This window comes from Amblyomma maculatum, chromosome 6 (genome assembly GCF_055883805.1).
Source record: "Amblyomma maculatum isolate TAMU_Amacu chromosome 6, ASM5588380v1, whole genome shotgun sequence".
NCBI classification, from domain to species: Eukaryota; Metazoa; Arthropoda; class Arachnida; order Ixodida; family Ixodidae; genus Amblyomma; species Amblyomma maculatum.
In genome coordinates this window covers 95,017,968-95,162,146 of record NC_139349.1, presented here as the reverse complement: position 1 = coordinate 95,162,146, position 144,179 = coordinate 95,017,968, and the positions used below count along the sequence as shown (strand labels likewise).

Sequence of the window (144,179 nt, the reverse complement as noted above, 5' to 3'; positions counted from 1 at the left end):
CGGCGACGAGTGATGTGCAGGAGTGTGTTGTTGTTACAGTCCGCATACGTGGTGTGGACACGTCTGTGGCTAGTGTTTACGTGCGTCCAGCTGTGCAGTGGAATGCCCAGTGCTTCAGTGCAGTCTCTTCGTGTTGTGCCACCCGACAAATCATCCTCGGAGATTTCAATGCCCATCATTGTGCGTGGGGAAGTGCCCGAAACACCGCGCGAGGAGACGACCTACACGCCATGGTAACACAGCTGGGACTCACACCGCTGAACACCGGCGAGCCCAACTTCCGGCGACGCGGCACACCCGGCTCCTGCATAGACGTCGCGTTCGCGTCCAGCGGCATCGAGGCGACCTGGAATCGCGCACCATCACTTTGGGGCTCTGATCACTTCTCTATCCTCATTGAGCCCACTGCCAAGGAAGCTCGCGCCACGCGCACTTACTCCATTGTCAACTGGAACCGCTTCCGCAGCGAAGTAGAAGCCGCAGCTACGTCCGGCGCGGATTTCTTCTCCAGTCTCGTCCGTAGCGCGTTCGCAGCCACTCGCCGCGTAGAGGTTCGGGCAGGGCAACCAACGCCCGACAACAAGCTGCTCGACCTGAGACAAAAACGCGACAAAGCTGAGCGACGAGCACGGCGGACGGACCGACCAACCGACTGGACAGCATACAATCGGCTGGACGCAGCAGCGAGGCGGCATTCCAACAAACTTTACCGCCGGCAGTGGGCATCGCTCTGCAGGAAGATGGAGGAGGACTGTAGCTCGCGGCGGCTCTTTACCACCCTGCGACGCATCACAACGCCACAAGCGAACCCGCAGCCGCTGGCCGCTCTCGCCATCTCTAGCGGCCTTAACTACGAGGAGCTAGCTGAGCGGTTTGCGGACCGCTTTGCGCCGCAAAGCCCCGTGAACGCAGGCAGCCAAACTTCACCTCTGAGTTCCTGAGACAGAGCCAGCGCTCCTACCCCTGGTGACCCTTGTGATGCCCTCTTCACAGTGACAGAGCTCAACAATGCGCTACAGCGCTGCCACCGTCGCTCGGCGCCAGGGCCGGATGGGGTGACCTACCAGATGCTGCGCAACCTGGACGCAGATCAACGGCTGGTTCTCCTGCAGCAGATCAACCTAGTGTGGGAACGCGGGACCCTCCCGGAGGACTGGCGCACGGCAGTCGTCTGCCCCATCCTCAAGCCAGGACGCCCACCAACCCAGCTCGCGGGATACCGTCCAGTGGCGCTAACATCTGCGGCTGGTAAGCTCATGGAACACATGGCTTTACATCGCCTTAACGAGCAGGCTGCGGCGGCGGATTTGTTTGATGAGCGGCAGACGGGCTTTCGCGGAATGCGGTGCACTGCGGATTCCATCTCCGATGTTGTCAGCGCGCTCGAGCACGCGAAGGCAGTGAGGCAGGTTGCGTTGCTTCTACTGCTGGACGTGTCGGGCGCGTTTGATAACGTCTGCCGCGCTCCCATTCTCGCGACGCTTGAGAGGGCTGGCGTGGGCGGACGCTTGCTACAATACATTCGGAGCTTTTTCCAGGCGCGCTCCATGCGCGTTCGCGTGGGGGGTGCTCTCTCGGCGCCTCGCCCGGTCGGGCTAGGCGTGCCGCAGGGCTCTGTCCTGTCACCTTTTCTGTTCAATGTGGCGATGTCGGTGGTGCCGGGCTGCCTGCCTGCAGGCTGCCGGCATCATGTGTACATCTCCATATACGCAGATGACATTGCTCTGTGGTGCCTGGGACCGCCGGGCGAGGCAGCACGGGTGCGCGCGTGCCTGCAGGCAGCTCTGACGGCGGTGAGCGACTGTTTGCGCGGCCTAGGTCTCTCGCTCAGCGCGGACAAATCCGTCGCAATGGCCTGTGTTCCGAGCTCGCGCAAACGACCACCGCCGCTCACACTGGACGGGACCCTCTTGCCGTGGCGACGTTCGGTGCGGTACCTGGGGTTGGACATAGACCAGCGCCTTTCCTTCCGACCCGCGGCGATCAAGGCCTGCCTGCAGATGAAGAGAACCACCGCCGCCGTACACAGGCTCACTGCTCGAGGCCAGGGCATCTCCCAGCAAGCAGCGTTACGGCTGTACAACTCCGCGGCTCTGGGGGCAATACTCTACGCGCTACCGCTCGTCACACTGCGCAAACCATGCTGGAAGAAGCTAGAGGTCGAGCATCGCAAGGCGCTCCGCATTTGCCTCGGCCTTCCTCAGAACTCTCAATGCGCAGCTACTTTGGCCGAGGCAGGTGCGTGGCCTTTACAACTTCAGGCCACGCGGCGGGCGCTCCGACACATCGATCGCCTACAGCGCGCAAAGGACGGCGGCCCGCTATTACATCGGTTGCGACATCATCGCCACTCACGCATGGGAGCGGCGCTGCTCGAGTACGAGCAGCTCACCAATGCAACGCCCCCCTACGACCTCTTCTCGCCCTGGCCCGCTGCTACGGAGGTTCAGCGAGAGATTGTCGGAATCGCGGGGAAACGCACCACACCGCCCTGTGCAGTGCAGCAGCTGACCAGAGCCGTCATCTACGAGGAACTCCAACACCACCTCCTCGTTTACACCGACGGCTCCGTGGCCAGAGACAGTTGCTCGCTAGCAGCGGCGGCTACCATCCCCGCCCTGCAACTGCACAGACAGCTGCACCTGTCATACCTGGGTTCTTCCACCACGGCGGAGCTGCTGGGCCTACGCCTAGGCCTGGATCTACTGCTTGAACTGACTCCGCCGCCACCCAGGTGTGCCGTGCTATGTGACTCCCGCGCTGCCCTCAGCCGCCTTCGAACCACCGGCCGGGGAACTCCGCTGCTGTGCCAGATTCGCGCACGTCTCAAGCACTTGGCGGAGCGTGGCTGCGCTATACGGGCACAGTGGATCCCCGGGCACTGCGGCATAGAGGGCAACGAACGTGCCGACGAGCTCGCGACCGCAGCACATGAACTCCCTCCTAGCGACGAGCAACTCGCTTTGGAGGATGTGCGTGCGGTAATCGACGATCACCTCCGGACGCAGCACCCCGACCCACGCATCGCAAGAGGTGAGCGCATTCACAGTGTCAGCGGCCGCTCGCTGACTCGGCTGCAACGCGCAATGATCCTCCGTGCACGCATTGGATGTGTGTGGCCTGGGGAACGACGGATGCGCCACGGACTTGCCAATAGTGACGTGTGTGACGGCTGTGGCGAGGTAGAAACTCTCGAACATCTTCTACTGCGCTGCACCGCGCTAGCCGAACCACGACGTGAGTTGCTGGCGGCTTACAGAGCGCAGGGGGTAATCCCGGACAGCGTAGCTGTGCTCCTGTGGCCGCCGGGCTGTGCGCGCGCCCGCGAGCGAGCTCACGTGAGCTTGTGTGAGTACATCGAACAGGCGGGCTTGATGACCCGCCTATTTCACCTCGCCAGATAGTGCGCGCTGGGACTGAACGCTCCACGTGTGCTACTTCCCACAATAACGGCTGATCGCCCACGACAGCCGTCAGTGTTTTGTACAGTGTGCAAGTGCGTGCGTAGTGAACAGTTGCCTGGACGTGGAGCTATTGCGGAGGCCCGCCCGACGTGCCGAGTACTCAGTGACCTAAGACGTTTGCGGGTGGGCCTCATGCAAACTACTGTATACTGTACCATAGTGTATATATTTCTTTTATTTTTACCTACTCTTTTCTTTCTCCCTATCACTCACCTCTTTGATTTCCTCTACCTTCTCCTCGCTATCCCTTTATTTCCGCCGCCCCAGTTCAGGTGCTTCAGATATAAGATAGCAGATACCGGGGCTGGCAAACATCTTTTCTTTCCTTTTGTACATACAATAAATAACCACTACAACTTAAAGAACATAAATTTTTGCCGTTATGCCTTGCACTTTTATTCGCTCATTAACCGGCTTATCTCAAATGCTTATTGATTGGTCAAATAGAACATGCAATGTGTTGAATAATCGAGCCAGGATATATCCGTACTACATTTGCATTGGTGTAAACTAGAGCTCTCATGTGCGATCTTGGCTAACTGATGATCATACACTATTTTCTCTTGCTGCGCAGCGGAAAATTAACACGGATCCAAAATACGTCACTTGCATAGTTTTCGGAGAAGTTCAGCGTAACAGAATTTCGGTAGTCCAGATTCTCCCGCGTTCAGTAGAAACCCGTCAGCCACTAGTCGACAAACGCTCAACATGTGGTTAATATTGCACCATTAGAGACGAAGCTGATTATTAATAGAATTTCGAAATCGTGTGGTGACACAGTTGCTTCAAATTTCTGCAGAGGGCGGCAGGATTTTTTTAAGGGTCGATTGAGGGAAAACCGCCCTCAATGGCAGTTTTTCCTTTTCTTTTAATTTCATGAACAAATTCTAACCATAATAAACGATGTAAATCAGAACTGCAGAACTGATGTAAGATCAAAACGGAAGATCAGAAACAATTTGGCGGCAACAATGGAACGTTTATTTTTATTTTTGGATGGGAAAACAGCGCAAGAGGACGAAGGACAAAATAAAAGAAGCACACAGACGACCGCTGACTCGCAAAGGAGTTACGGCGGTTTTAGAAGATGAGGGGACACTTCTCCCGAGGAACTCGATGTCAAAACCCCAGAACGCGTTTCAACATATGGGATAGGTGAGACCATTCTACGTGTACTTTAAGACGACCATCGTCCTAATTTGCACTCTCTGTTCGACTGAAGCAAATTTTATCTAAAACGCCACGCTTATAAGAACCGCACACATTCTCACGCACGCTTCACACGGAGACACCTAATACACACCTGCCGATTTCTCAGGATGCCTGGCCCTGCATCCTTATGAATGCGCCCAATCACTAATCTTCTCACTCCCAAGGACCACATAGAAGTGCTGCACACACAAGGCACTACGATTCTATGTGAGGGGTAACACTACCCAATTTTCTATCACGTAATTTGTCTAGCTAGTAGAAACAAGCCACGCTTGACGCTCGCTTTTTTCTCCATTTCAAATTGCTACTCAGATAAGAAGCAGCTACCGTGAGCTAGTTACAAACTCCTCCATCGCCTCTTACCAGAGCGATAACTTCCTAATTGCGCCCTGTGCGTATAGTAACTCTCTTTACGGACCAGATTTTGTGGTACTTTTTTTAGGTTTGGGAAATGCCTAGTCAATATGTTCCTCCAGGCTGCTTGCCGTCCTGTCTTCTGAGTTCTTTGTCTGGTTCTGCGCATCGCTTCCTTCCTGATTTGAATATTCGATCAGTTCTTCGTATGTACCGCATGCAAGGTCTCTCACATCATGCACATGATACTGAATTGCCAACAACAATTAGAGAAATAAAAAACTCAAGCACTCGACCAAACGGAGCGGGAGGCGGAACTGGTCCACACGGGTTTCTGAGCTTGATCACCAGAAGACGGTAGACAGCCCAAGCCATTGGAATCCTGGACAAAGGATATAACCAACGCAGTTCCGTCCATCAATTAAAGTTTATTCTCTCTCTATCTTTCTCTCTCCTTCTTGTCAAACATTACGAAGCTTTCCCAGCCTCACCATACACATCACAACCGTACACCTGCCTCGTGGGAGGAATGGAAGGCAGACTAATTCAACGCTGAAACATTAGCCTGAGCTTTGTAGCGATGGGCCCCACACCGTTATCAGCTCACATCACTAGAAGAAATCAACTTTTATTCCCTCCACCGACCTGAATGTTATGTTTGTTTCGTTTTAATCACGAGCAGCTTTTATTTATCTTTTGTTATTATACAGCACGATGCTCAAAAGTAAAAACTGCATATAGGGCCTCATGATAGCTGCACAAAAAAGTACAATAGATGGCGCCATGCACAATAACCAAGTTGCAAAACTTAATATACAGAGAAAGAAAGAAAGAAAGAAAGAAAGAAAGAAAGAAAGAAAGAAAGAAAGAAAGAAAGAAAGAAAGAAAGGAAGAGAGAAAGAAAGAAAGAGAGAAAGAAAGAAAGAAACAAAGAAACAAAGAAACAAAGAAAGAAAGAAAGAAAGAAAGAAAGGAAGAAAGAAAGAAAGAAAGAAAGAACAAGCAGCAGCATATACACGATAGTATAGCAGTAGACTATAAGGCATAGATTAAGCAAAAACGATATTAAATAACTCGAGATTCAAACATGTGTGGTTCTATCATTATCTTTAAATGCGTACAATGGCATTAGGCATTTAAGTGAATCATGCAATTAAAGCAAGTTGAAATGACAAAGAAACAAGTCGTTTGCTTACCGTAATTGGTGCTTGCTTTCGGTAATAAGAAATGGTTTGACAAAGGAAGACGCCGTGTTATTATTTAGCATTATACTTTCAGGGAAAAACTGAACGGATATATATTTATTGCCCGTCTTGAAAAGGACTACGACCTGAAATTTGTGATGTCTCTCGATGGCATTATATGCAATGAATGGAACGAGGTTGGAGAGGACTGGCTGAAAGAAGAAAAAGTGATGACTCTAAGCGCGCTCGTGTTTGCAGAGAAAGAAGCCTAGAAAGGTGAGTCCTGTATCTACTACCACGTGAAGTGATATTTTAATTTATATGGAAGTGTATGAATGCGTAATCAATAACCAGAAATTAGTCTGTACCGACAAATGGTCGTGTTGTGATTCGTGCTCGTATTCCAAAATCAATTTTTTTGAACAAGAAGCAACGTGGTGATTAAACCTCAAGTTCGAGTCGGCGATTACACCTAGGAATACAGCGCAGTGTGTACGGGGTATAGATGCATTAATAATGTGTATTGATAGTTATGAGGTTACTTTCTTTTGGGGGCATGAAATATCCCGAAATTTGGTCTTGGTGGGGTGATTTGAATGTAGTTAACACGGCTCCAGTCTTATAAGGTTCGTAGGTTCGAGTCAAGGTTTGCTAGTAATTGAGATGGTACGCAAGCAAATGCCATTTTGGTTGTGTCGTCGGCGTACAAGAGACATTGAGTTGTGCTTATATAAGACTAAAGATCATTTATAAATGATAAAAAAGGAGAAAAGGAGGGTCCCAAGAGTTTAACCTTGTGGCTTCCTCTATTCGTTACTCTAGGGGATGAATGTCTGCTCTGTATACAGATGCTCTGGTGCCTGTCGAGATAACCTGTTTTCAGAGTTAATGGCGGGCCTTAATGTCCTAAATTTAGAGTTTAGAAATAAGAATACAATGGTTAACGTCACCGAAAGCTTCGGGCTAGGTTAGCCTCACTGAATGGCGGTGACGTTAATTTATGTTATATTAGCATGTTCTTTCATTTGGCTGTCTTGGAAGCGGAGCCTAATTGTTACATGACGGGATACAGACTTATTTTACAGAAGAAGCGAAGTGGCGTTTGGTGGCATGACACGATATGCTCGGCAGGCCACTTCGCGCTCTTGCGAACAAGTGCGTACCACCGATTTTGAATCCCTTTTGCTGGACTACAAGCTCTCTGCAATTCTAAAGTCGCATTTCCTATGAGCATGACACCACTCTCTCTTTCGCCGATATGCTTTCACAGCTGAAGGGAGCGTGAAACTATGTTACTGACCTTACACCACGCGAGAGAGCGGACACCGAGGTGTACGTACCATGTAAGAGTTACTGCAGCGCCTCTGCTGGCAAACCTTGTTCGGGGGAAGATTTTCCTAGAAAAAATTCGCAGTCACCTGTGGGGAAAGTTGATGCAAGTAGGTGTTCGTCCAATCTGGACAAAAATAAATTATTTTTGCTGAAGGTTTTGGGCTGCGAAGTAGAAGAATCGCAGTGCCGCCAGAACTCGGCATGCCACATTGAGAACGAAGGGGAAGCGATTTGCATTGTCATTATTTTGGTTTTAGACAAGTATACATCAAAAACTTTCTCTGGTTCCCAATTATCGGCCTATCCCCCTTTGTGGCTATGTACCATGTGTTATTTGGTAAAAAACACCAACAACGATGCCATCGCCGCGAGTACGCGCTACTTGGATTTCTGCTGGTAGATGCTGGCAGAACAGCTGACGTGGAAGCAACTGACGAAACGCAGCAAACTATGTCCGAGTACCACGACGACTGCCTAGGAGAACGACGTCACAAATCGTTTTAAGCTTGAAAGGAGGATATTCGCCCCTACAGAGAAATCCTTAGATAAGGAGCAGGAAACCGTCTGGAGGCGACCCCAAACGCGATTCTTTATAACTCGTTACCCGTTGTCAAAATTCTACCACGGTGATTACGACTCGGAATGTAGACTATGTGGTGAAATAGCCACTCACGATCACAAATTGTGAACTGTAAAGAGGAGCCGCCCCCGGAATCTCTATAACAAGTTCCTACTCTCGAGTAACGAGAGGCCATGTTAGTAAGCTCAGGCCTGAGAGTTCAAATTTGGGTCATTGAAATGGGCTACTCAGGTCGCTGTCGGTCGTGGTCTGATAAGCACTTAGCACGGATCATCTGCATTCTGCCTTTTCTGACGAAATGATTTGCAATCTAATTCAATAACAGGATTTACCCCGAAATATAAGACACCAACACGTGCAAGGTCTGCAAGACAAACATTATCATCTTTAAACACATACTCTGGGAGTGTAAGCCACAACCAACTGGTGTTAATCCTGAAGCCGTCTCGTCGAGGTTCCATTCTCAAGGACTACCTATGGGCCGTTCAGCAGGCCCTCGATGCAGCGAAGAGAGATCTCGACGTTACCAAGTGGACTTGGTAACGACGTTAACTCACTCACTCACTCACTCACTCACTCACTCACTCACTCACTCACTCACTCACTCACTCACTCACTCACTCACTCACTCACTCACTCACTCACTCACTCACTCACTCACTCACTCACTCACGAGCTTTCTCAAACACAAGAACAGCCGTTTGTATATAACCCTAAGCGTTTTTAACATCTTGGCTCCACCTGACGTGTTATTATTCCCAAAATCATCATAGGGAAGCATTCGGGCCAAACCACGTTCAGAATTATCTGTACTTAGTCACCTTGCCATAGCTTACGACCACAGAGACCCAAACGTATCTGATGCAGTAACCTCCGTTATCTATAGAGCGCCAGACGCCGTAGTTAGGGCGGACCTTGTTTTGAAAGTAGAGTAGGTTTTCTTTTTTATTTTCAGGCAGCCTATGGACAATTGAATGTTGCGAAGCACAACTTAAGACTATATATTTGCTCTTACAGCACATTTTCAGGGTTTTTTGCTATTTATCTTTGTTTTCTAATCCCTAGGCATCACCAAAGCCAGAGAGATAGCTTCCAAGTTTGAGGTCCATAAAGATGCGGTATATGTCTGACGCGGTACAAGACAATGGCGTGATGGCAGACCCTACTTGAATTCGAAGTGTGTGTGTGCGTGGGGGGGGGGGGCATTTAGTTGCCGCAACGCAATCACTAACATAGTTCGCCTAGATACCCTTTCTCTCTGGACAAACAAGGCTACATGCTGTCAGACAGTACCTCGGCCTCTCTCGCGAGGAACCGCTACGAGCCCAAGAAGGTGAAATTTAGCGACCTTTCGAGCCAGAAACTCCATTCCGAACGTTAAAAATAGTAGCGTTTCCACTCGGCTTCACTTGTCTTTTTTATTCCTTATTTTCACCCCGTGCTAGGCAAACACCCTGGATTTACGATGTCGTGAACACTGAGCTGGGACTTCTTTGAGGCGGTCACCATGCGCAGAAAACAAAAAAATAATTGCCTAAAATTTAAAGCTGGTTCTTTAAAACGTTGAGGGCGTAGTTGAGGGCTCCAGATGTTGGCATGTTTTACCCCCTGAGGCGTTTTGAGCAGCACTTGTGCCGCTATCGCTGGGACACAGACGGACAGAAAAATTTTATTAACACATAGAAATTCAAGCCCCCGTGTCCCCGCAAGACCCCCTGCAACTGAATTGTTTATATCCCTAACGCTCATATACTGGCAGCCCGGCCAGTAGCGATGGTCACAACAGTGCCCTTTGCATGTCATCTCCATTGGCCCAAAATTAAGAAGAAAGTGGCCCAAAATTAAGAAGAACAGAGCGCTGCAGCTCCAATATCGCGGCAGCAAGAACGCAAGAGGATCGCAGTATATAGAGAAAGGAAGAAAGAGCGAAGAGGGAATGAAATAATAAATAAGCAGAGAAAGAAAAATCCGAACGCGTCAATAAAGATGGCCACACACGCGCGCGCATGCAAACCACAGGGCACGCGTGGGCACGCGCTGAAGTACTCGGCGAGGCGCTAACACGAAGAGCCGCACCACTGCTCGCTCAGCCATAAAAAGGCCCGCGGGTGGGGAGCGAGAGAATTGAAAGAGGGAGAGTGCGATGAGAGCAAGTGCGGCGCTCGTCGCGTTGGCTTTACGACCCCGGACCCGGCGAACCCGGCTGCATGCGTTTTGGGGTCCCGCGCTGTAAAAACCGGAGGCCACGTGTGGCCTACACGGCGCCCGAGCGCTGCAACTCCTAGCCGCGCCCTACATATTGATCCAACGCCCGAGCCTCTCTCTGTTCCTTCCACTCCCTTTCCTCCCCCTCCTCCTCCTATGCTTCCATCCACGCACCACCATATCGCCTTCGGGAGCCGCTCGTCGTAAAAGCGGAACCGGTCGTATGGGACGCCGCCTGACTCCCGAATCGCGCGCTGGGCACGGTGGCAGAACGACTTGCGAAGCGAAAGGAGGGAACCGTAGGCTGGGGGCATCTGTTCTCTGGCTCAGAACAGTGCGGAGGCCGGCATGACCTCGTTTCTTCTGACCGCCGAGGGCAGATACCAGCGCTCCGCGTCCTCTCATCAACGGCCTTCCCCGGCCCCGGGAGCGCGAATCGATATTGACGACTTCAGAGCCTAGCGGTTGTCGCGATGGGCGTTCGTTTGTTTTGCGGTGAAGCGCGAAAAATAAAATAAAAAAGAGGATAGCTGGAGACGAGAGCTTTCCCTTTTCGCCCCTTTGAAAACAAGTAGGTTTGTTTTGATTTGTTTGTTCTATGCCTTACAAGTCGATACTACTGCTGGGGCCTTGGTTACCTTTAGTTCGACAGGGAGGACGGTTGATATCTTCAGCTGCCTCTGCTTTCATTGCAGTCGGCTCTTTAGTATGCGAGTTTCTGCGGAGGGGGAGCAGCTTTTACTGCGGTAAACCACCACATACCTTGCTCCCTTTTTCCATCGCTTGTTTTCTTGAGTGCCGCTTATGCTCTGCAACGCGAGATCAAAGAAAAAGAAACGTGAGCAAGCATCTTATAGCATTTCCTGCTGTTCAAGATGGCAGCAGCGTGCTTATTGATCCCCATTTCATCGCCAAGGGTTCCACACGATGTAATGAAGGTTTTGCCTCAAATACAAAGTGAGGAACCTCCAGTCCGAATAACCTTGTAAACAATGTAATCTTTGCTTCTTCTTCATTTTTCATTCTCAGGAGGCCTAGTGACTAGCTTCAGTGTTCTCACCTGTCATATAGTCGCCTTGGAAAGAGAAATAAATGCTTAACTATGATATCAGTATTATTTTTTGTTTGTTCCCTTAAACAGTGATAAGAATCAGCGGTAAAAAGCTGATAACAAACAAAACATATAAATTATGGAATAGTTCCGCAGCGCTAAAAAGGGGTACACATGGATAGATATCCGAAATGTCTCTAAAAGAAAGTCACTCTACATCAGTGGCCCTACAGTCTGGGCGTAGGACGAGCAAATATATATATATATATATATATATATATATATATATATATATATATATATATATATATATATATATATATATCCAACCATTGTTATATGTGACATTTCTTTGTGACGAGTATAGTGCTGCATAGTGTGCGGCAAAGTTGGTGGCCTGTGTTGGGAACGTTCATCTGTCGTTTTATTTTCCGAACAGTGGTGTCAGCACTTTCGCATACACAAGAAAGCAATTAACAACTCATTTGGATTATTTCTTAAAATCCATCGAGCGTCAGTTCCGGCAAAAGCAAGGAAACTCACTGGAACCTACCAGATCCGAATCCCCATCCACGTGCACAAGCTAGCTAATCAATTTAGGTCCACTCATAGCGCTCGCTTCTAAGCCCCGTGATGAGGCTACTGGGAAGCGATATTGGAATATATAGGCAAGCTAGAGGAGGACGACATTTGTTGTCTACGAGTTTCGAACGCTGGTGATGCGCAATGAATCCCGTTACGAAGTTTGGAAGCAAAAGCCTTTAATGTGTATATTTTTTACAATGACTACATGTAATGAGAGCTGATTTTCTTCTTTTTTTTATTTCTCATCAAACTCAAGTTTCCACAAACCTGTCTTATTACAAAAATGCAGAAAGGCATTTCCAGAACAAAATAGTGCGCGCATTTCTGCAGCACCCTGACAACTGCAAATCATAAAGAAAGGTAAGCAAACCTTCGGGGCCCTCAAACGGTATGCTCTTTATATTTTTGGTGTTCTACATCACGGCCTGTAAAACCACGCCACCTCCCTTTCCACCGCATTGGCGCACTGCATTTCAACACCCGGCAAGAACGGCAAAATCATCTTGGATCTTTCCCGGCAGAAGCGCGCAGGTGCCAGTGAAGAAGCTTGGGAGACCGACCGCGCGCTTATTCGTGTTTCGTTCGGCGCAGACCTCTAGCAAACCGCGAGTGCAGCTCGAACACACAAAAGTATGCACATACAAAAGCGGGCCACTGCATCCGAAATAAGCGCATGCGTACGCTCGTAGCCATGGTACGGCCACTACGCGTGCGCGTGCGAGTGAGCCACAAAGCTGGGAGCAACCGCAGCAGCGAGGGCTCAGCCGCGCCCGTGTTTGCCTAGGCGGCGTAAACCAGAGAAAAACTCAACGGCAGAGCCCTGTACTCGGCGTAGAGCAAACAGCCTCGGGCGTCGGGAATACGGCTTCGCTTTGTTCGAGGCAGATGGGGCTCTGTTGAGAGGACAGAACAGGGGAAAGCAGGGGGAACTAACGGCTGGTTGCTCAGCGAAGCGAGGAGCGTTCGACCACTTGCCGCGGCGTATCTGTTGTAGGTTCGTTTGCACGGTACCGTGCGCCTCCGACGAGCCGCCTTTCTGCCCACTTCCCATATCCTTCCGCCCACGTGAGAAAGGGGGTGAAGCGAAATAGAAAGAGCAATAGACGGAGACCTGCCGCTTTCGATTCCGTTCCCCTGCGACCGCGTCGAAGATTCTTGTCTATATTAGTTTCTTTTCTTTTAAGCACGTGCGGACCTTCAGTGGACAACAAAGCATGAACACAAACCGAAATGCTGCGAGTGACACGGATGAAATTTCTTCTCGTACACCTTCGTTGAAATTTCCCTCGAGCTTCTTTGTCTTTCTTATCCCTTTCCTTCATCTCGGTCTCTTTCCTTCTCTCTCTCTTGTTTCTCACTGGAGATGTGCGCGTGACAACGTGGGAAGGCCGGCGCTCGTTGCGGCTTACTGGATTCGCTACGGCGCTCACGGTTGCCGGTTTAGGAGGACGCTGCTTATCGATGGCTGCCAAACACTCACGTATCGCCCGTGCTGTCTGTAATTGACCTGTAACAATGGAAAAGCGCATTTTAAAGACAACTTCACGACACATAAAAAAAACAAAAAAAAACATGTAGTAATGAAAGAGTACACTGAGGCATAACGATTCTGAACCAATTGATAGCCTTAGTTTTCCTGCTTCTCTCCTTATTCTTCTGTCATTGAAATGCACACTCAGCAACAATTCTTAATCGAAGACCCCGCTCTGTGGACCACGTTACAAAAAATAGCCTTCAGCTATAAACCATCTCCCGGAGCAATCGACCAAACCGTAACGGTGACCTTCTCCCGATAACTTTAATGACATACCTGGCGATCTATTTCGAGATGCGACAGAAATGAGGACGCAGATATGGCCAGTCTGGCCACATAGCAAGGGTGGGGGAGTCTTCGCTGTCGACATGGAGCGGCCATCAGGATGACGGGACGGGGTGCATAGTTGACAAAACCAACAGTGCGAGCTGGCACGAGCGGCAGCGCACGTGAGGGTGTAAAGGCCAAGTGGCGTGTGCCATCACAGCCGACGGCGACCCTCCTTCGCCTGACGGACGCTTCGCCGTGAACTTGAGGAGGCGTTGGCTCGAGGAAGGGCTGCTTTTAGCGGTCAGACGTTTCAAGCAGATGCCTGCTTCACTTGAACCGTCCAACTGATATGCAATGCTGCTTTTCACTTGACTAGCACAGCGTTTGTATGAGGCATCCAGATGTTAATTGCTTGTCCATTCCCTATAGTTCAATTATTCTTGTTGAGTCAGGCTTAAAGTTAATGCTGGTTTGCCATGAAGCAAACAGTAAAAGCTCGAGTGAGGCCGGCTGTCATGGAAGGGAGCTGACAAGTCTAGCGCAGTGTCGACGACCTCAACAGAGCACAGCAAGTTGCACACTCTAATACTGGACATCTAAAGCTCATGCAGTGGTCGTACTGTGTCTGCTGTTTACATATATTATTTTGTAATACGTAGGGAGGTGTGTACACATGAAATCTATTCGCATTCGCATTCTTGCCTTAGTCTCTATTTTAAAGCCGGATTTTATTTGCACGCTGCGGATTGTGCTGTCTCTTTTCATTTCGTCGCTCTGCGGTACGAAAACGTCATCACAACTGTGTTCTTTTATTTTTTTTTTGCCTGTGCCTCATTGCCTCTTTCTTTGTAGGTTTTACTGCTTTGACGTAATTGTTATTTTTATCGCTGCTTTGTTGAAGCCGTCTGCCAACGATACGGTAGGTATTGAGAGAATGCATGAAGCAGGGTAGGGCATTTATCTCTGCGCTTACTAACATATGATTAAGCCTGCCAGAAATTCAATCGACCAATAAGAATTGAGTGGAAGTGGTATCGGATGTATTACGAGACGTTTAAAGTACTGAGTTGATTGGTTTGCTTTGGTTTGTGGGTTTAACGTCCCAAAGTGACATAGGCTATGAGAGACGCCGTAGTGGAGGACTAAGGAAATTTTGATCACCTGGGGTTTTTTAACGTGCACAGACATCGCACAGCACATGGGTGCGTTGCTTTTCGTCTCCAGCAAAAGCGGCCGCCAAGGCCGGGATTCGATACCCCATTTTTGGGAACTGTAGTCGAGAGCCGTAACCACTGCCTCACCCCGGCGGGGTAGAGTTGAGGCGTATATCTACGAGGGCGTAAGGAAGGCTCCAGGTATACTTACAGCCCCTGGTGTTTTCGGGCGCTGGCATCGCACGATGACAGGGCGTTTTTGCCTGTTACCAAAGTCGAAATGCAGGCGTCACTGCTGGGATTCGATCGTCTATATCTTGCTATGAGCAGCACGATGTCAAAGCCACTGAGCCATCTTGACGGCTCAAAAACAGGTGGCGGTACGGGTTTCAAGCGGTTTAAGTATATTAGGAAAATCTCAAATATATCCTCTATAAATCGATTTCATATTTATTACTGTCATAACTCAGCGTGTTGAACTTGAGAACAGGCTGTACAAGTGTAAAATTAGACGGAGAGCCACACAGCGAGCTCTAAAGAAAGCGAGCGTAGATTAAAGAACGCGTTAGTGTAACACTGAGAACGGAAAACCGATGGTCCCGTAAGATAACAGAATGGATCCTAAAGCCATGGAAGCCGGTGATGGGTGCTTGTCAGAAAAGTAGGAAAGGATAGGAAATTGGTTGCTCATGGTGTCGTGTCGGGCAGCTCATATCGTTAGAGGTAATCTTGAAAATGGAATGATTAGGCAAGAAGCGTTTGGTGCTCGTCTACAATCATAATGTGTATAACTAATCGTTCTCTTAGAAGGAAGGAGCCAACATGCCACTTGCACAATGGAAATGGTAGGGGATTTTCTTTTTCGATGTTTGTGAATGAGAAGCGATCGTCATTCTCGAGGTAATTGGTTAGGAATTATAGAAGAGAAAAAAGCCCCACATGTCGCCGATTTGTTTCGAATCCAAGGTATCTCCTTTCTTTTCCGTCACAGTGACTACTGGCTTTCTTCTTATGTATTTCAGAACAAGGCGCCTCATTTTGCCAGCATTTGCTTGTTGATTAGCTTAACGAGGGTTTCGAATCTAATGGCCTTGACGTCATAGGGAACGTAAGGGGGTTCTCCCACAGCTCCCGCCCTCACTGCCTGTTAATCACTTTCTAAGTGATTCTAAGTTGAAAACCGTCAAAGATATATAATACGCAAGATAAATAAGTATGAAGGCAATAGATTGAAGATCCGTCGTCGTAACTCAGTGGTAGATCAACGGACACAAAATTCGGACGTCGTGGGCTTAGATCCAATCGGCGGTATGTGATAAGCCTTTCATTTTACTTTCTAACCAATTACCTCCAAGATTATTTATTACTTCACCTTCATCAACACAAACAGATGGGCTAAGGTTTCCTTTGCGTCAGTAGCTGTTGGCTGCTTTTTATTTTATTTAACACATAATTATAAGCCGCTCATTTTAATTGTTTGTTGAATATTTTCCCCTTGTAATATATGCTTGATCAATGATTAATACTGACCGCTGCACGTTATTCAGGCGGTTCGGCAGTACAGGAGGGGACATAAACACCGCCCAGCGCTCAATTTCTTGTACGTCGACTGCAGCGGTGTCCGATGCTTTCACGCTTTCACTTGGATAGGGTGGATTTCATATTCGCCAGAATTAAAAAAAGAAGGCCGAACTACCACACTTGACCATCTCTGAAGATACTTTGTTCCCAGCGGAGCGGTGTGCTATACGCAGCCTTCGAAGTCCTTGCGTGGGCTCTAGCTCTCCCATATGCTGTGCCCAATTCCTGAATAGGAAGACGTAGCGGCAGCAAAGACTCCCCGTGGGCTGTGGCGCTGTCATGTCTATAATGAAGACGATTTGGAAAGGGCACAGCCGTAACGCTAAGAATGGCACAGCCGCTCCCTTTTTTCTTCCCCGTTTTTTTCATCTTGCAACTTTCATTGATTGAATGGTTTGGCATCTCCGTTGATTAAAAGGTCAGGCAGGCGTAGGCAATCGCGAACGACGCGCGATTGGATCGAACGCCTCACTCCATCGGCTGTCTCGGAGCCGTCGGCGCGCAAATACACACACACAAACATCAATACATACACCTTGGGGCGAGGCAGGCCGTTTGGAATGGAAGCGAGCTACGTTGTTCCTGTCAGGGCCTCAGGCGAACTGTCGAGATTGAATACGGCGATTGAAGGGACCCGCGCAATCAGGAATGCGCGACCGTCTTTGGAGTGACGCGTCGAACCACGCACGCTTCCAGTGGCAAAATCAAAACAAAAACAAACACGCACATGTGGTGAATATGGGACGAATGTTGTGGGAGGATTCGTGTTCAGAAGCTTGAACAAAACACTGAGTGCCTTCGTTCAACAAGAAGCGAAAGTTAGTATTTGCGTGCAAAGTGACCTACATTTCAGTTTTCACACTTATTTAGTTTATTTGTTCCTCATGCCAACGTCACATTTTATTTATTTAGTTATTTAGTTAATTACTTATTTATTAATTTATTTCAAAATACTGTAGGCCTCATAGGCGTAAGAACATAAATTTACACTGACCCCCCTGCCCATGCTTATATCAACAGCTATCTGCTTCTATTCCGTCGAGTCCTTTCAAAATTGGGAACGGAAATTAGAATAGTTGAATTCCAATACATGGATGAGGATAACACCAAGGAGAAACAAACGTGCTCGCAGAAACCTTAGAAGCCGTTTCAAATCAGTTTCTAGGGAAATATTCTCTGGCAACAACATGGAAACACAACGAAATAATCCATCCCCGCCGGGGTAAAAATTTCGACGTCTACTCGCTACTCACACCTGGGTTATCACTCAGGGGATGCGTCTGTCCTACTTGGCAGCAGCTTACATTTCATAAATTGTGCGGAGTACTATTCATGTGGCAGAATGTACATTATTCTTTAGTGTAAAATTTCTACTCTGGTACATGCGACCTATCAATGCAATGGGTTACAGAAATGTCATTTTTTACTTAGACCAAAGGCGCGCGCATCACGATATTTTCGTTAATTTAATCTCCCGCTGTAATTTCGGAGGTGCGTTGAATGATGTAGCACAGTTTCTTTTGTACAAGACTCTTTTGTTCAGAACGTCAATCCAAGAACTCATGAAAAACGATGCAAAAGAAGTAACAAGGTTTAATTCTCTTTCAGCAATTGCTACGAAAGCGAGCGAGCGTTTTTGAAAAGCTGTCTCTAACCGGACGTGAACAGCCTCCTAGGAGCGAAGCTCAAGTCAAAGAGAGCAGCGTTCGCTGTTGTTGATTGGTTCTCTGCTTGTTCACAGAAATCCGAAATGTACACAAATGACCACCTGACAATGGATCACAACGAACGCGTACAAGAACCATCGCTCGTATTTACAGTTGAGGATTCGATTTCTCCAGTTCACAATAGCTATGTTTGCTTTTATTATTATTATTATTTTTTTTTTTTTGCAATACAGCTGTCATAGGATCCATCGTTAAGAAAGCTGCAAGACTCAATTAGTGTGAAAGCGCAAGTTCAGTGCCTTCGGCTCTTCGCCTTTAGAGCCCACCTATGCACCCTTTCGGCAGTTCAGTCGCGCCGCCGTTGTTGCCAGTGTAACGAGCGAAAACGAGTCACCAGTCACGAGCAACGGGAACGTCACGAAGCACATAGTATTTCTCATAAGAAGAGAAAGAAGAGCCATGAGCTCTTCGCCGTTCGCTTGTGGAAGGGATAGAGATCTCTCTCTCTCTCTCTTTCTTTCTTATCACTGACTATCAAAAATTTTTTGCAATGCTTTAGCTATGATTACGTCGTTCGGCCGCCATCTTGAATCTGAGAGCGACGGAGAAACGGACGGAGTAAGAACTAACGTTCTTAAAGTTTCTGTGGCTTGTGAGAAAAATAAAGTGCTTTGGTCGCTTCGCCGTTATTGTCAGTGTCATCGAGCTAAAACAAAATCACGAGCTCAGCCATGATCGAGAAAGTCACAAACCAAAGAGGATATTCCAGGAGAAGAGAAACAAGAGCCACGAGCAAAAGCCTTGAGCTCTGCGCCATGCACTCTTTTTTTTTTCTCGCCTCTATTCTTTCTCTTCTGCTGTGACTGCATATACATACATAATCTGAATGTTTCATGTATGTAAAGTCTAGATGCTACATACATGCTTCACTATAATACGAGGACGCTTAAATCACTGCTTGCTACTTGGCTTACTAGCAAGAGCAAGGTGTGTATATATATATATATATATATATATATATATTTGCAGTCGTCCTCGAATGATACTGTTGCGTTCTAGTATCATAAAAAGCATCAGTGACCTAATAATACATATAGGTATCAATCGCACACTTATCTGAAATTGATTATATTGGTTGTTCACATGCGGGTGCAAGGAGGTATGTTTTAGTGAGCGCCGCTGTCTGTTGGGTTTCTCTCTACTCCGCCTCCAACGTTTCTTCTTGGGACAGTAAAGAAGGCAAAGACGAAGGGTCGATAAATGTGTAGCGTTAGCGATGCCGTGGGCTATGACAGCGTTTAGAATTTCATTCTACTCAACAAGTTAGAATTATTACGTCCACCTTGCTAGATTATTGCGTGCATCGGTAATGTTTAGAAAGTAAGGAAATTTCTTTGCACTGGTGGCTCCTTTACCCGGCGCCTATGCTCAGGCAAGAGGGATGCCCCACGACTCTATGCTGTCGCTACTCCTTTTTAATGTATTAATGTGTAGTATTCTTGTTCATCCTGATGTCACTGTATATGTATATGAAGATGGCATAACATTCTTCACTTTTGCTAAAGATATAACATTCTTCGCTTTAGCTAAAGATATTGATGCACTCTATCTTTCACTGCAGGCTTACCTAAATGCACTTGAGGCTTGGATGGATATATGTAAGTTGATTTTAAATGTTCTCAAATGTACGCTACCGCTCAGACATCATGCCTCAAGTGCAATCTATGTGGTATTTAGGCATTACTTATGATGGCAGTATGGATTGCTTGACATCAAGGCGTGTTCAGAAAGGTGAGCGCGCTTGGTAGACTCAGACATATAAGAAGGGAAATTTGGAATTCGCCGGACACTCTTATACTTCTGTACAAAGGCTATATAAGACCGATCCCGGAATTTGGCTGCATTCTTTTATTTCTAGTTCTCTAAAATATAAGCCTCATCAATGGCTGCTTTTAGACCGGCGTGCACTGCACTTCTGTCTAGCCTCTCCTACAACCAGTCTACCGCTATTCTGTACCTGGAGGCTCACATTCCGGACCCTAACTTCCGTTTTCACCTTCTGTCAGATCATCCTTTCGGTAATTTGAATCTATACTCTGCGGGTGGTTATACCAATGTTTGGGTCTTATCTGGCCCTCTTTATCACTCACCAGTGGGCAAGGTTCTGCATGTCTTACGTTGTTTTCACTCAGAGCACTGTAGAAAACATTGGTGTGGACCTCGTTTCCATATATGGAGTTGGTTACACAACGTCCTAAGTGGATGTCAATTTTGATTCTATTTTTCTATCTAATGTGAAGCACTTACCTTCCAGTCCAATATTCAGTCTCCTCTCTGATAACCTTGAAACGTTTTCGGATCACACTGCAATGACCACTAATGCGTCTGTTTCCATACAGAATGCAGCAATTTGAAATTTTCAAATTCTCTTTTCTGGAGTCTTTCGGTGCGTGTCCCGGATTATACACCGCTGTTTACTAAAGTTTATGGGCGCTGTGCTCGCGTGTTTAAAAATTTCCTGCTATCATCAGAGTCAGCACGGGATGGTCTTTTCAGCCGCTCACTAAAGTATTTCATACCTGGATACTTGAAAGGGGTACTCTTCATGTGGGTCCCACGTCACTGCGGAATTTTCCAATATGAAGCGGCAGACTTCTTGGCAAACTCAACTATTGCTGCGTCTGTGCTATGCAAAGCTCGATATATCATCATTTTTGGTGTGCCTCGTTTTCAGCGCTACCAATACATAGCCGATTCATGAACTGGTCCCTTGTTATCTACAGAAGGCTATCAATATTTCATGTAGTCATGGACAGTTCGTTCCTGTATACCACGGAAATGTGACGTAGCCCTAACCCTTATGTGATGCAGGATTCGCCTGCGGGTTGAGTCCCACAAATATTTGAAAGGCACACCGTAAGATTAAAACGATTGAGTATTTCTTTCTCGCTTGCCGGAGGTCTTTGATTCAAAGAAGGGTACATTTAGAAATTCCCACAAAACAACTGGACTTAGTTGTTGTTGGCCTCTTGAGAAATGGCACGTGCCCCCCATGGGGAATTGGCCAAGGTATGCTGTCCACAAACTCAATTACAAGCACAGGTTTGGCGCAAAGCAAGATTGTAAATAATTATATGAGTGCAGCTATAAGAATTGTGAATATATAAAACTAACAATCATAATAAATTTGATGTAAAAAAAAAAAAAACTGGAAGAATTTCGGAAAGGGTTAACAGCTAAACCTACCAGTTGCTATAATATAGTCGCGTATAATTCCGCAAACAGTGCCCAACGCAACTCATTAGCACTCGCACCAAACGACATTAAAACGAGCAGGGACAAGGGGAGTCCAAACTTAGAGAAGGGGATCTTCAGGTATGTCCTTTTCTGATGTGTGAACCGCGGCACGAGAGAAAAAATGGCTTATGGATTCCACTTTTGTGCATGATGCAGATAGGTTTGTTGGTGTCTAGCCACATCTGCATAGATATAAATTCAAGCCCTGAATTCTGCACCGCAACAGCGTCATTCTTACCTTACACTGCCTAGTATTACATAAATGGGCATTCGAATTATGGGATAAATTCTGATAATTCATGGCATTCAGTGAAGACTCCCGCAGCCTGGCTGATATTTGCTGGAATTGCTTGAATCTTGAAATCGCCAAATACTATAACTAGAAACGGGATGTACTGCAGACGCATTAAGGGGCGATTTCGCTAAGTAATTAGCCACGTCATTTCAATGAGCACCTCTATGACAAGGGACTAAGACAAAAGGTTCTTCTTTCACAGTGCACGGAACACACACACAAAAAAAACAACAACTCAGGAATCGACTCAACACATATTTTTTTTTTTTTTTGAGGTTTCAAATGAGATTAATAAGGATAAACAGCCGGCAAGAATGATTACTTGTGATACATGGCGTGGACTTTTGTGCAGAAACAATCCAAGAGATTATCGGTCCCGCTTCTTCTCTCCTTCTAGGCTTGTGCAAGGGGATTTGCGTTGCCTCCAATTTGTCAATATTTATATAAGTAAATCACAGCTACGCACAGAATCGCTTGTTGAGTGTATTCCAAATTTACAAAGTTGCCAAGTATTTTATTCTCGCTTTCATTCAATTCTGTGGTCATGAATCCTAGGTTGCTTTTTTTCGTCGATAATTGATTTATTACACTAATCCATTATATGGAGTACTACATTTGGCTGTCCACATTGAACCCTGACTGATGTCTCCTCGTGGCTATGTGCTATTTATCAAGGAAGAAGAAGAATTGGTACCTGCCGATGGTCGAAGTTCTGGAGTCCGTGAACCATCATGGGAGACCCAAATGTTAAACTAATCATTATCCTTATAGGTAAGCTCATTTTGCTATACTATATTCAGCGTAAGTAGCAGTAGAGAAAAAGGCGAGAGAGCTAGAGCAGGTTCGGTGTTCGAATATTACGGCTGTCTTTGGGATGGAACGTGCCCTGACGAACATCAGTCATTGCGTGTGGTAGACGCTACATTAATTACACTGGTTACACTTTTTACATTCCGCTTTTCAGGTCGTTATTTGCCTTGCTTTTCTCAATATACCCATTTGCTTCTGGAAACGGGCCAAGTATATTAAGCAGATAGCCAGTAGTTAACCACTCATACGGCGAAGGCTCGCTGTTATTGTAGAGCTTTACCGTGAATTCTTGGATTCATATTGCTTAGATACGTCTGTTGGAGTCTGTAAGATTAGAATAGATTCCCTAGACGCTCCAGCACACAACCCTAAATATGTGTATGGGTAAACACGTATACGAAAAAAAAAAAAAAAAGATGAACCTACGACCCAGCCCCTAGCCTAAGTCGGTTGAACTCAGCAGGTCTTTCTGCCGCTGTGGTACTGCCCCGCCCAACAAGTCAGCATCAGCTACAGTTGTGCCAAAGGATGTTATGTACGCCAAACTTTTTGTGTAGACTCGAATGTCATCGGCTATAAAGTATTGTCTTGCAACGCGGAGATAGCTGCATTTTTCTCTGCAATGACAATAAATCTGGTCAGAAAGTCCTAAATCACGTAATTCACGTTGGGCGACCGCTTCACAGCTTCTAAGATCCCATTATGTAGGTTTGCATGGGTATACGAACCAATAAACGTTTTTCTCACGGTGATGCATTGCACGGCAGAAAGTGCAAAGGTTTCGGCTGAAAACTAGCTATAGCAGTACAAGTTATACTTGTATACCGTGGTCTAATGCTGAGACAACTCCCTTTCTCACTTTCCGCGCTTGCAGTGCTTCCAGTTAACAGCTGCTGCACGTCCTCTGTCATCTCTTGCCTTAGCCGATACACATAACAGGATATGGTCCGGCAATCGGGGAGAGAGAGAGAGAGAGAGAGAGAGAGAGTGTGTGTGTGTGTGTGTGTGTGTGTGTGTGCGTGTGTGTGTGTGTGTGTGTGTGTGTGTGTGTGTGTGCGTGTGTGTGTGTGTGTGTGTGTGTGTGTGTGTGTGTGTGTGTGTGTGTGTGTGTGTGTGTGTGTGTGTGTGTGTGTGTGTGTGTGTGTGTGTGTGTGTGTGTGTGTGTGTGTGTGTGTGTGTGTGTGTGTGTGTGTGTGTGTGTGTGTGTGCGTGCGTGCGTGCGTGCATGCGTGCGTGCGTGCGCGCGCGTGTGTCAACAGCACAAACGCATTCCTCGCGGAGTGCAAGGGTAATGCTTTTTATTCGAAGGATTAGGCGTCAGTATCATTTCAGACCACGGTTTTCGGTTGGTTGGTTGGTTTGTGGGGTATAACGTTCCAAAGCGACTCAGGCTATGAGAGACGGTTTTCGGTTACCAAAAAGCATACGTCAGAAACTGAAACTTTTCCCCGCCATCCGTGTTAGAGATTCTTCAAAGTTTAGTCTATTGAAAACACAGCTTTGTTGTTTGGCGCAACGGTTAAATGCGCGCAAGTGCGAATATATACAGTGGAAATATGTAGTGTTTAAAGATAACTTAATAATGAATTGAACTTTTTTTTTTGTTCCAATAGTTTGCGGTTTATATTACAGAGTTGAAGGTGGTCAACTGGCTGTATGCACGTTATTAGTATCAGGCAGGATTCTATAGCCTAAGGCAAGCGTAGCCGGAGAGAGACATTAAATTCAGTGGGTGAATGAGATTAGGGACTTTGCACGAGTCATGTGGAAGCTGCTGGCAGAGAACCGGATTAAGTGGAGGGATATGAGACAGGCCTTTGTCCGGCAGTGTCTGTAGTCCGGCTGCTGCTGCTGCTGCTGCTGCTGCTGATGATGATGATATTGAGCCGGCTGTTGTGCCTACCACGAGCCACAAGGAAGTCGGATGTTTTTATTAAGCGTTGTTGAATCCTTCAGACTTCCACATTGAATACTATTTTGCCTTTGATCACACGTCTTTGTCTACTTTTTACACACGCAGTCGCTGTGCTCATCGCGGGCGTTGCTCTTATGCTGGCCTACATGCTCGGTCCGTGGGCCCCGATCAAAGTCCAGCGGTTCATCAGACCCCGAGAAGTTACTGCGATGACGACCTTAGGAGCCGTGACCGGCATCCGCGTGTCTGTACTTGACAAGTATGTGGCGGGGGTCCCATATATACTCTCCCAGTCCGGCTTCTCTTAGCCTTTATAATTCTAGAACATGAGCAAGTGCTTTATGTTTTTCGTGTTACCGTGGGCCTTAGGGGAGGGCCTATGTGAGAGAGTTTAGCCGCAGCAACACCACTTGTGAAAAACGACACTCCCGAGATGGCCATGTAGGAACACGCAAGCTTACCCCTCACAAAACCCAGAGGTACCCTCAAGTGCTGTTCGCCACCCTTGCATAGAGAACACGAGCATCAGAATGCTGAGTGCAAAGGCGTTATTTAAGATTAGCTATAGATCAGAACAGCGTCCCCCTATGAGTAAGATTACGTGTGCGATTTACAGAGCTGTGTACTACTGTATGAAAGAAGGGAGACGGTGCTAATTGATAAGGAGTAAAGAACAAAATTACGCGCCAAGTAAGGTTAAACATAAAAAAAAGTCTCAACAAGCTTCGTCTCCTTGTTGTACCTTGATGCATGTGTGATGCTTGTCAAGAAAGGCATGCCGTTATCGCAGGTATGTGACTGTCTTCTACGGTGTGCCTTTTGCGGACGCACCCCTAGGCGCTGACCGCTTCTCGCCGCCGTCACGAGGCACTCCGTGGAGCGGCTATCGTGACGCATCCGAGCAAGTGCGCGACCCCTGTCTGCAACCCACTCGCACCTCGCCGGTAGACGACGCGCAAGGGTTCGTCGGTGCCGAGAACTGCCTGCACGTGAACGTGTTTGCTCCGGAGGACGCCACGAACAGGTTGATATGTCTTTGGGTTTTCTTTTCATCAGTTCGATATTGTCATGAAATCAGTTAGGATTGAGAGACGGGGAAAATGAGAGCTTATATTAAGTCTCACCGGTTCAAAATTCGGACAGGGAGATCACAAGCTCACATTTATAAATAATTCTTGCCAACGGAGGATGTTCCCTCAAGAGCCTAAGCCTCTCGCCATCACGCATTCTCATCATCAGTTAAAAAGGTGTAAGCTCGCATACCAGCCATTTCTGTTTATTTTATTCCCAACTGGTTGGTAGTTGCTGACGATTGTTACTGCAAGTTTAGCGTGGGATACCAGAGCATTTATGCATTCTTCAGCAGAAAGCTTTCTAAGAAAAAAAAGTTGCTGGTGCCATAGTATAATGATTTAGAAGCTACTGAATATAAACAACAGATCTCGTTCGTTCCATTTGACTGAGGAAACAAAGTCTAGACTAAATTTACATTTTCGTATACGCTTCAGAAGTTCGGCTACTGGAAAATTCTACTGCGGTGCCTGATTATATTCAATGCTGATAATGACGAATGTCTACTAAAATACTCAGAAACACTCAATTGACAATTAAATTTCTAGTTAGGTCGTGCAGGTACCTTTATAGTGTGTTTATTAATTGCTGCAATCAGTGTGGGCTTGGCGGTGTTTGCAATTCTACGCCTGACTGCAACAAACGTTGTGTTTTTCAAGACCAAGGTAGATTTTTTTTTTGTTTTTGTAGCAAAAGCTACACTAGGCTAGTCAGCGTCGAATTTCGGGTAAGTGTCACCGGTAGCTACTGCGCATGCGACGTAACCATGGCAACTAGTTTCTGCGAGCCAAAGAAGGAAAGAGAGAAGATGGAGGAGAAGAAGAAGCTGGTCAGATGGAGCAAGAAGATCGCTAGACGCCAAGAAGAAGAAGACGAAAAGAGAGAAGAGGGAGAAGGAGCCGGGTCAAATGAAGTAAGAAGATTCGGAAGACGCAAATAAGACGAGCCTAATCACCGATAACACCCTGCCATTGACAGTCAGTGCATCGGCGATGAGAACGTTCGAGTCCGACTTTGTGAACAATCCGTTTGGTAGCTTTTGCTACTCATATCCATGCTTAACCGAGTTGAGCCGGCATCAATTTTTAATTTTGAAGCACTACCTCGGACTGCAGAGTTGAATGTATTCAAATTTGTCCTGCGAAATATGTACTCGATGTCTCACGTTTTACCCCCTGTTCTTACGTTTGCCCTTACATTTTCACATTTACCAAAGCAAAGACAGATCACTAAATTTGATATGTGGTCTTCAGGGGACCAACTAAAAAAATTCAGTAATTACAGGCTCATCTCCTTTCTGTCGATTCATTCTGCATGCGCTCATAGATTATCAGTATTCATTCTTCTTTCAATTACAATCCACCCCTGACTTTTGGTGTAATTTAAATAAAGTGAATCGCCGAATTAACCTTGCTAATAGATTATTTTATCCCAGGCAAAAAAAAAAGAAGATATTACTTGGTGTATTAGTCAATGTGTCGAATTAATCTGCGCTTAATTCATGCCACTTTGGTTTCTTTGTTTGAAACCCACAGTGAAAAATTGTTCCGCGGGGTGGTACCTCTGGCCTCCATTTTAACACACGCAGCAATGACCTACTAACTCTGTATTAAGAGCAAATGTATTCTTCAAGCAGACCTTGTAACAATGTTATCTGCTCCAGGATCTATGATGGAATTGAGGGCGTCTCATGGGTAAAAAGATTACCGATTTTCTACAACTGTTTACATGCCATGAACTGCTGCTATTATGCGAGCAATCAGTCGACCATATAAAAAGCTGCTGAATGCGGCTTCATGCGATGCGCAAGCTGTAGAGAGTTTTCTTCACAGCCATTCACTGTAAAACATGAAACCCCAAAAGAAAGGAGTCATAGCTCAGCCATCTGCATTTTTTATTGTGTTCCTGTAACGTGAAGATAAAAAAAGAAAGTGAGCATAAAGAGCCGAACATTTAGCATATTCTTGGCGCTGTGGAGATTCTAGTAACATGACTGTTTATTAGGGGACAAAATTATATGACCCGGAATAGACCCCGCGCATTTTCCTCTAATCTCCTGCCCAGGCAGCGAGTCTCCGTAATAATGAGGCTTAACGGCAAATTTTTTTGTCCCATAAAACAACGTGCAATGTTCAAGTACATAATATCAACGGGGGTCTTATTAATGAGGCGCGGATGTATGTATATGTATGTTCAAAAGTTAAAACCGTGCGTCCAACAGTATAGTCAAGAAGTAGTGTGTTCGAATTGCTACCGAGAGTTCACTCGGTGGCAGACTTTTTTTTTTTTCCTTTTGTTTTGAGGTTCCTTTACCGTAGTAGCACATCCATTCATGGAGAGATCTCTTGCTGCACTCTGGTTAACCAGGAGCGCCGCGACAGTAGCGTATGCTCCATCGAAAGGCTTTCGAGTCCTCCCTCAGTTGCAACAGCATAGAAGTCTTATTTGTTATAACCTCAAGAGATTTTATTTTTAAGCACCTCTCAAGGGGCCCAGACCTGGTTGGCGCTATAGTTCTTGTACCTTGTTCTGTTCTCGGGTTTCTCAAAATTAGAATCCTAAATGTGCCCTTGAATCACAGCACCAATACATCCTAAATGAAATACCTTATGACAAGAACTCACAGTCCCATTGCTTGCAGTTCCAAATTGAAAAAAAAAAAAATAGCTTAAAAGCCAAAATAGCGGATCTGCATACTTTGGTGCACAATGTTGTTCGCTATAGTCTATCAAATACTAGGATATGACGAACCTTTCTGTCCGCTCAAATGTTCTAATAACGCTCTTAGAGCAGTCACGTTGTTCCCATATGTTCTCTTCACCTTCTGAACACCCTGGTATATAGATTCATCTTGTCGACAAACGGTGGCGATTACAGGTCGGTGCTGGTGATTCTTCACGGCGGCGAGTTCCAGCGGGGCTCGAATGACGACCCGCTTTATGACGGTCGCTACATGGCCGCCGCAGAGGACGTCGTGGTATTCGTGCCGAACTACAGGCTCAACGTGTTCGGCTTCCTGACCACGCCTTTCTTCGCGGTTCCGGGAAACCAGGGCCTGCGCGACCAGCACTCCGCGCTCGAGTGGGTTTCCGCGAACGCCGAAGCTTTCGGTGGCACCAACGCTTCGATCACGCTCGTTGGAATCGATAGCGGAGCCGTGAGCGCGGGCCTGCACCTTTTGATGCCCGAGAGTCGCAGGCTGTTCCACCGCGTCGTCATGCAAGGCGGAAGTCCGTTCGAGGCGGCTGAGCAAGTGCCCTTCGTGGAACAAACGGAGATTCAGGAGTTTGCCGCAGCAGTATGCACCCACGGCAAGCGACCAGTGAACGTGTGAGCTGCAACTGTCATTTGCCAGAGTTAAAATAGCCATCAAGCTGAAAAAGTTCCAGCTGCGGAATTTCGCAGCACCTGCGCGAAGGGAAGTGTATAGAATAATTGCGCACTGTTCAGGTTATAGAAAAATGGATCTCTTCATGCATAAGAGACTCGTTTCACATTCGCTGTGAAAGAGGTATACGGACGAAGGGGATATATTCGGGAACTGAAGTAAAAAACTAGAATACTGTAGACTGTAGGGGATAGTAGTCTGCATTTTGAGATAACATTGTTATCGTTTTGCACAAGAAAAATCTGGATATTTAGGGACAAAATTATTCGTATATATATATATATATATATATATATATATAGAGGGAGAGAGAGAGAGAGAGAGAGCGGGGATAACATGCCAAGTTTTAAAAAAGTAGACCATTGCAAGATATTGTGAGCCCTCCACGGATCTTCTTTCATTGTACATACCATGATCTTCTTCCTTTTGTACATACCATCATCATCGTCCTGCGGCGCCGGCTTCGCACGCGCTTGGGTTCTCCATCAGATAAAACGCTGACACGGCATTCCTTGCCGTCACGACCTTGCAGTCTCGACAATGCCTTCTTTCACAATATTAACAGCTCCGTACGATAGATATACCAATGGTTACCTAGCACATTGAAGTTAAATTGATCTTTGCCTTATTACTACACGCTCTGTAGATTGCTGATAACCAGTGCAGAATAATTCCTTCATAGCTCGAACACATCCTATCTAAATGAACCGCTCTGACAAAAGGCCTAGCTTCTCCTCTAAAGATGCCGGTAACGTATTGTGATTTTTGCCCTGATGAGAAGACGTTCCCTGCGCACATCTATCTGTTTCAACGACTATATAGTACTGTGATTGTCTGCACAATGCAAATATTCTCTGGTGTTTATTTGCGCAAATAGACTTCAAAGTGTAGTGGAGCCGGTTGGAGGCTTAGAACTAACGCGAGAGCCATCGTACTGTTTTATAAGTGCACCTTGAATTTTGAACCAGGCGTTTTATTAATAATGGATCACGCAGAAACTACACGGCAGGCGATGAGGCTTCGGTGAGGTCTCTGATTGAATGCCTGAGAGCGGCACCGCTACGCACCCTACTCCGCGACCTCGACCCATACGACGGCGTCAACGGGAAGTTGTTCGGACCCTCGTACGAGCCATGGGGTAAGAGCTCCGTGCTCATTGCTGGCATGCCACCATTTAGAGAAGAAGGTGGCGGGGAGAAGGCTGACCCTTCGCAGGAACTGCTTCCTTCGCTCAATGGGACCCAGCTACTGATCGGCCACACGACCAACGAAGGGGAATTCTACCTCGGCGAGTTCTTCAAAGACTGGTCCCTAGCTGAGGTCAGCAAGTGGCCGATGGGCTTCGTTCAAGTCTTCCTCGAGCGCCTAGTGTTGCAGTTCTTTACGAGGCCGAGGCTCGGACCCGTGTGGAGGCTGTACTTTAGTGGCAGCGGCTACTCCAGCGCGGACCGTTATGTTCAGGCTGCCGAATTTCTGGCTGACGTCAAGGTCGGTTGTCCATCTGGCGCCATGGCCGACCTGGTGAGCTGGCGTGGTGGCGTGGTGTACCGGTACGTCCTGGAGGCCTTCGCGAGCGACCTGATGCCACAAGCGGATGCTAACGAGACGGAACGCGTGGAGGAGGAGCGCCGCAATAGAACGGACTTTTACCACAACCCAACACACTATTTTGACGCCTTCATGTCGCTGGGTGGAGCTCTTGCGGGCACTAGCAAGCTTCCCGAGAAAGTGGTGCAGCAGAGCAGACACGTGATGCGCAGATGGGCGACATTTGCCAAAACCGGGTGAGAAATTTTAAACTGAAACTATGATTTTCTGGTGACGTGGCTGCTGCAAGCTGGACGTGATATGAACAGTCGCGGAATGATATATGATTGACATCACTTCACTACCCGTATTTTTGGCCGACTATTATTTCCATTAACACCTGAGCTTCCCTTCTATTGAAATGAGTGCGAAATTTTCAATATCAAGAAGCGTAATATAAGTGCTCTTCGTGGGTGGAGCTGAGCTAAAATGACAAGGGTTGATACGACGTTAGCAATGAGGTAGAGAGCATTATGGATGAAATAATAAGGCAGATTTTTATCACCACACTAGACACCAATCTAACCAGGTTCTAAAAAGTGCGATGTTTCTTATGTCTTGCCCTTAATACCAGCTATAACGGCTTTCCATTCTAATTCATATTACACCATGACCTATAGTACCTTCTGAATGCTACACTCCGATTAAACTTTTCCAAGCCGCATGAGGGGTCACAGTTCATTCGACGTATTGTCCTATCACGTGCATGCGGTAGCAACAAAAGGCGACGATGCAAACACCAGCACGTTTTTTGGTATATGAACCTCAGTAATGGATGCGTAAAATAATTTTAAATGCAAAGATAGCAGTCAGTGAATAAGTATCGCTTTCCGCGTGTCTGAAGGAATCTTGATCAGCTCCTTTATGAGTGTCTGCTCTGCGACTCTGACACATAAGTATACACACTGTCGTGACGATAAACAAGCCAGCGACTAGAGTTTAATATTAGTTTTTTTTTTTTTTTTTACGAGGAAGATAAACCAGCAGGCAGTGCGGGAGCAGGAGGGCTCGCGCTAGGCCTGCTTTCTGTTATTAAAAAATGTCATCGCCATCGATAGTGGTCTAATTTTACAGCTTGCCGCCCTGTAATCATATATTTGAAAAAACAAAAAGGCTACATGACGGTGGTAGCTTTGTATACCTGAAAATTTTGATCTATATTTTTTCATTCAAAGGAGATAACTTTGAGAACAATCGCAAAAGTTGATGGTGGATTTTTATAGCTGTTAATCTGCGAGCAATATAGTGTAGGCCATGACGATAACAGCTATTGAAAGTAAACAAAACGTACAGCTTACGGGTGATATCTCGGCGGATATTACGTGTAGAAGCTGAGGCAGCTGTGAACATAGTGGCAAAATCATTCCAAGGACAAAAAACAAAAACTCCTCCTAATTTCCTGTAATGATTTAACCGCCTTGTCATCTCGAAATAAGAGCCTTCCTAAACTTGTAAGGATGTCAGGCTAATCGAAAAATACTGATAGCTCTAAGCAACCGAGTGAAGATGGGGTGGTTAGATCATGAATTCGTAAAAACCTAGTTAGCGATGTAAATATTTTTTCCAATTTTCATCGTTGGACATCCATGTTGGATATAATTCGTTTCATTTCGATTATATGCTACATTAAAGTACACGTTTATCATTTCCTAGAATTACGAAACGGTACAATTCCAGTGTCTATCCAAGGAGACATATTTGCATACATGAACCCTGACATTGTATAATGCGTGTAAGGATATACTAGAACGCATTTTCCGTACTCAGAATTTATGAACGGCAGCCCACCGGCATCCTTGTGCAGCAGCTACATCCTTGCATCACCATTCTGGTTGAGACATCGATGCCAAAAAAATATTCATTAATAATAAGATGGAGTTGATTTGGCAGCCACACTCACTCTATGAATGGCAGTATAGTAGCATCTTTAAGGAAGAAAATATATAACAAGGCGGCCAACGAAGCAAGACCTCGACCTAAGCTTAATACACGATGTGGGGCATGGAAGGAGAATGCTAGGTTTGATCTCAACTGTAACGTTGAGAGCGCAAGGTACAGTCGTGAGCAAAAGTTGTATACAACACTCAGCCGGTGGCAGTGCTCGAGAAAACTGCATTTCAAATTTATCTAGCATCAGCTATCTAAGATTGAGACAATAGTGCTAGTGCCCTATTTTATTCACATGCATGTGTCGATGTCGCTGTCTTTTACGCTGTAGCTAGATGGCATTTCGATGCAGTTTTCCCGACTTCTGTCACTGGCTGCGTGTCGTATACCACCTTTGCTCACGACTCTACGTAACAGAACAAACGCGAGTTAAAGACACTCTAGCCGAAATCGGGAAGAAGATATAGACATGTGCAGGTGCAGGGCAGTGTACTAAAAAGGGAAGATAAACGATTGTCGCTAAGGGTGGCCAACTATAGGTTCCTGCAAGACTTGCATTTCTTAGCCCCATCCCCCAGCTAAATTTCTGCCGCTCCCTGCCACACTTGCTAGAGGAAAGCAAGCAAGAGAGGCAGAAATTTAGCTGGGAGATGGGGCTATGAAGTTGGCGGGCATCAAATTAATGCAGCTGGCACAATACCAGGTTACCAGAAGGGATATGCGAGATGACTCCGCTCCGCAGTGGGTTGCCAGGCTGATGATGATGATTGTGATGACACATTTGCTTTAATGCGGATCATCGATGCGCATCGTTAACTGGTGCACCTCGTCCTTTCCTGATTGATGCCTTTGCTTTGAATGTTAACGCACGAATAAATGGCTGAAATGCCATTCTGTTGTGTTCGCTGGTGGCTTTACTGATACTCAGCAGGACCACAGGAGGATAGCGCTTGTGGACTGTCCTGGCGAGGAAAACTCGATAGGAAAAACTATGCCCATGCTACTTTGTCAGTATGAAAATCAAAGAACTGTATATTTCGAACCCAACATCGCTCCTTGGCGCTGTATGTCACTCCAACCACCCATTGCAAGAAATTTACATGAAATGCATTTTAAAGTGGTTGGTGCCAGCAGAATTTTGACTTAAAAGCTCGAGCTCCATAATGCTTAGAATTATAGCAAGGACAGTAGAGCGAGCCACAGAAGAAAACGAAGGAGCTATTTTAGAAGAGAAAAAGAGAGCAGTGTGACCCAATTACTTCAACATGGGCTAGTTGGTTTTCATCCTTTATAATAATTTCATTTAGCGCAAAACACCCACCAGACGAGAAGAAAGGATCACACAGAATGACATATGGGGAGATAATTACATATAATAGGGATAAACAGACGGGCTAGTACTTTTGTCGCAGCAGAAATCGAGAAGAGGGCACCAATATAAAATGAGTCGTATAATGCAGGTGGCACATTTTTTTTCATTGATTTCGAAGAGAAAGGAGACGTATATCCCAAGTGAAAAAAACTTCATGAGTCACAATAACCTCATACAAATTCTCATACTAAAGTCATACAAAACTGGTAAATCTCATTTAATTTCATACTATTCTCATTCAACGTATGGGAAATATATGAGATCGTATGACATTTGTATGGGTTTAGTATGAGAAGTTTGTATGAATTTATTGTGACTCACATGGAAACCATATTGGTGAATCAAATTTTCGGGACGTGAGTTGTGGTAGGGAAAATATCAGGAAATCATCCTTGACACAGTTGCTGCGCTTTTACCAGAAACAATCATAAAAGTGTCACTGGCTGGATCCTCTATACTGAGCAGTACGTAACAGGACTGAAGATATATCGTTGATAGAGGCGAAACAAGCCTAGTTCTTTTACCTAGATCTCAAAGAGCATAATCTCAAAAATCGTTTTCTCGAGCGTTATCAGAAACTAGTCTGTCGCTTCCTCACTTGAGGGCTGCCTCTTTTGACAAGCGAGAAATGGGGAAGGAAATGTTGGTGTTCTGCCGGTGACAACGCAACGGGAGAGCTGGCCGCGCTCTTTCCGGTATGTGCCATCGGAAATAAAACTAGTTGATTTTGAATTGCTTAAGGACCGGTTTACTGTTTCCGCGTTTTGTTATCACATGCTCATGTAAACGGAAGCGACAAGTATAACATCAAAAAACAGGAAGACAGTTGACTATATCAGAAAACGAACTCAATTCAATGACACCGTAGTGGAAATAAAGAAGAAAGGGACATAGACAGGACATCTGTTGCTAAGTCAAGGTAAGATGATTGATAATGGCCACGGGTAACAAATAGATCCCAAGGAAAGGCAATGGTAGCAGCAAGTGGTAGAAAGATGAACGGGTAAGGTTAGAGAGTTTCAGGGGAAAGGCAAATGCATCTAGCACATGACTGAGTGTATTGGAGGAATATGGGAGAGGCCTTTACACAGAAGTGGGTGTAGTACGGCTGATTATGATGTCAAATTATGTTCTGTGAATTCTTACATTTTGTGAGGTCTGCTGCCGTTATTGGGAAATTCAGGCCGCACGTGAATACTCTGACGGGTACTTGTCATGTACAAATCAGTGCAACTTTATTTTCAGAATCTTAGACATGTTTAGTGATGGAGGAGAAAAGAGGAACATTTGGGTTACCTCACTGGGAAGTTTGTGTGTGTGTGTGTGTGTGTGTGTGTGTGTGTGTGTGTGTGTGTGTGTGTGTGTGTGTGTGTGTGTGTGTGTGTGTGTGTGTGTGTGTGTGTGTGTGTGTGTGTGTGTGTGTGTGTGTGTGTGTGTGTGTGTGTGTGTGTGTGTGTGTGTGTGTGTGTGTGTGTGTGTGTGTGTGTGTGTGTGTGTGTGTGTGTGTGTGTGTGTGTGTGTGTGTGTGTGTGTGTGTGTGTGTGTGTGTGTGTGTGTGTGTGTGTGTGTGTGTGTGTGTGTGTGTGTGTGTCAGAACGGTCGCCACTAGACTTTTTTTTTATTCATTTATGAGCACATATGGAGCGCTAAAAGGCTGGGAAGTGCCTCTGACGCTTTCACCTAGGACAAAGGCTAGCGGCCAAGTATAAATACTGCAGAAAAAGCCCCATTTCACTCAAGCAATTTACATCGTCCTTTGAGCCATCGTAGTTGCTAGTGGCCACAGTGAGCACCTAGTGAATGTGAGCGAGAGTAATGTTGCTAAAAATTCAATTTTCCACTCTAAGAACGTGATGGGTTGCCACGTGATTAGTACCGAGATATGTTATAAAGTAACATTGTGTAATATAAAGCAGAGTTGAGATGGGCACTTTGGTGAGGTGCACATGAAACATCATAAACAATCGGTTACATATCATTACTCGTGTTGTTGGCATCATTGTCATATATGCCATTTTTACAAGTTTGTGTTTTCTTATTTAAGGTCCGCGATATATAAAACATATACCATTGTCTTTTGACGTGCGCAAAAAATTTACGCACAGGTCTCCGAACGCCCCGGACGATGACCCGTGGCCCAAGTACGACGGCCTCAGCAGATCGGTGCTTCGCATCTCCATGGACGATGTCGCACCAGTGAGGGTGCAGGAAGACGGCCACTGCGATTTCATGATGTCGCATAGCCGATGGCGCGAACTCGCTGCCCGGGGCTAATACATGGGAGGACCTCGGGCCTTCATTTTATAACTGAGACAGGAGACATGATTCGAGCTGAGGACAATGTTGCCAATCCCAGCATTCTGTTATATTTGCGTATTCATTTTAGCTGCACTTTTCTTATTCCTTTTACAACAGCAATAAGCACTCGTTATTTCGATCACGTTTAACAAAGAACGGCATTCGTACTCCTTGGGAGTTAATATAATGTCATGCTGGTCATCAGTAGCATATGCACTTTGTATTATTGTCTGAAATGATGAAACTCTCAAGAGATTGCTTCAGAGATGTGTTTATAATGCGGATAAGTGACAACGCAAGTTTAAGGTTCGCTTCATTTAGACCTTTGCTTTATGTATTGCCAAAAAATATGCAGTTGAGAAAGCATTTATTTCATGGAAGCTGGAACTGCCAAACATGTTCCAAGTTTTGGGGGCTAAGTTGAATTAAATATAGCGTTTAAATTTGGATGTTGCGTTTCATTTTTTTGAATAGCAATATGATGCCTAAATCAATAGTTTTGTGCAATTTACTTTTAGGTTATCATTCATTCTTGAGTCTTGACTTGCTTAGCACAAGAATTAAGGAGCCACATTTTGTTAACTCCCTCACAGCTCGTACCTATTTTAACATATACTACATATCGTAATGCGCGGTTAATGCACAGTCGTGCTGTATAATTCTTGTTAATGTTAGTTTTAACTATGTGCGCACATGTGTAGACAAAGGCAGGCAAAATAAAAATGGTTTTCTTTTCACGGCTATGTGACAGCTTTCGGATGCGTAGTATTTGCGGCAAACAACCCCTTTAAGCCAGCTGTTATTACGTTACAGCATATTATACTTGCCTAAAGGGTAGCTGCATCACTTTCGACAATTTCGCAATATTCAAGGATTCAGATCCATATAGGCTGCAGGTGAGGCATGCCAATTGGTTTTGCGCTAGAATTAAAAGTAATGACGTAATCTCCGATTAAAGCTCTGGCTTGTCCTCAAAGCACTACAAGACTGCGGAGAAGCTCAGTGACGACGTCAGGGACGATAATATTGTTACGGTGCGCAATATCTAGATGACGACCCTCTTGTGAGGAGATTCTCGACGGCTGGTTGGAGCCTTTCGACAGCTTTTCGAAAGATTTCGACAGTTTTCGGTAGCTTTCGACAGCTTTTCGGAAGCCTTCGACAGCTTTTCGGAAGCTTTCGAAGGCTTCCGAAAAGCTGTCGAAAGCTACCGACCGCGCACCGTAGCAATATTTCTCATTTTCGTTGCCTCCGCTTCATCCTGCGGGCCTATTCTGATGCCACCAGAGAATGTTTCTAGGGCTTTGATTTCAGTAGCATTATTTTGGTTCTTTAAACAAAGCGTTTCAGTAGGCTTAAAATGTACTTGTACTGTCAATTACGCCCTCATTTGCTCCCACTCGTAGCTGTGCTTTGCGGCGAAACTTGATTTTTATCGCTAATTGCATCGTTGTTTGAAACGCTCAGTTCAGTTCAGGCGTTCAGTCGTGTCCGACTCTTCGTGACCCTATGGTCCATGTCACGCCACGCTTTCCGGTCTCTCACTATCTTCTTAACATCACATAGCTTCATCTGCAATGCCTCGAGAATGCCATCTAACCATCGCGTTCGCTGCCTACCCCTTCTCCGGCGACCCTCAACCTTTCCCAACATCAAATGTTTCTCCGGCGACTCCTCTCTTCTCATCAGATGACCAAAGTAGCTGAGCTTTAACTTTAGAATTTGACCCTCCAATGAGCAGTCAGTGTTTATGGTCGACAATATCGACTGATTTGATCTTCTGGCAGTCCAAGGAACTCTTAAGAGTCTTCGCCAGCACCACAATTCAGACGCGTCAATTCTTCGGCGGTCAGCCTTTTTCACAGTCCAACTCTCGCATCCATACATCACAACTGGAAAGACCATAGCACGGGTTATACGGATCTTGGTTGGCAGACTAATGTCTCTGCTCTTTACTAGGCGGTCAAGGCTAACCATTGCTCTCTTTCCCAGAAGCAGGCGTCTCCTAATTTCATGGCTGCAGTCTCCTTCCGAGGTAATCTTGGCACCCAAGAACAGAAAATCTGTCACAGCTTCCACTTCTTGTCCATTGATGTTCCAGGACTTGATAGGGCAAGACGCCATGATCTTCGTCTTTTTAATGTTCAGTTTAAGCCCAAACTTCTCACTCTCTTCTTGTACGCGCATCAGAAGTCTATTGAGGTCTACTTCACTTTCTGCCATTAAAGTGGTATCATCCGCATATCTAAGGTTGTTGATGCGTTTTCCAGCGATCTTCACTCCAGCTGAAGACTCGTCCAGACCGGCCTTCCTCATGATGCACTCTGCATATAGGTTAAATAGGCAGGGCGACAGTATGCAGCCTTGCTTCACCCCTTTCTCAATCTGAAACCAATCAGTAAGACCATGCCCAGTTCTGACTGTGGCCTCTTGCCCTTCATAAAGGTTCCTGAGGAGACAGATGAGGTGAATTGGAACTCCCATCTCTTGGAGAGCTTGCCACAATCTACTGTGATCTACGCAGTCAAACGCTTTCGCATAATCAATAAAGCAGAAGTAAATGGGTTTCTGGAACTCTCTTGCTTTTTCCATGATCCAGCGAAGGTTGGCAATTTGGTCACTAGTTCCTCTGCCCTTGCGAAACCCAGCTTGCACGTCCGGAAGCTACCGATCCACATACTGCTGCAGCCTACCTTGCAGGATTTTTAACATCACCTTGCTAGCATGCGAAATAAGCGCGATCGTGCGGTAGTTGGAACAATCTGTGGCACTGCCTTTCTTTGGAAAGGGGATGTCAACGGACCTCCTCCAATCCTGTTGCCACTGCAGGGTTGTCCAAATCTTTTGACATAATGTATCAGTGTGTTAACAGCGTCGTGGTTGAGGTTTTGAAGCAACTCAGCTGGAATACCATCAATTCCGCTAGCTTTGTTCTTAGCAAGGCTGGCTAAGGCCCATTCAACTTCACTCTTCAGGATGCACGGCTCGAGATCAGTAATCACGACCGTCCTATGTTGGGTTTGCACATCCGGGTCCTTCTTGTACAGTTCTTATGTGTATTCCTGCCACCTCTTCTTTATCTCTGAGGCTTCAGTGAGGTCCTTGCCTCGTTTGTCCTTTATCACGCCCAGCTTAGCACAGAAGCTTCCTTTGATATCTTAGATTGTCTTATACAGAGCTCTTGTGTTCCTTAATTGGCTGTTGTCCTCAACTGCTTGACACTGTATGTTCAAGAAGGCATTCTTATCTCTCCTTGCTATTTTCTGAAAATCCGCATTGAGAACCTTGTATCTTTCTCTTTCCCCCATACCTTTTGCCATCCTCCTTTCCTCAGCTATTTGCAAAGCCTCTTCAGATAACCAGTTTGCTTTTTTGCATTTCTTTTGCTTTGGAACTACCTTAGTAGCAACTTCTTGTATTATATCACGAACATCAGTCCACATCTCTTCGGGCTCTTTGTCTTCTAGATCTAATTCTTGAAATCGATTGCTCACTTCCACAGCATATTCTAATGGAATCTGATCCAGATCATACCTGAAAGGCCTTCTAGTTTTCTGCGTTTTCCTCAATCGAAGCTTAATTTTGGCAACAAGAAGCTGATGATCGGTGCCACAATCGGCCCCAGGCCTTGTTTTTACTGCTTGTATAGCGCTTCTCCATCTCTGCCGGCAAATAATATAATCGATCTGATTCCTGTACAGACCGTCCGGTGAAATCCATGTGTACAGGCGCCTCTTGTGCTGTTGAAAATGAGTATTCGCTATGGTCAGGTTGTTTTCTTGACAGAACTCTACTAGCCTCTGCCCAGCTTCATTTGGCTCACCAAGACCGAACTTGCCTGTAATTCCGGATATTTCTTCACTCCCGACCTTAGCATTCCAGTCTCCTATGAGAAAAACGACATCTGATGATGGGGTGCGGTCTAAAAGGCATTGTAGGTCCGCATAAAATCTCTTAACGTCAGCTTCTTCAGCAGCAGTGGTCGGTGCATAGACTTGGATAACTGTTATGTTGAAAGGGTGACCTTGGATCCGAAGTGAAATCATTCGGTCGTTTTTGGGGTTGTACCCTAGCACTGCTTTGCCCATTCTTCTGTTTACTATGAGAGCGACCCCATTCCTTCTCTTGGATTCGTGCCCACAATAAAAGACATAATGGTCGCCGGAGTTAAATTCTCCCATTCCGGTCCACTTGAGCTCGCTGATACCCAAGATATCAATGTTCAATCTGTCCATTTCTCGCTTGACGATATCCAGTTTACCTTGCGTCATAGATCTTACATTCCATGTTGCTATGTGATATATCTCCTTGCAACATCGGACTTTCCGGTCGCTTCCCGACACATCCACAACTGAGCGTCCTTTTGGCTTTAGCCCAGCCGCTTCAGTCGTCCTGGAGCTACTAGGAATCGCCCTTTGTTCATCCCCAGTAACATGTGGGACGCCTTCCAACCTGGGGGGCTCATTTTCCGGCGCCATATCGATAATGGTATTGTGACTGGCCATAGGATTTTCTTGGCAGGAAATACTGGAGTGGGTTGCCATTACCTTCTCCAGTGAATCACATTTTGTCAGAACTCTCTGCCGTGACCTGTCTATCTTGGGTGGCCCTACACAGCAGAGCTCACGACTTCATCGAGTTTCGCAAGCCCCTCCGCCACGACAAGGCAGTGATCCATGAAGGGGATTGAAACGCTAGCACTAAGATATTTCGCATACTTAAACTGCATGGTATAATCATTAACCACTCGATGCTCACCGAAATTTAGAACCGGTGCAGTTTCCCTTTAAAGGGGTCACAACAGAGTTGTCATATATATCGCGGTTTCCTTTTTCTCTATATAAAACCACACCTTATTTTATTTCCGAAGCCCGAGCTCATCAGAAACATTCTTCATTCTGAAATTAGTGACTGAAATTAAGACCTCGACATTTGCAGGGATGGCTCCAACAAGCTGCCGATATGCTCCTCGAACAGTGTTCTCACTAGCTTAGAATCCTGATTCCTAATGACTTCAGGGATCATATTTCTCAACCCAGCGCTGTATTGAAATACGATCTGTTTTCACCCCTTCATACACCTTCGGCGTGACCACTGGCCTAAGAGAAGCGATAAGATTTGTTCATCTTAATGATAATAATAGTTATAAGTGCAGCGATAAAGGTATGCCAGAAATGAATCCTCTTTGGGGATCGCTTGACCATATCAGTGATAAATGTAGTGCAAATAGGTTTCTGATCACAGCTGCACGACACTATCGCTGTATTGCATCGTCTCATCTGCGGTTCTTGTAGGCGAGCTGTGCTGCTAAGGCATCACCGATATGACAATTTTATTTTAATATGAGACAGCACCATCGTCAGTAAAGTAATTTTATGAGTAGATCATTTTTTGTAGCTTTGAACATTTCCAAAGTTCTGTCCGCTTTGAGTTCTATGCGAAATAAGACATAGCGACAAGCAGGGTAGCGCACGTCCATAGCGCCGTCGTCTGCCATGCTCTAAGCCAACATCATTGCGGTCAGCTCGTAGTGTATACAGGGCAGTAAGTGCTCCAAACCTGTTGTGTAATCTTATGATTAGGGTCGGACATTTTCCGACGTTCCGCTTGAAAACACGCCGCTAAAACGATGCTGCAAACACGGAACAGGGCAGCAGTAACCTGATCCTGTACCATCGGGCGCTACTCGAAAGTTGCATAAAAGTGCCTCCGGGCGGCACTTTAGACACTACTTGTATGCGTTGCTCTTACAAAGTGATTTCGTGTGCAAAAATGTATGCGTTTCTCTAGCGGCCAGCTCAGTGGCTTTTCGTACTATAAGGCGCCTTTAGTACACAGACGCCGCCGTATCTTCGGTTAACGACGCTAACTTCATGATGTCGCCAAGCTTTGTTTGCGATGACCACAGTTCGTATAGCTGTGGTATGCTATACCAGCGGTAAACGTTACTTGTGGGCAAGATATGTAGCAAATGACGCGGCATGTGGGGAACCAGTCATGACTTCAGTGTCTGCACAAGTTTCCAGACCAGTGAGCTGTCTACGAAGGAACAAAAATATGATTTTAAATGTGTCTGCTGCACTGATGGAGCCGAAACCTTGTTGTTCAATCGCTTGCGACATCATGGCTCGGATGCAATAAACAGCTTTTATGAAAACATTGATCTCGTGACCTCTTTAAGTTAATGCTATCATTTTACTGATTTCTGATTAATATTACACTTTGATTATCGGCCATTTGTAAACCTGCCGCTTCCGATTTCGGCTGCACATATTTTCCTTAACACCTCTCTGAAGTTCATCTGGAGCTAGCCCAAGAAATTTGTCGCTAGTTTGAGTAGGCCATCGAAATGTGCTCACATGCACCACAAGAAATGGATGACTTAATAACTTTACGAGTGTCTGCTCATTACTTGACCAACTGTTTCATGACAGTTTATTCGTCAGAAGGCATATGTCAGGCAAAGTCGAAGGCCCAAAGCCACTCTACCGATCGAATTCTGGCCGCACATTTCCCCATCCTCGTAAATTTTCGTCCTGCGAACCTGTTTTTCCAATCAAACGCGGCATACGCCTTCGCAAAGCCTCTATGTCTATATTAGTACCAAGGAGCCGAAATCCTGCTAAGTTCTGGCGCACGCAATAACGGGTGCTCAGAGCTTTGCGTTAAGTCGAAGGCATAGCGATGACGCCGGGACGTTCTTGGCAGTTAATGGTAATGACGACGACGATTATGTACGGCCGTTGCGTCGAGACGGCGAGAGATGGCGCAGAGGGCACGCGTGCGGGAGAAGAAGACCCATTGGGATGGACGAGGAAAGAGGAAGGGCAGGCAGGGATAGTTTGCGGGATCGCAACTCCAGTAGGGCCGCCTGGGCGACGACAGATGTCGGTGCGACCTCTGTTATGGCTGAAGCGGCGGCGAGAAGAGGGCGAGAGACTGCCGTAACGACCGAGCTGATGACGTTAAATGATGATGACCAGAGCGTGCAGCAGAAAACCTACGATGATGGGGCAGCGCTGGATCGTAATGATGGGCGCCAAATGTGCCTCCTAACGGAGCATGTCCGAGGTGGAAATATATGTTTGCCTCTCACTGTTTTGCTCTATGTTTTGAGGAGTTTTGCTTGCGCAGGCATGGCTCCAACGACCCCCTCCCCCCCCCCCCCCCCCTCCACTCACCGCCCTCTCTGCTCTCTCACTCTGCACTGAGAGCCTAACTTTTCGTTATTCTTCTGTTTTCTTTTCGTGCCGAGAGAAGGTGTGTTCGGGATAAGAATTATCATTGTGGTGGAGAGCGCAAAAGTTCGCCCATAGCACTTTGAGCACTTCTGAGACAGCAAATAATGGCCACGTCTAGGGAAGCAACTAAAAAAAAAGAAGACAGCGGTTGGAATGTGAACAATCAAGAAGACGCAATAAAATACCGCCGGTGGTCGAGGGCACGAGATTCCAGATACTTCACAAGATCCATGCACTGCATTCGGGAACGTCGATTAATTTGTCTTCACACCATAGAGTCTCGAACATCAGGTACCCATCCGCAGTAGTTGCATCGTTTAAGACGTTGGGGAATCTGATTCATAACTGAAGGAAACAAGTGAAACTGTGACAATGTGAGCAATCGAAGTTATTCTAGTGGATATAAAATACCCAACGAGCGTCCTCTCTGCCTCCTCTGCTATAATCTCTTATGCTCTGCTGGGGTCACGCTGTGGTTACGGCACTCGGCTCTGTGCCCATGGATGCGAGATCGAGTCCCGGCCTCGGCGGCAGCTTTTCGATGGAGGCGAAAAGTAATTCGTCATTGTGCTGTGTGATGTCAGTGGACGCTTAAGAACCTCTGGCGGTCGGAATCGCCGGAGTCCTCCACTACGGCGTCTCTCATAGCCTGAACTGCTTTGAGACGTTAAACCCCACAACCCAAACCAAACAACTCTAAGCTCTTATGGTATTTTTAATACCCAAGACCGATTCTGCATAACATATGCCCCATAGCTATCTCGTGTGAAAGATAAAAACGATAGGAACCTTTGAAAAAGCATGTATACAATGAAGAGGAAAGGCACAGGTGAAAAAGGCAGCTCTCATTGCTCGCGACACGTTTCTGCCGACCAGTCTGTTTTCTGGTCTAGGTCAGCTTGGGAGTGAACAGCAGTGTCAACGTTAAATCAGCAACTTTTGCATGTTCGATCAGATAAATAGCGCGAAACGACCAGAAGAAATATGAGGATACTTAACACAACACAGAGACGATAGCGTTCGCGCTTTCACTGAATAGACGCATGCGGGCTCTTTCGCCGTAATAACTGCCCATAGAGGCACCTGTTGGAGAAGAGCGTGCCTATGCCCCAGTAGTGCCCCTCCTTTTTTCGTCTTTAGTCAAATTCAACAATAATATTCAGTAATGCTATCGAATTTTCAAGGACATTTCATTACACCGCTGTGTGAATGTTATTGTACCAGGTGAACTACAAGAAACTTCAGTATGGCCTCATCTGCGCTGTCACAATGACATCAATATTCCATTTTTTAGTTGGTATTTCCCATATCCACTATATCCCCAAAAGCATTGCTCACATTAAGAAGCAGCATATCCAATGGACATAATACGGTGAAACAGAAATTAGAGGCATTAATTAAAATACGTGTCGAGTATGCTATACCATCAATATTTTAAATCCACTCGTCTCGCTTTTCCTTATCCATCACTGCTGCTCGCCGTATATACGATAAGCTTTCGCAGCCGAAGATATATGCTCTTCAACGAAATATTTTCGGAGTTGCCGTCTGTCTTTGCATACGTTTTCTATTATGCTGTAGGGAGATGCGACGCTGATTCTGGGTTCATTACAACCTGATACGCGTTGCTGCCTAGTCACGGCTGCACACAGCCAAGCACATGTGTTTCAACGAACGCTGAGCTCGGGATCTAGTAAAAATGTCCCCGGAGTGAAAGTCCCCTAAAAAATGACCCCGCAAGAAACGTCCCTGGAAACAATGTCGCTTTTTGCGAAGGAAAAATTCCCCGAACAGGGATTGTAGTCTTTGCCTTGTAGGACATAGACTGCGTTTCCCTCTGACGAGCTGCAGTGATTAATGATTACAGCGGTTCCAACGCTTAGAAGTGGCCGTGAACATCGGATAACTGATGCGGGCATTCATAAAAAAAAAATGATGGCAGCGGTAATACTGTGTCAGCGCCTCGTGGTCGCTTTGTTTTCGGGGAAAAGGCTGGGTGACCACCGGCTTTACCCGACCAGAAGCTTGGAACGGTGCTTTAGGGTAGCCATGCAGCACGACCGGTTAAGCCTCGTCCTGGCTTAGACCATCATCGCCCTTATCACCATTCTACACCATAATCAGAGGAATGGTTGAACCTCGTCAACAGAAGGTCTGGGAGGTAATTTTAGTGACGTTTTCTGCTTTGTAAATTTGCCCGAGACTACCGCGGGCCATTCCGCTTGTACCTTTCACAGTGTACCAAGATGATTACACCTGTCTTAATGATTGCTTAAGGAGCTGCGCAGCTCGGAATCACACAATATACAAAGAGCCAGATGGCTCTTTCACCATGCTTTTATGCAGTGCTTGTAAATATCCCGGGCTCCCTAAAGACACACGTTCCAAATGATTACATTTAACCCAAAGCCAAGAAAAAATAGCAGAAAATGTGGATTTTTTTTTAATGTGTTCCAAAGAAATCATTCTTAGGGCCGGTTATTGCCTTGTGGACGTTTTTTCCTGGTTGCCACTCCTTCAGGGGCCGTTTCTCCCCGGGACACGCCAGGAAATTTCTACTACAAGCAGTCTAGCGTACAATCGCGTAAGAAAGAATTCTCGTGACAGAAGAAAATCCTAATAGGCAACCATCTCGCATGGTTTTTAAGCGTGCCTTGAGTTTGAAAAACAGGAAATGATGAAACCATGCCAATCATTGTCTCATGAAATGTCTCCTCAAACTCACGATTCTCAACCTAGCCTACCAATGCTTCAGCGGAGTAGCAAAATGCTGTTAGTTTTGATTCGCAATTACTGAGTGCGTGTACGATTGAACGACTCGATTACTGTGCTGTCGGTACTTCCTGCCTTCTGGATTGGCCAACACACGTCAAGTAGCTGCCCGGCTCACACATGCGCAATCCATGACAAGGAGACAACCTTGCAGGCTGTATTGGCTCCGCAAACAAGAGGAATGAATAGAGGAAGGACACTTCAGCTGATAAGAACGAGTGTAGACAGACGGCAACTTCTACGATAAGCGCAGGGTGCGCGAGGACATCTTTCATGTGATAGTAGGACTGCGGGCGTCGGTGCATACTCTCTGTCTGTGAGTGACATGTGACGAACAGGATCCCCGAGCCTCCGAGCTGGGTTTGCGCCTTCAGCCCAGGTTTCTGTGAGGAGTACGTCACGCACGACACGACGCGGAATGAGGCACCTAACGCCATCGTTGCGGGTGTGGCGCAGTGCCGGCGTCTCGACAAGGCATTACTCGCAGCCGGTCGTCGCGTCTATTGAAGACGCCAAACCGGCGGCCACCAAGCCTAAACCATTCAGCGAAGTTCCCAGGGTGCCCTCGCTACCAATGGTTGGTAGTTCCTGGATGTACTGGCGCATTGTGGGTAAGTGTCACTTCTTAGGTTTCAGCGAGAACCAGATAGAAAACTCATGCATAATTCGATAGCGCCCACTACGCCGGTACATGGCGCAGGAGGAGAGCACTGAGATCGAGATGTCTCCTGCGGAACGTTTCTCCAGCGACGTTTCAGCACATGGTTTAAGGTTTAAGTCCACAAAGTCAATTAATCAAGACTGAAGAAGTAACGCAGGAAAAAAAAAAGACAGTCCTTCTGTGACTCTATTTAAAATATTGTGTTACTTGAGCTGGCATCAAGCACAACTACGTATTTCTGGTTTTAGCCTTTATTGACATGCTTTCACGAAAAAAAAAATACAAGGAACGCCATTAATCTGAGAAACACACACACACACACACACACACACACACACACACACACACACACACACACACACACACACACACACACACACACACACACACACACACACACACACACACACACACACACACACACACACACACACACACACACACACACACACACACACACACACACACACACACACACACACACACACACACACACACACACACACACACACACACACACACACACACACACACACACACGCACACACACACACACACACACACACACACACACACACGCACACACACACACACACACACACACACACACACACACACACACACACACACACACACACACACACACACACACACACACGCGCGCCCTTGCCCACAATGTAACTCTGGCAAGACAAGCTCCCGCGCTTTTCATAGAATGTCAATGCTATATATCTATCTGTTCCAGCAACATCAGAGCTGTCTTGATGCAGTGATATATTTCCATGTCCATGAAGCGCTGTGAGCATGGCTTAATCGAGGAGATATCTATTTCTGCTAAGAGGAGACGTGATAACGGCATGCGGACGTCGAACTCGAGGTTTTTGAGATAAAGGGACTCCCAAACGTCGTCTTGGCCTCCGAGGTAAAGATATGAGAGGATAGCTCTACAAGGGTACAATATGCTGCGGAATAATTTTCCGTACACATCCGTACACGGCGCTGTCGTTGGCGGGCGCTGTCTTTCCATTATAGCACATTGAGAGTAGCTCATTGTTACGTTTAAAACATCGATAAATGCTATAGTTTTGAGGTTTCCATTTATTATACAATGTAAGTTACAGGGAAGGCACACAATTGTTTAACACGGTAGCTCCTTATTTTGCATTTACTTTTGGTTTTCGACGCTATTTTATCAAAACTCATCTATCCCAATGATTTTGTCCGGGCTTTTCATGGATTCCATTTCATGCGCGATCAGACCAGCTACATGAGCAGTCTGGCTAGCTGGAAATATCAGGGTCACATAAACAATTCTACTATCCTCTCCATTCACCTTGACATTTCAACCTTGCCGTCTGATCGTTTAAGCGCTCCGTTATAATAAAGTGGGACTGTAATAAAATTCTCCACCGAACAATGACACCCCGCGCAATCTTCTGTCTGTGTTCTTATCAGACATGCACTATTGCGAAGAATGCCCTCCTACTTGATTTGCAGACGCAAACAATTACAGTTACAAACTGAGACGCATTGAAAATTTATGGGTCTTTTTATGGGCTCTGGTACCATTTGTAAAGTAATAACGTGTTATTTGGGATATATAACTGCGCTGCGCCTACATGTGCAAGCGTTCGTGTCGTCTCTGTCCACCCGCCTTCAAGACCCACGTTGTTAAGTTCTACCAGACATACTTACATGGCATATCAGCGCACGTGTATACCCCATTATTCGGATAGCAGTATACGAACCAGTTGAGTGAGGGACCTATCTACTGCGACATACTCCATTGGCAGGTGTCTACACTATACAATATCTCGTGAGCAGGTAGCACAAGCGAAAGACTCCGTCAGCCATCTCTTAAGTTATAAGCGAGAGAAGTAGCGTAGTTACGGTATCTTCACCACAAATTGCCCTCATACTGCAAACACACTACATATTTTCAGGGAATTGTTTTCTGCTGTGCGGGTAGTGCCCGTGTGGATATTGGTTAGTTGATGTGCACGAGATTCACGTTCTAAAGCTGTCGTGCAAATGGGCTGCAGTGGAGGGCTCGGATCTATTTTATGCAATATATTTTTTTGTAGCGGAAGCTACACTGTGCTAGGTTTTCAAGCCGTCGGCGTGCAACCGTGGCATCGTGTGCCGTATGCCGTATGCTCCACGGCACATCGCGCCGTTGCCTAGCAACTCTCGCGTCGTATAGACCGAGAGCTGAGCCAGGAGTTCGTGGCGTCGGCGTGGCATGGCGGCCTTATTGCGCGTCGCGCCATTCAATAATCACCCATGGTGCGATGATTTATATAATATACGGTTAGACAGTAGAGTAGGGGAGGGTAGGCAGTAGGGGGATGGAGCAGGAGGCTGGCAGAGCAGCCAAGTTACAACGCCGAAATGAAGCCTTACGAAAACGGTGGTCTGAGGAGACAGAAGAACAGCATGCCGAGCGACTGGAAAAGCGGCGACGGCAAGACGACGAAAGACAGGCCCGACTAGCTTCTAGCTTTCGCTACATAATTAGGCGTAACCGTAATTAAACCACAGCTATTTTTTTTTATCTCCATTGACTTCGCACTGTACCCGGGCGTATTCTTGCAGCTCGCCTTCATCGAAACGTTTCCGTCGTGGTTGGTATTTGATCTTGTGTTTGTGGCCAACTCTGGACGCCACGCATGAAGACATGCGAGGTGTCTGCTGGCCAGCTAGGGTACCCATTCTTCCATCATTAAAAGACAATTCCGGCGATTATTCGATGCTCACTAATGTCAAAGACATTCGGCTCAGAAGTTCGTCTCAATACCAAGATTGCTTGCCCCAAACATTACAGTTGTAGACAACTTCCTCACAAAGCAAATTATCTTTCGCGGCGTCGCGAATGTCCCCACATTTGTTGCACGCGTTGTGAAGCAGATAGTGGTGGAGCAGACGACGGCGATAATTCAGGGGTCATAATGGGTGCGGCATGTTTCCAGAAATACATGTGGGTTTGTGTTTGTAGCGTTTCTTTCGCAGCTTATACATTGTGCTCATGCTTGTAAGTCATTCCCCAGGTGAGGGGCAGGTACCAATAGAGGCCTTCTTGCTAGCAGCATCCCTCGTGGATTCCGGTTCTAGTCGTTTAGCTCGCCCTCAATCCATTCCTTGGAGCGACGGGTATTAGCGGTTGTTGCTGCCGGATGTTTCAATCCATTGAAAAATAAAACAATGATTTATGACGCATCTTCTAATGACAAGGCGGCTCGTCACAAATCGTTTCATGGTATACGGCGCCTGAACTGGTCGCGAAATATCAGCACGCTTGTATGCTAAAAACATTAGGAGAAATGAAGCAAACAACTAGTTATCAAGCAATTAAGCGTAAACAGTGCAATTTAGCAGCAATTATGAGCAAACAAGTAGAGGTAAGCAGATTAGCAAGTGTTTTCTTAAGTTACAAGAAGCGAAAGTGATTGAAACCGTAAAACACTGACGGCGATGTGGCAGGCTGAGTCGGTATGGAGACAACAACAGGCATTTGGACTAGCGGTAACGCTCGGTGGCCCTCATAATCGCAGCATCGCTGTCTGGCGAAATATAGGTCACTGGCATCAGAAATAGGTCACTGTGTTGTGGTGTTGCACAAATGGTTTCAAATGTCTATCCAATGCTCCCTGTGGCATAATATACCGGCATTCCAGGCCTTCCTTCCTGCTCTCATTGCTGCTGTCATCAACAACAAATCTGCTACTAACGTTTATTGCTCTTATGGGATTAGCAAGACTGGGAAGGAAAAATGCCTGTTTTATCTATCCAAGTTTTGATGTTTTTATTTAGTTTCAAAAATACTTGAAGATTATAGTAGCACAACTCACAATTCGGCCCCTCCGTTGCTATATAAACATCTCACAGAGTCGGTAAATACATTTAGTTAAGATGCATCTTCGAAAAGCCTGCCAGCGAGCCAAAGTACTTTTTTTTTTAATTCTAAATTATTTAACCTTTAGTGATATCTTGGCAGACGGTTATATAGTAACATCCATTCAACTAAGGCTCGATAGTTTCTCGCCCGTCCAAAGCATCGAAGCGCGCCGGACGAAGGCTACGAAGATGCTTCCGACATCGAAACATTCTCGCGCGCTTAAAATAGAATTCCTTTCCTTTCCGTTCCGATTCCAGTGCAGGTGTCTCGCCAAGCAATGCTACCTTTATAAGTTGTCCTCGTGAGTACCCACAAGAAGTTGTTACATTTCAATGCTGGCGATAAGACTGGAGGTGAGAAGAGTAACTACAGAACTGTCATCTGAACTGATGGCTTCCTCGTCTCTCGTTGCTGTAGTCGCCCCGACCCCTTCGCCCCCAAGAACCTTGTGCCCTCCTCTCTCCCTTCGTTCCTTATGAATCCGCGCCAGTGTCGGTGGAAACATTTTTTCGTCACTACAACCGTCCCACACAAGCAAGTATAAGCATGGTTGATAAATTTTGCAGTCAGGATGTTCATGCTGGATTAGTGGACATGCAGTTGGAACCAAACAGCGTGCTTCTTTGTTATCAAACTTAACCATGGCCATGTGCCAGACTAATCTACTATCTTAACCTTGTGAATCGGCTTCAGACGTCGCTGGTAGATCTTCCGAAATAAGTTTGTAAAAATCAATTTCTAGTTTTTGTACGCTTTTGGAATTCGTGGTGCAAAAAAAGACAGCAGGGGCAGGGTAAAAAAGACACGACATGAGCGCTCAGTAATGTTGGTTTCTCTTCTAGTCCCTTGTTTGTTTGCTTTCGTTCTTAATGTTCATAAAGCGTTAGTACTACCTACACAGATGACAGGTGATATGAGCGCCCTCTTGGACACGGATGCGATGTCGCCATAATCTTCGTATTTTCGTTCCCAGTCTAGTTCTCTTTACTGAGAATCAGTATTACCGAAAAGATAATAGTTTTGGATTCGAATAATTTTATTAAGACAAATTATTAATTAGATATTACATGTTAACCGTTTTCAGCGTCGCCTCTAAGATGCACGACTAAGGGAAGGCTGACAAATGCCGAATATACACAGGATGTATAATTCAGTATTCTAGAAATGCATTTCGCTTTGTGCGCCGCCACTTTTTACAAACCTTCCATACACGCTCACCAGAAATAATCTGATTTTCAAAATGATCTAATTGCTCTTTTAAACCTTTGCATAAGTTCAAAAAGCAGACAATTGCCTTATTGGGTCATTGTCCCGCTCTTTTATTTCCTGTCTTCATACTACACACTTCGAGATATAGTTGCATAATAGGCTTCATTTCTTAAGTTTTGTGTAATTGTAAACTGTCTTCAAGCTTCGATAGTCCATTTAACGTTCATTCCGCCGACTCCATTTGCATTATTTATTTGATATTTACAAGTGTTAGCGTTCATGTTGTTTTTTGTATTTTGAAATGTTTTCCTACTTGTGCACAGGTAAGATAGTAAACTACCGTTTTATTAAATATCTTTTGTTCTTCGGGCGTTAACTGAAGCCATTTTTCTTTTGAGCGCCCTTCATATAAAAACTGGCACATCCCATGTCATTTCTTGCTGCTTCATTCGCATGTTTACGATGTAAGAATAATGCCAGTTTTCTGCCAGCAAATAATTCGCGTTTCGTCGAAAGTGAGCGCTTCAGCTTTGGACTGGATTGCCAGCGCATGTCGACTCAAGCCAGGTGCCGCCTTCTGGCATCGAGTGCGATAAGTAGGCGAAAAAGCCTACTTTGTTTTCTCTGACCGCCGATGGAGAGCAGTACGAAGTCTTCCAAGACTTTATTCCAGCTACGATGCGTACGCTCTTCGAAGCTTTCTCTATAATTCTTGACTTTGTGCTTTAAAGATACGCCTATAATAATCTTGGATCAAGTGCCTCGGTTGCAGAGAAGTAACCATTTTTGAACTGCGACTTTCATACGTACCACGGCTAACACCTATGCTACGCTAAGCTTAACGTGCGAGGGACATGCCGCCGGATTCGCACGCTCTTCTTCGCCGATGTTACAAGATCATATATAATGGAGAGGATTAAGGAATTTGTTTAAAAGAATGATCTCAGTCAGCGGCTTTTATAATGATTCAAATATATTAGGGGCATAGGCACTTTAGACGGGGTTGGAGATAAATGGCAGCGCTAATCATTCTGCTCGACTGCAGCGCTTATATATCTTAAAGTCAACTATATTCGGATAGTATTGGATACAAGGGAGTTGGTGGTGCATTGCAGCAAGGCAGCGCGAAGGACGGAACACAATCTACAGCATGTGTCTCCGTGTTTCGTATTTTTAGTTATGGCCAGCATTCTTTGCAGTTGTCACGTTCTCCCCATCCTCTCCGATCTGCTCTTGCATGAAAGTGAACAACGGAAGCGAGTTGTTCACAAATAGGCCTGTCAATTGACTGGCCATGTTCGTTGAGTGTTCTGCAAATAAATATGGACTGCTTCTTTTTTTAATCTCGAAATACTGACAAAGGCCGCCCAAGCAAGGCTTTTTTTTTTGTGTGTGCATATTACGCAGGTGGTCAGCTAAAAAAATGACGACGGAGAATTGGGAAGGCGAAGGAGTGTGTGTATATCTGGAAATTGATTAGCCTAGCAGAAAGTCGTACTTTTTGAGACGCAATTTTAAAAGAGAAACAAGTGGAGATGGCCAATCAGAGTATAGTAGAGATCAGAGCCACAGTAGCAGGAAGCTCATAATTAGAAGTAGTGATAAGCGTGAAATGGATTGATTACCGGAGCATTCAGGGGTTCTTATAGTTTGGTTTTGTTTGTGAGGCTTAACGTCCCAAAGCAATTCAGGCTATGTTATACGCCGTAGTGGAGAACTCCGGAAATTTCGACTACCTGGGGTTCTTTAACGTGCACTGAAATCGCACAGCATATGGGCGCCTGGCTTTTCGCCACTACCGAAAAGCGGCCGCCAAGGCCGGGATTCGATTCAGCATTCTTCGGATTAGCAATTGAGCGCCCTAACCACTGTGCCACCCCGGCGGGCCAGGGGTTCTTAGGTATTGCTTCACAGCACCAGTTAGGAGATCGGGAACCTTTCGAAACGGCTTCATTTGGCTGCTGCCAGGCGCAGGGACTCTCACGGGCTCAGATTTAAGTGCCTATAAAAGGACCAACAGTGTTTAACACACGACACGGCATTCTGCATTTTCTATATCCAAACGCAGGAAAGTACCACCCGGACCGACGCCACCTGGCGGCTGCCGAAATGAACCGCAAGTACGGCCCCATCGTGGCCGAGCGCCTCCCTGGCCGCTACTCGCTGGTCCACCTGTTTAGCGCAGACGACTTTCGCACGCTGTATCAGGAGGAGGGCAAGATGCCCTTCCGCATGGGTGCCACGGCTTTCAAGAAATACCGCGAGAGCCGGCCCCAGTACTACGCAAACATCGGCATCCTCAACCTGTAAGTTCGCCAGGTGGGCTTCCTACGCTGTTATGCTACCATGCCTTCATCACTGAGAAGGCTAGTGCACACAATTTGTTGACGGATCATGTAGCAAATAGTAAATTAGTGGAACTCAATTATTTAAGAGTAAAAATTTGATATTCGCTCCCAGAGAGTAAAATGAATTTGAAATATAGATGCCTGTGGATAATCAAAACGAATTTTCAGTACAAAAGGCTACGTTTTATAGTTAGATACTTTCTGTTATATCGCTACACTTGAATGGTCATTAACACGTCCAGCAAAGCTACATACTTTAGAACACTGCCCCACCAGTCATCATGTTAAAAACTTCATCATGCGCAAGGCACGATAGACAAATTGTTACGGCTATTTGCTACATAGGTGTGCAACACGCACTTACTACCCCTTGTTGCAGAATGCCGGCCAGTATTTTATGTTTTCGGCCGAACACCTCTGTACAGCCTGTGAAGAGTTCCTCTTTGAATGGATGTATTTAATCTGCCTAAACATGTATGTACCGTTCTTTCTTGCAAGTATTTTTGACTTAACGCTTTTAGTTGTTTTTTTAGAGGGTGGTAACTCGCTGAGGCGTAAAATTATTGCAGCTGAAGCAGACAGCAGGAGTCTCTGCGGAGAAATATTTTGACCATACCTGCTTCAAAATCTTATTTCTGATCTATTGTCGACGAGGCTGGTGCCGTCATAGCAGATCATAGCACAAGAACCATATTTTCTACGTTATCAGGCTGTTAGTACATATGGAGCAGCAAATACCCTTGAATCATGAAATGTTTAACGATTCTTCGTGAGCATCTTAGAATGCTTGGAAATATCTTTCCCCTACGCTAAGAGGTCTTCATTTTGGCTTGCTCGTATAGGTCGCTAAACACGTAGTCTTTAGTAGAAGTTTTCTGGTTTACACTCACTAAACCTCATAAATCGGAGCAAACATTTACTACCTAATTAAAATGTGTATTTTAGGCCTTTTATATGTCCTTGTTTACTGTGTGAAGGGCCCTTCAGCCTTGCGAAGCTTTTGCCGCCTGTGGAGCCGTAGAATACCGCATGGCTCACATCGCACTATGGACGCGTCTGTAGTTGCCTCATGTTGGTCGTGGCACACTTTCCCTAAACGCAGACAAGGCCAGGATTGGTACAACGTGCGCTCCAAGACTCAGCCGTACACTCTCCGACCGCGTACAATCATGTCATACGTGCCCGGAATGGACCTGATTGCGGAGGACGCACTGCAGCTCATTCACAAGACACGGGACAAGCAGAAGGAAGTGGAGGACTGTTACTCAATTCTCTACCGCTGGGCGCTAGAGAGTGAGTCATTATGAATAGTGGATTTAGCGTCTTAAACCGTGGGGGTGCAGAGACCTTCATTTGACTACAGTCTTCAGAGGTCCTATGACCTGAGTATATGTCCCGTTGTTCTTACTCTTGATGTAGGTGTAATGCTTGTTTTATATGCTCAATAGGGAGGTGCTCTCACGCTCAGACTTTGAAGAGGCGATCGTCAGAGTGAGCAGCGCCAACTCTGAGAAGCCCTAAGCTGAAATATCAGACTTTCACTAGACTGCGACATCACTGAATTTCCAAATTGCGCATGGAGTTTACGTCATATGCGCTCACACTACTCAGAAAATTTCCAGCTGTCACTGGCCTCCACTTAACTTGACTTTCTTCTGAGTGCATGAGTCCTTCTTGATTTTGAGGTCGACCTCGTGAGGTCAAAACTCATAAAGTTACCACATCTCAACTACAAATCTGCGTTAGCACTTAAATGCCAACAATAAGAGCCAGTGGACCCCACTGGAAGAGTTCCAACCAATGACGGCAATCTGTCATGACGTATTGGTCTAATATGTAGCACTTGATAATGTGGTGTCGCATGTGGCTTTCAATTGATAGGCGTTTCATCGCGACGTTACGAAAATGGATTCGGAACATCTTACAGTTTGTTCATTCGGTACTTCGTTATTTAGATGTGTCCAATACTAGCATCATCCCAAGACTGCCCAGAAAGGGTCCCATTCGTTGTTTATGCATCCATTTTCAACAGGAGAATAAGAAGCTTAAGTTTAGCTTGGCTTCTTTACCCAAGCGCCATTTGATGTTTTGGCATGAAGTTCTATAATTCTGGTGTCCTGCACAAGCTCGATTGCAGTGCCCGCAGCGAGTGCATCGCCATCTGGCATTAGCGAGTGCATACATATCCTTAGCGGGAGTTTTAAAACATAGTGTGACTTCTATCGTAGGTAAACGAGTTTAAAGTGTCTTCACTATGCCGAAACTGAAGTCGAGTATTATAGGAAGGGGTGACAGTGCAGTGACCACTCCCCACCAGAGTATAATTTGAATCGAATGCGTCATGAATCCTAGTTTTCTGCACTACCCGCATCTACTGAATGAAGCTTACAAACCCCCACTATAGATTTCTGGGCCTCAGTGTAAGTATTTGCTGTGGGGCCTTCAGTTTTCCGCAATTATATACTTTACAAATGTATTATATGGGCCGTTGAAGCATCCTTAATTACCATCTTTTGTATTCAGTGGAGTTTTGAGCGATAATAAAAAAAATTAAAAGAAGCCTTTATTCATGCATGGTCCTTATGAAGTAGTGTGTTAGATCGTATGATATTGTTTGGGCACATCGAAAAAATAATTTGACCACTTCCATTGCATTATTTATTCAAAATTACACATTCAAAATTTCTCTCGAACAAAAAAAAATTAACATGCTTTTGAAGTGCACCGCACATAAGGACATAAATTATAATTAAAGCTTATTGACATGACATATCCAATTTTTTCATTCACATAATACTATGCTGAATTTCTCCATGGTCATAAATTTTTTTCAGATCAAAATGATTTATCAAAATGATAAAATTCTGCCTCGACGTTTTGGTAGTATTTCCAAAGCCGTCCCTTTGGAAACTGCTATGAAATGAAAACGCGCGCACGCACGCACGCACGCACGCACGCACGCACGCACACACACACACACACACACACACACACACACACACACACACACACACACACACACACACACACACACACACACACACACACACACACACACACACACACACACACACACACACACACACACACACACACACACACACACACACACACACACACACACACACACACACACACACACACACACACACACACACACACACACACACACACACACACACACACACACACACACACACACACACACACACACACACACACACACACACACACGCGCGCGCGCGCGCGCGCGCACACACACACACACACGCACGCGCACACACACACACACACACACACACACACACACACACACACACACACACACACACACACACACACACACACACACACACACACACACACACACACACACACACACACACACACACACACACACACACACGGCAAAACCTCTGAGTGCACCCTTAACGAATTTGCGCGGTTGGCGCGTGAGCATGGCTATTTTTAACATCACTTTAGAACATTTGCGTCTTCCTTTTCTGAGCTACCACCAAACTAATAAGCGTCCCTAATGCGACCTCACTTCTCTTTGCGGTTTGCCAAAGAAATGTCCCTTCAAAAGGCATAAAGGCGAAAATGAAGCCGACACGTTTAGTATCCTGTTTCACGATGCTCTGAACAGACTAAGAATCATGTACCCTAATGATCCGACCTTATTATTCGGGGACTTCAATTTTCCTTCTATAAAATGGTCCGATCTTGCAACCACGCTATCGAAAAATAATCAAGATAGTGAATTTGCGCAGACCTGTCTTAATTTTGGGTTAGAACCAATTATAAGGCTTCCAACTAGATTAACAAATCATTCTGCCAACATTCTGGACCTGGTACTAACATCACAACCGGGTAGCTTTTTTCCTATAACTTATCTAGGAGGACTTAGCGATCCCCTTGAGATTCATACTACTTTCTCGTGTCATCTGCAGAATACCAAAAAGATAAAGGAAACACTTACGCTATATGACAAAGGTGACTACAAAAGTTTTAACATTGATCTCGCTGCTTTCCTTGAAAACTTTACCCATGATTTTCAGCTTCGCTGACTTGAAGCAAACTGGTTACTCTTCAAATCGGAAATGCACCGCCTTATCAATATACACGTCCCTACTATCACTATAACAGAGCGACCCAATTCTACCTGGTATAATAAAACACTAAAACGATTAAACAAGAAGAAACGATTATTCCGCGCGGCTTAAGCTACTAACACTACAAACTCTTGGAATAAATACTACACTGTCTCTGCCAACTATGACGCCGAAGTAGCCAAAGCTAAGGGTCACTTCTTTTCACGCACCTTGCCAAACATGTTACATGATAACACAAAGCGCTTCTGGAAACTATTTCCCCTTCTACATCTAGCACAATCACATTAACAGATCATTCTGGGCTTCCATACTCCGCCTCAGATGTTCCAGATGACCTAAATGAGCACTTTTGCTCTGTATTCACTAAAGAATCTCTCGATAACTTTCCTAAACTCTCCTGTTTTAACAACTCTTCTATGGACAACATCATCTTTGAGCCAAATGGAATTGTAAAAATTATAGAATCATTGCCCAATTCATCATCTCGCCAGTGTTGATGGCATCAACCCGAAAAACCTTGAAAAATACTCAAATTCTACGCGGTGACAGATTATCTCTCATTTTCCAGCAGTCTTTTTCTTCATCCTCTCTACCACGTGACTGGCGGATCGGGAAGGTCATTCCAGTCTATAAAAAAAGTGACCGATCATCGCCATTTAACTACAGGCCAATCTTCCTAACTAGCGTTTGCTGTGAGATTATGGAACATGTAGTATATTCCCATACTTCCAAGTTTCTAACATCGCTTAACTTTTTTCATCCTAACCAACATGGCTTCCGCAAGGGTCATTCCTGCGACACACAACTAGTTCGTTTCCTTAACGACATACATGCATACCTTGATTTAAACGTTCCTACGGATGCCATATTCATTGACTTTGAAAAAGCTATTTAAAAGGCTTGGGTAAGAAAGCATACTTTTGAAATCGTACTACTTTTCACAACTTACCAGTGATTTTTCTCCACATAAAACGGAGGCGAACTGAACTTTGATTATAAAAGTCCATCAAAATATTTTCCGCTCATGACTACCGCTAATAATGAAAAGCTTTCACACAATCTCTCACGCACCGTTTGTTCGTAGTGAAGCAAGTGATGAGTTTTAATGCCGTTTTATTTTTCTCCTGATTTCCTTCCCACATGAAAAGGCGTCATGCTGGCGTCGGCAGACACGCGAATCGGATGCCTAGCGGATCCCCTTCCACCCGGCTCAGACGGAGCGGCTTTTCTGCAAGACATGAACGACGTGTTCGGCTGCTTGCAGATCTTCGGCTACCGCTTCCCATACTTCCGCTACTTCCGGACACCAACATGGCGCAAGTTCGAGAAGTCTATGGACGCCTTTACTCTGTAAGCGGCAACTATGCCATCTGCACACGCATATCTATGACATTCCAGTGAGGCGCGCTCCGTGAGACTAACTCGGTAATCGAATGAAGGGAGGTTTTTAAACTTGCTCGTCAAACACGCTACGGTGACACGCTACATCAGAGCCTTCTAAAAACACTTGCACTGTGTGCCGCCGCGTTCCTGGCTTCGAACCCGTCAGCCAGTGAATGTCTGCGAATGCGCTTGGCGCAGACGCGAGCCCCGACTCTCCGATACTTCTTGTCAACATAAACGTGTAGACGTTTCTTGAACGTTTCATCTAGGCAGAACGGAAGCAATTGAGGAGCGCGCTTATTTGACGTACTACGGCTGTCCTTGTTCTCACACCTCGCGATTCCTTTCCCCAGCAGCCTTGAGTGTTATCGAGCGTAAGTTGGTATACGGTCTTTGTCTCTAAAACGTGTTTTTAGCTTCATGGTCCAGGCAAAAAGATCTTATATCAGACAAAATAACAGCCGTGCTGAAACAACAGCTTGTCGCAACAACTGCGCGGGCGCGGGATTTTTTTTTCTTGACGTTTGCGAAATAAGCCATACATTCTAGGTTTTACATTTCATACTATAACCTTTACTATGATCTGTACAAGATACAACAGGTACTTGTGTATGCCACTGATGTGACAAGCAAGCTACAGGGGCTGATAACAGCGCTGTACCGTTTCTGCAGACGCCTGTTCAAGCACATACAGGAGGCCGCGAATCGGCTTCGAACGAGACAGTCTGACCAGGAGTACACCATCTTGGAACACCTTTTGGTGGAAAAGAAGCTCGGGTTCGGTGAAATACTCTCCTTCATGAGCGACTTCATCATGGGAGGCGCTGATACGGTAACCACCTTTCCCATCGAACCGCTAAGCCGCCATTGATCCCATGCCACAGGTTTTTGCTCGTTGAGTTTTATAGTAATCGCCATTTGCTTTCATCTACAATACCGTCAGATTTTACTTCTGAGAAGCCTGAATACAATGGGAACCGACAGGTATAAACTAAAGTATCATATAAAGGCGGCTACTGACTACATGTTTTTTTTTTTTGTATTCATGAAGTTTTGCCCCTGGTCACTGTCGTTTCTTCCTAAGCTAGACCCTGCAGTATTGCGAATTGCACGACAATATTACTCCTACCCAGGATTTTGCTTTATCTGCTCATCATATGCGGTGAACGATAACCTCGAAGATTCAGAGGATTTCCTTACATCCCACCCCACCTTCGTGATTACAATAAAACGTTTTCGTCATTGCCTTCACCACCCTAACAGTGCTTACAAACGAATTGCAATTTAAGCGTATGAGATTTTTTTTTCCACCGAGAAAGGTGACTTTTTCATTTGACTGCTCGAGTGAAGGCGCATATGCGTAAGCTTGTAAGGCAGACGAAACAATTGGACATATGCTTTACAGGGTATAAATATATCAATGTAATGGTGATCACGTGTTTTTTCCTTTCGAATACATCTGTGAATAGAGTAGCGAATTCTCCAATCACAGCATTGTTAACTGGCTGCCCAACTTACTCTTCTCTTTCTAACATCTAGAATAGTGATAAATTGGTGCATAATTTGGGAGGATTGGTACAACGTGCGCTCCAAGACTCAGCCCTACAGTCTCCGGCCGTGCACAATCATGTCATACGTATAATTTGTAGCGGTGGTTTAGCTCTATTTAAACTTCGATGGAAGCAGAAGCTTCTTTTGCCTGTTACATTATTCCCCTCTTAGCCTTATCAGTGCAGGGCGCTACATAATTGGGGACACTTAATCCCAACCTTTAAGGATAGGATGCGAGAGCGTAAGCTAACAGCCCACTCATAAAGTCCCGCTTTAACCAAGCCGTATGGACTTGCCTGTGTGTAGGGGTAACGTGAATCCAAATGTCATGGCAGGCTGATTCTAATGTCATCCTCCCATATGAAAGAATAGTCCCGAGTTGGCACAATTTCAGGCACCCACCGACACTGACGCTGAAGGCTCAAGTTGGCTGCCGTAGTGAAGCTTCTGCTTCAATATCGGAATAATTTCTAACGTTGCCTGCTGAGCCTGAAGGATATCATAACGTTGAAACTCGGCTGGCGTGAGTTCAGAGGCGATATCACACTGCAGTAGGAGGAGGCGGACGAGGAGGAGGAAGATGAGGAGGAAAGGCAGGGAGTTAAATCCGTCGGAGAAACCGGTTTGCTACCCTGCACTGGGGGAAAGGGGTGAGTGGATGTAAAAGTTGTAAGAGAGGGATGGGTGAGGTTAGTACAGTCACATCACAGACATGTGACATCCCATCACGTCACAGTCATATCACATAACGTAAGAGCAGAATCATATAGACTTTCGATTAGGCCGGTGCTTTTCATCAAGCGGAGCAGTGCCTCGGAAGCCTAAAATCTTAATTTCAGTCAATGGGCATCCATCTAGACGCTCCAGTGCACGGCATAGACAATGTCTTTCCTCGCTGTACATGAGGCACTCACAAATAATGTGGCTTATAGTCTCGTCTCGCCCACAGTTTATACATGCAGCGCTGTTTGCCATACCTATCATACAAGAATGAGTGTTCATGAATGCTACACCAAGCCACAGGTGGCACACACTGCAGTAGGTTTTCCCGTAGCACAGTAGACAACGTTTGGTTAAGAAATAACGAATGCGGAAAGCTTCACTTTTTCCCACGAACAAATTGGCATATATATATCATGCCGCAGAAACATGAACGACCTCAGTGGTGCTCTGACACTATTGCTATTTTTGTCGAGGAGCAGTTTAGCTACGAACACTACGTGTCCATTTTTTTTTCTCTTCAGACATCCAGTTCGGCCACTTTCTGTGTCTACAACTTGGCTAAAAATCCTGAAGCTCAAGAGAAGGCTCGGCAAGAAGTCCTTTCTGTTGTGGGAGAAGGCTGCTGCGCTGTAGAGCCACGTCATCTTAACAACTTGCCCTACCTCAAGGCTTGCCTCAAAGAATCGCTGAGGTATAGCTTAGTCATTTGTCTGGTAGATGTTTCTTGTGCCCTAAAGCTGTAAAAGAGATTTGTTTTTATGTTTTTAGGAGTGCACCATTTATATAACACTTCTTTCAGGCTAAACCCAGTCCTTTCCGGCGTATTCCGGAAGTTGGACCACGACGTTGTCATGTCTGGCTACACCATACCAGCAGGGGTGAGTACTTATCTGCTAGGAACTTCTCTTGTTTTCCTGAAGACACAATATTCTAAGGCGAGCCTTTGTTCTTTGACGCAGAAGCTGATGAAACAACATTAGAATAATGGCAGAATATGCCACTTGGTGGTGATTCATAACGAGGAGTAATCTAAACAGCGCAGACGACGAGTCAAAGACGGAAGATCAGCGCCTTGTTCGTCTCTTCCTTCTTTGTCTAGTCGTATGCGTTATTTAGATTATTAATCGTCATAAATCAACATTCTTTCTATGTAATATGGTGTAAATACGTGCCGTTCGCACGGATCATTTTTCGTAGAACAGCAACAGGACAGACAAATGTGCTGTCACATCCGCGATGGAGAGCTATGAAGTAGCCCAACTTATATTGTACTAGGCAGTTCTTACGGACGTCATTGGGCAGATAAAGGCCGAGGAAATAATAAAGCAGCAAGCCCAGTGCTAAGGGCTGGCGCAAACAGGTATTCATTAGTCGAAAACATCATTAGCCCAATTATATGAAATTCCTTAGGTGGTCATTGTTGTTGTTGCGATTAAAGCCGAAATGTTCCCAAAATGATGACGGTACACGCGCCATCAGGCACAACACACACAGTGGCAGAGATGCTAAGGAGCATGAGGCATGCGGCCAAGCGAGGCGCACTCGTTGTGCCAATGAGCATCAGATGGCGCCACATGTTGGGAGAGTAATCCTTCAAAGCTAAGCACGCTGAAACGAGCTACGTCGAGCGGGGCACGCAAACGGAAGAATGAAGGTCACCGTACGCAGATAGCTCCACTCTCAAAAAGAAATGCTTTCGCATTCAAACACGTAAGCAGTCTTAGATGTCTCTATCGTTTTGTTTTTACTTTTGAAAATAAGTGTAAAACATGGTTTCATGCCAGAACGCCTTCATACAATGGGAAACTTAGTCACGTGTTCTAGCTGCTGGGGTTAACATGCTTGACGTTTTTGTTTAACAAAGTCCTTTTTTTGGCGCGGATCCCATACTACCGAGGCATAGTCGAGAACTGACTCAACCAGGGAGCGGTATGCTCTGTGAGAAGACAACAAAGTGTTTTAAATGCCTTCGTGTTAAGGCCGTAAAATGTGGGTGTCCCATTTGAGGTTGTCTGTAATACCGGTGCCTAAATATTTAACAACCAAAACAGAAGTAATAAACCGGTTCTGTATGTGATAACAGTAACTAAGTGAGCTTCTCTTGCTTGTTTTGACACAGATATGACCTTTGCAAACTTATTCTTCGTAACGTTCTTCTCACACCAGTTCGCAAGTTTACAAACGTTTTCGTTCAGCACAGTTTGTTACGAAGCACTGTCTAAAACACTGTACAGACCACAACCGTCGGCAAACAATTTCATTTTCGCACTTTCGTCGTCGCTTTCGATAACGCTATTAATATAAATTAAAATGATTACGGACATAGCACAGATCCCTGAGGCACTCCAGTCAACACATCAGTAAAAACAGATCTAAATCCTGAACATTCTACAAATTGGGCCCTATTGCTTCAGTGTACATTTGTCTGTAACCAGCAAGTCAAATTCTTTGGAATCCCCGCTTGTTTAATTCTAACAATAAGCAAAGGGTGCAATAAGCGGTCGAAAGCCTTTGAAATATAAAGAAATATAGCGTCAGCCTGCTCACCGCCATCAATGGCCAAAAAAAAAAAAAAGTCAAATAATCGAGAAAAGTTGCGCGTCAGTTGACACATTTTTAAAAATCCATCTTTACAGGCGCCAAAAATACATTGGAATTCGAGGTGGTAAGATCTGTGATGGGCGATTACGTGGTCTGGCATCTTACAGCATGCACGTGCATTGTAATTAGATTCGTTGATAATTGCTAGAAATAAATTTACCACCTGATTTGAATACTAGAATTACTCTAGCTGTTAACCGGTCGTTTGGTAAAAAACTTTGCTGAAGTGATCCATTGAATATAACTAAAATGTAATCAGATATTATTTCAGAGTAGCGTTTAAGAAATGCGTTCGGTATGTTGTCTGTGTGATGTGACGACTTTCATGTTCAGCAAGAGTGAATACATCCCCTCACAACTAAGCTCAAGGTCGGGCATTTCAGCGGCAGACGGGAATTGTATACCATGTCAGGCGCGTGATTCAGCAAATGTGAGCTGCAAGCTAGTTCTAGGTTCGTTAACAATGCTGGGGATATTGTAAGTTATGCTACCATTATTTTCAGCTGTTACACACTTCTTTTAATTTAAGAGAGGAAGCACCAAAACATGTTCGGGCATTCTTTAAAAAAATTAGGGTCTGACAATAAAACTTGCTGTGCGTGTTTCTTAACTTAGTGACCATTTCATCCTTAAGAGAAGCTAGTGCAGCGGTATCGTTTTCCTCCGTTTTCCGTCTGCATGCAATCATCATCATCGTCGTCGTCGTCATCATCATCATTTTCAGCCTGACTATATCCACTGCAGGGCGAATGCCTCTCCCACATCCTCCAATTACCCCGTCCTGTGCGAGCTGCATCCACTTGACCCCTGCGAACTTTTTAACCTCATCCGCCCACCTAATTTTCGGCCGCCCCCTGCTACTCTTTCCTTCGCTTGGAATCCAGTTTGTTGCCCTAAGCGATCATTGGTTATCCTTTCTTCGCGCTACATGTCCTGCCCATGCCCATTTCTTCTTCTTGATTTCCACTAGAATGTCAGTGACTTGAGTTATTTCTCTCACCCAGTCTACACGTTTCCTATCTCCTAATGTTATCCGTGTCATTTTTCTTTCCATAGCCCTCTGCGTTGTTCTCAACTTAAGTAGAACACTCTTTGTTAGCTTCCAGGTTTCAGCCCCATAGGTAAGTACAGGTGAGACACAACTGTTGTATACTTTCCTCTTGAGCGATACCGGTAAGCTGCTAGTCATAATCTGCGGGTGCTTGCCAAATGCGCTCCATCCCAGTCTTATTCTCCTTGTTATTTCCCTTTCATGGTCCGGATCTGCGGTTACTACCTGCCCTAAGTAGACATATTTTCCTTCTACTTCCGGTGCTTCGCTATCTAACGTAAACTGCTGTTCCTTTCCCTAGGCTATTGACCATTACCTTAGTCTTCTGCATATTGATTTTCAAGCCTACATTTTCCCTTTTCCTGTCTAGGTCATCAATCATTCTTTTCAATTCATCCCCCGAGTTGCTTAGCAAGGCAATGTCATCAGCAAATCGCAGATTACTGAGGTATTCTCCATCTACACTTATCCCTAACTGCTCCCATTCCACGTCTCTGAATACGTCTAAACAAGCTGTGAATAGTACTGGGGAGATCGTGTCTCCTTGCCTAACACCTTTCTATATAGGAATTTTGTTACTTTCTTTATGCAGCACTACGGTTGCTGTGCACCCTGTATAATATATCTTCCAGCACTTTCACGTACAGCTCGTCTACATGAAATACAATACAAAGTTTTAAATTAATTATAACGCAGTTAATCCATGCATTGCGACGCTTTGTCCTCTTATAACACAACAAAAAAACAAAAACACTAATGCAAGAAAAAAGCAAAACTTTGAACTTATCGTAAAGATTGGGTACATCTGCGCTGTTCTTCAAAATAAGATAAGGAAAAGTGCAAGTTACCGAGAATGGATTCATCGTCTGCAGCTAAAAAATTACGAAATGTCTGACGAAGATGCATTGTTTTATGACACCCTAATTGCACATTTACGTAACGCGTTCATCATTCGAAATTTGATCAGCGGTATTAACTGCATGGATTTCAAGTACATTTTTGAGAAATACGAAGTTAAGAACCGACTGTGTTGATTCAGTAACACACGTTGGGGCATTCACAATATGCTTGAGATCATGAAAAAAATATGGTGTCAGGAAGAAGGTTGGCCGCTGTCAGCACCTTCGGAACCCGTGGCCGTAAGGTTTTTCAAACTATGCCAGGTAGTTTAAAGTCACCAGTGAGCATTAACCTATGATTGCATTTGAGCGTGCATTATAAATGCCATCCCAATGATTTTTTAAACGACACAGCACTTTTAGGCGGGCGGTAAAGCACGCTGAGCAAAACTGAAAGATTAATGAACTTGATTGAGGCCCATGTGCTTTTGTGACCCGGGATTCCTTCCAGTTGAATTAAGGGTTTTTTATTTTTATTGCGAAAGCAATACTGCGACAGGTCTAACCGCTTGTCGCTGTGTGCCGTGGCCGTGGACGCCCAGCCGGCGCTGCCCCTAATAGAAGAAGAAGAAAAAGAATAAAAAAGAAGGAATAGAAGAAAAGAAATAGAAGAAGAAAAATAAGGAAAAAAAGAAGAGAAAGAAGAAAAATAAAAAAAAAGAGGAAGAAGAAGAAGGAGGAGAAGAAGAAGCAGAGCGCTCGGTCGCCCGCAGCTAATGCTTTCACTCCATATTCGGTTCAGCAGCGTTGAATCCTTCTGATTTTTTTTTTTTAACTATAAAAGCCACATCCCCTTATGTGAGATCATTTTGTGGGATGGTTGAATAAAACAGAATCTCTAATGTTAGATGAAAGCCACATTTTTGTGACAGGTAAAATGTGCGGATCATAAATGCCAATAGCCTATTCAAGGATAGCAGACTTTTTGACAGGACTTCTTACATCAAGCGAAATAACGGACCGCTCTCTCATTCTTCGTCAGCACGGTTCATCACTTGACTTGGCGCAGGATAGCGGAATTGGTTGCAAGCTATCTTCGTTCCACGTATGCACAGTATTATCCACGCGTAGACGATCGTAGTCCAGCGTAATCTTTTTGGCCTTATGTTTGAGTTGCTTTCCAAACGTCCACAAGTTGGAGCGCCAGCTTAGTGTCGGTTTACAAGTCATAATTGATAGAGTACTCTGTGTTCTTTGGGTAATGGCAGTTCTGTAGTATTTCCACTTTCTCAAATTATAATCAAAATAGTTAAGTATTACTGGTCTATAGGTTTCTCGCTCTTCTTTTTTTTTCTATCCTGTGTACCCGTTTGATTGTTTTAGCCGAGACTCCAAGTCTCGCTTTGATTCCTGGGACAGTAAGAGCGCCGTACCTAAGCATTCTACATGCGGCAATACTTTCTCCCCTCTTGTTCCTGAATGCACACTTATATTGCACTCTTTTCTTACCGCCTTTTATTGAAATGTGGAAATTGATTGACAATGTTCCTCCATTTCACACTGAAGGTATGCAGTGCATTATTATGGACTGCATTGGTTGAATGCTTTTCCATCGGTAGAACGCTATCAGAACTTGATGCTCAGCACTTCATATCTACTCGACTGATGGCAGCAATGTAAAGGGCGCCAACTCCAGCTAGTTTCATACAAACTGCTGTCGATTACAGTTTGCTTGCCACTTAGATTAATACACTGACTTACAATCTTGCATGCTCTAGCGTATCGTAACTTATCATCACGTAAGGCAAGGTTGAGCTGGATGAACGCGCTTTATTAGGCGCTAAACGTTTACATTTATCGCCGGAGGACAGAAAGGTCTGCACAGCTTCACGAAGATGACGAGCTTATGTTGCAAAAAGAAAGGCATGTGAGCCGTTTTATAGCAGCTTGGAAAGGACGCTACCACAGAAAAGGACCGCCAATTTGGAAGAAAGAAAAACTGAATAGGTAAACAATGTAACAGGATAACCCACTGTTGGCGTTCGCCAGTAATGGTGCTGCGCAATTGGAGTAAACCCAAATCCTTACTTTAACACCTAAATAGTCATCTAACGGTATTTGAAGGCTAGGCGCCTTGACCAAGAGTCGTGCAACTTCGAGCAGTGTTACGTGAAATTGTGCGGGTCTCAAAACGTCGCACAATCTTGGTAAAACATCCTGAATCCATTTATTATGGTTCAGAGCACGGTGGTTCAGAGGTCCTTAGCCGGTACATTACAGGAGGGTGGGCATAATATTGGTTATATGTTAAATGAAAAGGTTTGCTTTTTGGACTTCGATCGGAGTCTTGAAGTGTTGAAGGCCATTGATTCTGTCAATATTTTCAAACAGGTGATTTAAATCACCGGCAGTGCCGGCGAAAAATAATTTTGGCATGATTGTAAGCGAGAGGAGAGGTATTGATACAGCGCTGGGATGGGTATTGTGGGAATAGTGGTAGGGTAGTCTGATTATCTCTTTATCTGGTGGAATCAGTGATAACACGTATGAAAAATAACGATTCGTGTCTTCCAGGTATCGATTTATCGTTTGGCAGTCAGTCACAACATGTATGCAAAATAAGGATCCGGGCTATTGATGGCTAGACTCGAGGGGGTATTTCACACTGTCTTATTAAAGCTGTAAGAAAAAAAAGAGATGGTATTTTTTTAGCGTCGCTGTTCTGAATCTGATGACGCTATGCTGAATTTCTGCGTCACATGACTTCAGAGAAGCTACGGCCTGCCTTGTCTTTTTTACTTGTTGAGTGAGGTCTTATCGCTTCCAGCTATGTTTAGCTAAGTATACAAAACAACGGTCTCAATAACGTTACAATCAAGCCGAGAGAGAGAGAGAGAGAGAGAACAACTTTTATTTAAAATGCCTGCAGAATCGGTTAGGCTCCCTCCAAGCAGGGAGGACAAGCTTTTACCGTGACGCGGCCACTACGTCAGTCTCGTGCGTTGTGCTCCTTGAGGTCTTGTTACGTCCCTCGCTACTTCCGCGGGTTCGAGAGGGTCGCCGCCCCCTTCTTGGGGGTGCTGCCCCCCCCCCCCCCCCTCTCCTCGGGCCGAAGTAGCGAAATTGTCCGGCAAAACGTTTGTCGTCAATGCTTTTCTCCTTCGTTGCTTCTTCGATTTCTTCGAGTCTTTTCACATGGAATGCCCTGAATGAAGAAACCACTGGAAACACAAGAAGCCGATAAACTGCAGTAGCATTACCGACGTGTCTTGGTGTTCCGGGAGTAAGGGCGAAATTTTGAAACGCTCCTTACCTGAGTGAGGACGCCGTAAGAGCGGCTCGACTTTCTTCAGTCGATTTTTAAACACGCCTTACTAAGAAGCGCTTAGTGAGACCCAGTGGTTCGGCCTCACTTGGAACGACCTTTCCCCTAGGTAGGGACGGCGCTAACTTAATGCTCCCTTTCATTGCTCCTTCACCAGAACGCACGCCTCCCTGCGCAACAATTCGATTTGCGTTTGCGCAGAAGGGCGGCTCAAGCGACGCCCACTGCGAGTGAAAAAGCGCACAGAGAGGAAACTCGCTATGCTCCTACAGAGCCCTTCCGTTGTAAGCACTTGCATGTTGCCAGGCCAACGATGTTTGTCAAGCCAAGTACAGCTGTGAAACAATACGTTTCAGATAAAAAAAAAAAAACAAAAAACGAGAGCACGTAGAAGCGCACCTCCGAAATAACACAATGCAATAAATGTACACTTTTTTTTTTTTTTTTTGCAATTTCAACCATTCTACTTCTAACGTTAAGCGCATATTCTCGACACCAGACGGATAAAAGCGGCTCCTCATCGCTCTGAATGCCTCCTTAGCCAAGGAGCTGCTAAAGATGGTTCGAAAATTAGATGCCCTGCTTCAGTGCCTCACTGAGTTGAGGAAGCATGAAGGGTTCATCGTGGAAGGTAACGAAATAGAGTAAGGCAAGGAGAGTTCTGAAATTCGGCACTAAGCGGCAACCTTAGCTCCTCAGAACTACAACTAAACTTGTCGAAGATGAGGGGAAATACTGATATTGTTTTTTGAAAAATTGGCTGCAGAATATATACAATAAAATATGTGGCTATCAAATTTACTTTAGGTTTCATAAATGAATGGAGCTTGTATTAGAATTGTAAGCTAAATTAAATTTTTTCTGGTATTGTTCATAATAGATTTACTGTGTAAGAATTGTACCTGTTTCCTCGAAGTCTACTGAGTGCAGGGTCCGGAAATTTTAATCAAATTAGAATTTGTTATAATGTGCAACGATCGAAATTATTTGCTTAAACACGAAATATATATTTATTACGTTTTGTTCCTTCATCCGCTCAGTGCATTTGCAACTCAATAAAGATATTTTAATCAACAATTAAAGTAGATGACCTGGGCTATTGTAAAAAGCATTGGTTGACATTTGTGACATAAGGTTTTGGTTACAACTTATAGCTCGTGATTCTACTCAAATTAAATCTGTTGCATGAAAAATTCAAGCAAATCTTCTGAAAATTCTCCAGGTTTCGCGCGAACTGACTAATAACAGGGAAGCTAAAGCCACTTTTAAAGCTGCTATTATTCGAGTGTGTTATATTTTTAGACGTAAAAGAACTGCCATGGGAACTGGTTGTTGTCTCAAAACATTTTACAACATCGAAAAGAAAAGCTTCAAAAAAGCCCCTCAATACTTGAATCACGCTCGCCGTTACCATGAAAAACAATGAAAATTCTTTTTTTTTTAATTGCGAATACCTTTAAGCGTTATATGTTACAGAAAGCCATTAATATGCGGTATCATAGAGCTGGAAATTTCACAATAGATTTTCGAACAAGGATGTGACAGCTAAATATTCGTTTCATCTACTTGTGTAAGGCTCACGGGAGATCCTTCTACTTCAAATTTCAAACGCTTGCCGCGCACGAGTGTTTTCGTACATTGCCCCAAATAACATCGGGAGGCAAATTAAGATGGAGCTGGACCTACTTGTGGAGATTAAGTGTATAAAACGCTGTCTGAGCAGGCACGATAACAGCCAACATCGACTTACCGTCTTTACCTGAATTTTTCAGTCTGCGTTTCTAGATTATTATGCGGCCAGGAAATGTTTTTGTCATCCAAACCAGAACTGCGATGTGCGCAAGTGAATCTAACGCTGCATGGTTATCCGTGCAAGCAACGAGGGCTGGCAACTGAGTATTGGTAGCCCACAGCGGCCCCACGTCCAAAGCGCTGACGGCAGCCTTGGTAGCGTTAACAGAAATTGGGCCTACTGAGCACTTGTGAAAAATTGTTAGCTTAGAGTACAGTTTTTCGATAATGTTCATGCCATCCAACTGAACTTCTATCTAGGGTTTTGTGCATCTACTTTTAGCCTTGTGTATTTGACGCTGACGACAATACTTCGGTGCCGTAAATGGAAAACATGGCTACCTCTAGAACTCCTGAGCTCAGTCGTGGCTCCTTTCCATTGCCCAGCAGAGACGCGAATCTTGATTCAATCAAGGCCCACGCTAAAATGTCCAATTAACATAAACGACACTTAAGTAGAGCATTCTTGGACATGGGTTATCTATAACAGCCTTACCTATCATGTAGTAGCATAGGATTAACATTATCATCAAGCTCCATCAAAGCATGTGAAAGCTAGAACATTCCCCTTAAGATCGTCGTAACCGTTTCTTGCAATATTACACAGCTGTCTCAAAATTGAAACTGAATCCCAAGAAAGCTGGACTTTTAAAATGCTGTTCGTAAAACATAGCTCGCCATAATACTTGCAAAAGCAATGAAGACGAAGTTGACTGTTTTGTTGTTGAGCCAGAAATCGGATGGCTCATATCCATCCAGGGTGATCAGCCAAGAAAAAGTTATACGCTGGACTTTCTATCTTCTTTCGTTTCCTTTCTTTCTTGGCAATTCAAAAGAAGAAAAAAAGCTTCACAATAATACTGGTCTGGTATCTCCGAAATACGTTGCATCTCCTTATGGCATTTTATACAAGCCAGTGCAAAACTGCGAAGTCGACAGAAATTTATCTTTACCATCGAAAATTGCGCGCGTTTTTCTTTCGCAGACACCAGTTTTCACCGAGAACTATGTAGCCAGTCAACTGGAGGAGAATTTCAGCCACGCGAATAAGTTCCTGCCCGAGCGCTGGTTGAAGAACGAGGAACAGTGCGACGACTGGGTTCTGCATCCGTACGCCTCCCTGCCTTTCAGCTTTGGTCCGCGTATGTGTCTTGGCCGGAGGATGGCTGAACTAGAAGTATGGATACTACTTGTCAAGGTGAGCGGCTAATAATCGTGCCTATCGTGCCTAATGCACGAAGGTGCGTGCGGCGCTATGAATGAGAATTGCCTAGTCGTTGGAGTGCAACGGCATTTGAGAGAGGAGATATCTATTGTGGGTATAAAAGCCGTGGTTGGAAGTTGCTTATCTAATGCTAAAAATGAATACTCTCGCTTTCCGCTAGCCTCGCGCCGTGGAAATGCAAACGTCTCCGTTTCTTCCACGCATTAGCGATTTATGTAACACGATTTCACTCCCTTTTGCACATCGTTTCGAACGCATATGTCTTGTCGGTTATTCTCTGATGAAGACTGATCTGCCGCGAAGAAAAAAAAAAGAGGGAAGTATTATAATCATGCGTTGGAACAGAGACCACTCGCAGCGTTCAGAATCAATGCGCGGGATGCGATGGCAACATGGATTGCCAAAAGCGTTTCAGAAATGCAATAAACGTTTTTTTTTTCTTTGTTTTTTTTTAACGTTATACTCTTTACTTCTCTAGTAAACATACGACCAAATGCAAGCGAATAAAGCGAGAGAGCGGGTGAAACCACAGTGCATGGTGCTGCAGTGAATAAAGAGGCCGAGATCAAGGCTCACACGGCCGAATATAGAAATCCAAATGCTTCTAGACGCTTTTAAATACATTGCTTCACGTCTTCATTGGCCCTGCTTGAGAGAGTGTGCAAAGGGGTCTTTGTGTTTTGTTGGTTGCACTCAGTAACGATCTCTTCATTTGTAGTGCCATTTCTATTAAACAGAAATAGCTCGTGAGATGTCTTGCAGTGGGGATCGAAAAGGAGGCTCCGCAGTATCAGTCTGCCGTCCCTATCACGTTCATGGGTGTCGAAGCAGTACACACTACAAACTTCGTAGTGCAACTCGCTTTTTCGCGATGAGGCATCGCTCGCATCGATGTGTTTCGGCTTTGGCTGTTTGTCTTACTCTTTAGAGCGACAGCCTTACTACGTGCGGTAAAAACACGGGGACTGTTGCGATATCTTCGGATCACCTTGAAGCAGAGCCAAGGTAGCCTGCCTATAGCCACAAGGACTGCTTAGGATAATGTGCTAGGGTGAACAGCTGTACGACCACATGACTAACCATATATAACCACATGACTAATTGGTTCCTCTACGAACGATCGCCGTAATTAACTGCATTATTAAATATCTGTTATTAAAAGTTTCTTTTTAATGTACACCTTTAAGTCATGTATCCTTGGACAGCTTACGTTGTTAAAATTGCATTCGAATAATTGTAGTTTTTAATAATTATCTTGTTATTTCTGAGTAAAAATTAAACTTTACGCTACAGCCCGAAGATACAGATATAATGTTGGATAGCTTATGCCGCGTATATTTCCACTGGGATAACAGCAGGCCTTAATTAATTACCGTAACTAGATAACGGTGAATAAATATTGCACTTTATGCTGCAGCATCAACTCGCATACTCTTGGATAGCTTATATCGAGTGCGATTCGACTACACTGATTGGAAGTCTTAATTTTTACCGGTATTAACTGATTTTAAATTTGAAATTTAAGCAAAAACGTGAAGCTGTGTATTGTTGAAAAGGTTTTTACAAGTAGAATACCAATGAAGAAATATTGTTGTAAATCTATCGCTCGATCTTACTTGTAACCAAGGTTAAACCTCCATTATTGTTCTGTTAGGCATTATTATTTTCCCTGAACAGCAGTTTCATTAATTGACTTCATTCAAAGGATGCGTCGCTTTCGACTTGACCGGATGGAATAATAAACAGTTTATTACAGAGCGACGGAAAGAGAGAAAAAGAATATTGTTTTCAAAATGTAGAAAAAATCTTAACTATAGTGAGCAAAGAATCCTTGCACGCTAATCTGTACTAGTAAAAATGTTTACAAAAGAAAGGCGGTAGAATACAGAGAAAAATAGTAATGAAAATCCCAAAGGTGTGTCTCGCACTCCTAGATGTGGTTAACGCAGTTCCCGGCCGCTGAGCGCCCCTTCTGCCCTATGGCGCGGACCATATATTTCTCACGCATCGCGCTGATGAAGATGGCATTTGCGAAAATGTAGAAACTGGTATAGATATTGCTTACGGTAGCCTACAAACCTCTGAATAAGTAAAGAGCATAAGAGCAATAATAATAATCCGTAAGTCAACTCCGTAATTTTATTTAATAGATTGCTAGTTAACATCCCGTGCTGTATTCTGATGCACAAACCCCTTAACAACGCTATGCTGAAAAGTGCATTCTTATAACTCAGAAATCTTATTTTTAAAAATTAAAGACATTGTTAGGTGAAAGACATTGTATATCCGTGTTGTGAAGCTAAACCTCTACCTTTTTTTTTTTTTTTTGCCAGTAATATCAGGCCTTGTTAGCTAACGGCTTCCGCTCACTGCAAAGTAACGTGTCTTTTCTTTTTTTTTTGCCTGCTCCTCTTACGTCTATATTTTCATGTGCAGCTACTGGTCAAGTACAAGATAGAGTACCATTATGAAGATATCGGGTTCGTCGGGAAACTGGCCAACGCTCCGGACAAGCCAGCCAGGTTCCGATTTATTGAATTGAAGCGTTAGGTATGTACAATCAGGCACCTCAAACCTCTTAGGACTTTGTATCACAAGCAGCGTTCTGTTAGTTCGCTGTTCCTTTTTTTCTGGAGCTTGGACCCCAGACAACCCACAACATCGGATGCTGCCGCTGTTTTTATCACGTGAATCCAACGTGGCAGCAGGTTACTGTGGCAACGAGGGTAGTTGCCCAGCATTAAAAAAAAAAGTGTTAGCAATATTAGAATGACACTAAAATGTTTTCTTACGTCCAAAAACAATAAAGATACGTTTTTGTTGTTTTGCCTCGAAGGACGTCTTCATTGTGCTATACCAGGGGCTTTCTCTGGGCCAGAATGCTATAGTGTTTGCATCTTTCTAGACATAATTGCACGAAAGCCTGATAATATAAACCTAATTGATTTTATTTTATATTACCAGGGTTTTCATGGCCACGGTGAAGAAAATATTTAATTTTATGCTCCTCGCCTCCGTTACAGACTCAATGTCTCGATATTCTTCAGTATGCTTTCAAGGAATGCTGGCGCCAAATTTAAAAAAGTGATAACTACTGCGATGCATGCGAGTCGTACTGAAATAGAAACCACTAGACGGGCGAACTACCATTCGGGTGGAGCTAAGTGTACAAAAGGTCTCAGCTAGCCATCAGTGCATTCACTACCATTACTCGCATCTACAGTAACATGGAGTAAGGTGATAAGCGACCATGCAATGAGCGTCATTAGAACACTATTACGCATTTAGTAACGCAATCACAGATCTGCGAATGTGAAGACGTTTTCCAGTAACTGCTCCGACCTGCTGTGGGAGAGGCTAAAAGGATACAGAAAAGAACTGTTTCGCGTTCAAAATCCAGCCAAACCTAGTTTAGGGGTCACTTGCGCTTTGTGCACCAATAAATCGTCGAAAGATGGTGTAAACTTTCAGAGTACTAACAATTTACAAAGGATAATTAAAGCATCAATTTCTCTGGGTTTTTCCATTTTTATTGCGTTACTTCAGAGTTACAATACAGCAGCTATTAACCGCCTAGCACCTGTCATTCATAGTGAAACGCTTACCTCGTGAAACGGCCTGATCACTAGCAGACGTGGTGGACTTTTCCGGAAGCTAAGTGTAAAGTGCATATTCATCGTTGGCAGTGGGAAAAGCATCGAGAAAGGATGCAAGCGACCATGCACCTGCACAGGCGGTCGAATGTACCTGCACAATTCTCGTCGTCTTTCCGTCTCTAAACGCAAAAGTAATCTTCATGCCAGCACCTTCATGAGGCTGAATTCGTAATTCCTATTGCTGAAGTACAGCAACATTAGGCTAAAATTATATAATATTATTTTACTCTGAGGACAGAGCATTCAAAGTTCCTTCATACTTGGTTCAAATTGAATCTTTTTGAAGCGAATGTTGACGGGATCCTTAGGGACATTGATGAATCGTCCGTGAAAGTCGATCTCTTCTTTGTCACATTGAAGCTCGTACTTCATAAGTATCTGTAAGACGTAAACAAAACGGGATCGCAATGTTAGCCGCAGGTTTCGAAGACAAAATCCATGGAAGCCATGTGATTCATTCTTTGAAAACATTTTCTTCTCTTCCATAAGCCATTAGTGCAGAGACAAGTGTCCTTGTGTATTGCCCTTGCTGTTCTTAAAAAGGGTCTTAACCAAACAGTGGGGTTATGTAGGGTCAATTGTATTTGCAATCGCGTCAATGTGCACACAACTGAGGCCAGTCCTCTTTTTTAAAAACTATCATTTAATACACATAAGTGGACATTTAGCTTGAATATGTTTACTTAAACGGACATTGAGTGTACACTTCCCCCGTTATTGGCCGCAAAAAAACTTTCGCTCTTTTTGGCTGTATCTAAATTGCTAAAAGCACAAGACGCATGTGTTGACGAGGAAATTGTTTTTAAAGTGTGTGTTTTAAAAAGTGTGTCTGAAAGGTGATTAAAAAAGTGTTAATAAATCTCTTTTGCAGTTCAGCAAATCATACGCAGCGTGTATAAGTCCTTAGAAATGAAGCGATAATTTGCAAGGTATATTTTAAAATATCCTGCATTGTGCTGTATTATGGACTCCAGCTGTGGGCATCATAAGGCCTGCGTCACATCACCAAGAAGGGGCGCTTATCGACTGATCAAAGAGCGCCGCAGAGATGGCAAGCTTCACGTCCAATAGGAGAGCGAAGCGCTTAAAACTGCCTTTCCCTTCCGCTATTGCCGTGGCGTAAAGCTAGCGTCAAACGGGAAAAGTACACAACCAAGCCGGATAGTTAATGACGTATTCACGGGCGGAGTACAGTCCTTGCCTGTTCTTATTGCTTTACTCCTGGCTTTGCTTGCCTTGGGGCCCACCCTTTCTGTGCCCAATTATGAATCTTTCAGCGTTGTATAAATACTTACATTTTAACAACGGCTGAATGCTGGAGGGAACAATACTGGCGAATATGAACATTCCCTCACCGATGGCACACCATATAAGGCCAAGTGACTATCGGCTACGAAGAAGTTTTTGTACCAATTAGATGTCTTTCAAAAACCTCCGATCACGATCAAATTCAATTTTTTTTTTATATAGACTCGTCAAAAACTGGTTATTCGTACAGCGTATTGCATGGCTTGCTGCAATAGCATGAATTTGCTAGCCGTTTTCTCCTTCATGGCTGAAGGGTGGAATATCTTCATTAAACGGGCACTGATGACGACATAAAGTTGATCTTTATCTCTAGACTAGAGGATAATAAACAAACAATGATCATGGTAAATAGAACTTTTTCAAGATAGAAAAGGTTAAAAAAACAACGAAGCATAGGTGTCGCCATCATCAACTGATTACGCAACTAGAATACCTTCGTCGACACCGAAATTGGGGCTCCGATCTGAGAAGTAAAGCTATGCAACTTCTCGGTTTAGTATATACTCCTGAGACTCGGAATGCATGTGGGTGCGCAAATTTTTCCTGAACTTTCACAATGTATAGGTAGGGGTATGAAGGTGAAAGGTAGTAAACAAGGTGTCAATAGTTTTGATGGTTTCAGCTCAGCATGATGTTCACTACATTCGACGCAGGTGTGCTACCCACGCGAGTTATTGTTAGACTTCGCGTTTATAATGACTTATCGGAGATGTTGCGCTCAAACTTATGTGAAAGACGATTTTATTAGTCTGATAGTAAAGTAGCGAATAAAGGACATAAATAGAGCATTGCTCTGCTGGACATGTTCACTTGCTGTAAATACTTTCAAAACATTTTCTGTCCTTTGTGGTGTAGAAGAAGAGGCGGCAGTTGGCGAAAAAAAAAAAACACATTGGTTTCATTTCGCAGCCCTGTAGTCTGCAAGGAGCAGCATTGGAAGTATCTACCAGCCTTCGACGTGGTCAGTGTTCTGAGGTGTTCTCCTGCAGGTAGTCAAGCCTACTCCGATACCATTCGATTTGACTCTTCATTTCATTCGGCTTCCTTCCTTTAGCCGTGAGGGCCTCAGCAACATATCCCTGGAATTCTATTGATATATTTGACTATTTCTTTTTGCACTGACTTTGTCACCAGTGCCAAAATGTCTCGCGTGCGCAGGTCTGGGGGGTCCTTGGGGTTGCTGAGGCAAATTTCGAAGAGGTGAAAGGTGGATCTAATTTTCCACTTGTGGCATCACAAGAGGCGCAAGAGCCGCGATTTCGTCCATAAGCCGCAAAATGCCAAGAGTACTCATTTGATGTTCATAACATGATCATCGCAAAAGCATGGTCAAGATAAAATAACGGACACAAGGAACTAAAGAACGCGAAGAAAAGTGTTAAGTGCGCGAAAATTTAAAATTTCGTACTCTGCGCGATTGCTGGTGTATAACTTCAACATGAAATCAAAGATATGTCCTGAAAGTTAGTGGAAAATGTGAAACATTTTTGTATTCGGCAGGTGCCGTGAAACGGCACTTCGGTGAATGCCGCTATTCAAAACAATTTTGGCGGGAATTTCAAAGATGAATTTTCTTATATGTTCGATAGCTGGCGCCAGTAGGTGTTCTTACATCGGGCAGAGTGGGCTTGCAGGGTAAACGCCTTGCCATAGATTCATAACAGTGCTTTGTCATTATTTAATGTCTAATATATTTGACAAAGTCCCTGTGCTGGGGTCTCAGGAGGATAGACGCAAATAGTCTTTTCTTTCTGGGAACGCTACAAGCGTTTATCTAATCGTAGGAAAAGGTCATAAATTCAACTTTTTGAGCCCCCAAAGTGTCTTTGCTGTCTAAAAAGCGTTTAGGCACGTAAAGAGGGTCTGAAAAGGTTTTAATGGGGAGGCTACTAAATGGGCTACTCTTCAGCGAACCTTAAAGTTATGAAATCGTTGCAGGAAGCTGCCATAAATGAAACGCTAGATAGACAGGAATTACATTCTGATTTATGCATTGCACTACCTTGGCAACAAGAAGAACGATTTGGAGCTCTGCCATTCTGCGACCAAGGCACATCCGTGGTCCAATGCTGAACGGCAGTGAAGCATACATGTCGTGATGAAAAGTTGATTGGTCAACTCTTAGCCAACGCTCAGGCATGAATATCTCTGGACTTCCAAAATTTTCTTCAATGCGGCCTGCAACGTACATATCTACAAGCACTGGCACCTGCGGGAAGAGAAGACAAAGTTCTAACATCAAGAAAAAGAAGGATATTCTTATGTTCGGCTCTTTGATACGATCACGTGCTGCTTTACTATCAGCACTGTGATTACTATAAGTTAAAACGCTTGGGTTTACGGGTGCAGTTCTGGAGATAGCCTGCATTCCAGAGCATATAAAAGAGAAGAAATAGTCTGGACGAACCCCAGCCGGAACCACGTGACCTGACATCGCAACGTCGTGGTCTATTTTTCTGTAGATACCGGGCACGCGTGGGTTTAATCTGAAAAAAAAAATGAAATAAAATTATCGAAGGCAGGCACCTGACAGGAGGATGAAATCCATACGATAAGCAAATATACCACAAAAATTTCTTGTCTCCGTTCTAATCACAGCCATCTACTTTTATGCACCATGTTGTCGCGCACATCGATGAGTATCGGAAACATAATGAGCGCAGTTGAAATACGGCAGTATCTAGCAGTTAGAATACGGGTCATGGTGAAAAATTGTGGTCGAAATTAGAAACGTTTTTCTTGAATGATGGACCGCTTACCTTAGGCTTTCCTTAAGGCAGGCTTTGAGGTAGGGCAGCTTGTCGGGCTGGTGTTGTTCTACCAAACCTGGCGCATTCCCAAGCAGAGCCAACGCTTCGTGGCGGGCTTTCTTCTGTGCCTTTTGATTTCTTGCCAGATGAAAGAGCAAGTAGGTCGCCGCCCCGGAAGTCTGGAACACAATGATTATTCGCCAGCTGAAGATATTTCTTCAGCTCGTGGCTTTATGATTAGCTTATAAAGCCACCATCTAGACATTTAGTTTCACTCTAGCTTGCGAATCCCAATCGCTTGCTTTTAGGTACTTACTGTGTCTACGCCACCGAGAATAAAATCACTGGTGAACGTGAGGACTTCTTCAAATGTCAACCGCTTATCCTCTAAGAGGTGTTGCAGTAGAGTTGGCTCAGAGATGGAACCTTCGTGCTCTATGCGGCGAACTGCTTTTTGAATATGTCGATAAATGCGCCTGCGGGAAAATGCAAAGATCAACTGCGCCGTCTGGGTAGCAGTGCCTCATATTTTCATTTTAAGTGCACATAACACGTTACACAAGTGACTAAACCCAACACCAGCAAAATGCTCCACACAGATATTGAATCCTTCACCCGAAATAACAAAGCAGGTTGCCTCAAGTAATATGGGCTGACAAATTGGCAAGATAATTTGGACCAATTCAACCAGTATCTCTAGCCTAGAATTGTGGCTCTAAAAGTGCAAAAAAAGGCATCGAAAACATTTTTTTAAAACGCTCTTGAGTGCGAAAATTTGTTAAATATGCTATCGAATAACATACATTATTAAACTCCGAAGTTCTGAAATTTAAATTATATTTGGTAAAAGGGGCAAAAATACATGTAGCTATGAGCAGTAACATTTACGAACGCCAAGCAAATGAAGGTAGGCAAAAGCGCAGAGATAAAAAAAAAAGCGTAGGCACACCAGGAAGAATAAGAACCATCACAGACAAGCCTATCGTTGATCTGCGAATACAATCGGTGTGCATACATATTTCCATTACCATGTCTCTCGTGCACACTGAATGGGTGCGAATTTGGGGGCGTTATCACAGAATAAGGAACACTAAATTATGGCCGAATGAGATCGATAGTGTAGCACCAATTATTCGTTCAGCGGTACAAGGTCATATAGCAGGGTTTCAATTCGCGTCATTCGTAAGAGGCGCTAGCAGTTAGCACTCCATTTACCCTATCGGGATGTCATATAGCGAACACCACTGCACCTTTGTACCTAGCAGATAGCTAACGACGCATTATCCCAGGCCGATGACCGCGTTGCGCGCAATCGATGCTCCTACTACGAAAGCGTGCAAATAAGTATATAGATATCCCAGTCGAAAAAAAACTACAGAAAATGTTTTATTGTTACAATGGAATTTTTATTTTTTTTTTTTTGACAGGAAACTTGTTGTGAAAAAAGAGATTTCTATAGCTTCAAAAATACTGTACTTCACAAATACAGGCAAAAAAAAAAAAAAAAAACTACTACAGAGGAAAAAAACTACAGAACTACATAACAGTAATATAGAACTACAGAAAACTGTGACGTTTAGGACAAACTACAGAGCATTTTGTTTTATGTTTGACACGGTTCTGTAGATATTTTTTCGGTTGGGTACAACATTTAGAATAATAATATTATGTGTCTTATAGAAAGGGCACTGCCTTGCAGATAATCGTTAGAAGGGAGCTAGCCTGAAAATCAGAGCTGAGCCAAGAACGTCCTAAGAAGTTTACAGCAACAATGATTTTGTCGACTGAGTGTAGTCCTTCATTTTGGTCACATTAGTAAAGATTGCTTCTTCGACAACTGATCTTCTCGGCTGATTGGCCTTCTTCAATACGTTTTACTGATAATTCATTTACAGAATAGCAATATATCGTCAACTAGTACACGAAAGGGCGCAACTGAAACAATTTTTTCCTCCTTGTATGTCTGCTGTTACCAAGCGCCTGATTCCGATCACTACGCCTTAAATATTATACATATTACGGTGAATGACAAACAAACAAAATGATTTCATATTGATGAAATATGTCACTTTGCTTTACGAGAAAAAAACATCACAACCATGAACAAAACAAATAAGAGAAGCACTGCTTGGAAATTACCCCCACGGAAGTTACCAAACGTAACCGAATATTTAGCTATAAGCCTAATAGCTTTAGGCGCGGAACTTAAAGCAAAAGCAAAAGAGTCGTGGCTGCGAGAACATGGTAAAGCGAAAGCACTAGTAATCGGGAAAAGCACAAAAAAAGTAAACATGAGGCTGAAAACCCAAATTTAAAGGCTGAAAAAAAAAAAAAAAAAACATTCCTTGGCGTTCTATTGCTATAACTTCAAACATATGCCACATATGCAAACCTCGCGGCCCGGACCTTTTGAAGGGTAGTTTGTAGCAATTCATCGCGTGTCTTTTTCTTGCTCTCTGCTTCCCTTCAAGCAGTTTCTTGGCTGTCAGCAGACGCTAAATATAATTAAAACTTTTTGACGTCAGTGAGCAAAAGATCTCCTTTTATATAAAATTTAACAGCACAAATCTAACGATTTGATTGAGCTAGGGAAAATACTCACACTGTGAAGTCGTCCATGGCTTCTTCGAAACGGTGCCAAGTGGGTGTGCGAAAGTACTTGAAGTATGGAAAGCGGTATCCAAACTTTTGCATGCAATCGAAGATTGTTCTTACGTCTTGCAAGATGGCAGCGCCATCTGACGCAGGATCAACCGGGTTCCGCAAGCACCCGAGTTTCACATCGACCGACGCTAGGCATATGCCTGCACGAGGAAACAGTACGTCAGGTTAAAGTACTCCATATCAAGATTTTTAGATATGGCAAAGTGCATCGTTTGACGTCAGACTCTCCTGCAGTATCGATTGTTAAAAAAATCAACAGTGTCCCAAAGAACGACGCTTCGTTTTGGCAATAGTTCTGAAACATTGTGTCCGATGTTACCTAAAATGAAAAGTGCCAATGTTTTTTCGGTCTCACGGCCTCGACACAGTGAATCTCATAAGGAACGACATAAATGGCGATCCCTCGGAGTGATGCGGGAAGATAGAAAAAAGAGGTACGATTGCGATAAAGTTCTAATGCCTTCTTCCCTTGAGGTGAGAGGGAAAATTCAGTTCGTTTTGTTTGCATGGTTTATCTGGAAGTGATGCGTCCTTTAATACAAGCTGTTTAAAGACCCTGAAAGAATTTTTTGAATTCACGCAGAACATTGCACTGGAATAAGATGTTCATAAACCTAGGAATGCCCTGAAAATTGACATTTTCATAATAATGGTGCTCTTGAATCAATGAAAAGAATCTCCCTGGCGAAGCAGATGCGGTAATCGGCTTAACGTATGGACAATATTAAAGCGAACCCACTCTGGTCATGCGATTATTTTTCACTGTATATTATATTATTGCGTAAGCAATATATTCTACGCCAGGTTTCAGCCCGTGGCATAAACCCGGCCGGTAGACACGTTTGACCTTTAGAGCGACCGCAGATCGGACCCCTCTTCGAGCCGTCGGGTTAGTCCGGTCGGTAGCCACGCCACGCCACAGAAGAAGTAGAAGAAGTAGTAGAAGAAGAAGAAGCTACGTCGGCTTTGCTTACGCAACCTACCAGGTTTAACTAAAGCTAAACCCTAGCCAATTTTATTAAATGTGACTAGAAACTTTTTTTTTCTGAATATCATTCTTGGTTGTTAACGTAATATGAAAATCATTCTTTTATCTAGCATATAAAAATTGAAATTCAACACTTTGCGCGAACTGGTTATTCTCTTTCATATGGAAGGACCTGCAATTACACATCTGAGGATATTCCGGCTGCTACCCATGAAGCCTCGCTTTCACGCACAGAGGCATTAGCCTTATGCAACGTTCGTGATACCTACAGTTCGTACCTCTGAATTTTGATTTTCGAAAAATTGGCGGGCATGCTGTGTGCTGACTTAAAAATTGATTTCAGCTTTGTTTTTCAGTGAATATTACTCTTGCGGGTGGTTGAGTACTGTATTTTGGTGATACAAGGAGCATTATTGCGCTGTCAAAACTCCAGTACAGCTGATTCTGAATTTCATAGCCAGCGCAAGCTGTCAATATATTGGAATCAAAGCCAGCATTTCAGTACATTAAGCTGTAGTTATAGATGAAAGCGTTTTTAAACGCTGATGAGAAACGAATTGAAAGCATGTCCAATGATAGATCAGTAAAAAAACATACAAGAGGATTCTTGCTGTTAAAAACTTATTTGTTGTTATATCGCGAGTGGTTGAAGTAAATTAAGGTCGAGGGCAGCGCATCCAGTGCTTTATGAACAACGCAGCTAGGAACTGCTGTAGCGGCGTCGCGTTATCAATGGCTTTGCGTCCTTGCGCGTGCGACTGAAGCCTTAAGCACAGACACTGCACAGCCGTATAAACATAGTAAACAAACAGCGGTTCGCTACGAGACGGCGAGGAAGTACAGCGTCTATGTCTATCGAGACGTGTAGGGTTCACACTTAGGTTTGACGGGCCGCTGAAAATTTCCTGATATAGATCGTGCATCACTGCCGCCGCCGCACTGTTGTTATCCAAACTGTACGGTCTATGCGGTGGGCCCATATTTCGCAAATTCAGGAATTTTCATATGACTAAGCAATGCTGCGATGTATACACTCGGCTCAAAAAGCACTGAAAATAAAGGAAAGGGAGGGAGGGCAAACTACCATAGTTTCTTCCACGTGCCTGTCAGATTTTTGAAAGAAACATGCAGCTTATTCGTGACACAAGTATGAAATACGTAGAGAAAACACGCAGTTTTATCCATGTATATTTAGAACTTTAGCGCAACAACCGAATGTCGTCGATGCGATGTGAGAGCCATTTTGTTGAATTGCCATGGTTGCCCCAATAGACGCGCCACGAAATTGGAGTAATAAGAGTGGAGCCTATGGTGTAATGGCTGCTCGCTACCTATAATTTTTTGGCTTCTGTATAACTCAGATATTGTTTCTAGCGACTTCATCCCAGTTCTTTTTTGTGCTTTGTTGCTCACTTGGCCTCCACAGCTGATCCTTCTAACTATTATTCTATCCCTGATTAAGGCGCGCGCCACTGTTTATGCCACAACAAGAATGCCGATGGACGCTAACGCAGGTTGTCAGCGGTAGACAGATGTAAAGTTGTCTTGCAGTGAAAGCAAGGAACTTCTTATAGACCAATACCATGTTTACAAACAACGGGGGCACTCGCGAGCGCCGCAGCAGATAAGGGGTGAAATTTATGCTTAGCTCTCTAAGAAATACATGGAATCGAATGTTTTCAAAGCTGGTTTCTGATTTCACAGGACACCTATGATGCCTTCTCTAATAAACACTATAAAACAGATTAAGAAATTTCGAAATGTCATTTCAAAGACAGAGTATTTTACCACCGTGGAACGCATTAGAGTACGAGTCGAGAGCTGTACTCATTGAAATACATGTTAGCAAAACTTGGCGCAAATTTTCCTCATTTCGCAAAGTAGCAATTGAGGCTTGCGATTATTAAATATTTGCATGTGCTTTGAAGAAAGTTGTGACAAAGTAGGCACGTAAGTCATGCGAGAGGCCAATCTATTTTTAAAAGGCCAATAACAATGACTGTTGCGAAGCCATGTATATCGCCGGTATGCTCGCTATCCACTGAGTGTTTCTCAAAATTGTGCAAGCTTCTCGTGTAGCCTGGTGCGCTGAAAAATAACCTCAATTTTCTTAAAATACCTCACTCAAAAAGCGCTTCTAAATCATCATGTCAAGGGAACAAAAGAGAACGGCCCGCAGTAGCAGAAGGCGACGGTGGCATTTCAGCGTCCGTGAACGCGACCTCATGAGCAAACGGGGGGTTTTAGTCGTCTGCTGCTGAGCGCAGTTAGTTTATTGTGCTGATTAAGACTGCCTCCAGCTTAAAGCTGGCCTCGATGCAGTGGCAGTATATAAGAGCGGATGTAGCCTGCGCGGCAGCATGTCGGCAACACGAGAAGCTGTCGCGATTTCGAGAAGCATCCAGCGGATAATGCGATTTCCAGGGGTGTAGCAGTCAACAATACACATTTATCGGGACATGTAAAAAATCTTCACTTCAAAATGACATAGCATGCGTCACATTTTTTCATCAGGACATTCGCCCACTTTTACCCATCGATCACATATATTGGTGCTATCCGCGACCGGTTCGATAAGGATTCATTGCATTTGTTTTCAGTGGTCGCGCCCCTGACGAGCACTCCCGCATGTTCCCCGGCGCTTATAAAGTATTTCGCCTCTGAAATGGGATCTCCTACTTTCGAAATTTGTTCTATGATGCTCATGGTTACGCTGAACCGAATGACATAGTGGACGCACTGTGAAAAAAAAAAATCTAAAAAAGAAAAATCGGTTGCATGTGTTCCTAAGGGAGCTAAGCCTTCTTCTCACTCCAGGTCACCAAACCTAGTGACAGCAGCACCAACGCATCTCTCACGTCGCAGATAGACGTTGATTTATACGCGTTAAGAGGCTCGCTTGTACTGCAGTATGAATGCCTCTAACACATAGTTTTATTTCGAGCTTAGCATTTCAAGTCACAATTTCGGCAGTAAAAAACATTGCAGCGCCTGCCACTTGCCAGCTTCGGTAATTACATGTGAACCCGATGGTGTAGTAAATACCGTGAAATCATTTTGTCCTCTGCCTGTCCTAGCTTTAAATTTATCCACTTCGGTACGTGTGAAGCCTTTTAATATAAGGAAGCTATCCTATGTGAACACTGATATCAAGATAAAATGTTACCTGATACAAAGTTTGCCCGATCTATGAGGAGCGACTTGCAATAACTGTCTGCGTATCATCTCAAAGCCACATTTGTTTAGCTGATAGCTTTTTTCTGGACAGCTTCAATAATCAGTCCTGTCATAAGTGTAGCAAAGTTCTCAGCAAATTAAAATTTTATAAAGCCATTATTTAATATTTTCTGGATCGCATGCAGAGAGCATTCACTGTTGGCTGCCGCATTGATTTTGTTACTTTATCATCTTACGAGCTGCAATGGTCGCTTTTACGACTACGTTTCTTTACATTTAATAAAGTTATTATAATACCTGTAAATCTAAGCTTCATGCTAATGGTTGCCGGATTTATAATACAATCGAAAGTTCTTCTCATGCCCTAAACCATCACTTAACACTTGATCAAACAATTGATTCAAAAGAATATTAGCAGCCTTCCTCTTCATGTACATTTTATTAGCCGAAGGTGTGGTTACATACGCTTACTGACCATTTCATCCTTAGCCAACTGACCATTGTACCCATTTCATTATCTATGGGTGCCTCGAGGCACCAGGGATCGAACCCCGAAGATCCTGCAGGCTTACAAGTGTGGTGAAACGAGTGGGGATATATCGGCGAATTCGCGCTCACTATTGCTAATATAGCAGTATTTCGTAAATATACTAGCAGAGTTCGTAATATCTCGAAACGAAGGCTGCCAAGCATCTTGCATTAGTTGGGTATTTTTCTTATATGCTTTTTTTATGCATTGCATCCCGTTTCCGTCCGCCAGTATGTGGAAAGAACCTTGAGCCTCTATAATATGCTGCCAAATACAAAATTATGTCATTGCTGAAGAAAGCGACTCCTACTAACTGTGCGTTACCTTTTTGATTATACACACTGGGAGATGTGCACTTTGCATAGGGCCGATAAAAACTGTAATATAATGTTGCCCGCCGTAGCTTATATTTTACTTGAAGTACTTCGTGCATTTGTACCCTAAGCAAAACATGTTCTAGTGGAAATAATTTTGCCGGTTAAGTGCTTCACCTCGTCTGTGCATGCTGCTTCTTTTCAATAGAATTTACTAGCACAATGTCCTTTCTGCAAGTATTTCCACTGTTTACAAACAGAAAAAGAAAATAGTAATGATGTTCTCCAACAATTTCCGAAGTAATGATGTTCTCCAACAATTTCCGATCCGAATGATGTAGTTATATTTACCTGATCATCTTTTTCAGCGTTAATTTTTGTTTTCACAATTCCAAACCATTCCGTAATACGACGGGCCCGTTATTGCAGTGCTCCTAGTACTGGACTGCCACAGAGGGACACAGGAGGGCGCTTGCAAACACTCACTTTCGAGAGCCCAGCGCTGAAGCATGCGGAAGCAGTCTTCGACTTCGCCATTTTCATCCATATTTTCGTCGATCAGATTGAGTGTGTCATCAACGATTTTGCTCACGGCCGGGACGTATGACATTGTAGTGCGAATTCGCAGTGTATGCGGCTGCGTAATGGACCGAATTTTGTGCCACTCTTTGCCTTGGCTGCAAGGGAGCAGAAAATAAAAAAAAAAAACATCAGTTGCATAAGAAAAAAATTGCTGCATTTCGGAGATGAGCAGCATGTGGTGCACAATAAATTTAGTTTATTATCAGATGCAATCTTATGACTCATCCTGACAAATATCAGTCTCTGAGAAAATGTGCTCTCAGACCATATTTTTTAGCAACGCTGTAACATACACGCCATTTTCTGCAGATTGGTATTGAGAAGCGGGATTCGTATCAGGGAAGAGAGACAAGGCTAGGTACCTGTTTCCATGCAGCCATTACGTGGGGCGGCTCCGACCCAAACAAGCACCTTTGAAAACAAAATAAAAGGCGACCAGAAAATACATTCCTTCTGGTCGAATATACATTGGTTTCTAGAAAATACAGTAAACTAAGCAATATTCCTATTTGTATCTTGTAGTTTACGCCCAGGCGTCGGCAGGGAGTAAAAAACTGATGCCTAGAATAAAATTTGGCCAGCACTGAAGCAGCCTTCACTGCGCGAATAAAATAAAGCAAGCGTGAAGCGCCGTACATTCCGAAAGAAAGAAGCAAGTCCCTGCAACTACGTGCGAAGAAAGCAGAATTTCGCGCGCAAATTGACGCCTTTTTAACTACGCGGAAATCCTGAAGCTCTGGAAGCACAGAATCGACCAAAACTTTGCCGAATTCGCGAATAATCCTCCGGCACTGATGAGCAGCGGGATGGTTCAAGGCGGAAGGGCGGTAGAGTGGTTACACTGTCGATTTTTTATATGAAACCACTCAACTCGAGGTTACTACCTCGCGCAACGTCTTATTTTGCTTGAAGAGAAGCTCTGACTTGTCAACCGTAATATAGCAACAGCCAGAAAGCAAGACTATGTATCTATACCCAGTGGGCTATGCAAAACAATTGCATAACATCTTTATGGAGCTTTATACATGGCTACTATGCACAGCAACTGCATAGAATCTTTGTAGGAAAGTGTTGCCAAGGCAACGGCTATTCCCGCAGTACGGCGCTGATGTGCAGTCATTAAAAACGATAAATTTTATTGCCGACAAATGCAAATATGTGTGGTTCCAGACGACTACGCAAAGCTAGGCGAGAAAAGAGCAAAACCTTTTCTACAGAACGTTCGCACGATACTAAAATTTTAGCATTCTCTGAATATTTTTTTCATTTGGGCGCGACTCGTCCTGGACATAATTGGCGAACAGAGGTGGCACATCTTTAAGAGGAAGATACCTAGCAGCTAGCGTATTGTACAGATCTGGATTTCGTCGTAGAAAAAGCTACCGATGAATTATACAATATGAATATAAATTATTGTTATATTTCTGTGATAATAGGCAAAAGTCTTTCTTGGCCGTTTACTCTGGAGGCCATGGTTGATTAGGGACAATGGCCAATGGTAAATATGTTAAAAAAGTACAGGTTTAAATTTACTATTTTTAAAACATATTGAGAAACAAAACACACACGGTACTATGCAAATCCTTCCCTTACCCTGCTACATAAAATGGAAGAATGATACCTTATTTATATCGAAGAGGCCTTGAGAAATTGGCTAACAATCTTTCACAACGTCCGCAAACTTTCTCGCAGCCTCAAATACATGGGCCCTCTTCGACACCCTTGCCACAGCAACAGAATTTATAGGCTACTCGCACTCTACTGCACCAAATCCTTTCCTAATGATAATTTGAGTGCAGATTTTGCTACAACTACAAAGTCAGGACGATTTGCTAATAAGCCGTGTGCCTTCTCCCTCTCCTTCCTCCTGAAAGCCCTATGCTAAGCAGCGGCCATGATAACAGTAATGTTCGCATTCTTAAAGATTTCGAACGCGAGCTCTGCTCTTCGCTTTTCAACCTCCAAAGTCATTCACATGCGCATTTGATCTTCAGCCTAGAGAAGCCATAATGGAGTGCTCCAGAAATTGTTACCATACGATGTTTTCAGCGTGCGTTGACCACGTGACTAGACAGAATTTAATTGCTTCGCCGGCGCTCGATTGCTTCGTCTCGCCGTGACTGTGGTACGTTCCGGTCCAAGTGCGTCAACGCATTGGCGCTGGCACCACGTAATCGTGTGAACCATACATAACAGATCTTACGTTCGGATAACTAGGTGCGACCGGGAGGAACCTCCACATTTTTCTGATACTAGTTGTAGGAAATAAATTAAGTTGCATGGCGTACAAAGAGACCCGATGTAAGGCACATGTTTGGCAAAGGCTGCCTATATCGATTTCATTTTTCTAGTTCTCTTGAGAGGCCACTTGAGAAGAGGGCAGCGATTGATTAGGACGACCTTTCATCGTTCCCGGAACGATAAGCTTGAGTAGAACCCATCTGTTGTAGATTCAAATAGCAATATGAAGTCAGAAGGACAAGGAAGATGAATATGTTTTGAACTGGGAGAAGGCGCGCAGAAGGGATTGGGCGCCATGTTGACATATCAACAGCCGAAGAGTAAACGCAGTACGAGGCGGCGGGGTATCTGCCCTATTTTTATATTTTTGGTTTCAAAACCCGGGATTGAACCAGGGCCCTTACACCGGTTACCAATGGTCAGCCATAAATACGAAGAATTCATCGCAGCTTGCTCTTTCCCACCACTTTCTCAAGTGATAGAGATATGAGCTTAAAATGGCGATGCAGTCTTCAGATACCATTGTACCGACTCCATCACACCGGGTATCTTTACTATGGCAGCAGTGAAGGCTGCTTATATTCCGCGCAACCAAATGTATTTAGCTACAACTTACAGGTTCAGAATGCCTGCGTTAGAGAAGTACTGCGGCCTGGACAGCCGGTAGAACTTGAAGGGCGTGGCTCCCAACCTGAACGGTTCCTTGCCCTCCTCCTGGTAGAGCGTACGAATGTCAGCGCCGCTGAACAGGTGTACCAGGGGGTAACGACCAGGAAGTGTCTCGACAAAGATAGGGCCGTACTTGTGATACAGCTCCATTGACACTTTGTGTCGCTCGTCCGGGTGACGGTTTCCTGAGAAAATCGACCCCTAAATCAATCCAATTTCCGTCATGCCGACACATCCCCAACTACGTGCTGCAATGCAATCTCACGAGCATGAGATGCAAATGAGTCGTCTTTAAACACGCAATTATTTTTAGAGAAAGCTCTTTTATCTTGACGCTGGCAGATAGTCGCTATCTCTAGAATACTCCATAGCGGCACAATCAGATTTTTTGTCTCCTTTACTAATGTATGATGCATTGCACCGCATTTATTGTTACACAATATCTCGCAAAGGAAGAAAAAAAACAAGAAGACACCACTAGTAGAGACTTTACAGCATTTACACGTAAACATATGTGGACGCACTGAGCACAGAAAACGCAATATCGATAGTACAGCAGAAAGAAATGTTCTTCCTTTGCATGAAAAAATCTTTCTGAAGCCATAGTTAGGCAGTAACCCACTGCTGCGAAGAAACATACGCCACACAGATCTGTACAATATAAAACGGGGGCTATATAACTTAAAATAGCTTCAATTCATATTGTATACAAATATTTCTGCCGATGAAACAGCTGATATGAAGTGATAATAAAGGCTGAATATACATTTGTGATTAGAGCGTCAGTGTGACTGAATAATTGAGTCATAATGGCCAAGGCATATGCGAAGAAATTCGCAGCTTAAATTTCTGTAGAGATCAAATTTCCACTCAATGGTGTTAAGGCTCACATTCAACGCGAACCAGGCGTCGTAGTGCTGGCGTTTCCTGAAAATCAGGATTAGCCGGGAGGGCAGTAACGTCATACGGAAGTGAAAGTAAAACTGAAAATTATGGGTTTATGGTTGTTTCTGAAACATAACTATGATGTGTAATAACGAAAAGTAAATTAATTGCGCCTTGAACATATATCGCATTCTGTTCATTTGGTTTATCTTGCCATTATATAAACTTAATTAATTGCTAAGAAATGTAAATCAAACTTGCGACCTTTCAGTCGCAAATCAGAAAAGCAACCCTAGGCAATCGAGGAACGTTGCTTCCCTTTTGTTAGAGGAAGGCATTGCTGGCTTTGTGGTAAATAGAAAAAGGAATAAAGAAAATATCAATGGAAATGGTGTCTATATATGCGAAGTGATGTGCAAAGAGGGCCGCATGTCCTTGAAGGAACACTAAGTGTGCACGGGCCAAAATTTCAAGCCCGGCTTGGGCCCCCGACCCGACCCGACAGACCCGAGCCCGACCCGGCCAGACTCTGAAAGGGACTGAGTCCGGCCTGGCCAAGCCCGGCGCTCAGATTTAAAGCCCGAAACCGGTCCGGTCCGTCATGCTATAATTGCAGTTGGAGCTATGATAAAGGGAAAAAAATAATTTCAGGATGATAAGGATAGGATAAGATAGGAAATACGTTAATTTCTCTAGAAAGTTCTTGTGCTAGTAGCAGAAGAGGTCAGTTTTCCTTCTCACAGGGTCGATGCCCCTATTCCAGGGCTCCGCTGAGCTTCGCTGCTCGCCGGGCGTGCTGGATCAGACCTAGTTGGCAATCCAGATCGCCGCAGGATGACAAGTTTTATCCAGAGTCTTGGAATGTTGAGTTCTCACGTTTTAAGTACAGGCACAGCGCGTACCTAGAATTAACTTATTGTGCAAAAACAACAAGTTATGCATTGAATTGGCGCTCATTTGCAGCGCTCCTGGATAACCTGACGGTAGCGCTGAAGTTTCGGTGCTACAACTTGTGGCTGGAATGATTAAAACGTTTTTTGATAGGAAATCAAGTTTTCGGTAAGAAGCTTGTTTGCGTCTCCAAAAGTACGCTAGCTCTGAACTTAAAGTTTAAGTGGTTGGTTTTTTGGTCAAGTACTCGGTGAGCTCGCCTGGCTCACCATGAGCCTTTCCCGTGAACCTTTCGCAACAAGAGAAATAAAAGGGAGCTCTTGCACCGCAGATTCTTTTAGCTGTGTCTCGCTTCAAAAGTGCCCATGTAGAGGTAGGAGTAAGCCACAACAGAGACGTTTGATAGGCGACAGCATGGCGCGAAACTTGGAACGAATACCTAAACATCAGCGCCGATATTACCAAAGCGGAGATGCGAAACTCGAAACTAAATAGCCCCCAAGCGGGCGCTCTGCTCGGTCACTGATGGCTACCAAATACCCGTTCGCGGCGAGCAGGCACGGAGGAAAGCGGGTCGACGCCGCGAAAGAACTCTGAAGTTCTTGCGCAGGGAAAATGCGAGAAAATGTTGTGCATTCTAGACACTTATCGCACTATGACCGTATTCCCGCTTTCGAAAAGGTTTCATGTGTTTGTAATCGTAGTGTCTAGCCCGTGGCCCGGCCCGCCCGAGACCAATATATCTTAGCCTCGGCCCAGCCCGAGCCCGAGGAGGAAGATTTCCGAGCGGCCGGCCCGAGCCCGTGCACAGCTCTAGAAGGAACCCAATAAAGCTATCACGTCATGTTCTTAAGGCGGATCTTAAGTGCCCCCCAAATTTTCCCTTGCCTGTTTTCTTGTTCAAAATAACGCGTTACACATTAGGACATTTAAACTGCCCGGTCGAATTCCACTTACCCCTAAACAATTTATAACTGGGTTTCTGCTTAACAGTCCATCAGTTTCTGTCCCAAAATCCGATCGATAGCTGTGGACAGCATCAATACTTCTTTAGTTCTGTTGAGACATGAGGAAACGACAAATATATTGATCACATGCAGATTTAATTCCCTACAGCGCTTAATCCAACAAGGTTGGATTACGCGCTGGACAGCAAAATATACACATAACAAATAAGTCGTAACCTTTCGTGTCTCGCGTCGATTTCAGTAAATAGATCGTAAGCAACATTCGAAGTCAAATCTGTAATTCGCGTGATCAAACCCGAACCAAAACAAAATGTCAGAAAAAATTCAAGATTAATTTATTCAGCCCTCATTTTTGAATATACCACACGGTAATCTAAGTTTCTTTGGGTCTTATGCAAGATAAACAAGAAAAAAGCATGCAGAATTGCATGCTTTTTTTCTTGTCTAAAGCCGTTAAATGATCAGGCATCGGTTCTGCATTAGCAATTTTAACGGGATTGGCGGGCGCATACATTTATTCATTATTACAGGTATGAGGTGCATATGGTACATAATTTATGGAGCTTGATATTCCTAGGCGACTGCAGACATGAGAGATATGCCGTATACGTAGTTAAGGCTCCGGAAATTTCGATTACCTGGGATTCTTGAACGTGATACCGATAACGCGACGCTGATAATAAACCTGAGAAGGGCTTTAATGTTTCTTCGAACTGAGTCCTCCACGTTGACATAAGCGCTGGAATGCTGCCACTTCTCAGCAGAAAGCCATGAAGCGTTTCACTCTGTTTTACTGGCATCAGGCAATCCAGGCTGTGAAACTTATTAGTTCTTCAGGATGATTAAACAATGAAAGCCCGCTTATGAGGCTCATTTTTACCTGCATGCATCTGACATGAATACATTCAAGCTTTTGTCCATCAGGACAGCCAAAAGCACTGAACGCGCATCAATCCTACCAACAGTATAGCTCTGAGACGTGGAAGGCGTCCATATGTTCTATATCAAAGGTACGCCCTACAGAACTTTGCCTGAGGAATCGAATACTAGGTGTTTTCTAAAACAACAGAGACGTGAGAACTGTCAAACGGCTTCATGTATGTTGAAGGCATGGAGTCAGAAAGACTTCAATGGCGGCGACATTGTTTTGATGTCGACATGCCGCAGCTTGCAAATATTTTGACAAATTCCGCATCTCAAGCTAATATTCAAGCTAATATTATATTAGCTAATATTCGCTAATATAAACATCACCGTTGTACGCTTAGCTCTTGATGAAGACTTTTTTTTTTGCATTTACTGTCACCTTACACCATCTTCTTCGCTTGAATTCTATCATGCACCTTTTATCACTCGAGTTCCAATTGAATGAAATCAACGCAGATGTTGGGAAAAGCATGCGCCCTTTCTTACGAGCAGCCAAACTTAGGTGCCCTAAATACGTTCGAACACAGGTATTTGACGTTCGACGAAGACAATTGAACGTAACAGCTAAAAGAAGGCTTTAGTTAGGTGCGAGCGACTGACCAGGTGGGCAACAAGTAAATCATGGACGTTTTATGCAGTTAACAAACGATGCGCTAGTATTTCTCACCCACGAAGACATTAAGTTATAATCGGATATTCCATCCTAAGAACGGTGATAACGCTTTTGAAAAAGCAATGTTGTGGTCGAAAAGTCACTTCTTTATATTGCCCACGGTACTTACCAAGCAGGCGTGAGTATATCCACGAACTGCCCAACACGGGTAAGGAGGGCACCCTGGGTATATCTCTGAAGGGCTTGATACTCGCTGGCAAACCACATGAAGACGTCACAGTTGCTGAACTTGTAGACACCCATCTTGCCTTGAGAGCCTTAAGGCGAGAGGCAAATATTTCCGCTTGACAGTTCATCGGGCCAGAAGCTCCCGTTGGTTCCAGAGAGCGCAAAACAGACCTTTTGTGTTTGCTTCGAATGCCTTTCAGATGTGAACAATGCAGACACACCGATAAATGCCGCACTCGTGAGGCCACACGTCATATATCGTACAAAAATCACTGACAGGTTAGACCTCGCAGAATATCAGATGTCGAACTGAGATACTATTTGACGCTGTTCAGAGTTTCTTTAGTTGCATGGCTTCGAAGAGACTAGGCTGGGCTCTGTGTTTCACAGCTGGTACATAGTCGGCTGGCACAGATAACATATTGCTTTCTATTATCGCTACGCACGTGCGTGTTTGTGCACAATGCACGGGTGCCACACATGCCTAAAGGATTGTTTCTAATGTTACGCTGTTTTCCACTACACACGCGGAAAAGTCGCCTTTCTGAACGAGTACCAGTGGGCTTGCGCGTGGCTATCAGTAATCGCTTTTGTTATGCATCTCTGCGGGCATATGAGCATAAATTAGTGTTTTATACCTACTGTCACTCAGCGAGAACATCTTCACAAAGCATTCTACAGGAACAGTGCGTTGAAAAGAAAAGACGGATAAAGTTTATTAGAGAATGTAGGCATATTGCATCTCGGCTTGCTCGGGAAACGATAAGCTTGTGGTAGCGGGATTTTCAGCTTGCTGCAAAATCAAGGCCTCACATTTGGAGCAAGAAGGTATCAGAAGATTCTTTGTTATATATTTTACCGCAAGATGAGCGTATTTCTTAAGTGACGATGCTCCTAACGGACTGCACTTTTTTTTTTATCTTGTGCGTCTTGATATTTCCGATACTCACATGGCGTGCTTCATTGTAACTGGTTTTATATTGAGAATGTAGTAACGACCAATATAGTAGTCCGGAAAAAGCGTCATCATAGGTTTGATTTCGACCTCCTAAGTGTGCAGTTCACAAACAGCCAGCAATGTCGTCATTAGTCAGTGCAGCAACATGAAACATTATCCATGCTACTAGCGTTACGTCGGTGGCCGAAATGATTGAAATAAACCATAATATTTCCTTTTTAAATCTTTAATAACCGCGCATCTGATTACGCAATGTGTAATTTGCCTTCTGAGAACACTATCACTACCAGTTTCGCTCTGATTGAGAACTGCATTTTGCTTAAAACGGGTACTAACTACGTTCGCTGTAGAGAGCACCTATTTACCATCTGCTTCATTGTGCTATAATTTTATTAGAAGTTGGATATTTTTAAATATCAGTATAATAAAGAAAACATTATTATATTCATAATTTAACTTTGTAAATGGCCATTATTTCTATCTTTGCATTTTCTTATGTTTCACTGCGTAATTACCGCGTCTGTGTTTCTGCTTTGTTATAATAACTGGATGGCTTTATGTGGCATATTTTCAGAAACACATACAAACATTTTGTTAAATTTTTCCAGTATTTTTGTTAGAAATAAAGCATATTTTTTGAAATCTGAAGCTACTGATAACTAAATTATTTAGGGCTGTTTTTACTAATTTATTGTCTCGCATTGATCAGTTTGAAACTACATAATTTACTTCTTTCATCACTTTATTTAAGAGGACTTACTGCAGTCGTAGACTTCGTGGACCTCTTTGTATTAAATGGTATTACCTTACAAATATTTTTTAGAGTACATTCTTATATGCATCTTTAACTACCTGGGTGTAGGCAAAACACGTCCACGCAAAAACCTATGTCCACGGAAAAAAACATCCCCGGAAGAAAATAGACCTGATGGAGCGGCCCCTAGGAAAAACGTCCCCAAATAAAAAATTTGGCGTAATAATATTTAGTTTTAGAAGTCACTTCGCAAAAAGAAAAATGTCTGGTCCCCAGTTCCCCAGCTCTTTGAACACCCAGAAGAAAGCTCTCATCAGCTGGCAACCAAATTAAGAAACGGACAATTGACTGGTTCAACTGGTAGTTCTCGAGACCCACCCACTGCAGGAGGGGTCACTTGAAGCCCCTGGAGATGTTTTGGCGACAGGCGCCAACACTTTCGATGGCGACGGCGTGGAGTTATTGCCACAATTCTGGTGGTAATGAAGAGGCTTTGCTAAGAACGGCAGGCCCAGCCCTTACAGGCCGTTCACCCTGGCCACCTGAAGCACTGTTCAAAGCGTCCGGCCCACCTAAGACGATGATCAGCGCATTCCCCTTTATCACGCAAAAAAAAAAAAAAAAAAGATAGGAATGAAAACGAGGGCGCCATTGATGGGGCCGCTTCTGGAGTATGAGATCACACCACGACAGTATAGCGCAGGTCATGTCATGAGACATCACATAATAAAACACTTAGACTAGCGATGCCGTTGAAGCACAGAATGATCCAGGAAGGCACTTGCCCTCTGCAAATATGTTTTTGCTCCCATCAATACTTTTGTTATGAACGCCCCACATCAGTATGGTGTTTTACCACATCAAATCCGACGGGTGAAAGCGCTGAACCATTCAGCACGCCACGAGGAAACGCAATATGAGCTTATAGCACGTGGAAATAAAAAAAAAAAGAAAAACGATGTAAAGAAAATAGACTTGGTTCAAGCTGAAACCATAGATGGTGTAAATTAAGCAAAAGCCGGCGATGATAAAAGGAATTCATCACTGATAAGCCGGCACCAAGCGGGGAGAAGCTTGACGTTATAGGGCGTTTCATTGCACCCGTTTCGGAACTTGGCAAATGACGAATTTTCTTCATGTGACGTTGTTTTTTTTTTTTTTTCGGTGGCATTTTTGTAGCGAAAGCTGCACTACAGTAGGTATTCAAGCCGTCGGTGTGACACTGTGGCACTGTGGCACCATGTGCCGTATGCCTTAAGAACAATAAGAAGAAGAAGACATATAACTCGATAGTAGGTAGAGGCGAACGACAGAAGCGAGATACTAGGACAGCAGGTTCGTTCGAACGTTGTGACAGTGGCACATTAAATCCAGGTGTCCGCAAAAAAATTCGCTGCAACACTCACAGATTTCACTCTATCCCTAGGTTCAAGACATACATAAAGCCCTACTTTCTTTTTTCATGGATGTTTACTCCGGGAACGTTTTGACCGCAACCCTGGGCTCTCTAGATGACGCGCGAACAGCACCTCGCCTTCGCCTTCACCTCGGCCACTCGTTTACTTACTACTGAATAGACACTCATCATTTTTGTATATTTGCCTACTGGAAGTAGTGGGCGAATACGTCTACTCAAGGAAGGTAGTAACCGCAGATCCGGACCATTAAAGGGAAATAACGAGGATAAAAAGATTGGGATGGAACGCATTTGGCAAGTGCTCACAGATTATGACTAGCAGCGTAAGGTATCGCTCAAGAGGAAAGTACAACAGTTACATCTTACCTGTACTCACCTATGGGGCAGAAACGTGGAGGCTAACGAAAATGGTTCCACTTAAGTTGAGGACAACGCAGAGGGCTATGATTCGAAAAATGGTAGGGGTAACGTCATGAGAGAGGAAGCGTGCAGAATGAGTCAGAGAAATAACTCAAGTTAGTCACATTCTAGTAGAAGAAGAAATGGGCATGGGCAGGACATGTAGCGCGAAGAGAGGATAACCAATGGTCGCTTAGGGTAACAAACTGGATTCCAAGGGAAGGAAAGCGTAGCAGGGGGCGGCAGAAAGTTAGGTGGGCGGATGAGGTTATGAAGTTCGCAGGGGTCAAGTGGATGCAGCTAGCACAGAACCGGGGTAATTGGAGGAATATGAGAGAGGCCTTCGTCCTTCAGTGGGTAGAGTCCGGTCGATGATGATAATGATGATGACGATGTTTTTGTAGCTTTCCAAAACAATCTCGATTTCATATTAGATTTAAGATTACCGCTAAGAAAGTGTTCATAGAAATTGTAACATCTATGAACTCTTTCTTTCTTAAGTAGGCTAGTAATAAAATGGGGACCGTTTTAACTCCAGAAAAATCGAAAAAGGCCTACATGTGACATTCGTTCAAGTTGATACAAAAGTTTTTCTTGATATGGTTTCGCTGTCGAGGCCCAGTTCTTTAACAGGGAATCATAATTACAAATGACACAATGTGAAGACAACCAGTCGAAAAACTACAGAGTGCACCGGAAGTAAATATCTATTCGCGCGAACTGAAATGTGGCGATAGATTCCATTTAAGGGTCAAAGCCCCGCCACGTGCTGGCAGCGCTCCCGTATCTACTCGAGGTGTAGGGAGATAACAGCATTGTTTGACAGTGGGGAGATGTGTCTTCTCGGCCACTGGTTAAAAATTGTGGCCCATGAGAGAGGACAAAGGCTTTTTATCGTTTCCTATGCATATGAGTGAGGTCAAAAACTCTTTATCGTTTGCTACCTCCCACAAACATTATCCACAGTAAAAACAGGGGATGAGTACACAGGCCGGCTCCCCAGCGTGTCTGACATTTTTTCCTGCACTGAGAAGAAGCATGTTTACGCAGTGAAATTATTTGTCATATATCAAGAGATCAAAGTAAGAGAAATCCCTCCATTCTAGAAGTGTGGATCTTAGCAGCGCTCTTGTAAATTTGTAGCAGAAATAGGGAAATGAGCCGTAGTAGATGAAGCAGTAACATTTATTATACTTACGTGGTAGGCAACTCATCAAGTCTCCTCTGTCGAAGCTGTTATTGTGAGGCATCAAAGGCGATTCGAAGCAGTGCAATTAGTGGTATCGTACTCGTAGAGCTCATTCGTGTATTAACGGTGCGAATAGCACATCGATGAACGGTTAATGTCTCTATTTAGTATATAGGCACAAGGCCCGGAGAAATGTTGGAGAGATCGCTTTAAAACTGCACGTGCTGAATGGAGTGCCTGGAAGCAAGTCCAGTAAATTAGGGAAGCTTCTTTGCGATCAGATAAGCAGGGATAAACGATGAAAGATATATACTTTCGATTTACCACGCTGAACCTATCCTCGCCTCTTTAATTAATAATGTAAATGTATTCACATTAGGGGCAGATTCCTTGCGGGCTGCGGAACTGAGTGACATGATTTGGACAGTTTTAAAATGAAATCAAATAATTGGTTCACAGGAAGGGAAAGACGCGGTAACTGTCTCACTTGTTTTTGTAGACACCTCAACCGCGCCGTTGGGGAAGGGAGGAAGGTGGGAGTGAAAGTGGAAAGAGAGAAAGAGGAGCCGTTGTGGAGGGCTACGGGGTAATTGGTCGAAATTACTCCGCAGCCCTCCCCTACGTCTCCCCTTTCTTTCTTTCCACTTTCACTCCCATCTTCCTCCCTTTCCTTACGGCGTGGTTGAGGTGTCCACAGTAAACAACTGATACGATTAACGCGCCTTTCCCTTCCTATAAATCAATCAATCAGTCCATGTTACAAGTGGGACAGTTCCTGCGCCTTTCCTTTATTATTAATATTCAATACGTCCCCTAGTGAATCCCGAAGCAGTATCTGGCACAGAGCAAGTGTGCTAGATACTGCTTCTTTCCCTTCCTGTGAACCAATTATCAAATTTCACAAATTGCTGCGCAGGTTTGTTTGTGGTACTGTAGTTCCTATTTATTTTAGCACTTGCTTTATTTTTCTCTCGTCTGATATCTGGTGTGGCGTGGCTTAGCATGTATATGTGAAAACCTGTAAAGGGGGTGAAGGATGGCAGTTCCTGGCCCTACGGGGCCGGGACGGTAGGTAACGCCGCTTGCGGCGGGGGCTAGCCAGCCACTAATTTTTTTTTTATTTCTTGTAGGCCGTCACTGCACCCTCCACCGCTTAGGTGGTGGTGGACGACGGCTGTTGTTGCGGCGCGCGTCTTTCTCTCCCTCTTCTTTTCTTTCTTGTCTATTTTCTCTTCATCCCAAATCAGAACATCAATCCTCTTCTGTCCGCACGAGGCAGCGGAGGTGGCTCAGCTACAGAGCCAGTAGCAGGCCCGTGCATTTTCTTTTCTTTCTTCCTACAGCCACAACAACAACAACAACATACGCCTTCTTCGCAGGATGTTGCGGTGCTTTACGCACAAGTAGGTCAGAGCTCTTTATGTCAATTTTAAGTTTCCCTGAACCGCGCCGTAGGGGAAGGGATGAAGGTAGGACTTTCCACTTTTACTCCTACCTTCATCCCTTCCCTTACGGCACGGTTCAAGTGTCCACATAGCAAGTGTGACAAATACTGCGCCTTTCCCTTCCTGTGAACCAATTATTATTATTATTATTACCTAGCTCGCAATATTGCTTTGTTGTGAAATAAATTTCAAGCAACTTGCCTCAGAATAAAGCAAAGTGTCACATATAAAGCACTGGCACAGCCGCAAATTTCGCAAGAAAGTGTCCGAACAGTATGACTGGTATGTTAGTAAGTCATATTTGGTTTTACGGCATATAAGAAACTATAGCTAACATCCACCAAACACAAGTTTAGAAGCTGGGATGTATTTGTTATTTATAATATCCACCAAACAAATCTAATCGCAAATGAGAACAACATTTACGACGCAGCCAGCACCGATATCACGGACCAGTGAGCATGTACTTAAGCAGATGACGCAGAAAATAGCTCACGTGTAAGTGCTTCGGGAAACGATATAGTGTGACACCGACGGTAGGGTTGAGGCTGCCACTATATGTAATGATGCATCGCACCTTCATGCATTACGTGGTGAGTTTCACATAGCGCTAAGGACTTCGAAAAACTGAGGCTGCCGCAACAGAGAGAGACGGTTTCGCGTATGGCCACAAGCAGATCGAGAAAACGACGTGCTAAAAACACCCAGGAAGCTGTAGGCAATGAATCCTATCAAACAACAATCACTGAGAAGTAAATAACGCGCAGGACGACAGCTTCGCAACCGGCACGCTTTCAGAGAAATGAGTTTACGCTGCCCCATACCAGGACCCGCCAGTGCTGGAATAGGCACGGAAGCGCTATAAATCTGCCTCGTTACCTTTGTCGCAAGCGTCCCGGTACTGCGACTGGAAAGCGCAACAAGGCCTGCAAAGTCACGCTGTCGATGCAAACAGTAATAAATCGTTGGTTGGTTGGTTTGTGGGGTTTAACTTCCCAAAGCAACTCAGGCTATGAGAGACGCTGTAGTGGAGGACTCCGGAAATTTCGACCACCTGGGGATCTTTAACGTGCTCTGACATCGCACAGCACACGGGCGCCACTTCGTTTCGCCTCCATCGAAACGCAGCCTCCGTGGTCGGGATTCTATCCCGGGAACTCCGGCACAGTAGTCGGGCGTCTTACCACTGCACCACCCCGGCGGGGCCAAACAGTAATAAATAGAGAGTGTAGTAAGCGATACGGAGTAAAATTACAAAATTTAGCACACTTCGTTTAGTAAAACACTTAATGTGATTAACAAGAAACAGTATTTTATAACTAAGTTTATTTTGTTGGAGCTTTAAATCTTCTGAGTAATCAGCCCTCCAATAAGTCACTATGCTGCAGTCGCAATTTAACCGGTTATAATAATAGAGTTAATATATGTGGCTTTAATCTCGGTCTTTGACATCATTTTCAATACGCCTTGGCAGCAGTTACAAAGTTTTAAATCGCAAAATTTAGTATGTTTTCTCTTCTAGGGACGTAACGCAGCGTAAACATACAAGTGCGTGATATTCATTGTACACGTTCTCAATCGCAAAATTGCAACCCACAAATGACGGGCACACGACAAAAAACATGGCAAATTGTGTATAATCTAGACATGACACCCTGGTAATGAAATGCAAAACTAGAAGCATAGATATCTATTACTACACGGTAAAATACATCTCACAGCGCTATTTATACACCTTGCCTAAAAACTTTGGAAATTCAAACAATCACACGTGCAATTCGATGAAAGCAGGCAAGAGCAGTCAACAAGAGGTACGAATATAAGTCCATTAGCAAATGATTAACACCTGGTAGCAAAAGAGAGCAATGATAGGCAGCTAAATCTTTCTGGGCCCGCACGTAAAGCTTACAACCCCGTATGGAATTTGAAGATAATGAAAGACTGATTTCTCAGTCGGGATTAGTAATTGAACCAGAGGTAAGAATCGCAGCTGAATAATGATCAAATGAGTCACCGAGACGATTAACATGCCATGATAGGGGCAGGTTTACAAGAGCTCGAACAATTGTGCCCTGTGGCTCTTAATGCGTAACCTAATAGGATTGTAGTTTGGCTCGCATACTACCGGTTGCAAGCGGTACACTGGAGCAGATAATTGATGTGGCAGTGTCAAACCTGAAGTTTCTTCGAATCTAACCATGAGTTTGAACTAGCGCCACTGGTGGTTTGAGATGTGGCTACGTATGGACCTACTTTACAATGGCTCTTCTTATAAGTATGTAACGAGGATCTATGAAGATCAGTTGTTCATACTGCATGTCCAGCTGGTTTATCAAACTTCTGTGAAAGGCTCTCGGCGGCTCTGGTTGTTGCGCACCGATTCGTCTGAAACGAACTGCGTGATTGTAATGTATGCTGCTTTTAACATGCTTCACATAGAAAATATCAAAGTGCAGATGCTCATGGTGGTACTTCAGCTTCGGGCACAGTGTTGTAGTTAAACAGACGACATGAAGAGATATTGTAAAGGCAGGAATATTTATTATACGTTTAGAGTCATTATTAGTCTATTACATGACAGTATACAAGCAGCAAACGTTTGCTACGCCATGGTGTAAATAAAAAGTATAAAATCAATGCAGCGCTTAGAGTAAAAAAGCATTAAAAACTGGGCTCGCAAAATTTCAATTTCCAGCAATCCTATAAATAAGTTTGCGGGATTACTACCAATTTGCGTGCCCATGGGAGTTCCACTCATTTGTACCTAACGTTTTGCTCTAAACTCAGAGTTATTAAGCGGCAATATAGGTTTGATTAGGGTGCCTTAATTGCAGCTGTCTACAAAATCTTCATTGGAGGTGGTCACAACAGCAAGAATTACACAGGTTATTCGTAATGTACAGTGAGTTTCACCTCATGGAAATCGTCCCTAGCACCTGAATAAATTCGCCACAGGTTGTTACGTTGCTAATGACTTGCTTAAGTTCATGACTGATGGTAACAAGAAGCCGATAAGAAGGCGAGGACGTTGGAGGGTGAACAGTGAAGGACTGGCAATGGAGTCTTCTGAATAGCTGCCATGGGTGCAGGCTCCGAGAAAGTGCGCCCCTTCGGACGCCAAGATAAACCGCGACATTACATCATGTTTTGAGCGGCGACACGGGTGTAGGCTGTTTTTTGACGTCATATAGTCGCGTTTTCGCGATATATAAATGACTGCTGAGGCTAGGCCCACTTAGAAGCTAGCCCGTGCTCACGTTCTCCGGCACATGCAACTTCTTAAAGTGAAAATCTGCGGAATCTTTTGGGACGTTGATAAGTTGTCCGTGGAATTCAAGGCTGTCTCTGGAGCACTCGACGCGGTATTTCAGCAAAATCTGCAAAGAGAAAATACGCATAAAGAAAATCGTCAATTATTGAAGGTATAAAAGCTGCATTATGAGCATTTAATATGACCGCCGCTATATGTGGGGCTGAAAATGTATTGAAATAATACTATACGTTGTACCAGGCAAGCAGAAAACAAAATTTTGTTCATTTTCTTGTGCAGTGCGTGAAGTCACAGAGGGGTAAAATGATCACTTTAGAATGATCTTTTCCCCGCTGAAGAAACACGAGGATTTCAGTAAAAACAACGGCGCCCAGTAAAAAAGGTTATTGATTCCTTAAAGAAGGCAGACTAAAGCTTACTTGCTCCAGTTTTACTTAAGCTATAAATATGAATACTACCGTAAATAATGAACTATATTTGTTCCCTGTATTTCGTACAGAACCTCAGAATATAGTAACACAGCTCATATCCCTTACAAAAATGAGTTTTGAAACTCTATTGTTGGACTATTGACCGCCTTTTGAATTTACTGAATTTCGATAGACATTCAACCCCAGCTGAATGCAATCTTTACAGGGCCAACAGAATTTTCATTGTGTTCTACCCAATAGACTTTTTGTGCAATTTTTTCTATGTGCTTTTTGTTGTCAGTTTTCAACGTTCACGAACAATTAGCGTGTACTGTTCATGCTGACCCATGTTTTTAAGTAGTTTTAGGCACAAATGATAAGAGCATGATGTGGCAATTTCGTTATGAATTTTTGGTCTCACTTGTAATCAACTATTGGCCACATTCTGCAAAGGGAATTATAGGAGCAGCATGCAGTTGCGTGCTCGTTCATGTTATATAAAAGTACATATTAACGGTGCACACTTAGCTGAAGCTTCGCAACACAGTGAAAATATGCCCTAAAAACTTCATGATGGCAAAGCCTCCACTAATAATGCAAATACATCGTTGAATGTCAATCAGAATCCGCAATGGATCAGCTTCTGTATGTCGCAGAAGGTAACTTTAGTGGTAGGACATATTTTATATTTATCATAAAACAAGTTCAGTGAGTCATCATACTAACAAACAGGATCCTAGATTGAACCTACCATGTAGGGTAGGACAGAGCTTTTTTAAACCAGTTCCAAAGTTCACTATATATATGCTTCAGGGTCTGACATTCTGCCCAAGCATAGGTATTTTTGCCCGTAGCTTATTGCCGCAAAATGAGGTGCAGTCTGTATTGGAATCCTCCACCGCGGAGGAGAGTTTTGGAGAGTTTTACTGTAATTTTTTCTTTTCTTTCCTTTCTTAAAGTGGACACCATGCTAAAATGAAGTCACTTTAAACATTGAGGGGTTCTAATAATCACCGATTGATCCCACGGATACTATAGAGTTAACACGCATAGCAAAAACATTCGCGTATGAAAAAAAAAGAAGAAAAAAACAAGATTGCATGCGTCTTCTAACGGCGACTCTTCTTTTCAAAGAAGCATTCGGCCGCCGCCTTGCTTCTGTCCGCATCCCACTTCCCCCGTGCCCCGCGAACGGCGCCAGCATGTCCGGAGAGGTCGAGGGTCGCTTCCTGTCGGCTGGGGGGAAAAAAGGGGGGAGGGAGGAGGGGTTGCTCCCGCTTGGTCTCCGCTCTCTGCCTTCTCCGTGGTTTGTTTTCACGGAGATGACCTTGGCTTCAGCAGTCGCGCAGCGGGGGTGGCGGCTTTTCACCGAAGCTGTTCTTCTGCGCCCCGTTTTCTTTGCACGCAGACGCGGGTACGCTGAGTGCGGCGATGTGCCAGTTCAGTTGGCGTTTTCCCGCCACCGTGGTCGCATCTTGCACTGTGAACGAAGCACCGTATGTAGGTTTTTCGCTGGTGATTATCACGAAGATCGTTTTGTTCAAATTGGAGCGCGAACGTACGAATTTAAGTCTTCGGAGGACCCCGCTCTTGGGCGGCAGCTTCTGCGCAAGGAGGACGTGTTTAAGAAGTTCAACAGTCGCAGGCGTTTTGGATTCTAAGCGAAAAGCCGGCGCGGGCGGAGGGAGCGTCTGCGCTTTGGTGAGTGTTTTACTTTTTCCTATTCGTGTTTGTGCCAGTCTTGTACAGTGTGTGTTACAAGGTGAAGCCCGCATGTAAATATTTCTAGCAGACAAACCAGCCTCGTCGGAAAAAAAAGAAGGGGGAGAGAGAGAGAACGAGGCTTGTCTCTACGCGGACGCTGGGGCCGATGGAACGCCAGCTGGAATGGCGACATTTTCTTTCTTTTTTTTAACCGGTGACCGTTTTTGACGGATTGTTCGGCACAGTGCTGTACTCTTTCGATACGCTACTCGCGCTGAGACGGACACATTATCGAGATCATAATATGCCTCTGTCACACATTGTGGATTATTGAATCTGTGCAGCTCCGCCATTTTTGCAGTGTTTGTTTTTGTTTCCACTCATTTTAGTGCCTATAGTTGGTAATTTTGCTTCAAGTTTTCTGGGTAGTAATGCTTGTGACCTGCGCTTTGCTATTTATATTAACAATGGGATCTTTGACGGCAGCATATATTGTTTATCAGGGAGAAATGAACGATGTGGTAGTGCTGCCGAGCTGTGGAGGCGGCGGTCGATGCCGTCTAAGCAGTGAAAGACAGTGACAACTCATTTTAGACAAGAAATTTCTTGAGCTATGACGTGGAGCAGCGCACAAATGCCTTTGCTCTATTTTTAGGTTAGTATATACCGCAACTTAATTATGATTTATATTGTTTATTTCAGCATCACATGCGAGGAGTTCCCGGACGTATCAGCGTTTTACGCAAAGAACAGCCTGGCGTCATACCTTGCAATGAATTGAAATAAAGCAAATAAACAACCCAGCTCATGCTATGGGTTCACCAAAGATGCATATTTTTTCTTTCTCATTAACGCGCATTTTTTATTTTGTGTTCCCTTTCCGCTGCGGATTAACAGAAAATGCTGCGTGATCAACGGTTAGCCAGGAGCAGGCACGAGGTGGTTTACATTAATGCAAAAGTAGCACAGCACATATCCTTGCTGCGGTCCGTCAACACATTCTATGTTCTGCTCGACCAATCAACAATTTAGTCAGTTTAGCGTAGGTTAATGAGTGAGTAAGTATAATGGGGCTTAAAAGATCAAGATCTGTTTTGTTCTTTTATGCCTCACTGTGCTTATCATTAACCAGCACTGATCAGACAGGATTGTTGATTGGTCGGGCAGAACATAGAATGTGGTGACTTATCGCAGCTAGGAGATGTACTGTACTACTTTTGCATTAATGAAAATCACCTCCTGGCAAACCGATGGTCGTGTACTATTTTCTGTTCAGGAGTGGAAAGGTAGCAGAAAATCAAAAAGCGTCACTTGCAGAGTTTCTGAAGCATTTGAGCCTGAAATCAACAGAATTTCAGTTGCGCGAATTCCAAAAGCGCTCTTAAGAAACACATGGGCCACTATTTCATAAGCGCTCAACAAGAGGTCAACACTGCATCATCCAAGATGTTGCCGATTATCGACAGACTTTCAACAGCGTGTATTGACACAACGCTTTCGAATTTCTATAGAAACCCTACATGCATTTTTGTAAGGGATGAAATCTTCAATGCAATCTTCGACAAAAGCACTCACACATTATGTAACTTTGAAGCAACCAGAATGTCACTTGAGCATTTTATCGTTAAGGGCATCGGGCAAGCCATATCTCTTACTGGTCGTCTTATATGCGTTGGCCACAAAAAACGACAAAAAATAAACAGGAAATGGCACATTTTTACACTGCTCAACGGTATTGTTGAGTGAAAACTGTGTAGCTTGGCTTGGTTGTTTTGAGCAAGTACCCTATGCTAACGCATTGATACTCATAAGTATCGGTTGTTCGGTGGGCTGGGTACACTCATTGAAAAATAATCAGAGTGCCGCAAAACTCCTCGAGGTTACCATTTCCCCTTCCAGACCACCGTAACTAACCACCTTCTGAACGGAGAGTGACCGCCATCGTCGGCGAGCACTATGTCGGCGAGCACAATTCCTTCTGGGGAATTGTGATGGCTGCTGCCTCGCTCGTTAACTGCCATTAAAAAGTGATACAAAATTCACATAGTAAATTAGCTCTTGTATGGCGGCAAAAAAGATCTGACGAGAAGCTTCCAGTGCTAGCGCACAACACACCTGTTGGACCTGCAGTTATTCGGGTCAGTATAACACTATATATTATTCTACAGTAGTATGCTGAGAACTGCAAAAGTAAACAAGAATTAAACAATAACCCTGTGCTGAAACATTTCAGTTAGATCCACATGCAGGACAAGCTATGGTAGTGTTTTAACGTGTATAGTTAAACCGACTACATGTCTTTGCCATGTGTGTAACCATGAATTTAGCCTTGGCGGTTTATGATTTTGGTTTGTGTTTAGAAATTGATGAAGACGATTGGCAATTTAGAATGTGACATAGTCCATTTAAACACGCTAGTTGATCGGCTACGACGACAACAACAAGGATTCGTGCTTGCTACCTAAGAGAAATTCCTGCGCTTGAAACCGCTCCATTCCGGCGGTTTTTTTAAACCGAAAGCTTTACTGTCCCCGTCAGGTCAAGGTCATCGGCGTCAGGAATTCGACCTAGCTGCGGCACGAGGAGCCGGCACCGCGGTGCTTCTTCGCATGTGCGGCACACGGAGACTGCGGCGGCCGCTTCTTCTTCTATTTCGCACACCTGCTTCTTCTTCTTCACACTCATGGCAAACTTTATTCGTACCGGTACTTATCTCCACAAATATACAACAGCGTATGACACAATGCCACACAGCCTTTCAGTTCCCTGCCTACCCTTTCCCTCCACCGTTACTTTTGGCTACCTGGCTCACTTTCTGGGACCTCCCCTTAAAATGCCCTCAGAACTTTTGTGTCATCAAGACCAGTCCGTCAGTGGTGTTCTTGAGGTCCGCAGGCAGTCATGGACTAGTCGTGCGCTGCAAATACTGCCTCGGCTGCGTTTTCTTGACGTTCAAGAGAAAGTCATCATCGTCATCATCATCAGAAAGACAATACCCGCTGCAGGTCGAAGGTCTCTCCCACATCCTCTAATTAACCCGGTCCTGTGTTGGCTGCATCCACTTGACCCCTGCGAACGTCGTAAGCTCATCCATCCACCTAACTTCTACCGCTCCCTGCTGTGCGTTCCTTCCCTTGGAATCCAGTTTGCTACCTTAAGCGACCATCGGTTATCATTTCTTCGCGATACACGCCCATGCCCATTTGTTCTTGATTTCCACTAGAATGTCAGTAACTTAAATTATTTCTCTGACCCATTCTGCACACTTCGTATCTCTTAACGTTACCCCTACCAATTTTCGTTCCGCAGCCCTCTGTGTTTTCCTCAACTTAACTAGAACCCTCTTGGTTAGCCTCCACGTTTCAGCCTCATAGGTGAGTACATGTAAAGTGCAACTGTTTTGTACTTTACCCTTGAGCGACATCGGTAAGCTGGTAGTCGTAATCGGCGAGTTAATGCCGAATGCGCTCCATCCCAATCTTATTCTGCTTGTTATTTCCCTTTCATCGTCCGGATCTGCGGTTACTACCTGTCCTGAGTTGGCATATTCGCCGACTATTTCCAGTGCTTCGCTACCCAACGTAAACGTCGGTCCCTTCCCGGAGCTGATGAACAATTTCAAGCCTACATTTCTGCTTTTCCTGTCTAGGTCATCAACCCTTCTTTGCAGTTCATTCCCTGAGTTACGTAGCAAAGCAATGTCTTCAGCGAATCGCAGATTATTCGGGTATTCTTCATCTACTCTTATCGCTAGCTGCTCCCATTCCAAGTCTCTGAATACTTCCTCTAACCAAGCTGTGAATCGCACTGGGGAGATCATGTCTCCTTGTCTTACACCAATATTTATAGGAACTTTGTTACTTTCTTTATGTAGAACTATCGTTGCTGTGCAGCTACTATATATGTCTTTCAGTGCTTTCACATACGGCTAGTCTACACCCTGATTTCGCAATACCTGCATGACCGCCGATGTTTATACTGAATCAAATGTTTTCTCGTAATCAATGAATGCTATGTATAAGGGCTGGTTATATTCCGGGCATTTTTCTATCACCTGGTTGATGGTATGGATATGATCGAGAGTACAGCCCCCTTTCCGAAAACCTGCTTGATCTTCTACTTGATTGAAGTCTAAGGTTGTCCTGACTTTATTAGCGATTACCTTAGTAAATACCTTATACGTAACAGATAGTAAGCTGATTGGTCTTTAATTATTGAAGTCCTTTGCTTGTTTGGTTTGGTTTAGTTTGTGGGGTTTAACGTCCCAAATCAACTAAGGCTATGAGAGACGCCGTAGTGGAGGACTCCGGAAATTTCGACCACCTGGGGTTCTTGCACTGACATTACACAGCACACGGGCGCCTTGCTTTTCGCCTCCATCGAAAAGCGGCCGCCCAGGCCGGGATTCGATCCCGCATCCTTGGGAACAGTAGTTGAGCGCCGTAACTGCTGCGCCACCCCGGCGGGGCTCAAGTACTTTGCGTCCCTTTTCTTACGAACTAAGATAATGTTGAGTTCTTCCATGGTTGCGGTACCGTCGACGACACCAGGCATTGCGTATACATAACGGATAGTGTTCATAGCACGATATCCCCCTACCTGCAACAAATCTGCAGATACCTGACCATCTTCAGCTGCTGTTTCCTTTTCAGAATTTCGCAGACAGTCAAGGAGGAATTAAACCACAACAAACTCTGTCTGACTATGCTTAATCAAGCTGCCGCTCTGTAAACTTGGTCATGTATATGTGTATTACCTGTTTTAGAAACGCAGCATAACCGAGCATAACAAAGCATTCGCTCGCATAAATAACAGGGCTTAGACGAGCTTAGTCATTGCCAACTTTTTTTTGCTATTGTTTTTCTATTCCTCTCTGACATACAATTAAGTGTTATAAATTTTGCTAGGTTCTGAAACTCCGGATTAGTGTTCTCGCATTATGCACTGCGCAGAGTATAAGTATTTTCGCACATCTTTCCAGCGGCGTATACGCTAACGGCTCACTGGATATTTCATTCATTGTTACGGCAGTATTTGCAAAATTACCACAATTAGAATGGACGCTGCGTGTTCCCGTGCACGTGCGAAACTCTGCATAGAATGCAAACGCCTGTTCCCATCGCACGCACTGAATATTTCCCGTGTTTTCTCCGCGGCTAAAGACACAAAAACCAGAAACCCGTGAGCCAGCGTTTTTCGCACAAGTAGGTGTTTTCTTGATGGAGCGAAGTTTTTCCGACCGATTTAATATAAAGCTACATTGATTGCCGTAACATAACTTTTCCACGTCAGGAAAGCAGAAACGCTTTTCTTGACTCGGTCCCTTTTCTCCACCAGAAGGCACAGAAGCCAGGCATGTTACCTTGGAATTTATCTTCTTGAAACTTGAAGAACAGTCGAAAAGAGGCAGCCTCGCACGCGGCCCGTGTTCCGCGCACGCATGTGGAAGGAGTATAGCCACGCGAAGTCATGTCAACCTAATCGGCCAGTTTAGGCGCACCGGTTGCGCGAAAAAGAAATGCGATACTCTGAAATGTTGCAGTGTTTCTAGTGCTGGATAAATTTTCTGGAATGGTGAAAGTACCGCAGCTGTTTTCTCTTCGGTAGTGCGTCACTTATTGGCCATTACCATTATGTATTCTGGGGCCGGCATCGATGGTCCAGCCGCTCGAGTGACTGACCTGGCGCGGCTGTTCTGCGACAAATTCAAGTTTTACTATGACCTAAAATAAAATCACAGTCGGGATGCAGTTCCTAAAGCATTTTTCCGTTTATGCGTTACTTAAAAATAGAAACCTTGATTTTCTAGCAGATCCCTTGCCCACGTATATATTGTTACCCCAGACACTGTAGATGGCATGGAAAACTGTGGAAGCCAAATATTGGTGTCTTGAAAAATGTTTGACCATAAAATGTACACCTGCTTTGCCAGTCTATTCTACCTTGTTATTTTTTTTTTGTTTTTTAATGGTACCAACGCTAGCCAGGACCAAACATTGAAAGTGTATAAAGCAGAGCTAATTTTGGATTTCACACCTTAGATGTCGTCGTGAGCTGACTTTATTGGACTGAAGGGGCATTTAATCCCGTAGCATAGAAAGCTAGCCCTGCTTATCAGCATCCTTGGCATCGCTCAGTTACTTCCCACGGAGGCAATAAAGGGAAAAAAAGAAAAACGAGCCTGAAGGGGTCATTGTTCTACGCGTCCCATTTCTCAGCTTACATTTACAAGCACGTTAAGATGACACCTGCCGTAATATCAGGCGACGTCATTTGCGCTACTGTTATTCAAGCAAGAAACGAACGGTACGTGAAAGTCCTCTCGTTTCTTGCTTTGTGAAATCTGGTTGTGAGCGCACTCCGTATGACGAAGCTTTCAAGGTTTTCCTAAACGCGTGCCTAAACAAAGTTTCATATTTTTTTTGAACAGTAGTAATCCGCTCTTTTGCGCCCAATAATGATCAATACCTCGGTTTAGGCGAATACAGCACGCATTGCGTCATTTTTTTCTTCTTAGGAGATGACGCGCTCGCGTATCTGTACTATTTCGGGCAACAACGCCTCAACGTTGCCCGCATGCTACCCGTTGACTGTGGTAGTCTCAGAGCAGGTTTCATAGTTCTAGTGACTTAGTTTTGAAAATTTACTAGCACCATCTATTCAGCTCTCACAAACCATAATGGTTGATGTTGCCATCAAACGATGGGGCCACCATAGTGTGCTTTGGGTTAAGAGGCGTCGCTGTTTCGCTAAATTAGGGAGGTCAAATCAATACCGGGCTTCGGAAAAACTTCGGCGTTTCCAGTTTTTGTTGCGAAAGAAAGCGATTCTCGAAAAGCAAGGGGCGATAATCTAGGGCGAGAGAGGTTCGACTGAAGTCAACTTCCTCATCTGTGACTATTGAATTGCCTTAACTGCAAATAATACTTTCATTCTAGGCTCTTAATGCCGCTGACAAGGAATCTTTCTTTTATTCTAAGCCGAAAATCTACATATGAAACAATATTTTTATGTAGGCTGGTGATGAATGCGGTTGGGTGAATGGACAGAGCATAGTACCCAACCAGTTGTTCTGGCCAGTTATAACTTCAGCAAAGGCCACATTTTTGAATTGAAGTTTTAAAGTTGCAGTTCGCACAAAACTCTGTTTAAACATTGATTATGCACGAAAAATATCCTTTGTCCCATCGTGCAAATTTGTTCGCAGGGTTGTTCATAATGGAAGACGCCTAATGTCAGCACATAACAGATTATTTGAAATAAAAGCAGCTGGGCGTATGTAGCGGTTGCCAACCACAAAGCCTTAATCTGCCACTCGCACAATATGCTAATTTGTCACGAGCAAAACGTAACTGGGAATTGTAACTGGGAGCATTGTTATCGCACCTTGGCAAAGAGGGTACATATTTGAAGCTCTGCTATACGCCGACCAAGGCACATCCGGGGGCCGAAGCTGAACGGCAAGGAAGCGTAGCCATCGTGGTGGAGGTTCCCCTGGTCCGCTTTCAGCCAACGTTCTGGGAGAAACTCTTCGGGACGCCCGAAATTTTCTTCCACGCGCCCAGCAACGTATGTTTCCGCAAATATGGGCACCTATGATACGAGAGAAACAAGGAATAGTTTCTCAGGCAAACGATGAAAAACAAAAAAAAAAACAGAGCGAGAATGAACGAAAAATAACAACTCTAATCGGCAAGGTGAACATCCATCGTTATGCAAAAATAAAGTAACTGATCAGAGCTCCGTGGTGATCATGTTTGACACGGACACAAAATATGGCTAAAGAAAGGAAGGTACTCAGTTCGTGATACATGTTTTTCCGGAGAGCCACATTTGTTTTTTTTTCAGACCCATTGCTAGATCTGTTAAAATTAAATGGTTATTATTTTCAACTTTCTGGCCGAGCTCTGTATTTATTCGCATTACACTAATATATGATTTACTTTGAACTGAATAGACAGCTAGCGCTGAACAGCAGTTCATTCAGATGATCAAATTGTTTCTGAATTTTGAATACTTCAAACGTTTGTCAGAAGACATTCGGAGTGGCGAAGTCAGGGAACCTATAAACAGCTTATAGTGCGTAGAGCTCAACAGAAACGAAAAACATTTAATTCTCAAAGGTGTCCAATCTCATTAATTACAGCACTGCGTGCAAGAGCTTGTAATTTAGATCATTACCGGAACAACTCGTTTTTGACTACAAAAAGGTATTACTAACCCCTGCTGGAACCACATAACCAGACATGACGACATCGTGGTCAAGTTTCCGATAAATGCCGGGGAGACTTGGATTCAACCTGCAATTGTTTGTCGAAAATGACGGGCAAAAATGTTTAGAAATAGCCAATCAAGAGAATATGCGAAACCGCCCTCAGGTCATCATACACGTCGCACGAGTTGTTGGGACCAGTTTTGCCCAGCAGTGTTGCGTAATGAATTATCTCACAGCTAATAGAGATGACTACTCTCTGCGTTGTAAGATATGCAGTGCAGGATGTTTACGGGCCAGGAAAGTGCGCTGCTTCCACCAACTCAATTTCAGTGGCCCCTGATAAATGTTCATGCAACCCTTTCACCAGCGTAGCTTTACGACAGCGGCCATGGAAGCGTACTGATTTGATTAAGGTTGTGCGGATAGTACGTTCTCTAAATCAAATTTAATGTGAATGCTGTAGCTTAGGTTCACACTTGAATACAAAGCAAATACTTATTGAAAGGAATTGAAGACAAATCGAATATTTATGCTACTAACAGCTAATTGTGCCAGTCGGTTAACGAAATCGAGGCTTTAAGCATTAGTGTGACAAAGTGAGGCGTGAGTGGCACTGCGAAGTTACAATTCTCTGCATTTCGGGGCTGCTAATAAAACATTTACCCGACGCAATACTAATGTGTATGTTAATTGTTTGAATGTAAAGTTGCACACACAAGCAAGCTACCTTTTTGTTTTTCGAGAAACGAGAATAAACCAGAATAGCTCATGGCCTCCGGGGCCGGGCATCAAGGCAGGGCATTCTGATCTTACCTCGGCTTGAATGACATATTGTTGCGTCAATTACACTACGCCGCGCGGTGTTCCGCATGTGAAAGAGGAGAACGAAGTGGTTGCGCGTAGACTCGTTCGGGGACAAGCTTTACTGAGACTTTGCTTGAGACTTACTGTGTGTAGCTTTCATGCATTCCCCGTCTATTTTCTAAATAATAAACCAATTTTCCCGTAACAACTTGGTGGAGTGTGCGGGATAGTCCTGGAACCTTTCGAACATCATCGACTAAGCAGACGCTTGGCCGGTCTCCCTCCTGACCTCACAGCCATGGCAAGCCACGACCACGACAGAGAAGGTCACTCTTCCCGCTCAACTGGAGCTGCCTCTAATTCAGGTCAGGAGCCCCAAGTACCATCTAGCTCGTGGCCTCATTAGCGGGAGCCGAGAACATTTTCTGGTCTGGCCGATGAGGATGTCGAGGACTGGCTGACGCACTACAAACGTGTCAGCAAATACAATCGCTGGGACTCGGCCATGCAACTAGCGAACGTGGTATTCTTTCTGGCCGGCACGGCACTGCTGTGGTTTGAGAACCATGAAGACAACCTTTCTACCTGGGACAAGTTTATGAAAGAGATAACAAACTGTTTTGGAGTCTCCCCATCAAAAAGACGCAAGGCTGAGCAGACCCTTTCCCAACGAGCAAATTTACCTGGAGAGACGCACGACATACAAAGAGAAAGTCCTGAAGCTCTGCCGCATTGTTAATAGGCACATGCCCGAAGAAGACAAGGTTGGCCATTTCTTTAAATTATTCGCCGTAGATGTTTGTAATTTCCTTATCACAAACGAATAGCCAGTACTTCGGAAGTTACATAGTACTGCCGTACATTTGAAGCTTTAAAATGCGACGTATTGTACCCAAATGTGGACGCCTCTCCAACGTTCCAACAGTTGCCAGCGTTGCCACTACACTGTCCACGACGATGTCGCCTCTCTGGTCAGCAGAGGTGTGAGAGAAGAGTTGGCCAAGTACCTGCAAGGCGCCGACGCGCGACCTGTGTACTTGGAATGCGCAGTTCAGCCATAGCCGGCTGAACATCCAGCCTCGTGCGCGTGTCAACCAGAACTTCCGCGCTATTCCTACGGCAATGCGCCCGCTATTCGCCTCTGACCAGCCGCTTTCCTCCACATTCAAACTTGCGTCATGCAGCTCCCATCGTCTCTCAATCACCATCGAATTCCTCCGCGTCCAGCGCTACGCTTTTCGCGAGTCGCCCGTTTGTTAAAACTGCTGCCGCCGCGGGCGCATAGCGCGGTTTCGTCAACGCCGGCGACAGCACGCCTCACGTTCTTGGACCCGCCCTTAATTGGGCAGGTTTCCGTGACCACGACAACATTGAGTGGCGTCAACCTCGTCCACTACAGCCTCGCCCGGGCATGTTTCGCAGTGACTCTCCCGCTTCTGACCGCAGCTTCACACCACCACCCGGCGCCGAGTACAGTCTCCGTCCCCACGTCAACGCTCGCCTACGCCATCATCGGGAAACTAGCAGGAGCGGCCGATAGAGATGAGGTCGCGAAACGGTCATCTTCGCCAATTCCTCTGCCTACTTTGATGTTGAAGAACAAAGTGCATGTTACTGTAAATGGCGTAAATACGTTAGCTTTAGCGGATACTGGTGCCACTCTTTCCGTGATGAGTCTTAAAAATCGCCTTGGACCGACAATAATGTTCACTTGGGACCGATACGCCAGCTTTCGCGGTATTGGGGAGAACATTTGCATCCAGGGGGTCTCTGCTTCGTGTCAGTGGTCGCTGCTAGAGAAACGTTTCGAGTTGAATTTGTAGTTTTAGCAAGAGCCACGCATGATGTTATTCTCAGAATCGATTTTCTGCGCGATTGTTGAGCAACGGTCGATTGCGCAGCTGGCGAAGTTTTTCTCCGCCGCTATATTCTGTCTGCTTTTGTAGAGGAGATACCTACCTCTAGTGACGGCGCATTTTACGTCTCCAACCACGTAGTGTTACCTTCTATGGTTGCAATTTTTGTGCCGGTTCACAGCTCTGCCGAGCGAGCAGGCACCCACTCTGTGTTTGTTGAAGCTGACATGAACAATGCCGTGAAGAAAAATGTATTAGTGCTCCGTGCCGTCGTCGACATCGTAGATGGTTGTACCCTCTTGTGGACTGTACACATTTCGTCAGAACTCGTTTGTTTGCCATCTGGCCTCAGGTTGGCTACATTTGACGGCTACGAGGTCCTTTCACTTCGCGCTCTGTCTGCTCGTCCGCACCATCGTGCGGATCCTGATTACGGCGCGAATATAACTTGGATGTTAAACAAATCGTTTTCGTCATCCGACCAGCTTCTGTGTTTGGCTTTGTTCAAGAAGCCGATGTTTCTGTTCCGCCACATTCACGTATGTCACAAAAGATCAACACTGGTGATGGATCCCTATCAGACAGAAGCCCTACCGAGTATCACAAGTTGAGTGCAGAACAATTAACGAACAAGTCCAGGAGATGTTGAAGAAAGGTGTTATACGGGAGTCCTCCAGTTCTTGGGCAGCCCCCGTAATCTTGGTGAAGAAGAAGGACAACTCGTGGAGATTTTCTGCGGACTATCGTTGCTTAAACGCAGTTACAAAAGAGGACGTTTATCTTCTTCCGCGTGTCGACGATGCCTTAGATTGTTTTGAATCCGCTTCCTATTTTTCGTCAGTAGATCTTCGGTCTCGCTATTGGCACATCCCGATCCATCCGTCGGACCGAGAAAAAACAACCTTTGTGACATCTGACGGATTTTATTAATTTAACGTGATGTCCTTTGGGCTGTGCAATGCACCAGAGACATTCAAACGATTTATGGACACAGTTCTGCGCTGTTTAAAATGGGAGGTATGCATGTGCTACCTAGATGATGTCATCATCTATGGAAGGACATGTTGAGAGTATAATCAGCGACTCAGTCTTGCGCTGGACTGTATTCAAAACGCCGGACTGATTTTGAACTCTAAAAAGTGTCACTTCGGTGAACGGAAGACCTTGGTGCTTGGAGTTTTAGTGGATTAGGAAGGTATTTGGCCCGACCCTAAAGATTGCTGCTGTGCGAGACTTTGCAAAGCCTCAAAACGTAAAATTTTTAAAAAGCTTTCTGGGGCTATGTTCATATTTCCACCCTTTCATTCAAGAATTCGCCCAAATTGCCCATCTGCCCACTTCCCTCCTGGAAAAAGTTGCTCCGTTTGTTTGGTCCTTGGAATGCGAGTCATCGTTCCGACAGTTGAAGTTTCTGCTCACATCTGGTCCTGTTTTAAGCCATTTCGATCCGGCTGCTACACCGAGGTTCGCACCGATGCGAGCGGCGTGGGCATTGGTGCGGTTCTCATCCAGCCTCAGAACGGCGCCCAGCATGCCATCGCATATGCAAGCCGCACTTTAACGAAAGCAGAACCAGACCACGCAAAGTTCCGGCAAGAGTAGTGTCAAGACGATGAACTTACTCCGTTGTTTGATAAGGCGCGCAATTCAGCCCCACACCTTTTGTTATTCAAGATGATCTACTCCTCAAAAAGAACTACTCAACTGATGGTGCCCGTCTTCTGCTTGTTGTCCCGGCTTCTCTTCGCAATGCTGTCTTACATGCGATGCATGACGACATCACTTCAGGTCATCTTGGTTTTGCGCGCACTCTCGCGAGGGTCCGACAACGATTTTATTGGCCAAGGTTGTACACGACAACGATGAGCTATGTTGTAATTTGTATCCCTTGCCAACGTTTCAAACGACGCATCACGCCACCTGCTGGATTTCTTCAACCTGCAATTGATCTCATTGGTCCTTATCCCAAATCGTCTGAATTATCGTAGCTATTGACTATTTGACCCGGTATGTGAGACGTCTGCACTCGTTTCTCCCAAACTAACCGATGTGTCGAACTTTTTATTACACCAAATTGTCCTTCGCCACGGCACCCCCCGAGTGATCATCAGTGATCGCGATCGGCAGTTCACTGCAGATATCGTGGAATAACCTTTACGGCTCTGTGGCTCCGAATACCGCCATTCTACTCCCTACCACCCTCAGACAAACGGCCTTACAGAGCGTCTAAACCGGACTCTCATTAACATGATGTCCATGTACGTAACGTCAAATCACAAGAACTGGGATGCTGTCTTGCCTTTTGTAACCCACGCTTATAACACAGCTAAGCATGTGGCGACCGGATATCCTCCTTTTTTCCTTTTTTAGGCGCGCTCGCCATCAACCTTCCTGGACACCATTCTTCCATTCTGGGTGCACGATGACCCATCCCTGTCGAAACATCTTTGTCTTGCTGAAGAAGCGCGTCGTCTTGCTCGTTTGCGAACTATCGCCTCCCAAGACTGCACGAAGGCTCGGTATGGTGTGGCTCATGTTGCAGTAACTCATGAACCCGGAGATTTGGTTTAGCTTTGGAGGCCATTGCAACGCCGCGGACTGTACCAGAAGTTTTTGTGGCAATACGCTGGACCCTTTGCTGTTGTAAGTCGTTTAAGTGAAGTAACTTACGTTATCGCTAAAGTAACATCGACAAATCGATGCTCGCGGACGATTCAGCTGGCTCATGTGGCACGACTGAAACGCTGCTATTCCCAACCTGCGTGACTCGCTCGAAGAAGAGCTTCATCTGTTCCGGGGGACACTGTTACGTCAATTTACTGCTTTACTGAGCAATTTAAGCTTTACTGAGACTGTGTTTAAGACTTACTGTGCGTAGCTTTCATGCATTCCCCGTATATTTTGTAAATATTAAATCCATTTACCCGTGACAATATCTATCTTACGCTGTTCTGCCCTGCTTCTGCTCTAATGCGTTCGCAAGTCTTAGCGACTATGCAGCAACGTTATGAACGCTGTAACACGAATGGACCGCGTAGCAGCAATGAACCGGTCATGCTAAGCGTATACCATCGCTGCAGGATTTTACACGGCGTCGCTTTGGGCCAGGAGTATCGAACATTCAGGGAGAAAAAAAATTATGCTAAGCCTTATTGGAATATTGTGCCAATTACTCGAAAACTATTCGCTTCAGATAGGTTATTTGATTGGCTCGAACATTTGGTAAAATAGAGTCCAGAGACAGACTCTCTCGCACCACTAATGTATCGCGGGTAGATAAAGTTTCGGAATTGGACATTTAAATCAACAGGTCCCTTGGGACAAAAGATTTTTGATTGGAAGTTATTAAATGAAAGGGGGGATGCTACGCAGCGACCCAGAGCCGAGGGAGTGGGCCCGGGGAGATCCCACGTGTCTCCCCTGGGACGTAGCGAAGAAGATAGGTTCTAGTGAAAGGGGAAATAATGGAATAGTAAAATATTTGATTCGCTTTTTAAAATTTTCGAATGTTCGCACACTCCTAGCTTTTCTTGATGGGTACTTTGTTGCGCTGTGTTGCATTGGTAGCGCATCGGCTTCTGGCTCAAGGGAGGTGTGCCGATGCGTGGTAAGAAGCAAGAGGCCACCGAGCACGTTGTAGTCCACCGGACCACTGCTCGATGTTGCCCCGCACGCAATAATTACAGGACGCCACTCTCCAGGGACGCTGTGGTCTGCGGCCTTTCCACGACTGCCAGCGACGCCACGGTTCCTCCATCAGTCCTGCTGGTTGTGAAGGCTGGCGAAGGCTAGAATAACGCAGTGACGCAACTCTGGCTGTTTGCTCTCACTGCAATGAGAAACGCAGCTTTTTTTTTTTTTCAGGATCAGCTTTTTAGAAGCCCTTTCTGTTTGTTTGCACTTCTTTCTGCCTATCTTTGTCCTGATATTTTACACTGTTTCTATAATTGGCCCGCCTCGGTGGTGCAGTGGTTAGGGCACTAGACGGCTGTGCCCAAGGATGCGGGATTTAATCCCGGCCGCGGCGGCCGCTTTTCAATGGACGCGAAAAGCAAGGCATCCTTGTGCTGTGCGATGTCAGTGTACGCTAAAGAACGCTGGGTAGGAAAAATTTCCGGAGCTCTCCATTGCCGCGTCCCACATTGCCTGAGTCTCTTTGGGGCGTTAAACCGGACATGCCAAACCAAATCTAACTGTTGCCACGATTGCCTGGCGCCAAGATAATTCTGCCCGTCCAGTTCAGAAAGAAGAGACACAAGTTTGCTATCATTACAAATATATACATTATTATTATCAACTACCATGACTACGTCAACTGTAGGAGGACTGTTATCAAAAACCGCTGTTAACCCTGCCGGCAATATCGCTGTCATGTAGCGTATAGTAAAAGAAAATACCTGCAGCAAGCCATTAATTAAACAAAACAACAAATGATTACAGAGAGCGCACTTTCTAATTCCTAGCTGTACAGAAACGCCTGTTTATGTGATTCACATTTCGACCCAATTCATAAATCGCTACGATTGGGTATCGCGAGCCACCACCACGACCATCATTTCAGGTGTATTCGCTTTCGGGGTGTCAAAAGAGGCTTTTATTATCGACCATCTACCCCATGCACGTCTGCAATTGCTATCATTACAATATTGCTTCCTCAAAGTTGGCTAAGCGTTGATAAAAAAAGAAACAATACGCTGAGATGTCCACCTAGGTACTGGATATTTGCCTGATTTTTGCAAACTCTGACGCCATAGTCTAGCGTGAAAAATGATTTTGAATTAGTTACACTGCCAGAAAGTCTATATTGTGAGATCTATTTGTATTTAGAGTTTCAATTTGAGGATTTCGCTGCATTTTAGTTATCTTTAAAATGATTTAAGGAAACTCTCTTAGGCCTACAGATTTTATAGTTTGCTAACCGCCTCTATAAAATCTGTAGGCCTAAGCACCAAGCATGCTTAACTGTCAATCGAAATTATAACGTAACATCGGCCGCTCGTAATTCAGATGGGTGACCATTGTCTAATTGACCGTGCGACTATAAAGGAAAATTACTCAGGATATAGGGCTACATCATGTAGCCCGTCTGCATAAGCAGTCAACCCCACCTGTGGATCGAGTGCAATAACCGGTGGCATGAGTTCGCACGTGCGGCTGACTCCCTTAATTTTAGTTTTACGACTAGTCTTCGTTGCAGTCACGTTATGCTCCCATCGTACTTTTGTTCTCAATGCTTTATCGAGGGTGTCTTTAACATGTGAAAAAGCCACAGCCGCATCTTATTGCGTGGCAGACTTACAACAAAAGTAAGACCTCTACTGTCTGCTTTGCTCGGTTATGTCTTTCTACATTCTTTTGAAGGGTGCAGGTTTTATACACTAAGATTTAGATCCCAGCTTGATTTCTGCGTTTAGTAATTCACTTCTAGCGTTGTTTCTGCACGCTTAAAAGTGAAGCTTGGTTTCACTGAGCAGACAAAAGCGCGGCGAAATGAGTTGCCCACATGATTCGCTTACCGCATGCTCTCCTTGAGACAGGCTTTAATGTACGAGAGCTTCTCGAGCTGTTGTGGCTCAATGGAGCCTCGTGTTACGCAGAGTACAGCTCTCGCCTCCTGCCGAGCTTTTTCCTGAGCTCCCGGATTCTTCGCCAGATGAAACAACAGGTACGTTGCTGCTGTTGCCGACTGAAAAATCAGTAATTAAAGTTTAAATTCGACAATGTGCCGACTTAGAGCCTGCGCTGCTTATCGGTACATACTGACCGTGTCTACACCTGCAAGGTTGAAGTCGCTGGTAAATGTCAGTATTTCTCCGAATGTGAGTTTTTTGTCTCGTAGGAGATGCTCCAGTATGGTTGGCTCGTGCTCGGACTCTTCAGAGCTCATACGCTGTGCTGCCGCTTCTATGTGCTGGAATATGCGGCTGAAGGAAACAAACCGGAGGACAACATGTATTATTTTGAGTGGTATTCTCTCGTCCGAATAGCTTTATGTTAATACCTATTTAATGCTGATATAAACCAGCATGCTACCATGAAACTAGCCTTTTAGGTTATTTCTTGAGAAAGAAACTTGTGAGATCTGTAGTTTACTAGTAAGAGGTAGACATTTTTGAATGCTCGCTTCGAAACTGAAAATGAACACTAATACCTACAGTTCTTGAGCTCTGTTGTGCAATCTTCCGTTTGTTGCCCTGCCATTCATCAATATTTCTAATGACGTAGCTTGTGAAGGATGATGTCATACTGACCATTGATTAAAAACAGCCATCATGCAACTTACGTAACATGCCCCATACTATACATTGGATAACTCGCTTTAAACACGTAAAGCCGACAAATTATACCGATTTCCTTTTTTTATAAACACAAACTACTCAAATTCAAAGCTGGAAATGAAACAAGTAGGAAATCTAAGGGCGTGTTGTGATGGTAGTAATGTTACATGCACAAAACAGTGATGCAATTCGAACTACTGCTCCACTAGGCTACACGTATCTGTAGATCGAAAAGCACCACCTCTTTACCGCTCAATAGCTACACTCATTTCATTTGTGCTCAATTTGTAAAGAACTGTCATATTCTTGACCTATTGCAATTTTTGAGGGTCGCACTGAACACTAATGCAGTGTATCCGTTTTATCTACACATTAATAAGTGGAGGTTGTAGGCAAATAATTGTCACTGAATCGCTTTGAAAACTAGCAGTTTGTTAGGACAACGTTATATTTTTTTTTGTTCGGTGTGTGCACGCTGAAAAAATACAAGTTTAAAATTTTTCGTTAATGCATCCACTCATAAGAGAGAAGTGGAGGGGCACTAGTCGTTTGCAAAGATACACTCCACTTCAAATGTTGTTGCACGATTTCGTTTGTAGTATTAAAAATATATCACTGAGGAAATAATTTATTCAGTGGAATATGATGGGACAGCAGAAAAAACGATATTACAAGGATACTTTTTCTTTTGGTGTCCATGATTGTGGTTATCGCCTAGTGAAGAAAGGAGGGTTAGTGCGGCGCTGCCGGCCTTAAGATATGTTTGGGCTATTGTTTTTGTTCTTTTCCCCAAGTGTGTTCTTCCAAACAAGATTTCCCCACAGCAGGCTCACACAGTGAAGTCATCCATGACCTTCTCAAAACGGCGCCAAGTTGGTGTGCGAAAGTATCGGAAGTACGGGAATCGGTATCCGAACTGTTGCATGCAGGAAAAGGCCGTTCTCATGTCATCTAATATGGCGGGGCCGTCACAGGTCGGGTCCAGCGGGTGCCTCAGAGAGCCGAGTCGCGCGTCCACGGAGGCCAGAGCAACACCTGCGAAGTGGAATCATGGATAGTCGCTGCATAATTCATGGCGAGACACGCGATTTTCATAGCTAGAATTCGGTTGAGAGCATACACTAATGCTGCCAAAAGTCTACTTGGAAGGCGAGGTGGCGGGGAAAAAAATATGTGCGCCCGTAATATCCAGACGGGTGAAATCTGTCAAAGTGTCAGCGGACACGTACACCGTATTAATTGGTGGCAATACGTCGCGGCTCGTCCTGAGGCAGATACAGTAAACTTTTTCTTGCCTAGAACAGTTGTGTCCTAAAATTTTATTGCGGTAGAACAAGATTTCCTCTAAGAAGCTCATAGCGTGTCAGAAACATTAAGTTCGTACTTAGCACGCTATACTTTATTAAATCTAACTATGGAAACCCCTTCCCCCCCTCCCCATCTATATGCTTCTGAAAAATTTCAGTGTCCAAATATATTATCAGCATAGAATTAGAGCATGTGTGCACCGAGCCGGCTCTACATAATACTTGAAACATCTGAGCTCTACAATGGCTACACCACATAACCACCCTCGCAGTACTAAGTATAGACACACATATTCCTTCACTAAGATGTGAAAAGAAAAACAAAATAAGGACTGCAGCTACGGCGAGAAATTTATCTACTCTGGTCTCATATTCTATCGCAATATCAAGTTATTGCGATAGCAATACTGCGCCAAGTTTCGGCCCGTCGCGCAGTCCCGGGAGGGCTACGTTTGACCTTCAACAGCCGCGAAGAAGACGAAGACTAAGAAGAAGACGAAGAGGACGGAGAATAGTAAGACGAAGAAGATGAAGAAGAAGAAGACAGCGAATAAGAAGACGAAGAACGCTCAGACGCCCGCATCTAATGCTTTCGCTTCACATTCGATTCAGCAGCATTGAGCCATTTTCATTTATATGTGGGCTGGTAGCTTACGCTCTCGCGTCATACTTTTATTAATGGATGAACTTAAGTGTCGCCAATAATGTAGCACCTTAGACTGATAGGGCGGGATAGGGGAATAATGTAGCAGGCAAAAGAAGCTTTCACCATTGCTATCGCAATTCAACTAGGGGCAACCAGAGCTAAACCACAACAATTTTTTGTTGTTTGTCGACGCTTATTTTTTATTTCAATACCTTTGTTTGTCGACGCTTTTCTTTTTCAATAATTCCAGTGCACAAAGTCGTTATTCCGCCTCTAAGAGTACGCGCTAAAAATAAGGCACTATATGCACTCCTTTTCTGATCTCTTCTCAGCTGGAGCTTTTTGTAGATTTTCCAGCTTTAAGATGCAAAATTAGGCTTAAATGGCATCGTGGTACATCAACAAATGAAAGGAATATGAGGTACTTCGTTTTTCACAAGCATAAAGAAGCCAGCATCTACTGAAGCAAATAAAACACAGGGGACCTTTTTTCGTCCTAATCAGTGTGAAGTAATAGTGTGATTGCGGAGATAACCGGTTAGAAATTAGAAGAGAAAGCAAATAGATGTCTCCTGTGAGATCGGAACCCACAACCTCTGGCACATTGAGTGAGACATGTGCAATGACGGCACGATGGTTGAGGCAACTATAGAGCGAGAATGGAAGCTCACCAATCTCAAGGCTCATCAGCACGCCCATTTTCTCGACGTCTGGCGGGAGAGAAGTATTTAAGACGAAAGAACCTCAGTACACTGCTGGGTAATTATTATTGCTTTCTTTCTGCCGACCATCCAACCTCCGAGGTTTTCGCGCCACCCCATTGCGAGAGTGAACAAGACAGCGAGAGCTCTCGAGTTACACGCGTGACAGGAGCGAGAGGAGCGAAGAGGAAAGCATTATACCTGGGTGAGAAGAAGAGGGCGGCCGCATCCGGCAGAGCAAAATGCATGTACCTGTTTGCAACGCCCAAGAAGGAAAGACCGCTCTATTTACAGATATTTACGTAGTGGATAGCGGTGAAACACAGCGGTAGACGACCGACAAGATAATCGGCCTCCTTCCTCTACACGAGCCTACACGTTTACCAAGCACAGCTGTGGACCGCAGTGTTCCCTTTGCCCCTATTTTCGTCTCATGGCAGAGCTCCTGGAAATTCTTGTTTGCACCGGGCCGCCAGAGTTCACCGCGAGTCATTCCCGTTGCATTACCTGGCAAGGGAGCAAAGCAGGGTGCGAGGCTATCAGCTCGCAGCGACTGGTGCGTTAAACCACTTAGCTTAGCTCTACCATTTATTTAACGTGCAAGCATTTCTTGTCTGGTGAGGGGTGTTGCACGAGTGTTAAGCAGATTGTGTGGTAAGACAGAGTCATCAGAGCGTGTCCGCGCAAACAAACAAAATCGTGGGGTCGAGTCCCAAAGAAAGTCATGGGCTTGAGTCCTAAACAGTTCGTAGCTTGATTTTCCGATACACCACAGTAATAAAGGTGCTAATGGCACCACGCTAAATACGCATACCACCGAATAGCATGACGAGATTGTCGCCTTGCACTCTGTTCTCGATCCCACTCTTTTTCTATCCCTTTAATTCGTATTCTCCCCTAATATATATCGGCATAGTGTAATTCTCAAACACAAATAGGCTTTACCACATTACCGCCTCAAGTATCATTAGTATAGAAAGCGGTATTGATCTAGATGCGGAATGATAACAAATCTCTCATTCAGGACAGGCAGACTGTGTTAAGCCTTATCGTATTGCCGTGTGCCTTTGGCTGACTCCCATCGAAGACGAAGCGGCGGTTTGCGCGTGAGATGACACTCGGGCTAGATGGGGTTCGATCAATAAATGTCTTACTCTTGGGTCCACCTGCTTGTCGAGATATTCATATATAGTCACATTTTATGTAACCGGAAAAAGGCGCCGCCGCACGCGGAGCTACTACGAGTCCCTTCTCTACAGCGGTGGGAGGCGATACTGAAACAGCCCAGACCCGGTGACTCAAGTCCGGGCCACAGGGTGGACTAAAGTCTCTGAAAGCCACGGTCTTGAAGCCATTTTGTACAGTGCCCACATAGGACTCAATGCTGGCAATCCAGTCAAAATGCCCATCTAGACGGCCCTTCCACCTGAATGTCAGCTATCCTTTGGTATAGTGACAATATTTCCCTTTATTCTGTCCTTCTATCAATTCGTCTAACCTGACCGTACGTAGTCTCACGAGGTGTGTTTTCTCAGCATTATTGGGAAAGCACGCAGTTTGTCATCAAGCACAGAGTAAATTCTGTCGAACTATGTCTTTTGCCATGCATTGAAATAATGTGTAACGTCACAATTACGTATGTAACCACCCTTCTGTAATGCCTTACGGACGCTGCAGGTGTTCAATAAACAATAAACAGTAAACGAAGGTACGAGGCCGAACGGCGCCCTAGAATGCGGCTGACTAGGAGTGCACTGGTATTGCGAGGCGGCTGAAGGTGCAGGCAGTGCATGAGACGGAGTGCTGCGTTGCACCCGCACAGTCGCTCACGTATTAGAAATTTAGAACATGCAATATAAAATGGCTTAGCGAGCGTACATATGCGCTGCTAACACCACCGCGTCAATTCTCCCTCGAACACGTCATTGCCTATCCTTTCGTGTTTTAGGTAGTTACGTATATATTTATTTGAAAATACTGCAGCCCAATTCAGGGCTATAGCAGGGGTGGATATACAAATTTTCATTAGGACAGCTTTCTAGCAGCCCCATAGAAACAGCTTAGTTGCTCTCTTTTCAATTTAGTTTTTCCTTTTCGTCATTTATTTCTTGCTTGCGTGAAGTCTTGTTTATGAGATCTTCACCTCTAGAAGAGGAATATTTGTCTCCAAAATGATTGATTTGAAATGAATAAGGTGTATCTTTCTTTACACTCCTTAATATTTCGTCGTCTGAATCGCAAACGTCGACGCACGAGTAATTCAAATAATTAGTATTGTATCTTCTGCGGTGGATATATTAAATCATAAGAAGTCATGTGATCTGATGAGTAGTACCACCGCATTTTATGTCGGTAGAAATGGAACCTTTAAAATCCGCGTGCCCAGTCCGTCTTTTTACGAGTTGGGTGACGTAGTTGTACGCTGGCAGCGACTTACTCTCCAACGCCCAGCGCTGAAACAACGTGAAGCAGTCCTTGACTTCGCCGTTTTCGTCCATCAGATGGGAGATGAGGTCCAGGGTCTCTTCAGCTATTTTGTTCATGGTCGGCAAGTAGGACATAGTTGTGCGAACTCGCAGGGTGTGCTGCTGCGTGCTCGTGCGCACTTTTAGCCAATCCTTTCCCTGCCTGCGAGTAAAAAATAACGGCAACTCTATCAGCATAAACAGCAATAAACGAAAACACCAGCCAGCCTCTTGCAATTGCTATCTGCACGAGTATTGTGAAAAATTTTGCGCTTTTCGCAGAATTCTTCATTAAAACAACTGATGAAGTTTAACATGAAAAAAAAACCTAGTATTACACCTCGAAGAAATAATTCGGCGGTGTATAATACAAAAATCTTACGAGATGGAAGATGAAATAAAGTTGTAGCTGTGTTCTCACCATCACTTACCAGAAGCGAGCTCATGAGACAACTGTGATCGACATTGTCCAAGATTCCAGGCGGGACTCACCAGACATAATTCCCGACAACTGTGGTAAATAAAATAGTAACTCTCTTTTGTTCCGTGGCCAGACTTGAGGCTCCGGTTTAAACTCTCCATATTATGGCGAAACCCTGCCAGTTAGACGATGTAGAGAATGGTTAGCCTGTAAGAACAAGTAAACTAGTGATTTTGCAATAAGACTCGGGTATGACGTGGCAGCATTAATGCCTTCCTTCGGCGGCCTCCCTTGCAGATTCTTGCTCATTTTCGTGCACCTTCTTATTCGCTTAATCAGTGCTCTCTTAATACTCTGTCACTCTTACCTCAGACATTCTCAGTAGGGTTCTTTCGTAATTATTACCGAATCGTGCGCAAGAGGCCCCACTTGAACGATACGAACGTGCCTGCTTGAGTTGCATAGTCACGTGCCACTATCACCTATTAGAGACACACGTTATTTTTGCTAACAACGCCCACAACATCAGTGCACAATTTTGTGGAGAAGACGAACATTAACGCTATCGAATTAAAAACAATGACACCGAATCCTTTTAGGCATGGCTATCCCGAGTTCTTGACGTATGGATTTTGACTGGCGGTTCGGCATTTAGAGACTGGCAGAGTTTTGCAAAGTGTTAAACGTCTCTAGCTGATTGTTTCTTTTATGGAAAGGAAAATCACAGTACCCATCTCCCCTCTCGGCGGACACCTATACTTACAATTAGCGGCATACAATTGGATGTACGGGGTCGTCTACTCTTAGTTGGTAAGCGGGCAGTACCTCCTAATCTTCATTGTATCCGTCCCCGCCACGTAATGACGGACTATACGAAGCAGTCCACAGGTTCCTCTGTGCATGCGTCACTTAGCTTCGACGAGCAAACGCTTAGGGAACAATGGTGGTTTGAAGATACTGTAAATGTTCAATCTGAATGGACGACTCTGTACACATGACATTGGTTCGAATCCCTATCGCAAACAATCCCACAATTTGACTAGCATAAATATATATTGATAAATAGAAATCTAAACTGCGTTACACCAGTCTGAACTCTACACATGAGAACGGTTGTCTTACAATTTTTACGCGGAATGGCATGCCTATTATTTCCAACACGTTTTGTAGGGCGATGGTAACTGCGTCGCCCCTTTTGGACCTCCTGGAACAAACCGGCTGTGTGCACTATCGCCTAAATGAATGCGTAGCTTGCAACGAGTATCGTTGTCCTTGCAACAGGCGGCAAAGCAAAGGAATTCAGTAAATTCTGCAGCACAATAGAACTTTCGGTTCGCATTGGGCGCCATACTATTTTCATTATGTCATAAATAAATGGCGTGACTCCAAGGAGCTTTTATTTCGTATACTGTGCTCACTTTCGCATTTATGCGAAAAAAAAGGGTCTCGTACTGCAGGGCTGCAGAAAACTCCTTTTTTTTTTCTCCATGAACTGATATTGCAATGCTTTTTCGTGGCTTCAACTTCCGAACTGGCACTAAAAACCTCCTACAAGTACTTCATATTTCATATTTAGTACCTTGGACTCATGACTGGGAAAGATTTCACAGTAAAATACGCCCCCGTAACGGACGTTAAAGCATTTAATGTACTCCAACGTTGTTATCTGAATTTGAAGAAAAAGGTAGAGTGAGGAGCCATGAGCAGAAAACTGATACGGGGATTTTAATGGTTTTTGGGTTTAGAATACTAAGGTGATTTAGGCTATGAGCGGCGTCACACTAGCAGGATGAGGTGAATTAGTCTACTTGGAGTTGATTAACGTGCACTGATACCGCATAGTACACAGTCGCTTTGCATTTGGCCTCTGCCTAAATACTTCGTCAACCACGGTGGACAATCGGGAATGCTAAGATTCTGAAACCTGTCAATTCTTGATTTTAAATGCTTGTCCTTACACTTTTTTTTTTCACATGGATTCTCTTAGGCCGTAGCGGCTCAGTGGTTACGAGGTTTCGACTACTGTTTCCGAGAACACCAGTTAGGTAATATTCGTTGCTGCCACGTTTTTATGGAGGCGGAACGCAAGGTGCCATGAACTCCGCAATGTCGGTGGAAATTAAAGAAGCCCGGGCGGTCAACATTTCCAGAGTCTTCTATGCTACGCGTACCTCACAGCCTGAGTATCTTGGGGCGTTAAACCCGCACGCCATGACCAACATTTCATTATGTATATTGCCATGCAGTTTTAACTCATTACAAATTGTGTACTCAACATGGCTGAAGAAAGCGCTTGTAGCCTTCCCCTTCCCCAGTGCAGAGTATCAGGCCAGATTTGAATTATTCCGGACAACCTCTCTGCTTTCCCTTTCAATAAATCCATCTGTCTATGCGTCTGCCGCACGCCGAAAGACGAAGTGAATCCCACAGGCGCCGGAGCCACGATATTCGCTTTAGCGCCACCACATGTGCTGGCGCCTGAGATGAAGAGGGCCCGGCACGTGCCGAAGAGAAGGAAGCAGCGCCGGCACGATAGCTTCGTAACGCTCGGGACCTTCACCTCGGCCGGACGCTGACGCCGCCGCCTCTTCAGCTTCTCCTCAAATAAATAGGGTCGCAGTCACACCTGCCTGGCGACCTCCACGTGCTCAATACTATTCTTTTTCTCTTTGCTAAGTCGATTTTACCAGTTTGCAGCTTACTTTGTTCTCTTCAGTTTTTATCGCTTTTGAAATGTCATTTCTGTAATCACATCTTTTTTGGAAAGGCAGTTCTTCCTTTGGCATACCGGAAGGTAGCATACCGGAAGGTGGCAGGCCGAAAAGTGCCAGACCGGAAAGTGATATCCGTCCGGTGTCTATCTCGTCTTTCCCCAAAGGGAGGATTATCGTCTGTGCACTTCCGACCTCCTATTAAAGCAAGTTAGGTGGGCGGATGAGGTTAAGAAGTTCGCAGGGGTCAAGTGGATGCAGCTAGCACAGAACCGCGTTAATTGGAGAAATATGGGAGAGGCCTTCGCCCTGCAGTGGGTATAGTCAGGCTGATGATGATGATTAATGCCAGGCAGAAGGTGTACATACTAAACCGTGAAATACACCGGCTTTTCTTCAGAAGCGGGCAACTAATGACAACGCGTTAAAACAGCAATAACCCATTTGAACCTAATTCTAGCCTCCGCGCACACCTTTGTGTTGTGTGGCGGCTGAGATCACTCGTCATTCAAGGCACCTCTGGCAAGTAGAGCTGACTTAGATGGAGATCGCATGCACGGCTCCCCCTTAATGTGTGACTGCAGGTGTCTGAATCGCTGTTAACGACGAGAATTTTACGCTCTACATGAATATAAGCACTGTACCGTTTGCGTGCTGGCGTACGTGCGTCGTTCAGCCCCCGATCTACCCTATTTCCGGTTTAAGGTTGCCCTGCAGTTGTTGTCTGTTCTCCAGGTTTTTGTTATTAATTGGTTATCCCCCCCCCCTCTCCCCATTCATTGTAGAAAACCTGAAAATGAAGCTTGGTAATTCATACTAGCAAAGTATGCCACAACACAAACAAGCGTCTTGAATGGTGTCCCTTGGATTAAGCCTCTTGTGCTCATGATATATCGCGTCCTTTCGGATTTCTTATTTGCCTCATCCGTTTAAGAAGACCGTTTGATGTCAAACAATTGCAAGCAGAAATGGAAAGTCAAGCGCACAGCCTGCTGTACATTTTCTTCGCTAAGGTATCGCACACCTCGCCTCTCTCTCGTACACGGCAGCAAGCGCGAAAATTTGGCTGCCATAGTCGTCGGAATAGTATTGATTTTGGAGATTCGCTGTGAGAAAACACTGGAATGGTGAATTTCAAGCATTAAATCGTTCGGAAAGATTGCTGAAGTCCTTCTTACTTAGAGCACCCCAAGTACCATCTTAGATATATTCTTGAAACTAATATTGCGACAAGCACTGCGGATTGCAAAGCTATATGGCATGACTTGACGGGATAAGGTAGCAATGTATTCTTGAAACTAATATTGCGACAAGCACTGCGGATTGCAAAGCTATATGGCATGACTTGGCGGGATAAGGTAGCAATGTATATGAGAAATTGCTATGGTTCCTTCAACTCAGAATGTAGGTAGATATTTTCCCTCCCTTTGCCAAACACCAAATACTTCTCTCTGCTCGGAAGAATTAGATGTCATCGACTCGACACTCACAGGTTGAGAATGCCGACGTCGGCATAGTACTCCGGCCTGCTGGCGCGGTAGTGACTGAAAGCTGTAGCGCCCAACCTAAACGGCTCCTTGCCTTCTTCCTGATACAGGTTTCGAATGTCAGCTCCGCTAAAGAGATGCACCAAGGAGTAGCGGCCTGGAAGCTTCTCCACAACAATGGGCCCGTACTTCTTGTACATTTCCATGGACGCCTTGTGTCTCTGATCTGGATGGTGCTTTCCTAAGGAAACCAAATAAGCAAACACCTTTTAGAGCCCCTCTGCGAACCAAGGTACGGAATGCGTCCCCGCGTAAAAGTATGCTTGCATAAATCACGCATCGTTGCTAAGCAGAGTGATCGAAACAAGGCGGATCACTGAGTTTTCTGATGGTATGATAATTTACATACACTCCTGCCGGCATAGTGAGCGTGCATGCGGGGTTTCATTTTGGGGTCACACCTTAGGTAACGTCATTCTTTGTATCCTTCATGTAGAAGAATTCATGTGAACATCGCGTAGAATAGTTTACGGCGTTTGAAGAATATGTACTGTCGGCATTTCGATGGTACATATCACAATGCAGAAGAACTTACCGAATAGACGAGAGTATATCCACGAGCTGCCTATCACCGGGAATGAAGGCACCCTGGGCATCTCTGCGAAGGGCTTCGCTTCCAAAGCCTGTCTGCCATCGCGCGTACTGCTGAAGGTATTTGTGGATGCTGGTCTTCCCTTTGCCGCGGCCGCTCGAGCCGCTAAACGCTGCACTTTCATTTCGAAAAAAGAGATGGATGCTGCAGGCTCAATTGAAATCGATGAAAGGTGATGCGCACTTCTCTGAGGCTCTCTTTCATCTGGAGTGTTCACAATCACTCTGCTATAAGACCGTCCCACAGATGCTAGATTACACTCGCAGAGCGACTCCTTCAAATGGCGCGGTGAGTAGGTTGACAGGCAGCGACACGACACGTGTTAGCCAGGGACTTTATCTTTGCAGCCAAAAGCTCGTATTCTCGCAGGGAGCACTCACTGAAGGATGATAACGAGTCAGCTTTATCGGACGGAATTGTCGCTGGGAAAGTGTCCTTTTCGTATTGATACCAACTGATCCGCTGTGCTATATTGCTCCGCCTGAGACACTTAATTCATGTCGCCTCCGGGTGGGTGACACTGCAAACATTTTTTCCCGAAAGGAGTAGCATTTTTGTACCTACAATATGCGAATTCTGCAGGTTAGTTCGCCAAACAGCGGACATTTCAGTAAGTTTTCGCAATCTGTATTGCGAGAAAATTGTCTATTCGCATGCACTTTTCATGCTATATCCAAGAAGTGCATTACTATTGTAACTGAAGCCACAGAGGAAGCGTTGCTTCTGACCGGTTCGTCGCTACCATGGAGCCACTGTACTCTTGCCATTCCCAATGCACTGGAGAAAGTGTGGCGGAAGTGACGTCAAAATTTAGGGTTAGCCAAGTCGGGCCATTAGCAACGGCGACGCGTTGCTATGAAAACTCGGGCCACTAGCAACAGCGTTGCTAAGGGCCCTACGTACATGAGCGTCGCGGAGAAAGAAAATGCGGAGGGTAAAGGAGGAGGAGAGACGTTGCAGCGTCCGGTCGCGGCGCGGCCACGCCGGCTTCAAAAAAATGACGTAAGGGCCTCTCCCAAGTTCTTTCTTTCCTCCATAGTCGCTACCTTTCTTCATATTGCGGGAGGTAGAAAAGAGACGTCTTTGGCGCGTCTCTTAATTCTCCTTACTTGCTACGAATACATAAGAATTAGGTTGGGGTTTATTGTCCCTAAGCGACTCGAGCTATGAGAGACTCCGTAGTCGAGGGTTGCAAAATTTTGATTACATGGCGTTGTTTAACGTGCACTGACATGCCACAGCCCACTGGCGCCTAGTTTTTCGCCTCCATCGAAAAGCGGCTGTCCCAGCCGGGATTCGATCCCGCCTCCCCGGGCACAGAAGTCGACTGTCCTAACCAGTGCATTGCCGCGGCGGGCCACGTAAACATTATGTGATAGTTTTTCGCTTCTGTTCTGCGTTTTTAAAAGAAAAGTTTCTGTTTTCGCTGACTTTATGGCTTGACTTCTCATTACACTCGTCGATATCTTTTGAACAATATGTAACTTAGCGCATTAATTGCAAGGTAAGTTGTTAATCACAATTAACTAATTACAGATAACTAAAACATGCAATTAGTCTAGTGAAATCGTAGTTGATACGAACTATTGAAGGATATATTATTTCATGGTGTAGCATAAAGTTCAATTTTAATCACAATTAATTATAGACTTTATTTTACCCCGCCGGGGTGGCGCAGTGGTTACGGCGCTCGTCTACTGTTCCCAAGGATGCAAGATCAAATCCTTGCCTCCGCGGCCGCTTTTCGATGGGGGCGAAAAGCAAGGCGCCCATGTGCTCTGCGATGTCAGTGCACGTTAAAGAACCCCAGATGGTCGAAATTTCCAGAGTCCTCCACTACGGCGTCTCTCATAGCCTGAGTTGCTTTGGGACGTTAAACCCCACAAAACTAAACAAATTATCGGTTTTGTTTGTTTTTTTCTTTATTTGATCCTTTACAGTTTCGTAAATATACCTATTGTGTACAGTTTCCGTTCTACATCATGTATTATTTCGTTCCGAATATTAATTAGTTCCTATTCAGTTGACGTATTCCTTTAGAATTCGTATTGTGCCCCATTGATTATCTTATATTTTGTTACAAAGCCTTCAACCTTGACATTTATAACACACCCAAGAGATTTAGACAAAATAGGGAGCCCTGATTTGAATTGGAAGGTATTGAATGAGTAATCACTCCCACTTTTATGGATTGGGCACAGTGTTCCTATACTGATTTCAAAAGGAAATGCCCCCCCCCCCCCCCCCTTCTCAAGTATACTATGAATAATATGAGTTCGAACGGCGCGGAGTTTACATCGGAAATATATTTCTAAGGAATGGCATTGTATCATCTAAGACGGTCGCTAGCTTATTATCAAGATCTTCTATAAGCCGCTCAACTTCAAGCAGTGTGGTTGGCGACATTGCCAATGAGTTTAATTTAGCAGGCTTCGGTAAGACAAGTTCTGGTCTTAGCTGGCAAGATAAGGTGATTTCCCATTGCGTATAAAATTGTTAAGGGTGTCAGCAGCTATACCGTGACTAAGGTTTCCGTGTGGCGAAGAAACATGGGTAATTGCAGTACAAGTACTTCAGTGCGTAATGCTACTGACCCCTTGCAAAATTTTCCTGGGGTTATTGGACACATGGGTGAACAGCTTTTTGTAGTAATCTAAATTAATTTCTTTATTAAGTCAGTAGCGATATTTTTGAATTCTACAAGCTTACTGACATCACAAATTTTTAAAAATGAATGAGACGGGTCCACGTTTATGATACAGACCCCTAATAAAGTAGTACTGTTCTCCGTAATGTACCTGGCTAAGCAACCAAGATTCGCACATGCGTAGGATTTCACCTTATCGCCAAGAGCTCTAGAATTCAAATCGTCAGCCAACATATTTACATTCATGTCACCCATTATAACGAACTTAATGCCTGTGTTAGTTGGTTCAGCACGTGATCGGCAAAAGAAGAGAAATTTCCTTTATTTTCCTATGGGGGCCTGTATACTACTGCGACGATAAGTGATTTGAAACATTCAAAGTTTTGCCCGAAAAAAAATTCAGACATACCTTGAAGCGATCGACGCTTTCGGACGTAGATAACGACGCCACGACCGCGCACGGACTTTCGGGCAAGGGTACGATAAGCATAGTTTTCAAGATGCGTGCGTGGTTATCGTGCGCTGTTAACCAGGTTTCTAAAATAAACATGACGTCAATTCGAACTACAATAGTTTCGAATTCATCTAGTAATTTTTCTCCTTTATTTCTGATACTGCGCATATTCAAATGCAGTATTGAAAATTATCTATGAAGATTTCAATATGTATCAGATTCAGAATATGTAATAAAGTTTGGCGACTATTAGTAAAATATCTTCATGACAAGCACAATAAATGTGAAAACCTAGTCTGCCAGCTGCTGATGCACTCCACTGTTCTCATTTTTAAATGACGTACTTCCAGTAACGCTTTCATAATGTTTCCAAAGGATAAAATTAGAATATTGCGAGACACTTTGGTGGCTAAAGTGGTGAAAGGCGAAAATCTGAGTGCCGCATTCTGCTACGCATTTGTTGCGAATGTGGCTGTGAATGATGCTTCGAGTAAAGAGGGTGACTACGGTTTCAAATTCCTCTTTCCCTTTACGGCATGGTAAATGTGTACGCGCAAAATTGTGACAGATACTGCGCCTTTTCTAGGCTGTAAATCAATTTCAAACGCCACTGATGCCTGCTGTACTAAGGCCTCCTATCAGTGTAAGGTGCTACCTTAATAGGGACACTTAAGCTCATCCTTTAGGAGTAGCTTGCGAGAGCGTAAGCTACCAGCCAGCATTAAAAGCCCACTTTTAACTAAGCCGTGAAATTGAAACCGTGAAATTTAACCAAGCCGTGAATATGAAATCAGTGACCCGAGTTGGCAGCTCCTGCCCGTGGCATAGGGATAATATGAATTCAAATATCATGGCAGGCTGGTTCAATGGCAAAAGCGTGACACTTTTGCTAGCGACAATGATGAGCCGTTAAAGGCTTTCGCCTTAATACGCTGGATGCAGGGCGGGAAAGCATATACCCAGACAACACGCCAACGCCTAGGGACGTCGTGCTTAGGTCCCCACCTCCCACATCCTAACAGTGTAGTCCGCGGTATGTCCCCACGAGCTCCTTTCTGGAGTATGTTTTAATCTCCAAAGGAGGATCGTTTATTTCCCCCTTAGGACCAGGCTCAATACATTCCAAGGAGAGGGTCCTGAGATCATGTATCATGTCGAGCGAATGCGAGTGAAAGGGAGTCGCGCAATTTCGCTATCGATGCCAAAAAGGCCCACTGTTCGTCACTGTAACTAGAAATACTTGGCGCCGTCTCTGCCATGATACTCAACAGCTGATAACTGATAGGGATCGCAAGTTGCGAATGATTGTCCATTTTGGTCTTTCATATCACATAAACAGCAAATGTAGGCTCATAATTGCATTAGATGAAACATGGAGATTGGCTCCATTGGAAAATACATAAACGAACACGGAATATTGTAGCATTACCTATATCTGGATGCAGTTGCAGTTTCATAATGTTCCCAATGTAGTGTTTTCTATAGTCCTCTCCACATTCGGGGTGAAAATAAACTTATATCACAGTGGCTGTATCGAAACATTTTGTAGTGCTGGAATGTACAGCATATATTTCCCGCCTGTCGTACGTAGTACATGATTCGAAGTTTACGAGGCACGCACACTCACCGAGAACTGCTTCGCGGAAACGATCTAGTCGACCCACTACATTGTGCAAGAATTTGTTTCAGCCCCAATAGAGCACCGCAGAACTTTCGAGAGCGCCGCAGAATCTGTACTCGAGAAATGCGAAAGCCTGATGGTTGCTGCTGCACACGGTGTATCCAAGTGCCTTGCAGAACTTTTGCCAGGCCGGGGCTCGTTCCGAAAAAGGGAAATTTATTTTCCTTGGTGCGCGTTAGTTGCAGTGCTATATATGTAATTCGTTTACAGGAAAGCAAAGGCAGAGTATCTGTCATACGTTCTCCTGCAAGTGTGAGATTGGACGGTAACCCGTCATTCCTGTCACGTGCGTTTCTTGGAGCGCGTTAATTGCTGTTGCAGCCATTCAAGTTGTCGTTTGACATATTGGTCGTTTCGTAGTCATGATGAGCCATGATAATTCATGCTTAGTGATTGAAGTCATTACAGGTCACAGATAAGCATTTTTACTCATTTCCAATAAGTTGTGTTACCTTAGTTACTAAATTAAACTAATAATTGGCGTACCAAGATACTTTATTGGGCGAGTTGGTACTTATTCATTATTAATATAAACAGCACGAACACGAAGACAAGGGGCAAGAAACAAGAAAGCCACAGTACAAGCGCTTGTACTGTGGCTTTCTTGTTTCTTGTCCCTTGTCTTCGTGTTCGCGCTGTTTATATTAATAATTAATAATTGGCGGTCATTACAAGTTGTCGTCTGACATATTGGTCGTGTTCTAGTCATTAGCAGCCTTGATGGGTGAAGTCTAGTCATTTTACTCATTTCCAATAAGTTTTGGTCACTGCAAGTCGTCATTTCACATATTTATCAATTTATTTAACAATACGGCCGTTCTCAACCGAGAACCTAGAAAACAGCAAAAACACAAGCAATGTGAATGCATACAAAATAAAAAATGCAAGAAGCAAAACAGTTGCAAATATGCAGACAACAAAGTATACAGTTTCCTAAAAAATAGAACCGAACAATGCGCACAACAGCACGGCGAGATTTTATAAAAAACAACAAGACTTTCAGTAGTCTACAACAATAATCGGAGCACAGAATATTAATCCTAAGCATTGTCAGTGCCGTGTAAAGGAGTTCGGGGAATAAAAATAAGCAGCAATAACGATCTCTTGTGATTAATTCTAGATGGCATAGAAACTGTGGCAATAAATTTATGTTTTTAGAGATGAGCTTAGTTGATTCCATTCTCTTATCGCCAGAGGAAAGAAAGAGTACCTGAATGCGTAGTTAGAAACATATTATTCCGTTAGCGCATGCTCATGTTGCTGCCGTGCTATTCTAGACAGCGAATACAATATGTACTGAGTGGCATAAATTGTGTACTGGCGGTGCAGTATTTAAAACTAAATTTTAGTCCATAATGTGTATAGATCTGAACGAGCTAAGAGAATTGAGGGTGAGTCTGTATGTCGGTATTTGCTGTGAATAAACCTTGCTGCTTTTCTTTGCATGCCTTCGAGTTTAGCTAATGTTAGTTGCTGTATAAAGGAGCCAAATTGTATTAGCTCATTCCAAAATTGGTCTAACAAATGTATTATAGGCCAAAAGCTTAATATTCATTGAGGCGCTCTTCAGGCGTCTTATTAGATACATTTTGCAGTGCTGCAGTCGTAACATTACCTATGTGTGCCTCCCTATTATTATTTGATGTCTATGTTATTCCTACGCATTTACGTTGATCAGCTTTTAAAAAAGGATATACCATTAAGGCTATAGGTGAAGTGAGAGGATTGCTTTTTTCTTGTAATTGTGGTTGCTACTGATTAGTTGTGTGATGTTTGATAACCCAGCTCAAAAATCATATTGGCGAGGAGATAGTATGTTTTGGCGTTCTAAAAACGAAACGTAGTTATGTTTTTAAAAATGATATGCTCTAGTATTTTACTTAAAGTGCTTGTCAGTGATATAGTCTGAAGTTAGCAAAATTCATTTTGTCTTTTGTCTTGTGAATGAGTAATATTTTAGCCATTTTCCAGTCATGCGGCACATTACCAGTTGACAGCGACTTACGAAAGATCTGTCCCAGATATCTGCTACACCCCTCAGCATATTTTTAGGGAATTCGTTCGGAATTCCATCAGGGCCGCTGGATTTTTTAAGGTTAATGTTGAGTAAATGACTAAGGATTCCGGCATCAGGTACTGTTAATAGATCAAGTACCGAGGTATGAGGTGGTGGGAGAGGAGGAAGTGTACGATTGTCTTTCGTGAAGGCCTACTGAAAAAAGGTATTGTAGATGTTAGCCATTGTAGTTTCACCTTCTTTCTTTAGGTTAGTTGTTACAGACAAGGTATTGCGTGGATGTTTCCAGAATCTTTGTTGGTTATATTCAAGGAAGTTGGGAAATTTTGCAAAGTAATAATGTTGTTTTGAGTGTCTTAGGTTTTCCTTAAATTCTTTTAATGCAGATTTCAACTTGGAAGTCGTGCAGGGTGTCGGGTTGTTTTTGTTAGCCTTGCGAAGCCGTTTTGCACGTCGCTTGGATGAATAACTTCGCGCGTGATCTAGGGACTTTTTAGGTATTGCTTTTTCTGTTTCATTGGAATATAATTAGTTACACAGTTCAGTACAATTTTTATTTATTTTCAGTACACCCTGCAGCGCCGAAGCATTATAGCAGGGTAGTGGGTACAACATTAAAGTGACGAGCAGATAAACAACAAAAAAAAAAAATCACACGAGACAAAGAACAAAAAAAGCGGGGGGGGGGGGGGGGGGCGGTAGGCAAAGGAGTAATGAATTAAAAAAAGAATACAAGAGGAACAACAGTGCATTCGGTCAGCAATAATAGTTTGAAGGAACAGTAAAATCACAAATCATTGATTAGCCGTAAAAATACATCTCGGTCTATACTCACATCAGCTGGCAACTTGTTCCATTCAGAAATAGTACGTGGAAAAAATGAGTACTTTTTGTAATTCGTTTTACACGCCATTTTTCGTATTTTAAAACTGTGGTCTGTCCTGTTAGAAATATAGTGGGCTCTTTTAGGTGCTTTTCCTTATCAATGCCTGTTGTGTCGGTGTATATTGAGTGCAGAAGTTTGAGCCTTTGCTTCTGGCGCCTTATCTGTAGCGGTTCGAGTTCTGTGTGTTTCTTTATCTGTGTTATGCTGGCATGTCTGGAATACTGCCTTGATATAAATCTGGCTGCGCGGTTTTGTATAGCTTCTAATTTATCAATCAATTACCGCTAAAGCGGATCCCATACTGCAGACGCATATTCCAGTTGAGGCCTTACCAGTGACTTGTCGGCAGTACTTTTAAGAATCTGAGGAGCAGTTCCAAGGGTCCGTATGAGTAGGTTGAGCATTTTCCCAGCTTTTTTGACGGTCATATCAATATGATTTGAAAATGACAGATCAGCAGTTAGTAGGACTCCTAGATATTTCACTTCATTTGCCGTGCTGAGAGTGGTATCACCTAGTTTGTAGGTAGGTTCATTAGGAATCTTAGACTTAGTAACGTTACCTGGTAACATTTGTTGATGTTCAGGCCAAGTTGCCAGGTTTGGCACCAGGAGGCTATGCTGTTCAGGTCCTGCTGCAGGGCATCTACATCTTGTACATTACGGATTGGTCTATAGACAACGCAGTCATCTGCGAATAATCTTATTTGTGAAGATATGTTTGAAGGGATATCATTGATACAGATTAGGAAGAGTAGCGGTCCCAGCACCGAGCCCTGCGGCACTCCCGAAGTGACTTCAACAAAGCTTGAATTTTCGCCTCCAATTACCACACATTGCATTCTGTCGCTCAGGTAGTCTTCGATTACTTTCGCAACTTTATCATCCAGGTTAAGAGTTCTCATTTTGTACTTTAGTAGTTCATGTGAGACGGAATCAAATGCTTTGCGATAGTCGAGAAAAACTGCATCGGTACGGAACCTTTTTTCAGCAGTATCCGCTAGCTCATGAAAAAGTTCAACCAGCTGAGTGGTGCAGGACACGCCTTTCCGGAAACCATGCTGGTTGGGAAAGAAAAAGCTGCTTTGTTCTAAGTGTCTAATTATATTGCTGTATAGTAAGTGCTCGAACACTTTACAACATACGGAGCACAGTGAGATTGGTCTATAGTTGTTCACAGAGAATTTGGAACCGC

At 44.5% G+C, this 144,179-nt stretch overlaps 3 protein-coding genes across 4 annotated transcripts; 1 reads left to right on the top strand and 2 right to left on the bottom strand.

The window, feature by feature from the left end:
* The first annotated feature begins 46,391 nt into the window (after window positions 1-46,391).
* Window positions 46,392-88,802, top strand: LOC146186312 (putative cytochrome P450 49a1). 2 transcript variants are annotated; one of them, XM_084605658.1, is made up of 10 exons: window positions 46,392-46,717; window positions 53,940-54,177; window positions 55,322-55,512; window positions 59,480-59,681; window positions 60,387-60,546; window positions 62,510-62,679; window positions 62,788-62,866; window positions 72,581-72,793; window positions 75,257-75,370; window positions 88,636-88,802. In XM_084605658.1, exons 1-9 carry the CDS (start codon window positions 46,525-46,527, stop codon window positions 75,368-75,370), a joined length of 1,560 nt encoding a protein of 519 aa, XP_084461784.1. In that variant the 5' UTR covers window positions 46,392-46,524; the 3' UTR covers window positions 88,636-88,802. The 2 variants fall into 2 exon arrangements, with proteins under 2 accessions (XP_084461784.1, XP_084461783.1); XM_084605657.1 differs by lacking the exon at window positions 88,636-88,802 and adding an exon at window positions 75,457-75,610.
* LOC146186311 (1,25-dihydroxyvitamin D(3) 24-hydroxylase, mitochondrial-like) lies at window positions 76,339-91,863 on the bottom strand. The gene is made up of 8 exons (XM_084607116.1): window positions 91,646-91,863; window positions 88,693-88,883; window positions 83,137-83,338; window positions 80,851-81,010; window positions 80,544-80,713; window positions 80,192-80,270; window positions 79,787-79,993; window positions 76,339-76,854 (listed from the first exon to the last, which is right to left on the bottom strand). The coding sequence occupies exons 1-8, from the start codon at window positions 91,846-91,848 to the stop codon at window positions 76,720-76,722; spliced, it is 1,347 nt and encodes a 448-aa protein (XP_084463242.1). The 5' UTR covers window positions 91,849-91,863; the 3' UTR covers window positions 76,339-76,719.
* A 12,836-nt stretch (window positions 91,864-104,699) lies between these two features.
* On the bottom strand, window positions 104,700-135,471 carry LOC146186310 (putative cytochrome P450 49a1). Its single transcript, XM_084605656.1, has 9 exons — window positions 135,244-135,471; window positions 134,652-134,889; window positions 130,002-130,192; window positions 125,744-125,945; window positions 124,397-124,556; window positions 124,149-124,318; window positions 115,979-116,057; window positions 115,144-115,350; window positions 104,700-105,749 (listed from the first exon to the last, which is right to left on the bottom strand). The coding sequence occupies exons 1-9, from the start codon at window positions 135,422-135,424 to the stop codon at window positions 105,615-105,617; spliced, it is 1,563 nt and encodes a 520-aa protein (XP_084461782.1). The 5' UTR covers window positions 135,425-135,471; the 3' UTR covers window positions 104,700-105,614.
* Window positions 135,472-144,179: the final 8,708 nt, after the last annotated feature.

Bases quoted from the DNA above. Each gene is read 5' to 3' on its own strand.
- LOC146186312 (XM_084605658.1), top strand. From the start codon at position 46,525: ATGAGGCACCTAACGCCATCGTTGCGGGTGTGGCGCAGTGCCGGCGTC. The intron at 60,547-62,509 runs GTAACCACCTTT...TTTTCTCTTCAG, and splicing joins TCATGGGAGGCGCTGATACG to ACATCCAGTTCGGCCACTTT. The intron at 72,794-75,256 runs GTGAGCGGCTAA...TTTCATGTGCAG, and splicing joins TATGGATACTACTTGTCAAG to CTACTGGTCAAGTACAAGAT.
- LOC146186310 (XM_084605656.1), bottom strand. From the start codon at position 135,424: ATGAAAGTGCAGCGTTTAGCGGCTCGAGCGGCCGCGGCAAAGGGAAGA. The intron at 134,890-135,243 runs GTAAGTTCTTCT...TGGTTTCCTTAG, and splicing joins GATATACTCTCGTCTATTCG to GAAAGCACCATCCAGATCAG. The intron at 115,351-115,978 runs GTTAGTAATACC...CTCGTATCATAG, and splicing joins GTTATGTGGTTCCAGCAGGG to GTGCCCATATTTGCGGAAAC.
- LOC146186311 (XM_084607116.1), bottom strand. From the start codon at position 91,848: ATGGAGCTGTATCACAAGTACGGCCCTATCTTTGTCGAGACACTTCCT. The intron at 83,339-88,692 runs GTGAGTGTTTGC...TTCCTCGTGCAG, and splicing joins TCAGCGCTGGGCTCTCGAAA to GCATATGCCTAGCGTCGGTC. The intron at 81,011-83,136 runs GTGAGTATTTTC...ATTTTCCCGCAG, and splicing joins GCCATGGACGACTTCACAGT to GCGCATTTATCGACATATTC.